Genomic DNA, 144,179 nt, shown 5'->3' with positions numbered 1-144,179 from the left:
AGCATGGTATAAAGTTGAAACCCAAAAAGTGTGAAATGTTCAGATGTGAGGTCTGCTATCTCGGATGCATTGTGTCTGCTGAGGGCAGTAAAATGGACCCTGCTGATACTGTCGCAGTGAGAGCTTTAAAGGAGAAAAGACCACAGACTATGGGAGAGTTGAGGGCAGTCATGGGGCTCTTGAGCTACTAACGGCAGTACATCAAAGACTTCTCCTGCATCACCAGCCCGCTTTACACCCTGACAAAATTAGGGACCACACCAGAAAAACAAAAGGACAGTAACAGAAAGGCAAGGAAAGGGAAAGAAAAATGCAAAGGAGTACCTTCACAGCAGTCAATAACATGGACTGATGAACATCAGCTGATACTGGAAAGGCCAATTGATTGTCAGGTGGAGCCACCAATCCTTGGATTCCCCGACTTCAACAGATCATTCGTCTTACACACAGATGCATCACATCAAGGTTTGGGTGCTGTGCTATATCAAGAGCAAGAAGGGAAACTACACGTAATAGCTTATGCATCCCACACACTGACCAAAACAGAAAAGAACTATCACCTTTAGCTTTGAAGTGGGCTGTTACAGAACGTTTCAGAGACTATTTAATTGGCTCTTCCTGTACTGTATACACAGACAACAACCCACTCACTTATGTGTTGTCAACAGCCAAAGTCAACGCAACATGACATAGATGGGTTGCAGAACTAGCAGATTTTGACCTAACTATTAAATATCATCCAGGCAAAGAAAACTGTGATGCCGATGGACTTTCGAGAATGCCTTGTGACATGGAGACAATGGTGGAAGAGTGCACCGAAGAAATGTTCTCCCCTTCCGTGCAAGCTACAGTTCTGGCGGTTGAAAGTGATGTCACACACACATTATGGTCCAAAATGGCTGTGGAGTGTGCCGAAATAGCTGGCGACACGCTGACACCATTTTCAAGAGCAGATATCAGTCAAGCTCAGAGAGATGATCAGATCATTGGTCCAGTCATTGACATTAAACAGTCAAATGAAAAGCCTATAAGACAGCAGTTAGTCATTCAGTGTCCAAACCAAACGTTTGCTTTGCGAGTTGCAGAAACTCAGTGTGAATGGAAATGGAACACTTCACCGAAAGACTGCCACTAGAACTCAGCTCGTCTTGCCTGAAAGATACAAATAAACAGTTTTGAAACAGCTCCACAATGAAATGGGACATCAAGGGGTGGAACACACAACATCATTAATCTGAGACTGCCTCTTCTGGCCACATATGCAGCAAGACATTGAACATTATGTCACGCAAAGTTGTACATGCCTGAAACAGAAAAAGCCCTGTAGAGAGATACAAGCTCCACTTGTACCCATTGTCACTGCCCAGCCATTTGAACTTGTATCTATCAACTTCCTACACCTCGATAAGTGTAAAGGTGGATATGAATACATATTGGTAGTTGTAGATCATTTCACATGCTTTGCACAAGCCTACCCCACAACATCAAAATCTGCCAAGACTGTTGCTGATAAAATATTCAATGACTATGCACTCAAGTTTGGATTCCCTTTGAGGAGTCACTATGACCAGGGAGGTGAATTTGAAAATCAGTACAGTTTCTTCACCACAGCTGAAGAAAAACTGCGTGAGTGATGGACTCTCGAACCACACCATATCACCCGAAAGGCAACAGGCAGGTTGAACGTCTAAATAGGACCCTGCTCCATATGCTGAGGACACTTACTGAAAAGGAGAAATCAAATTGAAGAGAAGCACTGCCCAAGCTCATCTATGCATACAACAGCACCAGACGTGAAGTGACAGGATTTTCACCATTTTACCTCCTGTTCGGTAGGTCACCAAGACTCCCTGTAGACTTGCTGTTTGGCTTGAGACTGGATCTGTTGATCATCAGGAATACATAAAAAACTGGAAACAACATATGCAAGGGGCATATGAAATCACGACAGCAAATGCAAAAAAAATGTGCTGAGAGGAGCAAGAGCAATCACGATATCAGAGTGAGTTCTGTCTTGCACGAGGGCAACTGTGTTCTCGTTAAGAATATGACACAAAGAGGAGGTACAGGGAAGCTCAGGAATCACTGGGAGGATTGCACCCACAAAGTCATTCGTTAGGTGGGTGAAGATATGCTCATATATGAAGTGATACCTGAGCAAGGCAAAGCAAGAGGGCTTATGATTCTGCACTATAACCTCCTGATGCCATGTGACCACCGACCCCTTGAAATTCAGTTGAAACCAGCCACAGTGAAAAGACGAGCTACAGCTCAGACTAACGGAGATTAGGATCAAAGAGACCAAGAGGCAGACAGTGATGATAGTGAAGAGGATGACTAGAGATACTATCTCCTCAGAGATCAGTCACACCCTGTGCCACAGTCTCAAGTGCACACAGACCAAGAGGATGCTGATGGAGTCACACAGGTCATGCAGGATGCCGAGTGCCAGGATGTGATTCAGCGGGAGCAGGACGCAAGGGATCCACTGTTAGAGGAGGACATGTCAGCTCAAGAGGAGGAGGTATTGGAGGAGAGAGTACCAGTAGCACCACCACCTGCTCAAGATGGCAATCTCAGTAAAAGTGAGCAATAGCACTGGCGACCAATTCGAGAGAGATGACCCCCGAAAGTCTTCACATACCCCCAGTTGGGCAACCCCAGTTACTGTGGCACCAGGCTCTCAGGTAACGTCAGACACTTTTATCCTCCAACATTCTACAAACCCATGCAAGTGGCAAGTACCTGGACAGTCCCAGTACAGCACTGGAATCATCAGCCTGCTGTACTGAGCTACTGAATGAAGAAAACACAGGTACCCACACCCCTACATATCATACACTTGTTGATGGACTATTGAACATTGAGTGTTGATACATTCATTCACGCATTTATGGGCAATTGGTTCATTCACACATATATACTCAACAAAAATATAAACGCAACACTTTTGGTTTTGCTCCCATTTTGTATGAGATGAACTCAAAGATCTAAAACTTTTTCCACATACGAGGTCTGTCCATAATGTATCGTACCTTTTTATTTTTTTCAAAAACTATATGGATTTCATTCATATGTTTTTACATCAGACATGCTTGAACCCTCATGCGTATGCGTGAGTTTTTCCACACCTGTCGGTGACGTCATTCGCCTGTGAGCACGCCTTTAGTAAGGAGTGGTCCCGCCCCCTCGTCGGATTTTCATTGTCTGGAAATGGCAGAATGAAAAGGACTTTTTTTCCATCAGAATTTTTTCAGAAGCTGTTAGAGACTGGCACCTAGAAACCATTCAAAAAATTTATCTGGCTTTCAGTGAAAATTTTACGGGCTTCACAGAGAATAAGGACTTTAACTACAGGTTTAAGGACCCCTTTAAGGACGGTCGGTGCGCCGCGCTGCGAGCTGCGACGATGCGGCACAAACTACTGGATCATTTCTAAGCTGATGGCTCTGTGGATACGAGACTGTTGTGTGCTCTTTCTCTGGTTATCACAAGACCTGGACATCAGCCATTTTCTGGCAGATTTCACTTTTAACAAGAGATTTTGTCATGGAAAGCCGCGCGGAGGCTTCGCGCGTCACGACCGATTCGCTGATGAAGCGAGACAAAGGAACACCTCCGTTTCGGAGTGTTAGAGGACAAGTTGGGACATGTTTATCTCGGCTTTCAGTGCTTACCAGTCGAGTGAGTATAAAAGAACTTGTGGAGAGCTGGACATGTCCCAAAAAAATAAAAAGGTACGATATTTTATGGACAGACCTCGTACACAATATCACCATTTCCCTCAAATATTGTTCACAAACCAGTCTAAATCTGTGATAGTGAGCACTTCTTGCAACTAATAAGTAATGTAACTAATAAGGTAACAAGTAATGTAACTTGGTTACTCGTAAGATTGAGCAATCAGCAAAGTAACTAATAGTTACTTTTCTGAGTACTAAATCTTAAAAATAACCAAATTAGATTATGAGTAACTTTATTAATTACATTCAGCAGCTGCCGACAAGGTGTCCGCAGCTGCTAATGAACTAACTGTATGAAGTAACTGTAAAATATAACTGTATAAATTAACTAATGAAGTAACTTTCCAAAGTTACTTTCCCCAACACTGCTAGTAATCTAACTTGGTTACTCTTAAGATTGAGCAATCAGCTAACTAATCAGTTTCAATTTATTTTCATTTATATAGTGCAAAATCACAACAGAGTTGCCTCGAGGCGCTTCACACAAGTAAGGTCTAACCTTACTAACCCCCAGAGCAGCAGTGGTAAGGAAAAACTCATCAGCAAAGTAACTAATAGTTACGTTTCTGATGACTACATGATGATGAATGATGAAGTAACTGTATAAAGTAACTGTAAAATATAACTGTATAAAGTAACTGTAAAATATAACTATAAAGTAACTAATGAAGTAACTTTTCAAAGTGAAATGAGTCGAGCCTTTTGAACTTACGTTTTTCTGTCTGAGTCCTGCATTTGAGATCCTGACAAAAAAATTATAAAAAAATAAAAATATATTGTAAATATACAGAAACAATTAAGGTTCAATTCATGGATGACTAGTATAGTGTAACTGTTAGCTCATTTCCAACTTTTTCCCCCCAAAGTTTCAGTTTAATTGACTAATGTTAAATTTAGCTGACTAACATTTACGTTTCGGCAAGTAACCCCTGCCATTGGAGTATATGCACATTGTCCCAGATCATGCAAATGTTCTTCTGTGATGTTTAAACAGTGTTGGTTTTGTTGCAGAGACCTGTGTTTTTCATGTGTTTCTATTGAAGATGCTTGCTGACAGCAATGAATCTTAAACTTATACCATCCATTATCAGCATCTTCTGAAATTTCCTTCCTAATTTGTGGCTGTAAATTGTGAAACAGTCAAAGAATTATGTATTTAATTAAAAAGAATATTTCCCCAACATGTCATCCGAGAAAACATATTCATTCTCTAATCATTTCCAGACATGTTCATCTTGGATCCTACCAAAGAATATACATTTCATTTGATATGTCATTTCCACATAAAAGTAACTTTCCATTCTAACACCCCATTAAAATATTCTTAGTTTTTCTGTTTTGCACCATTTTCTCAAAATACGTTAAGCTCTTCTTTGTTACAGACAAGTAATAATGATTAATTATCAGGTGGCTTCCATATTCTCAAGATTTCAGTTGGACTAACTGACACCCAATGAATGTTACATAATGACATCTAACATTTTTATTTCTTATAATATTACTGTATGCCAAGGTGACACAGAGCAAGTGCTGTTATAACCATAATAAGTTATTCAGAATTTTATAGCCATTACAATATAAAAAGTACTGTACAAAAGTTTCAAGTGCTGTGAATTTTTTTTTCATGTTATTTGTTTTCCAGTGGGTCAAATAGGAAAGCAAATTTAAAATATCCAAACTTTCCTTTTGTAAAAAAGAAAAAAAAAAGATTTATTTTGTATTGCATAAAAAGATAATCAATGTTCAACATTCAGCATTAAAACAAACAAAGGGTTAAAGTATGTTCAACAGCAAACATCTAAGCATAAAGGTGTGTTATTATTACTGTTGGGCATGTCACTTTAAAAAAGTAGAGTTATAGTTACTTATTACTTCTCCCAAAAAGTAGCTGACCTAGATTCAATTTTCTCAGTCATCGGTCAAAGTCAGGAAAAATATTCAAATCTCCGCCTGACTGGAAAATCATTCAGGGCCCTTTAGCAAGGTCTTTAATCCCCTATTGCTCCCGATGTGTAGTGAGCGCCTTGTATGGCAGCACCCTGACATCGGGGTGAATGTGAGGCATAATTGTAAAGTGCTTTGAGCGTCTGATGCAGATGGAAAAGCGCTATATAAATGCAGTCCATTTACCATTTAAATATTGGAAAAATCCCTATCCTTTAACACTGAACACATCTTCCAAAATTCATAACTCTGTCAAAAAAGATTGAATGTCTTTCATATGTGAGAGTGTTATGTAGGATGGTATCCTTTATCGAGTGACAAAGTTTGATCTGGATCTGATCCAGATTACAGATTTTGTGGCCATTTAAATTTAACATTGAAAACCCCATTTAATGTATATTTTACATGATATCATATCATTATATGTGCCCCAGTCACTCTCATATTTGAAAGTGAGGTGCAGACTGGCATCCAGATGGTGGATTTTGTGGACATTTGAAATTAATATTGAAAAGCCCATTTGGTGTACATTTTGCAGTATATCTCAATCAAAGATGCCTCAATCACTCTAATTTGTGACACTGAGGTGCAAACTGGCACTCTGAATGAACAGACCAAGTTTGATCTACATCTCATCCATATTACAGATTTCGCAGATATTTAATTTTAACATTGAAAAACCCCTTTGATCTATATTTTATATTATATTTTAGCTTATGAAAAGCCACTTCTGACAGGACTGTGACCTTGAAAATTTTTTCCAAGGTAAAAATTTGTGGAATTGGAAACTCGTGCTCAAGGGTCAAGTAGCTGGAACCTATCCCAGCAGTCACTGGGCGAGAGGCATGGTACAGCCTGGACTGGCACTCAGTCTATAACAGAGCCACATATAGACATGGTGAGGTCGTGGAGACCACCGGCTTTTGTGCTTGTATCACCAATAAAAAGTTTACTGACTTTGCCTTTAGAGACGATCCTCTGATCTTTGCGGCATCAATGCAATTAGTCCTGGATCAAGTTCAAAACTTTCAGTTACTTTCTACACTTGCTCATCAGAAGTGTATCTGTAACAGGGCTGCTGCTTGCTATTTGGATACCCTACATTAATTGCTTTTGGGGGCCCCTACTTTTGAAAAAAGTATGTACCCATGAAATATGCATTTCACTGTTAATGTTTCAAAGAAGACAAAGAGATAAGGACACAATACCAATAACAGAATATTAAAATACTGTGCAACAAAACAGGTAAACACACACAACACTTTTCCCAGCAGAGACTAATAGGCTACAAACTGATATATAATACATACACACATGTTCGTAAGACCCTTCGGCTGCTCTCTTGTTTTCACTCAGGGTTGCCACAGTAAATCTGAGGTGGATCTGTATGCTGAATTGGCACAAATTTGACACAGAATGCCCTTCCTGATGCAACTCCACATTACATGGAGAAATGTGGCAGGGGTGGGGTTAGAACCGGGAACCTTCTGCACTGAAACCAAGTGTGCTAATCACTTGTCTACCACCCCTGCACAGACGTAGATATTAATTATATATCCATAGATTATGGTTCATTTTGAAATACGTAATTAACATACATGCATATTAATTATATATTTCAAAATCAGCCATAATCTATTGGTGCATAGTTAATATGTATGTAGCATAGAGCACTGTGTCTATGCTGTGGTTCGTGTAGGCTTTGGGCAGAAGGGGTAGGGTGGTGAGGCATAGGGGGGCCTCCAAGTCCATTTTGCTTGGAGCCCCTAAATGCCTTGAAACAGCCCTGCACTTAAACTGACTAAACCAATTTAACTACAAAAAAACACAATAAATCAATAACACTAACAGCACTTTTAAACTAACATGAACCACAATAACAACATTTTAAACCCCAATACCATGAACTCCCATGGTGCATTGCAGCACAATGTCCATTGTTCACTGTTGTTTGCTCATATGCAAATATCAACTCTTCCCAGTTTCTCCACCATCAAAGCCATAAACATGCATGCACGCATACACGCACACAGAGGCCACTTGACTATTAGAATATAGAATATAATAACAAAAATAACAATTTCACCAATTGCTGTCATATATTCATATACATTTGTGTAAGAATAGTATACTACTGGCTGAATGCTTCAGATTCAAAACCTACCCTGTTTTATGTCTCCTAAAAAAGAAAATATATATATAATATAATAATATATCTTCTGTCCCCTCTTGGAAGTTTAATATCTATGCAGTGTTTAAAGGGTGTGTGTGTGTGTGTGTGTGTGTGTGTGTGTGTGTGTGTGTGTGTGTGTGTGTGTGTGTGTGTGTGTGTGTGTGTGTGTGTGTGTGTGTGTGTGTGTGTGTGTGTGTGTGTGTGTGTGTGTATTTAAGACTAAAATTAAACAATAGTTTGAAATTAACGCTTTCCCGGTGCATGGTTACTGAAGAGATAAATATCTGTTTGGGAGCTTTTTGGTGTATTTTTTTCAAATAACTGTTTTCTATATTCATAATAGAGTGAGTGCTTTTGAATTCTGCATTTTAAATCTTTTAATTTGGGATTAATCTATGCACATTCTTACCCTGTAAATGTTGTAGCCACTTTAATTAATTCACCAATATCTCTTTTAACCACACATCTGTGCTTGATTTGTTTGCATGATGAAAAAACATTGATATGTCACATGTTACATAATACATGATGTGACATAATACATCATAATACAAATTATGTTTAAAGTAAAAAATAAACTTTTACCTTTAAAATGACTCCAGTTATAATTTGCTGGGAACATTGTTATTTAAGAAATCAAAGTTTCTTTTCAAAGTGTAAATATTTGGAATAATAGTCTGGATAACATAAAATCACTCAGCACTTTGGTGGCTTTAAAAGGCTCTACGAAATTTATTTGATTACTTGTTATAGCATGATGAATTAGGTTTATTGATTCTGTTTTGCTTGCATGCTGTTTGCATGTTTGTGTTTTTGAATTTATAGCTTTTATACTTTGTATTAGTTATTATGGGTATATGTATAAATTTTATATACACATGTATGCGTTGTTGGATTATATGGTGGTTGGATTATTTTCTTTCTTTGTAAGTTTCTTGTTTTGGATCTGTGTGTGCCAAATAAACAAATTAATTCATTCAATTCATTCATTCATTCATTCTGCCCAGTAATCTGTCTTTGACCCTCATGTGTCGGAGCGGGGTCATTTATGACCCCAGGCATATATTTTTGTTCACCATTATTCTAATTTTAATCAGAAAAAAGTTTCCTACTATTAATTTGTCAATCTGTCCTGCATTTGTTCATAGAATTTTGCAAGTATTAGCCAATCCGTGTGGCAAGTGAAATCCAAACTTGTGTGGGGTCACTTATGACTCCCCGGTAAGATCTATAAGATTTTTAACATTATAGCTTCAGATGGTATTGTAATTTGCCAACTCTAATCAATATATTTTACTGTTTTGCAGGGAAGCCAACAGACCTAGAATAGCAAGATTTACAGCTGCACAAGCATTGAGAGTGATTCTTGATGCCCAGAGTGACGGTGAAAATAGCTCATGATTGTCATAAAGGATGGCTAATGGGTTCATTGAGATTTGTGTAAAAATATTTGATGCTACAATTATCCTACCATATTTGTCGCTAAGATAGCTTGGCCGTTTGCGCGTTAAAGTACATAAATTTCAGACTGAGCAGGATCTGCTTCCTTTCTTCCTGGTCTCTTCTTCATTACATAGTAATGGCAGTTCCATAGCACACCTGAAAACCATGTCTGTCCATTCCACTAATATAGTTCAATGGCAGTGTCCATGAGGGAGCCCACTCCAATGTAGATATTACGGGTTCATTCTGAGGTTTCTTGTTGTAGGTAGTTAATTATACACTAAAACAAATGATTAAGGGTAATCTACTTCCTAACAACATACAAGAAATGTTTTGACAAAGAGGAAGTACTTATAATTTGAGAGGAGAACTATATTTTTAAAACCTCAGTGTGCAAACAATCAAGTAACATACATGTAAATCAGTGTGGGGTGAATGTGTACCAAGGAGCATCGAGCTGAATCCGCTACAGCGACCCCCAAATAAATGGGAGTAGCTGAATGAACAACAATATAGATTTCATCCAGTGTAAAGTTGGCATCACTGAAATTAAGTAAAATGTTAAGTTACATCAGCGATCATATAGAAAATGTTTTTATGAAAATTATGGATAATTTTCTCTGTAAATAAAACAAAGAAGCAGTTGAATGAAAACATTCAACAAATACATGTTCGATAATTTGGGAAGAACAGAAAAACATACATTTTAATTTGGTAATATTTGTACACAATTTTGTACAATACTTCTTTGATTTTCTTTGTAATTACATGTTTATGGGTGAGGAGAAAAACAACATTCCATTGTTTTCTATTTCAGTGGCCACTGATAATTACACATAATAAATAATAAATGTATGAAGTCTCTTTACTTTGAACACACAAAAAACAAAAATTATATACATGAGAAATTATAGCAAAAGGAAACAATACAATAAATAACAACATAATATTACAAAAATTCCATCTTTGAAAAGGTGCAGGAAGAAGTCATCACTTATTTATTCCTGCACCTTTTTCTATCTAGTTACCATAATTCACAGAACATTCAAAACCCAACCAATCAAATCAATCCAATCAATCAAACCACTTTATTAGTCCCACAAGGGGCAATTAAATTTGAGCAGCCCGTAAAAAACTATCCAATAAAACTTTAAACATTTACCTCAGTATCTGTGCACTCACTACAACATATCTGCCACATTTCTATATACAACCCTATAAATATCTACATAAACACAATTAACACCTTTTTCTTCCATATACATCTTTAGTAAAAATAAATAAATTAAAAAATAAAATAAAAATTTAAAATGAATAAACATTTGCATCCCCCTTTTTTTTTTAAAACAGATTAATATTTGTATTCTGTTTTAGCTCCAACTCCAAACTGTTTCACAATTTTACCCCACGCTCTGATCTGCGTGAACTTTCCCTAGTTGTTTGCACACTGAGCTTTTAAAAATTTAGTTCTCTTCTCAAATTATAAGTACTTCCTCTTTGTCTCAACATTTCTTGTATATTGTTAGAAGTAGATTATCCTTTCTTTCTTTTTTGGAGTGTGCACAGTGGCTGTAGGCTGCCTTTTGTAGGTATTACCCCAGAGCTCCACACAGGAACGTAGCTACAGTAACACCAGTGAGCAGTGCAGAGTATATAATGATTTAAATAGGATGACCCAGAATGTGTCATCCTCCCCAGAAAAATGATGCATTTTCTGATCTTTGATTTTACTTGATGTGAAGTTTCGAACAGATTTTGAGATCAAGAATTACGGCCCAGAAATGCAGTTTGAGTTACTCTTTCTATATTATAGATATTATCTATTACATAAGCTCAAATTGATTTCTGGTGAAAATATTAGTGCTCCGTTTGTGAGATATGGAGACTGTTAATGGAGATGGGCCAATTTTTGAAGAATCTGTTGTGAAAATGTGGTCTTTGAGACAAAAACAACAATGTGCTTGGTATTGTTGGGAAAGTGTAGGAACACGGACCCACAACAGGGGGCGCAAATGAACGGACAATGGAGTAAGTCAAAATAACAACGCTTTACTGTTGTGAATGTGCACAACGAATACAACCAATCACAGCAATGGACAACAGTCAATTCACAAAAGTGTCGTGTGGGCAGGCTCGAAGATAGGAGACGCCTCTCCAAGGTAAGACCGGAACCACACGGCTTCCTCCGCCACAGGACCCCGGGAATACTGGAGCCGCCAAGTCCCGAACTCCCAGGTGGCCACTGCCTCCGCGTGTCGGACCTGGTACTGCTGGCGAGGAGCAAAGAACAGTTAGATGGGGGCGCGTTTGCACCCAAGACTCTGAACAGCAGGAAAGGTACCTCCACCTCTCGTTGGAACAGTAATCCAAAAAACTAGCTCAATCCAAAAGATGCACTCTATTTGCTTTGATACGTTACCTCTCTGGTAGAAACGATATCTCGGCAAATGAGGTGGAGATGCTGTCCTGCTGATATACCTCCGTAGTGATTGGGATCAGCTGTCTCCGGCGATGGGTGACAGCTGTCATCCTGGCTGCTCCTGTAAGGCGGCAGCGCCCTCCGGTGCCTGGAGCCCGCACTCCAGGCAGGGCGCCCTCTAGTGGTGGTGGGCCAGCAGTACCTCCTCTTCAGCGGCCCACACAACAGGTATTGCTTTGAGTCAGATTTTAAATTCAGTATATTAAAAGTGAACACTGTTTATACCAATTAAAATTCATCATTGACATTCATTCGTTTTTTGTACCTGCTTATTCCAGTTAAGGGTCATGGTGGACCTGGAGCCTATCCCAGTGGTCACTGGGTGTAGGTGCCAGCTTATATAGCAGAGCCACATGTGGACAGACAAGCACATTCACACCTATGGTCCAGTTCCAGTTCACCTAACATGCATATCTTTGGAAGTGAGAGGAAGCCGGAGTACACAGAGGGAACATGCAAAAACAGAAGAGACCAGGAGGAAAGCGATCCCATTACATAAAGTAGTGGTCAGTGGGTGAATTATCTATATTCCAGTTTGTGTAAACCAACACCTCAATAAAATCCAAATGAACATATAATGAGAACAAACCCTTTCACATCTGCCTCCTTGAGCAGTAATGGTACTTTCAATAAGTGTAGCTTATTCGTAGCTTTGGAGGCCAGGCTGGGCGAATTGGAGACTCGGCTCCGCACCGTGGAAAATTCTACAGCTAGCCAGGCCCCTGTAGTCGGTGCGGACCAAGGTAGCTTAGCCGCCGTTAGTTTCCCTCTGGCAGATCCCGAGCAGCCGGGAAAGCAGGCCGACTGGGTGACTGTGAGGAGAAAGCGTAGTTCTAAACAGAAGCCCCGTGTACACCGCCAACCCGTTCACATTTCTAACCGTTTTTCCCCACTCGACGACACACCCGCCGAGGATCAAACTCTGGTTATTGGCGACTCTGTTTTGAGAAATGTGAAGTTAGCGACACCAGCAACCATACTCAATTGTCTTCCGGGGGCCAGAGCAGGCGACATTGAAGGAAATTTGAAACTGCTGGCTAAGGCTAAGCGTAAATTTGGTAAGATTGTAATTCACGTCGGCAGTAATGACACCCAGTTACGCCAATCGGAGGTCACTAAAATTAACATTGAATCGGTGTGTAACTTTGCAAAAACAATGTCGGACTCTGTAGTTTTCTCTGGGCCCCTCCCCAATCGGACCGGGAGTGACATGTTTAGCCGCATGTTCTCCTTGAATTGCTGGCTGTCTGAGTGGTGTCCAAAAAATGAGGTGGGCTTCATAGATAATTGGCAAAGCTTCTGGGGAAAACCTGGTCTTGTTAGGAGAGACGGCATCCATCCCACTTTGGATGGAGCAGCTCTCATTTCTAGAAATCTGGCCAATTTTCTTAAATCCTCCAAACGGTGACTATCCAGGGTTGGGACCAGGAAGCAGAGTTGTAGTCTTACACACCTCTCTGCAGCTTCTCTCCCCCTGCCATCCCCTCATTACCCCATCCCCGTAGAGACGGTGCCTGCTCCCAGACCACCAATAACCAGCAAAAATCTATTTAAGCATAAAAATTCAAAAAGAAAAAATAATATAGCACCTTCAACTGCACCACAGACTAAAACAGTTAAATGTGGTCTATTAAACATTAGGTCTCTCTCTTCTAAGTCCCTGTTAGTAAATGATATAATTGTTAAAGATTTTATATATATATATATATTTTTATCACTGTTAAACATTTGTACCTTTGTCTTTGTTCTGTTATTGTGCTGTTATGCACCTGTCTTAAAAGTAACCCTGAGAATGTACTTGTTATTCAACTTTGTTTTAGCATGCTGGGGTCAGTCTGAACTGGGAGTAAAGAACTGGAGGTTATTTTGACCGTTGTGAATTTATGGCCTTGTATATGTGATGCTTAGTATAAAGAACAGGACACTCCAGGCAGATGCAGAACAGATGATAAGTGCAACAGACGAACGGGATGTGCTGACCTCCATTGATAAGATTAAAGAAACTGTTTTTCCACGCAGATGCACTTATTGACGTATGTGTTTATGTTACAGGAAGAAACTTGTCTTGCGTTGTCCCCCCCACCCTTAGGACAAGTTTTATGATGTGGTTAGGGCTTCTCCAATAAAAGAGCAGGAGCGCAGGCCAGACTTTAGTGTAGCTTTGGTGTACAGCCTGACTGCACTCCTCGCGAGATAAATTTGACTTTCTGTCTGTCTTCTTCGGGAAAATCTCGTCAACCAGACGATGCCACCGGCGGTGGAATACAACAACATCCACTACAATGTACAGAAATTAGGAAATTGGACTGAGGAAGGGTTTAAGGCTGTCCATTCGCAGTTAGAAGCCACGTCCCTTATGGCCTTCCAGAACCGTATTGCTCTGGATATGTTGTTGGCAGAGAAAGGAGGTGTTTGTGCCATGTTCGGAGAACAATGCTGCACATTCATTCCCAACAACACAGCTGCAGATGGCAGCCTCACTCAAGCCATCGACGGGCTGAGGACGTTGAACAGGAAGATGAAAGAGCACAGTGGAGTAAACACCGAAGGCTGGGATTGGTGGCTGGAAGGGATGGGAAAATGGAGGTCTTTGATTTCTTCACTATTAGTGTCTATAGCAGTATTTGCTGCGATTCTAACATTGTGTGGATGTTGTTGTATTCCATGTCTTCGAGGCCTTGTAAATAGAATGATAACCACAGCAATAGGTCCAGGACCAGGAGGGGGACCAGCTTCATATCCACTCCTGGGGCAAAACGACGACGAAGAGGAAGAGGGCTCTCATGACCTGTACCCAGACCAATGGAAGTATGATGACCCAGACACCGATGATGATGACAATGATGACATAACCTCTGGGGTGTAAGCCTGTAGAACATACCATGATGAACCTCTTAGTGAAAATCTCAAAAGAAGTGCTAAGCTAGGTGATGCCTACTATATGTTTAACAAGCGATAACAGGAGGGATATGTTAAAGATTTTATATATATATATATATATATATATATATATATATATATATATATATATATATATATATTTTTTTTTTTTTTTTTATCACTGTTAAACATTTGTACCTTTGTCTTTGTTCTGTTATTGTGCTGTTATGCACCTGTCTTAAAAGTAACCCTGAGAATGTACTTGTTATTCAACTTTGTTTAGCATGCTGGGGTCAGTCTGAACTGGGAGTAAGAACTGGAGGTTATTTGACCGTTGTGAATTTATGGCCTTGTATATGTGATGCTTAGTATAAAGAACTGGACACTCCAGGCAGATGCAGAACAGATGATAAGTGCAACAGACGAACGGGATGTGCTGACCTCCATTGATAAGATTAAAGAAACTGTTTTTCCACGCAGATGCACTTATTGACGTATGTGTTTATGTTACGGGAAGAAACTTGTCTTGCGTTGTCCTCCCCACCCTTAGGACAAGTTTTATGATGTGGTTAGGGCTTCTCCAATAAAAGAGCAGGAGCGCAGGCCAGACTTTAGTGTAGCTTTGGTGTACAGCCTGACTGCACTCCTCGCGAGATAAATTTGACTTTCTGTCTCACTGGTGGTTCTTGACTCTGTTTGTCTTGTTAAAGGTTTTAAGAATGTTTGGAGGAGAAAATACCCAACAATAATAATTGATCAACATATTGATTTATTCTGCCTTACAAAACCTGGTTACAGCAGGATGAATATGTTAGTTTAAATGAGTCAACACTTCCGAGTCACACTAACTGCCAGAATGCTCGTAGCACGGGCCGAGGCGGAGGATTAGCAGCAATCTTCCATTCCAGCTTATTAATTAATCAAAAACCCAGACAGAGCTTTAATTCATTTGAAAGCTTGACTCTTAGTCTTGTCCATCCAAATTGGAAGTCCCAAAAACCAGTTTTTATTGTTATTATCTATCGTCCACCTGGTCGTTACTGTGAGTTTCTCTGTGAATTTTCAGACCTTTTGTCTGACTTAGTGCTTAGCTCAGATAAGATAATTATAGTGGGCGATTTTAACATCCACACAGATGCTGAGAATGACAGCCTCAACACTGCATTTAATCTATTATTAGACTCAATTGGCTTTGCTCAAAATGTAAATGAGTCCACCCACCACTTTAATCATATCTTAGATCTTGTTCTGACTTATGGTATGGAAATTGAAGACTTAACAGTATTCCCTGAAACTCCCTTCTGTCTGATCATTTCTTAATAACATTTACATTTACTCTGATGGACTACCCAGCAGTAGGGAATAAGTTTCATTACATTAGAAGTCTTTCAGAAAGCACTGTAACTAGGTTTAAGGATATGATTCCTTCTTTATGTTCTCTAATGCCATATACCAACACAGTGCAGAGTAGCTACCTAAACTCTGTAAGTGAGATAGAGTATCTCGTCAATAGTTTTACATCCTCATTGAAGACAACTTTGGATGCTGTAGCTCCTCTGAAAAAGAGAGCTGTAAATCAGAAGTGCCTGACTCCGTGGTATAACTCACAAACTCGCAGCTTAAAGCAGATAACCCGTAAGTTGGAGAGGAAATGGCGTCTCACTAATTTAGAAGATCTTCACTTAGCCTGGAAAATGAGTCTGTTGCTCTATAAAAAAGCCCTCCGTAAAGCTAGGACATCTTACTACTCATCACTAATTGAAGAAAATAAGAACAACCCCAGGTTTCTTTTCAGCACTGTAGCCAGGCTGACAAAGAGTCAGAGCTCTATTGAGCCGAGTATTCCTTTAACTTTAACTAGTAATGACTTCATGACTTTCTTTGCTAATAAAATTTTAACTATTAGAGAAAAAAATTACTCATAACCATCCCAAAGACGTATCGTTATCTTTGGCTGCTTTCAGTGATGCTGGTATTTGGTTAGACTCTTTCTCTCCGATTGTTCTGTCTGAGTTATTTTCATTAGTTACTTCATCCAAACCATCAACATGTCTATTAGACCCCCATTCCTACCAGGCTGCTCAAGGAAGCCCTACCATTATTTAATGCTTCGATCTTAAATATGATCAATCTATCTTTATTAGTTGGCTATGTACCACAGGCTTTTAAGGTGGCAGTAATTAAACCATTACTTAAAAAGCCATCACTTGACCCAGCTATCTTAGCTAATTATAGGCCAATCTCCAACCTTCCTTTTCTCTCAAACATTCTTGAAAGGGTAGTTGTAAAACAGCTAACTGATCATCTGCAGAGGAATGGTCTATTTGAAGAGTTTCAGTCAGGTTTTAGAATTCATCATAGTACAGAAACAGCATTAGTGAAGGTTACAAATGATCTTCTTATGGCCTCAGACAGTGACTCATCTCTGTGCTTGTTCTGTTAGACCTCAGTGCTGCTTTTGATACTGCTGACCATAAAATTTTATTACAGAGATTAGAGCATGCCATAGGTATTAAAGGCACTGCGCTGCGGTGGTTTGAAGTGCTGTTGGGTGTGGCGTGCCGCCCGTTCTGCTTTGCTAAAGGCCCGGACGAGGGCAAAAGCCCATGCAGACCATCGGCGGGCCCCGGCCCCTGCGTATCGGCCAGGGCAGGAGTTGTGGTTATCCACAAAGGACATTCCCCTCAAGGTGGACTCCCCCAAGCTACAGGACCGTTACATCGGCCCATTTAAGATCCTTAAGGTCATCAGTCCAGCCGCGGTGAGGCTTCAGCTTCTGGCCTCACTGCGGATCCATCCTGTGTTTCATGTGTCCCGAATAAAACCACATCACACCTCACCCCTCTGTACTCCGGGTCCGGCACCGCCTCCTGCCCGGATCATCGATGGCGAGCCGGCTTGGACTGTACGCCGGCTTTTGGATGTCCGTAGGATGGGCCGGGGCTTCCAGTATTTGGTGGACTGGGAGGGGTACGGCCCCGAAAGAACGCTCCTGGTGAAGAGGAGCTTCTCCTGGACCCGGCCCTCCTGGCCGATTTCTACCGCCGCCACCCAGACAAGCCTGGTCGGGCGGCCAGGAGGCGCCCTGTTGAGGGGGGGGTCCTGTTGTGTGGGCCGCCAGAAGAGGAGGTACTGCTGGCCCACCACCAGAGGGCGCCCTGCCTGAAGTGCGGGCTTCAGGCACGAGAGGGCGCAGTCGCCTCACAGGAGCAGCCAGGGTGACAGCTGTCACGCATCACCTGCAACAGCTGTTACCCATCATCTGATCAGCAGGGGAATATCAGCAGGACGACGCCTCCACCTCTTTGCCGAGATATCGTTCTACCTGGAAGGTAACGTGCTCAGCTGACTGGTTAACAGTGATCTTTTGTGACTTTTGGGAGTTGTTTAGCTGACTCCTTTTCCAACGAGTGGTGGAGGTAGTTTTCCTGCCGTGCGGATTCCTGGGTGCAGACGCACCCACATTTAATTGTTCTTTTGTTCCTCGCCAGCAGTACCAGGTCCGACACGCGAAGGCAGTGGCTACCTGGGAGTTCGGGACTTGGCGGCTCCAGTATTCCCGGGGTCTGGTGGCGGAGGAAATCGTGTGGTTCCGGTTCTGCTTTGGACAGACGTCTCCTATCTTCGAGCCTGCCCACACGACACCTTTTGTGATTTGGCTTTGTCTATTGTTGTAATCTGATTGTATTTGTTGTGCCCATTCACAACAGTAAAGTGTTGTTATTTGACCTCATCCATTGTCCGTTCATTTGCGCCCCCTGTTGTGGGTCCGTGTACCTACACTTTCCCAACACATATTTATCTAATAGATTACAATTTGTTCATGTAAATGGGGAATCTTCTTCACAGACTAAGGTTAATTATGGAGTTCCACAAGGTTCTGTGCTAGGACCAATTTTATTCACTTTATACATGCTTCCCTTAGGCAGTATTATTAGACGGCATTGCTTAAATTTTCATTGTTACGCAGATGATACCCAGCTTTATCTATCCATGATGCCAGAGGACACACACCAATTAGCTAAACTGCAGGATTGTCTTACAGACATAAAGACATGGATGACCTCTAATTTCCTGCTTTTAAACTCAGATAAAACTGAAGTTATTGTACTTGGCCCCACAAATCTTAGAAACATGGTGTCTAACCAGATCCTTACTCTGGATGGCATTACCCTGACCTCTAGTAATACTGTGAGAAATCTTGGAGTCATTTTTGATCAGGATATGTCATTCAAAGCGCATATTAAACAAATATGTAGGACTGCTTTTTTGCATTTACGCAATATCTCTAAAATTAGAAAGGTCTTGTCTCAGAGTGATGCTGAAAAACTAATTCATGCATTTATTTCCTCTAGGCTGGACTATTGTAATTCATTATTATCAGGTTGTCCTAAAAGTTCCCTGAAAAGCCTTCAGTTAATTCAAAATGCTGCAGCTAGAGTACTGACGGGGACTAGAAGGAGAGAGCATTTCTCACCCATATTGGCCTCTCTTCATTGGCTTCCTGTTAATTCTAGAATAGAATTTAAAATTCTTCTTCTTACTTATAAAGTTTTGAATAATCAGGTCCAATCTTATCTTAGGGACCTCATAGTACCATATCACCCCAATAGAGCGCTTCGCTCTCAGACTGCAGGCTTACTTGTAGTTCCTAGGGTTTGTAAGAGTAGAATGGGAGGCAGAGCCTTCAGCTTTCAGGCTCCTCTCCTGTGGAACCAGCTCCCAATTCAGATCAGGGAGACAGACACCCTCTCTACTTTTAAGATTAGGCTTAAAACTTTCCTTTTTGCTAAAGCTTATAGTTAGGGCTGGATCAGGTGACCCTGAACCATCCCTTAGTTATGCTGCTATAGACTTAGACTGCTGGGGGGTTCCCATGATGCACTGAGTGTTTCTTTCTCTTTTTGCTCTGTATGCACCACTCTGCATTTAATCATTAGTGATTGATCTCTGCTCCCCTCCACAGCATGTCTTTTTCCTGGTTCTCTCCCTCAGCCCCAACCAGTCCTAGCAGAAGACTGCCCCTCCCTGAGCCTGGTTCTGCTGGAGGTTTCTTCCTGTTAAAAGGGAGTTTTTCCTTCCCACTGTCGCCAAGTGCTTGCTCACAGGGGGTCGTTTTGACCGTTGGGGTTTTTACATAATTATTGTATGGCCTTGCCTTACAATATAAAGCACCTTGGGGCAACTGTTTGTTGTGATTTGGCGCTATATAAATATAATTGATTGATTGATTGATTGATCTGGTGAACTTTGATTGAAACAAGCAAGCGCCTTTGTTTTTCCTGTGCTATATTCCATAGACTTGACTGCCACCTACTGGATAATGGTGTTTATGAGCAGAAATGAATCACATCATGCAAAACCTGTTTTGTGTACAATGAATTACCTTCAACAAGGAACCAATGTGTTTTCATAAGCTTACAATGAACCCATAATAAAAATAACAGTACATCCAGAAAGCATTCACAGTGCTGCACTTTTCCCACATTTTTTTATGTTACAGCCTTATTCCAAAATGGATTAAATTCATTTTTTCCTCAAAATTCTACACACAATACCCCATAATGACAATGTGAAGTGTTTATTATTATTATTGCAAATTTATTGAAATCACATGTCCATAAGTATTCACAGCCTTTGCCGTGAAGCTCAAAATTGAGCTCAGGTGCATCCTGTTTCCACTGCTCATCCTTGAGATGTTTGTACAGCTTAATTGGAGTCCACCTGGGGTAAATTCAGTTGACTGGACATGATTTGGAAAGACATACACCTGTCTACATATAAGGTCTCACAGTTGACAGTGCATGTCAGAGCACAAGCCAATTAATTAAAGGGATTGTCTGTAGATCTCAGGGACAGCATTGTCTTGAGGCACAAATCTGGGAAGGGTAGCATTTCTGCTGCTTTGAAGGTCCAAATGAGCATAGTGGCCTTAATCATCTGTAAATGGAAGAAGTTTGGATCCACCAGGACTCTTCCTGGAGCTGGGCGCCTGTCTAAACTGAAGATCAGGTGAGAAGGACCTTAGTCAGGGAGGTGACAAGATCCCGATGGTCACTCTGTCAGAGCTCCAGCATTCCTCTGTGAAGAGAGGAGAACTTTCCAGAAGGACAACCATCTCTGCAGAAATCCACCAATCAGGCAGAAGACATTCCTTAGTAAAAGGTACTTGGCAGCAATGTACAGAGACATCCTGGATAAAGACCTGCTCCAGAGCGCTCTTGACCTCAGACTGGGGTGACAGTTCATCTTTCAGCAGGACAATGACCCTAGGCACACAGCCAAGACTCTGTGTATGTCCTTGAGTGGCCCAGCCAGAGTCCAGACCTGAATCTGATTGAACATCTCTGGAGAGATCTGAAAATGGCTTTGCACTGACGCTCCCCATCCAACCTGACGGAGCCTGAGAGGTGCTGCAAAGAGGAATGGACAAAACTGCCTAATTATAGCCTCAAAAAGACTTGAAGCTGTAATTGCTGCTATGCATCAACAAAGTATTGAGGAAAGAGAGTGAATGCTCATGTACATGTGATATCTGAGTTTTTTATTTTTCATAAATTTGAAAAAAAAAATACTTTTTTCATGTTGTCATTATGGGGTGTTGTGAGTAGAATTTTGAGGGCAAAAAATGAATTCATTCCATTTTGGAATAAGGCTGTAACATAACAAAATGTGGACAAAGTGAAGCACTGTGAATATTTTCTGGATGCACTGTAATGCATTAAGCAGCACTTCTTATAATATTGTGTCTTGACATATCATATTACCCAGTGTGTTATCACACAGTGTCAGATGTGAGTTAACAGAGCAGTTAACGTTGCCCCACAAATAAGAGATGGGTCAGCTGAATTTTGCTGTCCATTGTACTGAGGAAATCATGTGAGTGACTGTGTTTCTGTAGATGGCAGCAGAGGTCCACACATACTTCCTCTCACTGACTGTTTGCTCTTCAGCTCACTAAGAGTCTGCAAGTGCTTGAGATTTGTGCCTCCACAGGGATTCAGTGATTTGCAAAGATCCAGACTTGTGTACGCCAAAATGAATCCAACCTACTGTGAATATCCCACAATGTAAATTCACGGGGAACAAATGCAGCACCTCCTGTTTGTTAACCAACAATATTCTCCTTGATGCCATTTCAGTCGAGGCCGTACCTGTGTGAAAAATCTTTTTTAAAAATTGCAGCATCATGCATGGCTGATGTCACTCCAGCCTGGATGAAGAAGCGTATCCTCTGATGTTGCCTTCAAACTGATTGAACTGGACTTTTATTGGCAGTAAATCTGCCCCGCTGGCAGGCACCTCCGTGAAACCGTGTGAGCCAGAGGTTAATAACAGCGCTACGGGACAGCTGTTTGTTTGACCGCTGACGTCTCTGTGTGGTGGAGCGTGCTTTCATCTCCATCTTCTCCTCACTCATGTCTTGCTGTGCTTTAATATATTTTCTGTTCTCATCCTTTGGGTTTCACACTGTTCATCAATGGCCATAGATTTTCTGCACGTGTACATGTTTTTTCTTCATAAATGTGACATTTTGCCCTTTATGATGATTAAACAAATACCTCTGTGAATTCTTGCAGATTGCTTTATTGATTTAGGTGCTGATTGTCAGAAGAATGGGACAGATGACAAGGTGAACTTTAACTCTCAGGTACTTCATCCACAGGAAGCATGGTGCAACATTATTTCCATGCATTTTATAGCAGGCGCAAGGGATAAAGACAGACAGGTGCAATTTAGATTCACAGAGCAGCTCCTCATTGACCCTGCTGTTCACAAACTGCACATTGTGTCTGTGCGCTCGCTGGATTTACAACCAGTTTACCATCGCACCAAGGGTGCAGTCTCACCGGTACTCTTAAATAAAGGCATCCTGGGAAGCATCATAAAGCTTTTCACTAACAGCACACCTTCTTTCATCACTGAAAGCTCCTTTCAGGGTTTTTCTCTTCTGTTGAGTGATTAAAATGGTAGTTTGAAAAATATTTTTCTGAATAAAAACCTGCAATGTCAGCTTTGAAGCCAGTTTTAGGTCAGAAACATGAGATTTTAGATGTCATTTGACAAAAATGCTCTAAAACAATTTTGCTTAGTGAGCATAATAAAAAATTGGAACATATTTCCACCCGAGTAAAATGTGTTAACTTTGCCAGAAGCAATTTTATTGAGTGACCTAAATGTAAATTTGTTGGGTCAATATGATGAATTTGCGTTACTGTTACTTAACCCGTTTATGCCCAGATTTTTTTTTATAAGTGTAAAAAGTTGCATTACTACCTTTGAGATTTTTTTATTGTGAGTAGAAAATGACAGTAATACACTCTGGCAACAATTGGTCGCTCCCAAACCATGGTTCAGGCCAAATAGATTTGTAAGGGTAAATGTAACAAAAAACAAAACTACGCCCTTCAGTTGTTCCCTTGTTTGCACTTAGGGTCACCACAGCACATCCAAGGTGGAACTGCATGTTGAACTGGCACATTTTACACTGGATGTCCTTCCTGACGCAACTTCACATTGCATGGAGAAACATGGCAGGGGTGGGGTTTGAACCAGGAAGTTAAGTTGGCATGTAACTGTACTATTTTAGAAAGTCATTGTAAATACCCTAATAAATTAAGGAACTCATAATCATACAGTTACACTTACAGGGCAGGGGTGGTGGCTGACTGGTTAGTGCACTTGGTTTCAGTGCAGGAAGTTCCCGATTCAAACCCTGTCACATTTCTCCATGTAATGTGGAGTTGTGGCAGGAAGGGCATCTGGTGTAAAAGCTGTGCCAGTTCAACATACAGTTCCACCTTGGATTTGGTGTGGTGACCCTGAGCTCTACCAAGACAGCAGCTGAAAGGACTTATTTTTCTTGTTGCGTTTATCCTTGCGTGGTTCAGTGTCACATGTGCCAGTGTTGCTGTGGTGACCCCGAGTGCAAACAAGGAAACACCGAAAGGGCTTAGTTTTTATTGTTGTTGTTGTTATTGTTATTGTTGTTACATTTACCCTTACATATCTAATTGGCCTGAATCATGGTAATTAAGTAACAGTAACGCAAATTCATCACGTTGACCCAACAAATTTACATTTAGGTCACTCAACAAAATTGTTTTGTCCATAAAAATCATAGAGGGATATGCTTTGCAAACTTAATACCCATTACTCATTGGATCATGTTGAAATTGAGGATGGCCCAGTGGTTGTCCCAGTAATAACAAAGATTTTGTGTCTGCTACCTACAACGCGCGTGGAATGTCTCAAACCTAAACCTACTTCTAGGCATCTTATATATGCTACTCTGGAACCACCCCTAAACCCAAACAATTCAACTGTCAACCCCACTGAGGTCCTTAGACTGGGTCTCATTAACATAAGATCACTGTCCTCAAAATCATTGTTGATTAATGATTTAATTATTGATCATCACTTAGATATGATTGGGTTATGTGAAACCTGGCTTAAACCTACAGCTGTCCTCCCCTTAAATGAAGTCTGCCCACCAGCATATACATTTAGTCGCGTCCCTCGTGATGCAAAGCAAGGCGGGGGTGTTGCTGTTATTTATAAATCTAGGTTTAGCTTATTAGCTGTTGGGGGTACAAATATAACTCGTTTGAGCATCTGATTCTCCCCTCCGCTCAGGATATTACGCATTGCCAAGGTCAGAAGAATAAAAATCAGCCGTATTACTTTGTCACTGTATATAGGCCTCCTGGCCCATATTCTGAATTCTTAGATGAATTTGGTGCTTTCATCTCTAACTTGTCAACTAGTACAGATAACATTCTGATCATTGGTGACTTTAACGTTCATATAAATAAGCCTTCTGATCCCCTCTGCAAATCATTTATGGAAATTGTGGATGCATTAGAATTTTGGCAATGCATTCGGGATTCGACGCACATTAGTGGAAATATCCTGGATCTGGTTCTTGCACGTGGTATTGCTGTCACGAATATTGACATCATGCCTCTTACATCAGTGGTCTCTGATCACTCACTTATTAAGTTTACAGTTTCGCTGCTGTGTTTAATGGAACAACAACCTTATTTATCACTGCAGCGTTGCATCAACTCCTCAACTAAGACTGAACTAGAAGCTAGACTGCCTGATGTCTTAGCCTCACTTTTGACAAATACCCAGTCAGTAGACAGACTTGTGGATAGTTTAAACTCAGTGCTTGACATGATTTCACCACCTGTGTTGAAACCGCGCTCCCCCAAATCACAGTCACCTTGGTTCAGTGATTACCTGTGTGACCTCAAGCATAAAGTCAGAGGTCTATAACGGAAATGGTGTCGTTCAAAATTAGAAGTATTCCACCTTGCGTGGCGTGATGCAATCTTAGACTATAAGCATACATTATTGGCTACAAAGCGGACCTATTACTCTGATTTGATCAACAAAAACAAGCATAACTCAAAATTCTTGTTCAACACGGTGGCAACACTTATTCATGGACAACCACCTGTAGCTCGCTCTCCTTTTACAGCACAAGATTTCCTAGATTACTTTGAGAAGAAAATAGATGACATTCGGTTCAACATATCCCAGCATGCCTTAACCCAGCCGCTACACCCTGCTATTGAGGTGGGTGCCACTACTGAGGTATTACCTAGATTTACAGAATTTGATAGTATCTCACTAGACATGCTGACAAAACTCGTAACGTCAACAAAAACCACAACCTGTTTATTTGATCCTATACCAACAAAACTGTTTAAGGACCTGTGGCCCACTCTTGGGCCGAATGTGCTGGAAATTATTAATCTTTCTTTCACTTCTGGATCTGTTCCTAAACGTTTCAAATCTGCAGTGATTAAACCATTATTTAAGAAACCTAATCTTGACCCTAGTGTATTGAAAAACTATTGGCCGATATCAAATCTATCATTTTGCTCTAAAATTCTGGAAAAAGTGGTGTCACGACAGCTCGTAGACTATCTTACTAAGAATAATCTCTTTGAGCCACTGCAGTCTGCTTTTAGAAAATATCATTCCACAGAGACAGCTCTCACTAAAGTGGTGAATGATCTTCTGCTTACAATGGATTCGGACACCACTACAGTTCTGTTGCTGTTAGATCTCAGTGCTGCATTTGATACAGTAGATCATCATATTCTACTTGATAGGCTGGAAAATCATTTTGGGATTACTGGGACTGCCCTTGCATGGCTGATGTCATACTTGACCAGTCGTTCTCACTGTGTTTTGTACAGTAACATTACCACTAACCTTAGTGACATGAAATTTGGGGTTCCTCAGGGGTCTGTCTTAGGCCCCCTGCTTTTCTCCCTTTATATAGCACCCCTTGGGCACATATTGCGGCGTTTTGGGATTACCTTTCACTGCTATGCAGATGATACTCAGTTATATATGCAGATAACTGCTGGTAATCTCGGTCACATAAAATCCTTAGAAGATTGCCTTGCAGCAGTGAGAAGTTGGATGTCTAGAAACTTCCTACTTTTAAACTCTGATAAGACTGAAATGATGGTTCTTTGTCCAGTGAGACATCGGCATCAATTTGACCAGTTAACACTCAGCCTAGGCTTGTGTGTCATACATCACACTGACAAAGTGAGGAACCTTGGGGTAATTTTTGATCCTTTGTTGTCCTTTGGCCTCCATATTAGAAATATTACTAGGCCTGCTATCTTCCACCTGCGAAATATAGCAAAGATTCGTCCCATCCTGTCTATGGCTGATGCTGAGACCCTGATCCATGCGTTCATCTCTTCCAGATTGGACTACTGCAATGTTCTATTTTCTGGTTTACCGCAGTCTAGCATTAGGGCTCTCCAGTTGGTTCAAAATGCTGCAGCTAGACTTTTGACACGAAGCAGAAAGTTCGACCACATTACACCCATTTTGGCATCCTTTCACTGGCTTCCTGTCCCAGTGAGATTCAGATTTTAAGGTTCTGCTACTAACCTATAAAATTATTCATGGACTGGCACCTCCCTACCTAGTTGACCTAATTAAACCTTACGTACCGGCCCGGGCTTTACGTTCTCAGGGTGCAGGACTACTTTGTGTCCCTAAGGTGAATAAGAAGTCTGTGGGTCACAGAGCTTTCTCTTATCGTGCCCCTGTTCTGTGGAATGATCTCCCTGCATCAATAAAACAGATTCTGTGGAGACTTTCAAGTCCAGACTTAAGATGCACTTATTTTCCCTTTCATATGGCTAGCATACTGGTACAGTTTTGTTTTACACTTTTTACTCTTTTAATTCATGTTATTAGTAATTGGAGCGGGCTGCGGCCTCAACTTTACCTAAATTCTGGGTCTTTTAGTGAAGTTTAGGGCTAGCGGCCGGCGATCACCTTAGTATTTCTTCTGTTATTCTTGTTGTTTAATGCTGGCAAATTATACAGTATTTCTTGTCTTTCTGATGCCTGATTCTGCTTTTTCTCTGTTTAAGGTGCAGCTCCATCCAGAGATGGGAGTTGTGTTTGTGTTGGCGACCCTCCTGTCCTGTGCACCAACAGCAATTCTTGTATATTCGTCCGTGAATTTGTTCTGTGAATTATTTCTGTAATTTATGTTTGTATCATGGCCCAGACAAGAGTCTGGCAAGAGTGGACCCTTTGTCCACACGCTAAAAAATAAACCAAAAAGTGATGTAACAATTTGCATAGACTTTCTTCCATTGGTTTGGCTCATTTCTTGAAACACAAATGACATTCTTAAAACTATAAGATCATTTGGCCAAACAGTCTTACAGTTGCGCAACATTACAGTTCACTAGCAAAAGCTCATATCTCTCCCAAAACTGTTCACACATGCTTCAAAACTGGATTCCTTTCCCATATAAAGAGTCAGTACCATTAAAACTGCAAAGATCCTTCTCATTGCTTCGGCTCATTTGCATTCACTTAGTGCTTTTGCCAAAAAACCCGTATGGTTCAGCACAACACCATGGATCACCTGCAAAAGCTCATATCTCTCCCTAAACAGTTTAACCATGTGTCAAAACTAAATTCCTTCCTCATATAAACAGTCTGTGCCCCCAAAATGCATCATCCCTTTGGCATTGTGTGAGTACTGCAAGTCAAAATGCCTTGATGTTTTGTAACCATTTTTATTCACACACATAAAGTAACTTCCATACATTAGAGTAAATAAAGAAAATGTATACAATATTCTGTACATGTACAAAATATAAATACAAACAAAACAAGAAAAATTATATTTAGCCTACAGTGCTGTAAATAAAGTTTCATAATGACAATAACATTTTCATTGGTCGCTGTCGTCGCCCTCCCTCTCCTGGCCGCCATCCTCATCCTCCTGGTCATCCACGTGCTGCTCTCTGTTTGGCCATAGATTTCCATCCACATCGCAGCAGAATATTTTCCATTCTGATGTAGCGAGGGAAGCAACGGCATGAATGTCTCAACCATCCCTGACACTGATCCCCTGTGATGTCCTCGCACGCAGCATCCATTGCATGGAGCAGGGACCTCTGGTCTTGAGCGCGATGTTCATACACTCTCCACCTCCAAGCGGAACAAAAACTCCTCAGTCGGATTGAGGAAAGGAGAGTATGGCGGTAATAGCTCCATGAGCATCCTTGGATGGATAGTGAACCAGACCTTGATGAGCACGCCACGGTGGAAAATCACATTGTGCCACACGATCACATAGTGTGGTAGGTGAGGCTTTTCGAGACCTCTCTCATTTTCTGGGACCAGATCAGTATAAAGACGGTCCAACAAAATGAGGAGCTTTTGAGTGTTGTATGGTCCTAAACTGGGGATGTGGTGGCCACACCATTCTCAGATATGGCAGCACACATTGTTATATTGCCCCCTCGCTGGCCTGGGACATCCACCGTGGCCCACTGGCCAATGATGGTATGGCCACGTCTGCGGCCCTTGGCCAGGTTGAAACCAGCCTCATCGACAAACACGAGGATGTGATGTGTTTCATTCCCTTCTAATGCCATTATTCTCTACAAAGGAGTAAAAAAAGAATCAAATTACTCATATAGAGGAGTCATACACAACAGTAATAGAAAATTACATAGGATTGTTCTATGTTCTCCTCCACAAGTTCAGTATAGCTTACTACTGGCCGCTACTCCAGTGGTTCCAGACATGCGGTACAGGCCTATGCAGAGGTACTGCAGGGAGTATTTCACACAAAGAGGAGGGAGAAATACTGAAGACAGTTTTCTGTTGCAGTTTTTAGGCAAAATGCTGTAGTGAGATAAAGCTGGATTCTGAAGGTAAAGAGGATACTGAAAACCAAAAAAAAAAAAAAAAAAATTAGGAACCACTGCTTACTGTAATTACTGTAATGTTACAATTTTAGACAACCAATACAGCTTTTTACAATTGCTATGACCCGTTTGTCAGAAACTTAAGGGTGATTGTTTAACTACGGGCACTATTGGCCTTGTAAATGTAATTTCCACCACACCATTGCCTTACAATATAAAGTGCCTTGGGGCAACTGTTTGTTGTGATTTGGCGCTATATACATGTGCTCTGATGTCACTGTTTATCGCCATAGAAACTACCCAAACAATCTTTCATACAAACTGTTTAAAGAGACATTACAGTGTTGTGGTGGAAATTATGGCAATAGTGTGGGACAACTACATTTTGTTTAAAAAAATCACAACAGTTGTATGACAATGAATACCCCAATTATGTTTTGATTATTTTACTGATATTTTATTCAGAGATATTTTAAAACATTAGAAAAACGTTTCTTTACCATTCATTTTTATCATTGAAGATCAAAAGTCTGGGTGTGGGACAAGCACAAAACGGCAATATTTGCATATAATGATGCTGAAAAAAGGTGAAAAAGTCATCATAGACTACTAGAACAAATTTCTTAACACACTTTCATTGTAAAGATAACTATAAAAGTGTGAAATTTCCCCTTTTTTCTGTTTTTCATACAATATGATCAAAGGACATAATAAGTGCCCATATTCTAAGAATCACCCTTAAACACTTTTTCAAAACTGTTAACGCACATCACACCTGAAACACACAATTCCCCAAACAGGTAATTTCATGCTCAAATTCACACAGTGTAAATAAACACAGACACACACTTCCAAAATACAGTAATACACTAACACAGTTCATCAAATCTACACGTTGTCTTCCAACAGAAACATGTACTCAGTCACAGCACAGTGTCATAAAAAACACTGACAACTGTTGGAATAACACAAACTGAATCACTTTGCATGTGTCAAATCTACTTTTTTCCTTTTTCTTTTACAATCAACAGATTATTGTATTGATTATACATATAAATTAATGTTTGTGATGAAGTTCTTCATTTTTCATTTTTTGGGCATGAATTTTGTTCCTTTTTTGTACAACACTCAGCACAAAAAACGACCTGTGTCAGAGCAGCTTCGCAGCATGTTTATGAAGGAAGAAGACAGTAAATGAAAGGATTTGCAGTTAAACACTTTACTGTACTGCAAATGAAAATGACTTACAGTACAGCAAAGAAGAAAAAAATCAGCATTTAGCTGTCATTCATTACAGTACTGTCAAATACACAAAAAGAAAAAGGAGCAGAAGAAATCACTGTAAAAGAGGAAGAAAAAAGCTAATCTGCTCGGTCGCCAGCATTGGGCCACATATTTTCATCGATATCACACCTGATGTCTTCTCTGGCCATGCATCTGAGCCCCACCACGCATTCTACCTCTACCTCTAGGCATTTTTCTCACTTGTTTTTTGCAAGACCTCCACCTTGTCCCTTTTCTTGTCTTTTGTTCTTTTCCCTCACAAGATCCGCCTATAAATATAGGTAATGTGCATGCCCGTATATAGAGGGGGTTCAGGGGGTTCAACCGAAACCCCCCCCCCCTCGAGAATTCTGCTGATTTTTTACTGATCTGGATATCAACGTTATGTATTTTCTTTTCATTGATAATAAGCAACAAGCACTAACTGTTACACAGCTATTATCACACACCCTCAAGTTTCAATTCCCTCTGCCAGAGTAATCCCTTAAGTGATGAAAGGGGAAACTGCTAGATAAACTTTTCCCATGGGGGTTGAGAATTTTTGCTCCCTGGTCCCTATCCTCCTCTGATATCAAACAGATTAGTAGGCTTGTAAATACCCATGTAGACACACAATTACACTTGTCTGGTTTGTAAAAACATGTTTGTATGTATAAGCTGAGAAATAAAGGGAGCTTCTCCTTCCTGTTGCAAATACTGTAAAGGTGCAAATATTCGCGTGGGATTTATTATGTGAATTTCGCAAGTTAAACAAGGTCGCCAAATTAAATACCGCTATTTTAATACATAACATAATACGTTATGTATTATGTACATAATACATAACATATCCAGATACGTATATGTACGTATATACATGAATATGTATATACGTACATATTCATAATGTAAACACGAATATTAATACCGCTAAATACGAGGTCTGCTAGAAAACTATCCGACCTTTTTATTTTTTGCAAAAACTATATGGATTTGAATCATGTGCACTTGGCATCAGCCAAGCTTGAACCTTCATGCGCATGCGTGAGTTTTTTCACGCCTGTCGGTTGCGTCATTCGCAACCGACGTTCAGGTATAAAGTTTGCATTAATGTTATCTTGGTTCTTCCTGGGTGGTTCTTATGGCAACTGATCCAATCCCAAGCAAGGACTATTTGTATATAAAAATGTATTTCCTAAAATGATACATTTTGTGTTTCAAATGAAATTTATGTAGCTTTTTACCCCTCGAAATCCTCAAAAAGCTTCTGCTTCGGGGGGCTTTGCCCCCCTGAGCCCCCCACAAGGGTGTTGCCTCTCAACCCCACCGGGGGCCCTGTGGCCCACTGGACCCCCAACTCAAGGATTTAAACCCCCCCTTTCACATTCCTATATATGGCCCTGATGCGATTGGTGATGTGATTGAAAAAAGCCCAGCACCCGAGCTGCGTGAGACGGGAATTGTGATCAATGTAATCTTCAGTCCATTAGTTTTGAACATGAGGTTTTCTGTTTTGACAAACCGTGTGAAAGCAATTGAAAATTCACCAGTTAACACCTACTGTTTTGGTCATGATTGAGCTTGTGTGTAAAAGGAGTTGAAACTAATTTTAAACATGTAAAATGTTTGTATTTTGTGTCAAAAGAAGAAGGATTGTGTTAATTGTGTAGCCCACACAAGCTGATGGTGTGGTAACTGTCACCGCAGTTGTAAAAAACTGTAACTGTCTTACATGCACATACTGTTACTGCATCTCTTTCACTCTGTCAGTGTTCCTCTCAAATGGTACCCTGTAAATCTGCTTCATGGTCATCATTCTTCAATACCTGGTGTAGATGCTGATAGAGTTGACATTTTGGAATATGGCATTGTCTTGAAGGATTGCATCATGGATCTGTCTCAGTGTGATACCATTATTTGCAATCACCATGTTACAGATGTCTTGTTCTTGATGTTCAGTGAGAGGTTTTCCTCTGCCACCCATGCGAGGTTGTCATCCAATCCTAGACTTAGAAGTCAAAGGACAACACTGTATGACAATGTGTCATGTATGCCTTATGTATTTGTTACAGAATGAGTTATCAATGTAACTGTATCGCCTTTTACTTACAATTGTAATGCATCACTGCACAGTGACTGGAATACTACTCTAAACTCTATCAATAATTCCAATTTATTTTCTTTATCATTTTTATAGTATCATATCAATTCAATTCAAATCAATTTTATTTATATAGCGCCAAATCACAACAGTTGCAACATACTGTAACATCACATTGAAGTAAGATATTACACTACTGCAGGCCTACACACACACACACACACACACACACACACACACACACACGGAATGAATAGTTTATACATGTCTTGCTTTACAGTATTCACAGTACTGTATACTATAATGTCTCCTATACAGTTCTGTAATTCCATCATTGACTGTGTACATACCTGTTTTCCCTACGAACGGTTTGGATGATGGAGGAGACTGTAGAGCGAGGCACATTAGGCTGCACTTGGCGACCTGCCTCTGCCATTGTGAGGCCATGGTTGACAACATGGTCTATAATTGTGGCCCGAATTTCATCCGGGACAGCATGGTGTCTTCATGCTCCTCTGCCTCTTCCCCTATTCCACCACCACACCAATTTATCAAATGCCCCAAGAAATTCATATATGGTGTTCATGGTATTATGTTCTTGACTAATTTTGACAGTTGAACAGACTATTGTACATATGATGACTTACACAATGAAATCATGCTGACATGTTTTGGAGAGAACAACCATTAGACTAAAAATCAACTCATCAGTTTAGATCAGCAAGATCTATTTATTTGGAAAATGTGCTGAATGTGGGCTCATTGTGGGCTACTTCTACATAACCATTTGCAAAGATGCACTGAGACACTTGAGACATGTACTAAGACATTTGCAATTTGATGAAATCAATGAGAAATGTCATTCTGTTGTAAACAATTGCAAGGTGGTTTGGGGATTTGTCCATGTTATTTTGAGAATGTCATTTCTGTTTCAAGAAATGAGCCAGACTAATGGAGAAAAACTGTAAGTTATTTTACTGTAACTTCACTACGTAAAGTTATTTCAACTTACGTAACTAGAGAAGTCTTGTGCCATTATGAAATAACTAAATTGAAATAACAAAAGAAAAAATATATATGCAAATTGTTACGTAATTTCTTTTCATTGAGACAGCACCTTTTTTAGAGTGCAGCTTCCCTCAGTGTGAGACCATGGCTGATCACATGGTCCACCAAAGTTGCTTCAATTTAATCTGAAACATTTCTTCTTCTTGCTCTTCTTTGTCTTTGTCCTTGTCCATGTATCTCTCTTTGTCTTCCTTGTCTTCTTCCTCTTTCTCTGGGTCTTATTGCCTTCATGATTGCAGATTTGACAAAATATCTTATCTGAGCTCTATTTGTAGTGCCAAATGTCAGACTGATTGGTGGTGAGTTTTCTGTGTGAGTGTTTTCAGATGTTTACATAATTATTTCCAATTGCCAGAGGTGTTTTGCATTTTTATTATTAAAAGTGTTTTCCCAATGATAACAAGGTATTTATGTTTGAGTTCAGTGTATAATGTAGGAAAGTGTGTGTAATGTTCTGTAACAACTGTGATGAAGAATTGGAAACAATGAGCAAAGCAGAAAATGTGTTTAAGGTATGGTCACATTGTGTTTTAGCTGTTGTTACCAGAAGTGTTTGATTTGAAGTTTTAGTCAAAGTATTCGCTTTTTGGTTGTAAGCAGTTGGCAAAAACTGTAAATTCAAATGTCCACAAAATCTACAATCTGGATCAGATCTGGATTAAACTGTCAGGTGACAGTCTGTGCCAGTCTGCGCCTCACTTTCAAATATGACAGTGATTGGGGCACGTTTGATGAAGCTATAAAGTAAAATATACATTAAATGGGGTTTTCAATGTTAAATTTAAATGGCCACAAAATCTGTAATCTGGATCAGATTTGCATCAAACTTTATCAGTAAATAAAAGATACTATCCTACATAACACTCTCAAATATGAAAGTAATTTGATCTTTTGTGACAGAGTTATGAATATTTGAAAATGCATTCAATGTTGATCCTGTCTTTGACCTTTGACCTATGATTTTGAAAACCGAATCAGTTCTTACCTATCAGGATATGAATCTTCAGTAAAAAATGACATAAAGATATATGAAAAATTGTGGGCGCCACGCTGTTCACAAACAAACAGGGGTGAAAACATAACCTTCTCCAATTTCATTGGTGGAAGTAATAATGAAGGCAGAATGGAGATGTTTTGAAAGTTTGAACAATATGACACATTTGCATCAGAAAGCATTCACTCTCTCATTAGGCATGAGAAACTAAATAAAGCAATCGCATTACAAAGCAAGCCATCCAGATGATTGCAGTTAATATTAAATTTTCTTTGCCATCATCACAAGACATTTTTGGCAACAGTGGTTAAAGTCATCAAATCAAATCAAATCAATTTATTTATATAGCGCCAAATCACAACAAACAGTCGCCCCAAGGCGCTTTATATTGTAAGGCAAAAGCCATACAATAATTACAGAAAAACCCCAACGGTCAAAACGACCCCCTGTGAGCAAGCACTTGGTGACAGTGGGAAGGAAAACTCCCTTTTAACAGGAAGAAACCTCCAGCAGAACCAGGCTCAGGGAGGGTCAGTCTTCTGCTGGGACTGGTTGGGGCTGAGGGAGAGAACCAGGAAAAAGACATGCTGTGGAAGAGAGCAGAGATCAATCACTAATGATTAAATGCAGAGTGGTGCATACAGAGCAAAAAGAGGTGAATAAAAAGAAACACTGGGTGCATCATGGGAAACCCCCCAGCAGTCTAAGTCTATAGCAGCATAATTAAGGGATGGTTCAGGGTCACCTGATCCAGCCCTAACTATAAGCTTTTCAAAAAGGAAAGTTTTAAGCTTAATCTTAAAAGTAGAGAGGGTGTCTGTCTCCCTGATCCGAATTGGGAGCTGGTTCCACAGGAGAGGAGCCTGAAAGCTGAAGGCTCTGCCTCCCATTCTACTCTTACAAACCCTTGGAACTACAAGTAAGCCTGCAGTCTGAGAGCGAAGCGCTCTATTGGGGTGATATGGTACTAAGAGGTGCCTAAGATAAGATGGGACCTGATTATTCAAAACCTTATAAGTAAGAAGAAGAATTTTAAATTCTATTCTGGAATTAACAGGAAGCCAATGAAGAGAGGCCAATATGGGTGAGATATGCTCTCTCCTTCTAGTCTGTGTCAGCACTCCAGCTGCAGCATTTTGAATTAACTGAAGGCTTTTCAGGGAACTTTTACGACAACCTGATAATAATGAATTACAATAGTCCAGCCTAGAGGAAATAAATGCATGAATTAGCTTTTCAGCATCACTCTGAGACAAGACCTTTCTAATTTTAGAGATATTGCGCAAATGCAAAAAAGCAGTCCTACATATTTGCTTAAAATGCACATTGAAGGACATATCCTGATCAAAAATGACTCCAAGATTTCTCACAGTATTATTACTAGAGGTCAGGGTAATGCCATCCAGAGTAAGGATCTGGTTAGACACCATGTTTCTAAGATTTGTGGGGCCAAGTACAATAACATCAATTTTATCTGAATTTAAAAGCAGGAAATTAGAGGTCATCCATGTCTTTATGTCTGAAAGACATTCCTGCAGTTTAACTAATTGGTGTGTGTCCTCTGGCTTCATGGATAGATAAAGCTGGGTATCATCTGCGTAACAATGAAAATTTAAGCAATGCTTTCTAATAATACTGCCTAAGGGAAGCATGTATAAAGTGAATAAAATCGGTCCTAGCACAGAACCTTGTGGAACTCCATCATTAACTTTAGTCTGTGAAGAAGATTCCCCATTTACATGAACAAATTGTAATCTATTAGATAAATATGATTCAAACCACCGCAGTGCAGTGCCTTTAATACCTATAGCATGCTCTAATCTCTGTAATAAAATTTTATGGTCAACAGTATCAAAAGCTGCACTGATGTCTAACAGGATCAATCAATCAATCAATCAATTTTTTTTATATAGCGCCAAATCACAACAACCATACACATGGATTATATTCAATTGAACAAAAGTGAAGGGAAAGAATTTTGTTTGGTCATTATTGATGCATTTTCAAAATGGGTCGAGATCTTCCCCACAAAACATGCAGATGCATTAACAGTGGCAAAAGCACTGTGCAAAGACATAGTACCTAGGTATGGTATACCAGAAAAAAAATATAGTGACAATGGACCGCATTTTGTAAACCAAGTTGTGAGAAACATTGGACAACTGTTTTGCATAAACCTAAAAAACCACTGTGCATATCACCCACAAAGCGCAGGACTAGTGGAAAGAATGAATGGGACAATTAAAAATAGGCTAAAGAAGGCGATGGAAGAAACAAACAGACCATGGACACAGTGCGTGGACTTAGTAAAAATGTATATAAACATCACAAGTACAGCAGGATTAACACCATATGAGACCCTTTTTGGCCGACCGTACAGATTACCTCAGTTCAGAAATCCATGGGAAATACCAAAAGAAGCAAACCTAGCTGATTATATGAGAAAGATGCTGGAAAAGCAAAAGGACAGAACCTCAAACATTGATGATCCCATCTCTCCACAGGACGACCCTAAAGTGGTACCTGGAGACTGGGTACTGATAAGAAGCATCAAGAGGAAACACTGGCACTCACCTAAGTGGGAAGGTCCATTCCAAGTACTGCTCACTACACCCACAGCCTTAAAAATAGGAGAAAGACAAACGTGGATACATTTAACACATTGTAAGAAAGTGATCTCTGTAAACCCAGTGTAAGTACGGAAAGTGAGCAAGTCTGATAATAGTGTGTGGCTCTGCTGTTAAGATCCAGGGCAGACACGAAAATCAGCAGAAGAAATTACAAGCCACTGACCAGCAACTTAGGACACTGACTTTAGGGAGATCTTGACTATGTCGCGCCATACACCATTATGGATGAAAACAGCATTGTGCTGCTGGGCATTAGTGTTAGGAGCCATAACAGTCACTATATGGGGAATGCACGTGTGGACACCATTAATGAAAAAGGGAATTGATTTTGGGGAAGTAGAGAACATCACAACCAGAACAGACGAAACTACAAGTGGAAATTCAATCCGCCGCGTTAAACGATATGTGGTTACCTCAAAGGGAGTAACCTGCTACAATCATGGGAGGCAGATACTATGCGGACTAAATCCTTGTGAAGACCAGGAAACATCCTACCAATGGTTTTATGCCTGTTACACCACGCCCAGGATCTATTATGTTGTACAGATACCCTTTTTGGCCCTCAGACAAGATAGCTGGATTGGTGATCCTGGACAATGGCTGGCTTATGATTTCTACATGACTATGGGTTTTCCCCGTGCCAGTCATTGGTGGGGAAATACCTTTCTGACGAATGGCTACCCGTCCGCCTGGCCACAAAATTCCTATGGGTGGACAGACGAAGCGTATAGTTGGAAAAATATCATATCAAACCTAACAGTCAGCGGCCGAACCAAAACAGTGACATTCACAATAAACTTGTTAAAATTCCCGATAAGCAGACCAATCGAATGGATATGTCACACGTTTGCACTGTGTGCATACAAAGCGGGGTATGATCCTTGCTGGAAGATTGTGCTATGCCCAAAGACACCAAATACAAATGCCTCAAGAGACACCACGAATCAAACAATACTGGGTGACCTTCTCCCCGGACCGGGGTCTGTAAGAGCCAAGCAGGCCCGCTTGCATAAAGGGCCTCTGTCAGCAGATGATTGGTTTTTGGTAACTACGGAAATTAGTGGACAAAATAACAATTGGCTCCTGATGGCGGAGCAAGCAGTAAAATCCACAAAACAGGATTGCGTAGTATGTATGGGGCCCCGACCAATTTTACAGGTGATTCCAGCAGCGATATCGGACGACTGCCTATTGGTGGTAATGAAAAATACAACAATACACCGAAACCACAATTGCTCAGTATGGGACCACATTTACCCCGTTGCGGCTGCGGTAAAAAACAAACCAATATTCTCAGAAAAGGTAGCTTTGGGAAATTTCTCCTGTATCAAACTGCCCGGAACAGGGAAACCACTGGGAAATCTGAACGAGACTAAGTGGTGTAGTCGAATAATACAGATAAACGGTTCATTTGTACCAGTCAGCCGAAGTGACGTGTGGTGGTGGTGTGGAGATAATAGAATTTTTGACAGATTGCCTAGGAATGTGTCAGGCTACTGTGCTTTAGTGTCCCTACTCCTCCCAGTAAAAGCCATTCCCATTTTAGCCAAGGACTTGCTGACGCACCTAAAGTCTGTGGTGCCTGAAAATTGGCATAGAGTAAAAAGAGATTGGAAAGGAGTGGGAGATCCAACATATATTGACGCAATAGGAGTCCCCAGAGGAGTGCCTGATGAGTACAAACTGGCTGATCAGATAGCAGCTGGATTTGAATCCTCCATCTGTTGGTGGTGCTCAATTAATAAGAACATAGACAGAATAAACTACATCCACTACAACGTGCAGAAATTGGGAAATTGGACAGAGGAAGGTTTTAAAGCGGTACATTCCCAACTGGCAGCCACCTCACTGATGGCCTTCCAGAACCGCATAGCCCTGGACATGCTACTCACTGAGAAAGGAGGAGTCTGTGCAATGTTTGGAGAACAGTGTTGCACATTCATACCGAACAACACAGCAGCCGATGGAAGCCTGACCCAAGCCATTGAGGGCCTGCGGACACTGAACAAGAAGATGAAGGATCACAGCGGCGTTAATGCCGAATTCTGGGACTCGTGGCTGGACATGTTTGGGAAGTATCGCACTTTGGTCTCCTCTGCGCTTATATCTATAGCAGTTTTTGCTGCAATTCTGACCTTGTGTGGATGCTGTTGTATTCCTTGTCTACGTGGTCTACTCAATAGAATGATAACCACTGCTATCTCACCAGCCAGACAGGATTCAGCTCAGGCATACCCCCTTCTGGGTAACCATCCAGGCGATGACGATGATGAAACTGATGAAGAAGATGACTACGACCACTATCTTCCAGATCTGTTCCCTGATCCAGGTGATTATGGTGAACCTGATGATGACCTCAACACCATCGATAAGACCTCCCGAGTGTAAATGTATTCTTACCATTGTTTAATGACCCTGCAGCTGAAAATCTGAATAAGAAGTGGTTGCTTAGTAACAATTGTTTACTTTTAGGTGAAGATGTAATACCGTTGGAATGCATGATAAACAGGGGGGAAATGTTGGAGTTATTCTGTAGATACACTGTTTTATTTTATCATGCATGTTTTGTGTTCTCTGCTCTGGTAGAATGTAGTTCTCTCTGCTCTGATAAAGTGTATTGTACTGATGTGATGGGTGAAGGTTACTTAAGATATGTGACATGACGTGTTTCTGCAAGTTGTGGTATCTCTGTGTGCACGCTAAGCTCTTTTTAGGACATGTGAAGATGACTCATGCAGGATGCAGCCGAAGCTGAGCAGTAAGATAAAGAATAGAGAATTGAATGTTCCAACCACAGTGTGATTGTGATACATCAGTCCTTTTGTCAGAAGAAGTGTGATTAATCGTTAGATGTCTTAAACACATCTTAACCGAGCCCAAGATTAAGAAGGTTCTGAACATCCTGAATGTATTGTGCAATCAGCAGTTCTGCGGCAACAGCTCACGCGCTGTCACTCTTCCCCTCAGGAGCTGTACCGCCCATGTATGTAGGAAAGTCCTAAATAAAAAGAGCGGGAGTGCAGGCCAGACTTTAGTGTAGCTTTGGTGTACAGCCTGACTGCACTCCTCGCGAGCTTAAATTGAATTCTATCTCTCACTTGTTTTATTGCCTGGTTGTCTCTTCCTCTTATCAAAGGTACAGTATTCTAAACCCGACAATGTGCCTCCTTGTGCCTTACATGACCTTAATTAGCAGCTAGTTGACTCTGTTCTGTTTGGCTTATGATTAAACACTTTCATAGCAGGAACTTTCACACTGCTTCTAACTGTGTGAGGTAATTAAAGGCTGCTCAATTTGTAGTCCGCTCCCACAGCTATTCTTACTCATTGATCTTTTCAGGCCCTTGATGTGAGAGCTGCACGCAGCAGGCTCCTCTCATTGGAATACAGTCCGTCTCTCTCTCCTCTCTCCCTATCTCTTTAATGTCAACATGCTTCAAGTCTAATTACAGCCTAAATGATCTGCCATGTATTGCTGGTACTTTATCATATTTACAGTGATTAACTTGGTTGTCTTCTCTTTGATTGTGTGGTTTTATTTTAATTAGGCTGCTTTATGTTGTCCCTCATGACCGTGTAAATATCAAACAAAATTACAACGTCTTATCCAATGATTTTCAACGTATTCTAAGCAGAAAGAAGCTTTACGATATGCGATGAGCACATCCCAGTTTCCCAATGTGAGGGTCACGATTCCACATCGGCTCAACTGATAAACAAATCTTCTGAAGTCACTTGTTTTTTTATTTTATTTTAATAGTCTCGTAAACTTTCAAACTTGCACCTTGACTTTACTAAATAGCTCTTAGTGATTTTAGTTTCTAATATGCACATTCAGTTTATTTGCCTTTTAATCTATTGTTTTGTTTTCTCTTTTAGGTTTTTTAATTTCTTATTTGTATTTACACGGTAAATTACTTGTTGATGTTTATTTAGAAAAGGCCCAAACAATCTGATATTTTCACAATTAAACTCCTTTAATAAAAACATTTTGCTACATGTAATATTATTACTTTGTTAATATTAAGAAAATATTTTAAGTCAAATAAAAAAAAACTTATTCTGTACAACACAATCAAGTACTGTAAAAATTGTGTGTGTGGGGGGGTGGGGGGCAATGTATTTGATTTGATATGAGTTTTCAATTCAAGGTAGCTGCATCATATTCTTTGTCTTTCGACTGCTCCCATTAGGGGGCGCCACAGCAGGTCAATTGTTTCCATCTCACCTTGTCCTATGTATCTTCCTCTGTCTCACCAACCACCTGCATGTCCTCCCCAGGCACATCCATAAACCTCCTCTTTGGCCTTCCTCTTCTCCTCCTGCCTGGTGGCTCCATCCTCAGCATCCTTCTCCCTATATACCCTGGGTCCCTCCTCTGCACATGTCCAAACCATCTCAATCTCACCTCTCTGACTTTGTCTCCAAACCGTCCCACCTGAGCTGTCCCTCTGATATGTTCATTCCTAATCCTGTCCATTTTCATCACTCCCATCACAACATCTTCAGCTCTGCTCCTCCAGCTCTGCCTCCTGTCTTTTTGTTCATGTCACTGTCGCCTTCACTCTTGGAGGTGTTCTTTTTCTCCAGCCATGCCACCCTGCCTGCACTCTGTTCTTCACTTCTGTACCACACTCTCCATTATTTTGGACAGCTGACCCCAAGTATTTAAACTCATCTACTTTCACCACCACACCGCACTATTCCACCGGGCTCCCTCTCATTTACAGACATGTACTCAGTCTTGCTCCTACTGACTTTCATTCCCCTGTTCTCCAGAGCGTATCACCACATCTCTAGACTCAACCTGCTCTCTACTCTCACTACAGATCACAATATCATCTGCGAATATCATAGTCCATGGAGACTCCTGTCTGATCTCGTCTTTCAACCTGTCCATCACCATTGTGAACAAGAAAGGGCTCAGAACTGATCCTTGGTGTAATCCCACCTCCACCTTGAATGCATATACCATTCCTACTGCACATTTCGCTGCATATGCATATATGGAAAATAAATAGACATATAAATCAGAATACAATACAAATCTACCATCTCGAATCATAGATAACACATGAAAGAACTCATACTTGTCTCCACTGTGGTCCAGGGTGACTTGTACCTGTAAAATAGGTAGATAAATGTTAGCTAAATGGGTCAATTCCCACCACGTTGTTAACACAATAACCCAAAAATCAATGAACACTTTCATCTAGGGATGCTTCAAAGTTTGAAAGTATAATGAGTACGAATGGATTAAATTTTAGGTACCTTTGACGCACCAGATTAATTCAAAAAGCAAGTTTATTTTGTTTGTATGAAATGAAAACAGTATAAAAGACACAGAGATCCAAAAAACCTCAAGGCCCTTAATCCCTTAATTTCTCCCTGTGTGTAGTGAGCGCCTAGCATGTCAGCACTCTGACATCTGTGTGTGAGTGTGTCTGTGTGAAGGAGTGAATGTGATGCATCATTGTAAAGCGCTTTGAGCTTCTGATGCAGATGGAGACGCATTATATGAATGCGGTTCGTTCACCATAAAGACAGTAACCATGAAAAAGGACACGTCTGGGCTTGTTGCAGGCAATCGTCTTATCACGATGGAAATTAGGAGCAGGTGTGGTTGAAGATGCAGCTTGAAATGAGCTTGTTTGTTAGTGTCTATCATGTCCACAACTTCAGCATGGTGGCCAGCAAGCCCAGCACTGCTTCTAAATGCAACCTTATTGAAAATTAACTTGAAAAGTAAAGGCCATAAGGATGATGGCATTATCAATTTGCAGTGCCAAAACACTTCCCACAAGAAGGGTTTTTGGCTCATAAACAGTTTCAGGACAAACAGTAAAAGCTGATATATCAGAAAATTATGTTTGATCAAGCAGCAGATGTCTTCTGATTGCAAGTCATTACTGCTGTCACAGCTATTAGCATATAAATGGTTTCCAGGCCGTTGGAGACCTAAAAGTTATTGCATGTGTAATTGAACCTGATCTCTGCTTTGCGATTGAGATGTTCCAACATGTTAACATGGAGACTATGGGCTTGAACACATACTTCTTCTCAGTCACAACTCTTTTTTTTAACAGTGCAAAATGAGGACTATGATGGTGATGATGAGGTTGATGATGATGATGATTCGATTGGGAATGATATGATGATGAAGAGCATGACAAGAGCTCTCTCAGGAGGAGACTGTGACATTCCCCATAGGTGTACCACCTTTGGTCAGAGTGTTTTATCTGTCAAGAATGGCACTCTGTGGGGGCAGCCTGCCACTCACAGTCAGACAGTGGCCCACCTATAGTTCTTTTAAAGTCCATCTAAAGTATTCATTAAAAATCTAATCAGACCTGTACAAATTAGCTGTGCAGGAAGTAGCATTTAATAATGTATCTGTTGGTGCAATATACATACTTAGAGAATGTGCAATAATATGTGTGTTCAGATGGTGAAATGTGTATATTTGTTCTTGTTTGATGTAATATTGTTAGATGTGTTTGTTTTCCTTTTAGGAAACGTACACGGGAGAACAGATGGAAATTACCCAATAGCTATAATTTTGCTTGTTTACTTTCACTGTATGGCGATTTACATGAATTTATACTGTCCCTTCTCATATAAATTATTCTAAAAATGATGATGATTAGGTTGTGAATGATATAATGACGAGGAGGATGAGGATGATTAGGTTGACAATGATGATTAGGAATGAGATAATGATGATAATGATGATGCAGGCTCGAGCACACCTGATAAGAATGAGATGAGGATAATGATGATGATTAGGATGACAATATGATGATGATGATGATGATGATGCGGGCTCGAGCATGCCTGATAAGAATGATATGAGGATAATGATGATGATTGGGATGAGAATATGATGACGATGATGATGATGATGATGATGATGATGATGATGATGAGTATTGTGATGAGAATGAGATGATGATGATGATGATTAGGATAAGAATGAGGAGATGATGATGATTATGATGATGATTGGCAGCATGTGGATTAGTGTTTAGCACTGTTGCCTCACAGCAAGAAGGTCATGGTTTCGATTTCCACCTGTGGCCTTTACTGTGGAGTTTGCATGTTCTCCCTATGTTTGTGTGGGTTTCTTCCAGGTGCTCCTGTTTCCTCCCACATTTAAAAGACATGCAGGTTAGGTGAATTTGAAACTTTAGAATGTTCAGGTCTTCCTTGCAAAAGAGGTCTCAATCTCAGTGGGACTAACCTGGTTAAATAAAGGTTAAATTAAATTAAATTAGGATAAGAATGATGATTGGGATAATAATGAGATAATGATGATAATGAATGAGATGATGATGATGATGATGATGATGATGATAATGATGATGATGATGATGATGATGATGATTAGGATAAAAATTAGATTTGACAATGATGATTTGGATAAGAATGAGATGATGATGATTAGGATAAAAATGAGATGATGACAATGATGATTCGGATAGGAATGAGATTATAATGATAATGCAGGCTTGAGCATGACTGATAAGAAGGGTAATGATAATGATAATGATGATGATTAGGATAAGAATATGATGATGATTGGGATAAGAATATGATGATGATGATTAGGTTGAGAATGATATAATGATGATGAGGAGGAGGATGATTAGGATAAGAATGAGATGATGATGATTAGGATAAGAATGAGATGATGATGATCTGGATAAGGATGATAATGATGATTAGAATAAGAATAAGATGATGATGATGATGATGATGATGATGATTAGAATAAGAATGAGATGATGATGATGATGATTATTATTATTAGGATAACAATGAAATGATAACAACAATAATGATTTGGTTGAGAATGATATGATGATGATGAGGAGGAGGAGATGGGGTTGATGATGAGAATGAACAGGTTGAGGATTATGATGATGTGATGATGATCAGGTTAAGAATAAGATGATTATAATGAGGAGGAGAATGATGATGATGATCATGATGATGATGATTAGGATAACAATGAGATGATGATGATGATGACAATAATGATTTGGTTGAGAATCATATGATGATGAGGAGGAGGAGATGGGGTTGATGATGACAATGAACAGGTTGAGGATTATGATGATGATGATGATGATTAGGTTAAGAATAAGATGATTATAATGAGGAGAATGATGATGATGACGATGATTAGGTGAAGAATGAGATGATTACAATGAGAATGATGATGATGACAATGATGACATAAATTGATGCTTCATAGTATTCTTGCAACTGTTTCACAAACCTTTTGTAAAATGATCCTGAAACTGTAGCATACAAGTAACAAATCAATAATGAAAAGGTATATTTTTACATAAGGAATCAATAATATTGATTGATATATTGACTGATAGCATATGTCCTTGTTTTTTGAGTAGCATCTCTCGAATCTGCACTGATTAAACTAATTAAACTAAATGTAATTAAACTAATTCTTGTTCATTCCAGGGGGAAAAAAGGAGCTGAATTGTCATCTTTTATGGGCCGCAGTAATTCAGACTGAATTTTAAAAGACTCATGAAAAAGCCACTGAGATTTATGCGGCAGCTCCTCATGGCTGACTTGAGCGCATAATCAAAAATATTTCCAAAGGCTGGAAACCGTAATAAATGTATCATTTATTTCAATCAACGTCAAGTACTTACAGATATAGTGAGTGTCAGCCTGAACATTATCTGAGATTTAAATCTCTCCTGATTTTTCTTTTATATTGAAGAGTCACAAACTGTATTATGTCTGTCGGTAAAAGGTTTCAGTTGGTGATTTAAGATGATTAAATTTGATGATCTTACTGATTAAGGAAATCACTGAAACCTGCTAAATATCAAATATATAAATAAATATATACAATATGTGTGACTGTGTATCATCTTTCAAATACATATAAATTATTTTAGATGATGTCCTTGAATTTATAAGAAAATTTTGTTGCATTAATCAGCTTTTTACAGCCCTTTTATGAAAGAATGAATCATCAGCAGCTGTCTTTTGCTTCTTCCACCCCTCAGAAAGCAGTACACCCACTGGAGCAGTTGTCATTTTCATTTTCAGTAAATAAATAAGTTGATCTCATCTGTGCACCTTTCAGTGTGCTGATCTTTAATTAAATTAAATTTTTAATCAAAATTCTTCTGTTTCAAACAAAAGCCCGTTTTTCTTACTCATATCTTTTCAGACCAATCCTTGAAGCTCCATCTGGAATTTCCCACGTTATTTTCCACAACCTGTGCCATAAATGCAGCCATCAGTCACATTACCTTCAGTGTGACATAACGAGGAAGGAAGACCTCATTTGATTTGTCGGGGCAAGGTCTCATCTCATACTGACCTCTAAAATGGAGTAGAGCATTGTTGAATATTTTCATATCTTTTTTGGGGTGGAGGGCTGCTGCTGGAGTGTGACATTAAAATATATTGACACTTGTTTTGTTCCCGGGAGGAACCAGCTAGAAGACTTGCAGTATATCAAGCAGCCTCTCCACTTAAATCCTTAATGGCGCTCTCGCCTGGTCGTCTCTGCATTGAAACTGTGAGACTTCAATTTGTCACATGAATCCTTCATTTTGCTGCACATCCTGATACATTCAGATGTGATTTGTGCATTTCAGCATCGCTCCTCACCAAGGCCGCCCGTCTCAGTTATGAGGGGGCTTTAAATTATCACATCCAAGGCCGTGCTGGATGGAAAAGGTGCAAGACTTTTACACACTATAAAGTGTTGTGTGTCTGCTTGCACTCATACATGCTACATGCATGTATTTTTTTTAGCACTTGTCAGCAATAAAGCCAGAAAACAGATACAGATGTTTTCTCCATGTAAGTCACACTTTGTTGTGTAATGATAACTTTAATAAAATGTATTAGATTTTCACCAAATTTCAAGTGGACATCCCAAATACATTGACCTCAGATTAGTTCAAATTTGAGCCCAAAGATACCTATACATATATTAAAAGGGAGGGGCCTCTGCGTGTTTGTGTATCCAGAGCATCAATTGTAATCCAGAAAGAGCTGACTTTCATCCTTTGGCATACTTATGTATTTTTTCATGAGGATTCAAGTTGTGAAAACGGCAAGGTGTTTGGACTAATATGCACTTCCACAATAAGAGCCTGCATTTCAAAATAAAAGCCTGTGAGGTTGCTGCAGACCTGACTGAATTCATCAGTCTGTTCAATTTACTTTAAGACTCAATAAAATGTTCTTCAATTTCCAAGGTTGGGTAGGATTACTTTGAAAGAATACATGTGGATTACATGTATGTATGTACATACATTTGGATTACTTGTAATCTGATTACTTTTGGATTACATTTCAAAGTAATCCTACCCAACCCTGTCAGTTTCAATTCAATTTCAATTTAATCACCTTATAAAGTACCAAATCACAACAAGGGCAGTCTCAAGGCGCCTCACACAGAACAGTTCAACATAAAAATAAAAATAAATAAATAAAAAAAAAAAAAAAATTAATACATAATTAAAAACAGAAGCAAAAGAATAAAACAGATAAAAAAAAATATTCATAAGAAAGAGAATAAAAATAGGCTTTAAGTCTTGGCTTAAAAATGTCCACGGACTCAGACTGCTTCACAGTATCAGGAAGACCATTCCACAGAGCGGAAGCACGATAAGAATAAGCTCTTTGACCCACTGACATAGAAAACCTGTAAAGCCTATTAGTACACAAAAAATTCACAGGAGGTATCGATAAGGGAATCGACAAGGAATTGGATTGATAAGCGGAATCGATAATGGTATTGATATCGATAAAATCTTATCGATAACCATCCCTAGTCATGATTTACATTCACCATGATGACATCATCATGACTGCCATGTGTTTTTGCATTCATGGCTGATAATGAAACTAAATTTCTTGGGGTCTTCAATGATGATAATTTAAGTTGGAAAACAAATATCAATTATGTTAGATCTAAAATGTCAAAGATCATTGCCATTTTGTATAAAGCACATGACTTCCTCCCCCAACACTCATTAGTTATCTTATATCACTCATTAGGGGAAACCGGGGCACAGTGGATCAAAAATGTTGTTTTGTGGCAGCATAAACACATTATGTATAGGTTTAGGTCATTCTATTGTGGATTTAATACAGCAAGTTATTGTTTATAAGGCTGTGTTATTTATTTCTCCCCAAGTGTAATTTACAGGTGTTTAAAACTGATTTTAAAACTTTTGATTCACTGTGCTCCGCACACTAATTCACTGGTTCAGCTTTCAGGCTCCTCTCCTGTGGAACCAGCTCCCAATTCGGATTAGGGAGACAGACACCCTCTCTACTTTTAAGATTAAGCTAAAAACTTTCCTTTTTGAAAAAGCTTATAGTTAGGGCTGGATCAGGTGACCGTGAACCATCCCTTAGTTATGCTGCTATAGACTTAGACTGCTGGGGGGTTCCCATGATGCACCCAGTGTTTCTTTTTATTCACATCTTTTTGCTCTGTATGCACCACTCTGCTTTTAATCAATGGTGATTGATCTCTGCTCTCTTCCACAGCATGTCTTTTTCCTGATTCTCTCCCCTCAGCCCCAACCAGTACTAGCAGAAGACTGCCCCTCCCCGAGCCTGGTTCTGCTGGAGGTTTCTTCCTGTTAAAAGGGAGTTTTCCTTCCCACTGTTGCCAAATGCTTGCTCACAGGGGGTTGTTTTGACCGTTGGGGTTTTTCCGTAATTATTGTATGGCTTTGCCTTACAATATAAAGCACCTTGGGGCAACTGTTTGTTGTGATTTGGCGCTATATAAATAAAATTGATTTGATTTGATGTGATTTGGTTACAGTGAATCAGTGTGTGTGGGGCACAGTGAATCAACTTAGAATATAATGAAAAAACACATGATTATAAAGATTTCTTCAAAATTATTAAATATATGCTGATGCATATACAAACTATAATCCAGCAAGCCAACTATGTAATGTGTGAGTGTCTTATATAGTGATAAAAGTCCTTTAGAAACTATTATAAATACAACTGTCAGAATTTCTGTTCAAACGTGAAAACAGTTGTTTATATACACAAATTATAGAAATAATTCATGGAAAAACAAATGTATAAACTTCAACAAGTAATATTTGTCATCCAGTTGATACTGGGGCTTAGTAAATCACTTTCTAGACTGATTCACTGTGCCCCAGGTACATGTGACACACATGAGTCATGCTATCAAATAGCTGATAGTCTGGAGAAGACATAACACATGCTCATCAGTTGGACCTGGTAGTCTTCTAACGAATAACAATTTTTGGGCCACCTTTCCTCCTTTGTGAGGAATAAATACAAAGACACTGACATCCACAAAATTTACTTTTGATAGGAAAAACTGAATTCACTTGCCACTTAGTTTTACCCTTAATGTATCCAAAAACAAAACACTAATTTATATGGGGGATGTCTTTATGCATAAAAATATAGCGTAACTATATATATATAAAATATATATGTAGTTTTGCAAATATACACTCAACAAAAATATAAACACAACACTTTTGGTTTTGCTCCCATTTTGTATGAGATGAACTCAAAGATCTAAAACTTTTTCCACATACACAATATCACCATTTCCCTCAAATATTGTTCACAAACCAGTCTAAATCTGTGATAGTGAGCACTTCTCCTTTGCTGAGATAATCCATCCCACCTCACAGGTGTGCCATACCAAGATGCTGATTAGACACCATGATTAGTGCACAGGTGTGCCTTAGACTGTCCACAATAAAAGGCCACTCTGAAAGGTGCAGTTTTGTTTTATTGGGGGGGGATACCAGTCAGTATCTGGTGTGACCACCATTTGCCTCATGCAGTGCAACACATCTCCTTCGCATAGAGTTGATCAGGTTGTCAATTGTGGCCTGTGGAATGTTGGTCCACTCCTCTTCAATGGCTGTGCGAAGTTGCTGGATATTGGCAGGAACTGGTACACGCTGTCGTATACGCCGGTCCAGAGCATCCCAAACATGCTCAATGGGTGACATGTCTGGTGAGTATGCTGGCCATGCAAGAACTGGGACATTTTCAGCTTCCAAGAATTGTGTACAGATCCTTGCAACATGGGGCCGTGCATTATCCTGCTGCAACATGAGGTGATGTTCTTGGATGTATGGCACAACAATGGGCCTCAGGATCTCATCATGGTATCTCTGTGCATTCAAAATGCCATCAATAAAATGCACCTGTGTTCTTCATCCATAACAGACGCCTGCCCATACCATAACCCCACCGCCACCATGGGCCACTCGATCCACAACACTGACATCAGAAAACCGCTCACCCACACAACGCCACATACGCTGTCTGCCATCTGACCTGGACAGTGTGAACCGGGATTCATCTGTGAAGAGAACACCTCTCCAACGTGCCAAATGCCAGCGAATGTGAGCATTTGCCCACTCAAGTCGGTTACGAACTGGAGTCAGGTCGAGACCCCGATGAGGACGACGAGCATGCAGATGAGCTTCCCTGAGACGGTTTCTGACAGTTTGTGCAGAAATTCTTTGGTTATGCAAACCGATTGTTTCAGCAGCTGTCCGAGTGGCTGGTCTCAGACGATCTTGGAGGTGAACATGCTGGATGTGGAGGTCCTGGGCTGGTGTGGTTACACGTGGTCTGCGGTTGTGAGGCTGGTTGGATGTACTGCCAAATTCTCTGAAACGCCTTTGGAGACAGCTTATGGTAGAGAAATGAACATTCAATACACAAGCAACAGCTCTGGTTGACATTCCTGCTGTCAGCATGCCAATTGCACGCTCCCTCAAATCTTGCGACATCTGTGGCATTGTGCTGTGTGATAAAACTGCACCTTTCAGAGTGGCCTTTTATTGTGGACAGTCTAAGGCACACCTGTGCACTAATCATGGTGTCTAATCAGCATCTTGATATGGCACACCTGTGAGGTGGGATGGATTATCTCAGCAAAGGAGAAGTGCTCACTATCACAGATTTAGACTGGTTTGTGAACAATATTTGAGGGAAATGGTGATATTGTGTATGTGGAAAAAGTTTTAGATCTTTGAGTTCATCTCATACAAAATGGGAGCAAAACCAAAAGTGTTGCGTTTATATTTTTGTTGAGTGTATATTCTGAGCGCTTGAATCTTTTTATAGTTTCACAGTTTATAGTTTACTTGTGATTGCTCTCAATTTGGAAGCCATCAAATCTAAATTTGAAGGGGATACTTTCTCACGTGAGCGAAAAGGTTGGAAAAAATGCCGTTCCATGTAAATCTCAGTGTTGGTAAATCAGCGAGGGGACTGTCCCGCTTTCCTTTGTGGTTCCTCTTTCTTAATGTGAATGGATGTAGTTGGATGCTCCGCCCCCTCCGTTGTGACGGCAGCCAATGGGAACGCAGCCTGCGCTGTGTTGGAGCGTTACTTCGCCTCAGCGGCTCGGTCGTGTCGGTGGCACGTCTGAACGGCAGTGTTATCCGGCTGCCGCTGCTCAACATTTTGTATTTATTTGTTTGTGTTAACTGACACTTTGCGGCACTGAAAGAAAGGAATTATCCTGTCTGACTAGCGGACAACAGCGGCACGTAGACTGAGGAGACGCGAAGTGAAGAAGCGGACAAGAACAGAGAAATACGGCGAGTTTGGATGGGAGCCGCTAAGCTAACAAGCTAACTGTGTATGCTTGCGGAAACTAGCTAGCCAGCCACTTAGCATGCTGGTTAGCTCAATCGGAGCGAGAAATTCGTTAATCGGAGCGAGTAAACAGCGATAATGACACTTTTACTGTTGTGTGGGTTTAATGAAATATTCCTGGCGGTGTCGGCGATGTTATGTGCAGAATGATTACAGCTTCACCGCCCTAATATTTAGTAAGTGGACAACTGTAAACTGTCCGGGCAACAAGTTTGCTCCAACTTTCCAGCTCCGTTTGTGTGATGTTATGTTCGGATCCGGCTCCCTGGGTGTGAATAGATCCAGGAAAAGCTAAAGTTAGACTGACACTTTTCATGTTCAGGCTCTCTGGCACTGTGTTCTGTATCACAAGCCGTTTATTCGCTCCACGTATTAAATAGGAGAGGAGGTGGATGATCATTTTAAATCGCCCACATGCGTTGGATCAGGTCCTGGACTTGTGAAAGGCATCTGAAGCAGAAGGTGGGAGACGTGAAACCCTTGCAGCTCGGGGGAAGATGGCGGAGCGTTCCCGTAGGAGGTGGTGAAACCAAAACTTGCTGGCTTCTTGGATTTATCGCCCGGCGCCTGAGCTCAGACTATAGGACACATGCAGGCCAAAAAAAGGTACTTAATCCTGTTTTTCGCCGGTGCGTGTCTCGTTCTTTTGTTCTGTTTCGGTGGAATACAAGTCCCGCTTTCCAGACGGGGTCCCAGCCGGCGTAATGACCGACGCCTCGCCGGGTATCACCCCGGGCCGCGGTGGCGTCGCCTCCCTGGTTCTCTGCAATCTTTTAGCTCCGGAGAGCAAGTCGAGATCGACGATCGCCACGAACACATATCTCCCAGGCAAAAACGGGACGCAAACCTGGGTGTTTACACTGGACAACGATGCAGAATGGAGTCCTGCTTTGATTTCTCCCTGTGCCAGAGGAACGGATTTAAAGTTTACCTCTACCCCCAGCAGAAAGGGGAGAAGATGTCAGAGAGTTATCAGAACATCTTGTCCTCTATAGAAGGGTCCAGGTTCTACACACACGACCCGGGACAGGCTTGTCTGTTTGTCCTGAGTTTGGACACGGTGGATCGAGACCAGCTTTCACCTCAGTATGTACACAACCTGAGAGCAAAAATTCAGAGCCTTCCTCTGTGGAATGAAGGGAGGAACCACATCATCTTCAATTTGTACTCAGGCACCTGGCCGGACTACACAGAAGACCTTGGCTTTGACATCGGCCTGTCCATTTTGGCCAAGGCTAGCATTAGTACTGAGAACTTTCGGCCTAACTTTGATGTCTCCATTCCTCTTTTCTCGAAAGACCACCCTAGGACAGGAGGGGATAGGGGCTACCTAAAACATAACACCATCCCTCCCTATAGGAAATACATGCTCGTTTTCAAGGGGAAAAGATACTTAACTGGAATAGGTTCAGACACTAGGAACGCTTTATATCATGTCCATAATGCAGAGGATGTGGTTCTTCTCACCACCTGTAAGCATGGAAAGGACTGGCAGAAGCACAAGGATGCACGCTGTGACAAAGATAACGCAGAGTATGACAAGTGAGTAAATACTAATTGGTTAGACCATTGGTCAGGGGTGGGACGAAGTCACTGTCAAGTCATTCTCAAATCATGAATCTGCAAGTCCCAAGTCAAGTCTCAAGTTAGCTTGCAAACAATTGGTGGTCATTATGACTTGGGACTTGCTGATTCATGACTTGAGAGTGACTTGATGGTGACTTTGTCCCACCTCTGCCATCAGTATTTCTCAGACCCTTTCACACACTGCTACATATCTACTGTATGTATTTGTGAAAGAAAAACAAATGGTTTGCACCTTTCTCCTGTTCCGACTGCACATGCTTGTTAGCAGAGGTCAAGCAGTCAGAGTTGAGCGTTTCTGCTTCAGTTCTTTCTACGCGTCAGATTATTGTCTATTTTGCTTAGTAAGTTTTGTTCCTTTTTGCTATTATTTCTGGTGACATGGTAAAATCCATCATTGTAATGTAGATATTTATGTTGGGAATGAGGTCGATTGTACTTGAGAGATAACATGAATTATAAACTCTACGTACAATCTGACAAGCAGGCAAATTTCCCAAATAACCCCACCAAACTACCCCAAGAATGTTATTCAGCTTTTATCGAATGAACTACCTAGTAATGAGGTAAAAACATCAGATTTTTTTAAAATAAAAAAATACTAATCATAAATAATACAGTTCTTATCCCCAGTTAATTTCTGTTAAAAGTTTTGATTCCTGTCAAAGGGATTTAAAAAGATTTATGGGTCTCAATTTGGTGTCATTTGGCTGAAATGGCACTTTACAGTAAATTGAATCAGTTTAGGAAAATCGAGGAAAATGAAATTTCATGAAATTTGTATGGTAAGTCCTTTCAGCTGCTCCCTTGTTTGCACTCTGGGTCACCACAGCAGCTCCAAGGTGAGTCTGCATGTTGATTTGGCACAAGTTTTACAGCTGATGTCCTTCCTGACCCAACTCCACATTACATGGAGAAATGTGGCAGGGGTGGGGTTTGAACCAGGAACTTTCCACACTGAAACCAAGCACACTAACCACTTGGCCCACCGCCCCTGCCTTATTTCATGAAATTCATATAATTGTCTTATAAAATAATTACATATTCATACAATTTAATTACAATCACAGGAAATCAGAGATAGGAGTACAACCCCTGGCAAAAATTCATTCAGTTCATTCAGTTGTTTAATTTTGTACAAAAAAAGCAGATCACAAACATGACACAAAACTAAAGTCATTTCAAATGGCAACTTTCTGGCTTTAAGAAACACTGTAAGAAATCAAGAAAAAAAGATTGTGACAGTCAGTAACGGTTACTTTTTTAGACCAAGCAGAGGAAAAAAATATGGAATCACTCAATTCTGAGGAATAAATTATGGAATCACCCTGTAAATTTTCATCCCCCAAACTAACACCTGCATCAAATCAGATCTGCTCGTTGACATTGACCCTATGTGTCTTTTTGCAAGGAATGTTTTCACAGTTTTTGCTCTATGGCACAGTTTTTGCTCTATGGCAAGATGCATTATCATCTTGAAAAATTAATCATCCCCAAACATCCTTTCAATTGTCCAAAATATCAACGTAAACTTGTGCATTTATTGATGATGTAATGACAGCCATCTCCCCAGTGCCTTTACCTGACATGCAGCCCCATATCATCAATGACTGTGGAAATTTACATGTTCTCTTCAGGCAGTCATCTTTATAAATCTCATTGGAACGGCACCAAACAAAAGTTCCAGCATCATCACCTTGCCCAATGCAGATTCGAGATTCATCACTGAATATGACTTTCATCCAGTCATCCACAGTCCACGATTGCTTTTCCTTAGCCCATTGTAACCTTGTTTTTTTTCTGTTTAGGTGTTAATGATGGCTTTTGTTTAGCTTTTCTGTATGTAAATCCCATTTCCTTTAGGTGGTTTCTTACAGTTCGGTCACAGACGTTGACTCCAGTTTCCTCCCATTCGTTCCTCATTTGTTTTGTTGTGCATTTTTCAATTTTTGAGACATATTGCTTTAAGTTTTCTGTCTTGACGCTTTGATGTCTTCCTTGGTCTACCAGTATGTTTGCCTTTAACAGCCTTCCCATGTTGTTTGTATTTGGTCCGGAGTTTAGACACAGCTGACTGTGAACAACCAACATCTTTTGCAACATTGCGTGATGATCCTCTTTTAAGAGTTTGATAATCCTCTCCTTTGTTTCAATTGACATCTCTCGTGTTGGAGCCATGATTCATGTCAGTCCACTTGGTGCAACAGCTCTCCAAGGTGTGATCACTCCTTTTTAGATGCAGACTAACGAGCAGATCTGATATGATGCAGGTGTTAGTTTTGGGGATGAAAATTTACAGGGTGATTCCATAATTTTTTCCTCAGAATTGAGTGATTCCATATTTTTTTCCTCTGCTTGGTCTAAAAAAGTAACCATTACTGACTGCCACAATCTTTTTTTCTTGATTTCTTATAGTGTTTCTTAAAGCCAGAAAGTTGCCATTTGAAATGACTTTAGTTTTGTGTCATGTCTGTGATCTGCTTTTTTTCTACAAAATTAAACAACTGAATGAACATCCTCCGAGGCCGGTGATTCCATAATTTTTGCCAGGGGTTGTATATCCCCTAGGCTACTGCTAAAGGTCTGGACCCAGACTCAGCACAGTTGCTGCTTTGTCATTGCCCGTAATGCAAGGCATTGCAATGGTACATGCATGCACAGTTGTTGGAAGCATTCCAGTTTGTGTTTCACTCGACGTGGACTTAGGTTTTCAGTAGAAGTCTTTCAGGGCTATGGCTGTCTTAAGGTTGTCATGCCTTTAGGGAACTGACAGCAAGGAAAATTTCAACTGTCAGTAGCTTTTGTTCTGTGCATTTTCACTTGAATACTCAAGTAAAGAACACATAACTTGGAGTAAAGTGCAAATTGCCACTGAAACTCTCCTGATAATTTTGCACGCACGCACCATTACATTAGTGGTATGTTGTGTTTTTGGTAATAAAAGACCAAATACCAGCTGTCGTTCCAACAGACCAGAAGGCTGATGATTAACCATGGCTCCCTCCAAAATCATATTATTGTTTGATTTTGGACTGTTTGTCTGCCTGGATGGTTGCCACCTAGGACCCAAGGCTGTTCAGTGGTGTGGTGGATGCAGCGTAGTGCAGCACCAATGCATGCTTCCATAGAATTATCATATTTGCATTTGCCATAAGTGACATGGATGTCAAGAAGTAAAACCTGTTGGTCTTTTCTTATTCCTCTGTGGTTATTATGTATCATTTTCATTGGTTGCCTCTTTTTTAAATACAAGTCTGTTTATATTCTGAAGTTTTAGGTACATCTTTTATTATTTTACTTATAATAAAAGGTTGTGTAAAGCAGGTCTAATCGCCTGTGATTATTTACTTTAATAACACTTCTCTTGATTTTTACCAAATTACACCTCATAAGGAATGCGTGATTTGCTCTTGTCAGCTGGAAGGAATACTGTTCTTGCCCTCAGCATCCTCAATTTTCTGCATGACACCATGAGTTCTCAAAACAAAGACCAACACAGTGTGCCAGTGTGTATTGTAATGCTCGTGTGACATTTGGAGAAAGTAGATGGATTTGTTTACCAACAGCTTGCATGTGCAGAAAGTCGCATTATATCCAAAAAAAAAATTGTCTAAGCTGCCAGCGCTGCTGGAGGCATTATTAATCTAAAAAATTTGCTCTTCAGTCGTCACCCAGTCTTGCAATTCATTCAAACCGTTTTCTGTGCCCAGTTTTGATGAGCAGGCCGGTGTCTGTCACCATGTTTTGGCCAGTGGGATTCAGTTCTTCCCTCCCAGACTGGGATGTGTTGTTCCTGTTGACTGTATGGCACTCTGTGTTTGACTGTGGCTTTTTGGAGTGGATTAATGTGGACAAAGAACTGGTGCCAGTAAGGGGAAGCCACTCTGGCCCATGTTTGCTCAGTCATTTCCCACACAAACCCAACTACATCAGCCAGGAATGCCCTGGCCCCAACCCATGTCGTGCATGACCCCTACATTATTTTGCACCCTGCTGTGGTTTGAATGACCCACATGTCATCCCTTTGCTGTGTTGTTATGGTGCATTTGGTTCTTGTTATGGATCATTTCACTTCATGCTACAGGCATGTATTAGGAAACCTGCATACATTATGGATCCTTGGACTGAAAATCAGCTGAATTGTTACCAGACAGACAGACATACATACATACATAACTACGCCATCATTACATTCAGTTTGAGGAATATTTGTAATGTGTGTTCGGATTATCTGCTCTGTGTTGTCAAATGTGATGAACCTTAGAGCTAGTTGGCTGAGATCACACCTGTCCTCACAGTACAGGCCTAAAGAAAACCATTTAAATACAAATTGTAACATTTTTTATGTCCATATCAGCTAGGAATAGCTACTTTTCTCCTTTCACTTTACCATAATTTTTTGTTGAGTTGAATCCAGTAAGCAGTGTGATGCTGTACACAAGGTTTGTTGTATCCTTCACCAAGAACAGGCAACAAAATGTGTATTTGAAATGGTGAATTTCCACTTTGACCCTGAGCTGGAATGAGTGGGTTTAGAAAATGGATGATTTCCAGTTTGCTAATTCTTTCAACTTTGCTTAACTAATGAAGAGCCATAGGTGTTATTTAGGGATGCACCAAATCCACATTTTCTTTAACTTCCGATCCCGATCCCTGAATTTGGATATCTGCCAATACCGATACTATTCCCATACCAGAGCTCTGCTTGCATTAGTATTATTATTATCATTATTGTTGATTTTATATGAGGACATTTTGTATCCCCTGTTATACAGCTTCATGATGACGTGGTATAGAGAAGGATTTTCTTAAAAAGAAGACCTGAAAGTTTAGCTACAATTTGCCAAGAGCTACATCTAAGATGAAAGCCTAGATTTGATGTTTTGGTATTTATTGTTGGGTCAGTGGCTGAGGTTTCATCTCTTGAACACCAGATGGCACACCCGCTACAACTCCATGAAGCGTTTTCAGGATGGTCACAAAGCACATTTCCTCATTTCCAAAACGCAACAAGAAACCACCAAAATAAATAAATAAATAAAAGTATTTAATTTACTCATATTTGAAGTCAGTCTGGGTAAATTGTCGTACCCTGGCTGATTTTGTCTTTCTGCTCCCAGTCAAAGAATTGCTTGCGTTATTTAATGTGGCGCTTTCTCAAATGTTTGGTTCACGTTGCAACAGAGCATCTGCCTCTCGGTACAACGGGGCTTTGCAAACATTGCACGTTGCTGTCTTGGCTTTGCGGTGTTCAGCAGACATGTCAGCAACAGAACTCCTCAATGCTTGCCTGTTAGCTGGCCGCTAACAGACTTCTCAAACAGAGGCGTCTCACATTACAGCACTCCTCTTCTTAAGCCCCTTTCACACCGGGGGTGCTCCCAGTTGCGCCGTGCGTCATTATGATGACGCTGCGTGGAAGCAACTCAGTGCCGAGATGATGCAGCTCGGCGCCACAACAGCGCGAGGGGCGCAAAGGAGGAAGCAAAAAAAAAAATTAAACCTGTTAAAATTTTTTTGGCGTCCTGTGCTCGACGCAGAAAGGAAGTGGTTCCAGCGCAAGTCAGGGCAAAGAGGCGTAACTCGGGGCAAAGAGGCGTTGGCGTGACTCGGAAGCCAATTTATGATTCCTGCTATGTTCCATTGTTCCCGCAGTATAAATCATGCAGGATTGTTTTTATACTGTGTACTTAATGCAGTAAAAACTACATGCTGAAAAAAAAAAGACCACAGAAAAAAATGCTGATTGCAGCTCAGCTCCTTCTCTGTGTGGAGCTGTCTCGTGAAGAGACACAGTGAGAAGCAGCTGCAGCTTCTTCTCTCACAAATGTGTTTAAATAAAATCCGTAAGTCCTGCTCACAGACTGATTGCCAGAAATATCCAGTAAAAAGTCTGGACATCTCTAGTCCATTCATGGACGTTCATCCACGCACGCACATGTGAACAATTAAAAGAAAAAAAAAGTCTGGCTGCAGGCATTAGTTCCTTGTTCTCTGCTCAAACTCTCACATCACAGTTAAAAAAAGGACATAAGTCCTGAGACAGGACATGTCAACATCAAGTAGAACTCCAGACATCTCCACATTTGCTTATGGATGGTTCGCTGCTCGCGCGTGCGTGCCTGCGCATCTCGCAGTTAAAGCAGGAAAGATAAACAATAACAGTACTCAGAGCACAGCCCTGCAGCTCTGCACAAGAACAAATATAAAGTAGAAGAGAAGTCAAAGAGTGCACAGTCTGTCTGCAGCCAAACTGTGCACTCTGACTTCTCTGTGCAGAGAACCTGCAGGCTGCATTCTCACCTCCTCTCTGCACCCTACTGCGTGCACCTGACGCCAATATTCCTGCGTCGTCATGACACCACAGGAAGCAACTGGGAGCAGCCCCGGTGTGAAAGGGGCTTTAGTGAGAGACACACCTCAGTTCAGAAACCCCCCTCCCCTCCGCACACTCTGCAGGAAACAGAGTAGCAAATTAGCACTTGTGGTTCACAGACATTTCACAGAGTTTTCCTGGATTGGAAAACTCCGCTGGTTGTATCAGAAATTTCCGATCTGTGAATTATGTTGGCATTGGAAGCCGATACTGATATTGGATTGGATCTGCCCCATCCCTACTGTCATTCCCACCCAAACCTACAGAATTATCATATGCAGTGCATTCACTGTGTCTGAAATTTAAAAAGGAAAACAAAAAGCCCCTGCCAAATCTTCACAAACATAAATACGCAAGCACTTTCTAATTTTTAAAAATGCACAAGTGATTAGGGCTGCAGCTATAGTATATTTTTGAAAGAGTATTCTAGTAATTTTTTAATCAAGTAATCAGATGAAAATTACTTTTTCATTTTTAAACAACATCAATGGTCCAGGGCTCTCCCTAAGCAGTGGCACAATATCACCTCGCGATAACGCAGATCGTCAAATTTAGTGTATCCCTTTCTGTTTTCCTGGGTAATTATTTATTTTTCCTGTCTTTACAAGTTTTGGATCTTTCCCGGTGTCAGGAGCTCAGCACTCCCCTCATACCGGACCGTAAGTGCAGGCGGTCATTGTAATCCTCAGTCAGTGAACGTCAGCACAGCCTGTGAAAAAGTGGGCTCCAGAGTGCAGCTTTTACACAAAAGCCACACTGATAAATCGGCTCTGCACCCTGTCGATGAAAACACTGATCAAATCCGAACAAAGGCGGATTTTGAATAAACTTGATTGACTTAAAGTGCAGGTAGAATGGAGAGCAGCCAGCGGACCAAACTGTGTGTTTTTAAAGACTAGAAAAACACACTGCTTCATTTTAAATGCGCAGTAAGTCTATTTCAGATGATCAACATGGACCCTCTTTCTCTTAAAAGGCTCTGTCACATTGGAAAGCTGTAGCTTTTGGTGCTATATTGATTAGCTTTTACACGGCTTACGCACATGCTCTCGTCTTCTTTTTTTCTGTGGACGTTACAACGCCACGCACAGCCCTGGCATTTGTACTACAACGTTAAACGGAGCTTCGCGGCACAGAATTTGCCTCAAACATTTTTGTAATCGAATTATTCGAGTTACTTGACCAATCGTTTCAGCCCTATAAGTGATAAAAGGATGTAATATCTTTTACGTGGTCTACTACGATTAAAAAAAAACATTTAAAATATCACAGAAGCACCTTCCAGGAGGAACTGAAGCATACCTGTATAAGTTACTCATAATTTAAAAACAAAAAGATGAATAGCTTAGTTAAACTCAATCAAAGAAACATTTAGCAGTCTATGTATAATGCAGGGATTTCCAACCCTGTTCTGTAGAGCAGCTTCCCTACATGTTTTCAGTCTCCCTCCCACAGCTAATTAGTTAACTCAGGTGTGTACAACCAGTCGAGAGCTGGGAAACTCCAGACTTAAGAGCAGGTCGACATGGAAAATATTCAGGGCAGGTGTTCTCCGGGAACAGGGCTGGAGAGCGCTGGTGAAATGCAACGGAAGCTTCAGTAGAGGTTTTGAGCCATGTGTATATATAGAACAGCATCACTTACAGTGCAGTTTATATGGGAAGGAATCATTAATTTAGGAATAAATTTAGGAATAAATTGGACAATGCATTTATAAGTTATAGTAAAAGAAAAGCATCATGGACACATCCACACACAGCGCCAGTCTCACAGTCCCTGTCACAAGGATCAGACAACAGGATTAAAAAAAAAAGAGACTGTACTTAATCAGGTTGTTGCAAACATTGTGTTCTTGACTGAACATCTGACTGTGTTTGTGTTGTCAATCATGCATCCACAAAGCAAAATATGTTTCTCAATACCATTCTTAAAACCCATCTGTCTGCTCACTCGCTTTCTCTTTCAGCTCTTGTCTCCATGCTCGCTGCCAAGCGCTGTCAGGGTGATTTCACACATTGAGATGGGTGGCATCCGAGCCGTAACCCAAAGGAAGCAAATAATCCTGCTGTCTGTTCTATTCGGGTATCTAACGAGAGTCGAGACCATGTCAGCTAATTGCAGGGTTGTTCAGGAGTTGTGGCCGAGTACATTGTCTGTAAATCACACCACTCTTATGCAACAAGTTTTGACTTGATCCCCACTCTAGAATTCTGATCCAACAAAAACATTTTATTGATTTTTAAACTGTACTTACCCCCCCCAAGTCTGTGAGTCTGCAGATCTACTGCAGTGTTGTCAGAAACGGCTAATGGTTTCCAGTCCACAGGCTTTTCAAAACACACCTTCAACTCGTAAAAATAAAATTCCCCCACAGTTTTTAAGTCATGCTGCATAGGATCATTTTCTGATCAGCCCCTCTTAAAAAAAAAAAAAGACAAATACTACAAGTACATATTTGTTATACCGTATTAAACTGATATGAATGGTAACCAGGGATCGAAATAGTAAGTGCATGTACTAGTTTGTGCACGTATTATTCGAGCGGTGCACGTAATTTTATACTGCACTAGCACTGGTGCAAGTAACTTTATCCAAGTTTTATCAACTACAACCCTTGGCAATAATTATGGAATCACTGGCCTCGGAGGATGTTCATTCAGTTGTTTAATTTTGTAGAAAAAAGTAGATCACAGACATGACACAAAACTAAAGTCATTTCAAATGGCAACTTTCTGGCTTTAAGAAACACTATAAGAAATCAGGAAAAATAATTGTGGCAGTCGGTAACGGTTACTTTTTTTAGACCAAGCAGAGGGAAAAAAATATGGACTCACTCAGTTCTGAGGAATAAAATATGGAATCACCCTGTAAATTTTCATCCCCAAAACTAACACCTGCATCAGATCAGATCTGCTCGTTAGTCTGCATCTAAAAAGGAGTGATCACACCTTGGAGAGCTGTTGCACCAAGTGGACTGACATGAATCATGGCTCCAACACGAGAGATGTCAGTTGAAACAAAGGAGAGGATTATCAAACTCTTAAAAGAGGGTAAATCATCACGCAGTGTTGCAAAAGATGTTGGTTGTTCATAGTCAGCTGTGTCTAAACTCTGGACCAAATACAAACAACATGGGAAGGTTGTTAAAGGCAAATATACTGGTAGACCAAGGAAGACGTCAAAGCGTCAAGACAGAAAACTTAAAGCAATATGTCTCAAAAATCGAAAATGCACAACAAAACAAATGAGGAACGAATGGGAGGAAACTGGAGTCAACTTCTGTGACCGAACTGTAAGAAACCACCTAAAGGAAATGGGATTTACATACAGAAAAGCTAAACGAAAGCCATCATTAACACCTAAACAGAAAAAAACAAGGTTACAATGGGCTAAGGAAAAACAATCATGGACTGTGGATGACTGGATGAAAGTCATATTCAGTGATGAATCTCGAATCTGCATTGGGCAAGGTGATGATGCTGGAACTTTTGTTTGGTGCCGTTCCAGTGAGATTTATAAAGATGACTGCCTGAAGAGAACATGTAAATTTCCATAGTCATTCATGATATGGGGCTGCATGTCAGGTAAAGGCACTGGGGAGATGGCTGTCATTACATCATCAATAAATGCACAAGTTTACGTTGATATTTTGGACACTTTTCTTATCCCATCAATTGAAAGGATATTTGGGGATGATATCATTTTTCAAGATGATAATGCATTTTGCCATAGAGCAAAAACTGTGAAAACATTCCTTGCAAAAAGACACATAGGGTCAATGTCATGGCCTGCAAATAGTCCGGATCTTAATCCAGTTGAAAATCTTTGGTGGAAGTTGAAGAAAATGGTCCATGACAAGGCTCCAACCTGCAAAGCTGATCTGGCAACAGCAGTCAGAGACAGTTGGAGCCAGATTGATGAAGAGTACTGTTTGTCACTCATTAAGTCCATGCCTCAGCGACTGCAAGCAGTTATAAAAGCCAGAGGTGGTGCAACAAAATACTAGTGATGTGTTGGAGCATTCTTTTGTTTTTCATGATTCCATAATTTTTTCCTCAGAATTGAGTGATTCCATATTTTTTTTCCCTCTGCTTGGTCTAAAAAAGTAACCGTTACTGACTGCCACAATTTTTTTCCTGATTTCTTATAGTGTTTCTTAAAGCCAGAAAGTTGCCATTTGAAATGACTTTAGCTTTGTGTCATGGCTGTGATCTGCTTTTTTTCTACAAAATTAAACAACTGAATGAACATCCTCTGAGGCCGGTGATTCCATAATTTTTGCCAGGGGTTGTATAAGCGCCAGTAAAATGAACCAATAAAGGAATAAATAAGGAAAAAACAATTTCCAGTGTGTTGTCTTCGTCTTCTCTGCGTTTTATGACTCAGACACATGGAGCGAGTTGCTGTGCTCCATTTGTTGTGTTCGCGCGCGCACATGTAAACAAAGAAAAGAAAAAAAAACTGGCTGCAGGACCACTCTCTCTCTGCCCTCAAACTCTGTCATCATTGTGTTATAAACCAGTCACCATTTTTTTTATTATATATCTGTGTAGTTAATAAAATTATCTTCACGGACGATTAGTTCACGCGCGCACATGAAAAAAAAACTGGCAGCTGCTGCGGTTCCTTTACGGAACCGGGAGAGGTCATTTAAAGTGATATTTTTTCTGGCCATGATAATTTGTGCGCACGTTTTCCTTGAATTGATCCCACGAATTAATAAAACGAGCGCACAATATCGTAAAACGAGCGCACAATATCGTAAAACGAGCGCACAATATAAAATGTGCACACAGTATAATGAGTGCACATTCTCTCCACATGCAAAACATTTTGCGATGGCACTTCCAGGGCTCCGTAGTTCCTCTCTCTCTCTCTCTCTCCCCTGAAACTCTATCATAATTGTTATAAACCAGTCACCATTTGTTTTATTACACATCTGTAAGTAAGTAGTGTAGTTAATAAATAAAAGAATCTTCACGGACGATTCGCTCGAGCGCGCACGTAAAGAAAAAAAAACTATCCTGCCGCTGCTGCTGCTCTCCCCTCAAACTCTCCCCAGAGAGGAAGAGTCTGACACATCAGAGGAGGAGTTTTAAGGTTGATGTAAGACTGGCTTTTGGTTGTGCAAGTAACTTTTTTTGGTGCAAGTAATTTTTTTGTTACTAGCACGAGTGCAAGTAGGTTAAAAATGTATTTCAACCCCTGGTAACACTGAATGAAAATAGCCTTTATGCACTCGGCCTAACTTTGAAAATAGCCTCCCCTGCACTCACACATTGAATTCATTGCAACTTTACTTGTCACCCTGACATGAAATCTGTATTTCATACTATTATGTCAACTTTGCATTTAAGCAGTAGTTCACGTACATGTTGAGCCACGAAGGACGACTCCAGTTGATTTCTGAGTTGTCTGTTTTTCAGTGGCAAGTTGGGTGGTGTTTAGCTTTTTGAATGAAATTCAAATGTTTGGCATTATGCCTGATGGGTCTGATTCATCAGTCTCCAAATACTGAACTATTTTACAGTTAATTGTGCCCTCTATCATGACTTGGCTCTCAGCAGTGCTTTACTTTCCAAGAGGTCAGACTAGTAAGAGGAACGGAAGGACAGCATTCAAGAAAGTCAGTTACCAAGGAGATCTGTACTTATTGTAGGGCTATAATTCAGTTGTGTGTCCTTTTTTATTGCAGACTGTCTCTGGGGTGCACTGCACTGTAACTAATACACAAGCTCCTTGTAGTATCCTGCAGTCTGAAGAAAAATGTAACCAGAGCAAGTACTTAAAACATCTGTTTTAGGTTTTGGAACTCAGACCACCAGATTTGGGGCCTGGATAAGACTCTGGTTAATAGCCAGTTTTTTAAGTGTATTACAGTTCTAGAAATGATTTGATTATCCTTAGTTTTGGGGCAGCAACTCTTGTTCTTATTCTTGACAAATGATGTTTATTTCACAATTAGAATAATTTGATAAAACCTTATTGAAAATAACGGGTACATTAGTCAAACAAAAATCGAGCCAGCTACAATTTTTTTTTGTTTTTGTTTTTTTTGTTTTTTTTTTGTTTTTTGCAGAAAAATTATTGTCAGTAACAACTTATCAGACCAAATCTGTGGTGTGGTGTATTCCATGTCTGTGCTATCCACATCTGAATCTGGTATAGTTCACTGAGGCAGTATTTGGTCATGTTTTGTGTAGGGTTGGGAACTGATAAGATTTTATCAATACCGTTGCCTGATGAATTCTGCTAATTGATCTGATTCTTGAGTGAAGCTTTTAACGCTGCTACCCCCGTGTATTCAAATTCAGCTAAATGTTCAAAGGTCAGTGTGAGACCCACAGGACTGGTCACACCAGCAATTCTAAAATGAAAGCTTTGGAACAGATTTGCATTTCATAATAACAATGATGAAAGTTTGGTCAAGTCTGGCTTAGGGATGGGTATCGAGAACCAGTTCCTTTTGAGTATCGTTAAGAAATGAGTCGATCCACCGACATCAATAAGCTTTGTGCTTAACGATTCTGTTATTGGTCCTTCAGAGTGACCGTTGTTTTGGGGGGTGTTTGTCAGGAAAATGATCATTTCTCTACATTGATTACAGACCCTGCAGCGGGTCCGTGATCAACTTTTCTGCAGCGCGGCTTTGCTCTGAACCTTGAACCAATTGAAGCAGTGGTTCGCAGATCGAAGCAATGCTTCGATCTGTTGCTTCATTTATACTTTCTTTCTTTCGCTTAATTTTCCCCCGCTAAAACCCTAAAGAGCATACGTCTGTGAGTATTATTTACCTTTTCTATGTTAAACCGACCTGTTATGGTCTTCTGAAACAGTTGATAGATGTATTTTATAACTTAAAAACGGGAGCGATGCTAACGCGTTAGCATGTCTATGGCATTTTCATTGTTAAGTTAGCATTATGCATTTGCAGCTCTCATCACGTTCGGATGCATTTGTTTTCAAATTATATTTCTTAAATTTATTTTTGTTTATATATTAATAATCTAATGCTTATTATATACAATTTTAGTGAAAGAGACAAAAAGAACCTGAATAGAAACACAACAGAAAATATAAAAGCAACTAACAATGAACATACATACATAAATAAATAAATAAATACATACAGAAATAAATGTTTCCTGTGAACACCTAGTGACTCTGACACCTCCATTTCATCCCTGTCTTACTTAAGTTTAATGACAGTTTGTTTCAGTCAAACCATATTTTCAATGTGTTAATTTCTTCAGTGATTTCCTCCTGAACTATCTGCCAAACTAGAAAACTGCTGCATGCTAATAAGAGCAGAATACTACTGGAATGAATTTAAATAAGGAAAGTTGTTTTGTTTTTTCTTACCTAAATGGATGCTGCACTCACTCCAGTTTACAAGGTCTATTAGAAAAGAAACCAACCTTTTTATTTTTTCAAAAACTATATGGATTTGAATCACGTGTGATTGTGTCAGACAAGCTTGAACCCTCGTGCGCATGCGTGAGTTTTTTCATGCCTGTCGGTTGCGTCAGTCGCCTGTGGGCAGGCTTTGAGTGAGCACTGGTCCACCCCCCTCGTCGGAATTCCTTTGTCTGACTTCTTCCTGAGAGACTGGCGCTTTGCTTGATAAAAATTTTTTCTGAAACTGTAAGGCACATCCAAGTGGACACCATTCGAGAAATTCAGACGGTTTTCGGTGAAAATTTTAACGGCTGATGAGAGATTATGGAGTGTTACTGTCGCTTTAAGGACTGCCCACGGAGCCGGACGGCGCGCTGGGCCCTTAGCCGCCGTCGTCAGCCCGTTTCGAGCTGAAAACTTCCAAATTTAAGCCTCTGTTGACCCAGGACGTCGTGAGAGAACAGAGAAGTTTCAGAAGAGCTCGGGATCAGCAGTTTATCCGGACATTCCACTGTTAAAGGAGATTTTGTAATGAAAGACGTGTGGACGGATTCCCATGTCGGCACCCAAACGCTCATCGTGCGGCGCCACAGAAAAACACCTCCGTTGGAAGCATTACAGGACAAGTTTGAACATGTCCAGCTGTTAAACAATTTGTCGGATACTCACTCGACTGAAAGCCATCGAAAACCTCCTGAATCTTACAAATGGTTATCAACACGGAGGTGTTTTCTTTCTTGCAACAAAACAGGAGATCCAGTTAGTCACTTTAATCTGCACAAAAGTGACTCATGATTGACATATTTTAATGGCTTTGAGAGAGGTTAAGAAGCGGATTCGCCGCTTCTGAAGAGGAGCGAAACAATGAACCAACGAAGCAGCAGATTGAAGCACTGCTTTATTGGTTCAAGGTTCAAAGCAAAGCCGCGCTGCAGGGTCTGTAATCAATGTAGAGAAATGATTATTTTCCAAACACCCTCAAAACAACGGTCGCTCTGAAGGACCGATAACGGAATCATTAAGCAAAAAGGCTATCGATGTCGGAAGATAAAATAATTTCTTAAAGATACCCATCCTAGTGAATGAATGCAGCCTCTCGACATTACCATGTAGTGACTCTGTAATTGGTGTGTAATAATATGTCAGAAATAAATTTTATGTGTTAATTGCAGGGGCCAAACACAGGTGCTGCCACCCTTAATGAGCACTTTTCACATTCCTTATGTAATCCTGTATTTCTGCTTTTACTTCTGTCTTTTTTTTTTTTGAGCTAGACATGCACTTTTTATCTTAAGTCATTTGCTATCCAGCTTAATTACAACCAGTGTTCTCCAAATCGAATGGAGACAGCATGTTGCAGTTGTAGCTGCTGATATGCACTGTGTGATTAAACATAAAAATTATCTGTATTTGGACTGATGAATGACAGAAATAGAAGCACGTAGTGACAAATTCTGGCTACATCTGAATGCAGTTTTTACTTCAAAATCTAAAAACCAAACAAGTCACATGATGGCATGCTTGTTGCTCCTATATGTTGGAATGCAATTTGCGCACACAGTTCCTCCTGCTGAAGCCAATGTGCAATTAAAAGGAAAATACACAAGAGGAGTAAAGCTGTTGCGTGCCATGTTTTCTCCAGTTTTAAGAGTGTCAGCAGCAGTGCAGTAGAGTTTTGCTCTTATCACAATGCACGTTTGTTTTAATTATTATGACACAAGTACAAAGTGCATTGGTGCTGCACAGCCAGTGTGCACGTGCCCATGCATCACAATGAGGAGCATGTAAATGTTTTACATTTTACTTTAATAACTAATAGGCCAGAGTGGCATCAGCCCACACTCACAGCTTGATTTATGGTTTTACATCTCCGCAACTCTGTGACCATGCAATTCCGTTGACATGGGCGTGCCCCTTTCAAGGTTCTCATATGCGTTGGTGGGTGCAGCAATGCAATTTACCACCAGATTAGTAGTGGGCACAAAGTGAAGGACAAGGCAGGGACTTTCTTTCCACCTGCACCGCCACTGCTCCTGGTCACTTTTTTCTTTTTCTGTACTAATTTCTCCAACAACAACCTCCACTTCTTAATACAGTCATCGACCTCCAAACCAACGTTATGTGCATTTTGTCTCCACAAATTGCTGATCATTTGAGCTTCTTCGTAGTTTTTCGACTCCGTGTTGTAAAGTTGGTCATATATGCGGAGAGAAAAATATTTGATTCATGATCTAAATATAATTGGCCTGCACACTGCAAAAGCTTTTAATCAGACTATAAATACGGCAGGAGAGGAAGGAGTGAAACCAGAAAAGTGACCAATCACAGCTCATGCGGTCTCCGTCATTTCGATGTGTAGTTTAAATTTGTGGGAGGTGCACATCAGGCTACAGAGAGGGGTTCTGCATGGTGCGGAGAGCTGGTGCGGAGACTGAGTAGCATAAATCAGGTATCACACTGTCGGTGGAAGCTGGTGGGGGGGAAGAGACACGAGTGCAATCAAGAAATCCTGTATAGAAAAAAAAATGCACAGAACATAGTGCATTGGAGCCCTCTGATTCGCAATTGAATTGTGAGGTGCCCAGATATTCCCACCTCTAGAGTTAGAGCAGGCAGTGAAAATTGCTCCCATAGTGGAGGTTTCAGAGTAGGGGTGGTAGCTAAGTGGTTAATGCTCTTGGTTTCGGTTCAGAAGGCTCTGGGTTCAAATCCCACCCCTGCCACATTTCTCCATGTAATGTGGAGTTGCGTCAGGAAGGGCATCCGGCGTAAAACCTGTGCCAATTCAACATGCAGATCCAGATTGGATTTGCTATGGCGATCCCGAGTGCAAACAAGGGAGCAGCCGAAGGGACTTACTAGTGGAGGTTTCAGACTGGAGTCGATTCTCAAAGCACTGTGCTCACATCGTCCAGAGGACAGATCAATCAATCAATCAACTTTTTTCTTATATAGCGCCAAATCACAACAAACAGTTGCCCCAAGGCGCTCCATATTGTAAGGCAAGGCCATACAATAATTATGAAAATCCCCAACGGTCAAAACGACCCCCTATGAGCAAGCACTTGGCCACAGTGGGAAGGAAAAAACTCCCTTTTAACAGGAAGAAATCTCCAGCAGAACCAGGCTCAGGGAGGGGCAGTCTTCTGCTGAGACTGGTTGGGGCTGAGGGAAAGAACCAGGAAAAAGACATGCCGAGAAGGGGGGCAGAGATCGATCACTAATGATTAAATGCAGAGTGATGCATACAGAGCAAAAAGAGAAAGAAACAGTGCATCATGGGAACCCCCCCACAGTCTACGTCTAAAGCAACATAACCAAGGGATGGTCCAGGGTCACCCGATCCAGCCCTAACTATAAGCCTTAGCGAAAAGGAAAGTTTTAAGCCTAATCTTAAAAGTAGAGAGGGTATCTGTCTCCCTGATCTGAATTGGGAGCTGGTTCCACAGGAGAGGAGCCTGAAAGCTGAAGGCTCTGCCTCCCATTCTACTCTTACAAACCCTAGGAACCACAAGTAAGCCCGCAGTCTGAGAGCGAAGCGCTCTAATGGGGTAATATGGTACTACGAGGTCCCTAAGATAAGATGGGACCTGATTATTCAAAACCTTATAAGTAAGAAGAAGAATTTTAAATTCTATTCTAGAATTAACAGGAAGCCAATGAAGAGAGGCCAACACGGGTGAGATATGCTCTCTCCTGCCAGTCCCCGTCAGTACTCTAGCTGCAGCATTCTGAACCAACTGAAGGCTTTTTAGGGAACTTTTAGGACAACCTGATAATAATGAATTACAATAGTCCAGCCTAGAGGAAATAAATGCATGAATTAGTTTTTCAGCATCACTCTGAGACAAGACCTTTCTGATTTTAGAGATATTGCGCAAATGCAAAAAGGCAGTCCTACATATTTGTTTAATATGCGCTTTGAATGACATATCCTGATCAAAAATGACTCCAAGATTTCTCACAGTATTACTAGAGATCAGGGAAATGCCATCCAGAGTAACGATCTGGTTAGACACCATGCTTCTAAGATTTGTGGGGCCAAGTACAATAACTTCAGTTTTGAGTTTTATGGCAGCTGACAGATGGCAGTGGCTGCTAAATAAAGTCTTGATGCAACACCCCCCCCCCCCCCAAAAAAAAAGAAATAGCTAAAAAAAAAAAAGGCTTCTGTTGCCTTATCATTTTACATTTGCATGTCTATTTGTATGAGATTAGTATAACCTGAGTGAATCCCTGCGGAATATTTTAGTCAGTAAAAGTCACCGGTAACTTTACTGGCACAGGAGTGTGTATTCGTTTAAACTGAAATGAAGCATTTGAATGGGACTAAAATCTGTGGTAACAAACTGTACTCGTAGCAGTTACATTGTCCCACCTTTACATGAGGTTTGTGTCAGTTGTGGCATGAAAGAAAATAATTTCAGAAGAAATTTTTATATGCCTGATTTTTTACATAATTGATATTGAGGAAAAAAAAGAAAAGAAAAAAAGCTCAAGGGTTCACATACCTTCTTGCATCAATTTAGACAGTACAAGCTTGAAGCACAGCCAAAATACAGCAGAAAAGATTAACCATGGGGAGGTCAGATGCAATTTTAACCTCAAACTGGAAGCTGTCTCACAGCTTGTTTTCAATTAAGGGGCCCCGCCAGCTGAGAGACGAGAGAAAGATTTGGAAGGAAAAATAGAAACCCAGAGAGAAATAGAAAGAGAGACTGAACACACAAGAGAAAGTGAGAACAAAAGAAGCAAAACATTTCATGTCTGACATCCACCTGTCAAAGGTGACTGTAATGGGTCGCCATGGCATTGGGCTACAGCGTGTATTTATAGACTTGTGGGGTTTGAAGCTCAGTATTGTCCAAACCCTCTAGCAGAGGGATGCAAGCAAACCTCATACAAGCTTTGCAGTGTTTGTGGAAATAATGGTGAGGGAGGCTGTTGTGTCTCTGAGTTCCTGCGCACGAACTACAAATGCTTTTCCTCAAGTTTGTAAAGCATTTTAACATTTGTTCAATAATTAAGATTGTTCTGTAATGTTGAGCTTCCTTATTTATACACAGTGAAGTTATTGCTGGTTACCAACCAGCGCAGTTGACATTTTCACTCCCAGCACTGGCAATCTTTACATTTAAAATGAAGTTGCACTTTCTTGTGTCACTCCGCAGTTCACAGGCTGCATCTAAACTCTGAGTTCTGACTGCTCTGGATTATTGCTGGGGCGAAGCGTCAACTCGACGTAATCGAATACTTCAGTAGAATCATTTAGCCTGTGACCATCTTGTGTGTGTGTGTGTGTGTGTGTGTGTTGGGGATTGGGGGGGGGGGGGGTTATCTGATTTAAATCAGCTGATTTAAATCTTACCAGCCCTGATGGTGTTCGTAAGTATGTTTTTATATTGGTGTTGCTGTGCGCACACGTGTGTGTGTGTGTGTGTTTGTTTGTTTGTTTGTGTTCCCCAAAGCAGTGATTTTGTTTTTATTTTTTAATGGAGCTTTGTGAAATTGACTGTAGCAAAGAATAGTGCCGTGGCAGTGAGGGACGGAGTTAGGGGTGTTTCCAATCATGCATGAGACACATCTGTGTAATTTTGATCGCAATAGGGATTGAAACTATGTAAAACAAACAAACAAAAAACACAGTGCCCCCCATCCCCATTCCTAGTAATTAATATGCAGTTTGTAAATTGATTAATTTTTCTTCTTCTTCTTCTGAATTCTTCAGTTGGCAAACTAGCTTTTGGTGCATGACTGACACCAAGGTGTGTATGCCACCTTGAGTATAGAGAGACACTCCCTCTTGGACCTCCATCTCATGGGTTACACAAGTCTGTATTGATGGAATGGTGTATGGCAGTGCCTTATCAATTCTTTTCTTGCTCTCTGATGACTGGGAATCAATATGGAGTCAGTTGCCATAAAAAAAACACATTTTAATAACTTCTGCCAGTAACTCAAATAAAAAGTGAAATGAATATGTCTCATAATTTATTGTACATATATACTGTTTGATTCAGATTCACATAAAAAAGCCACTTTCTGTGGATTTTTGTCCTCTGGTAGAGGTAAATGCTCTAAACAGTTTCACTGGAGTTGGTTATATGCAGTTGGTCATTTTATGAAAGAGCCCCTTTCCTGGAAAACTCCTTCACTTGGTGTTGTGTTCATTTCTCTTCTGTAAGTCATGATCCCAACTGTCGGTACTGCAGGAAATATGAGACAAATAATTCGACACAATGTGAAGGAGGCTGGTAAACCACAAAACCACTCTCCACAGAATATACGTGTGTAGTTTTCACTGACAGACCCAAAACAACAACAAAAAAAAACCCAGAACAATTTTTCATTGCTCATGTTTGAAATGGAAATTCTGATGTATTTTCCAGGAGTTTCCTTATATGGATCCTGCCGCTGCATGTTCAAGCTCACAGTCACATTTCCAGGCAGGATGTAACTATATTGTAGATACAATTCAGGACCACACTTTGTTATACTGGGCTGTTTTACATTCAGGGTACATAAGTGGAGTTTAAAGCTAAAGTTTTGTTTAATGACAAGATGGAAATGACCAACAAAGTTTAGTTTGCCATACATGGATAACTACTACTGGTCTATCAGCAGCAATGGTCATTTGGTTTGATATCCCCATTTGTTTACCAGCAGAACTCTAATTATACCAGTTTTTACCAAAACATCTGTGTCATTTCCATGTTGTCTAATTTTGATGGGCTGCCAGAACTGTTATTTATTTAGTAGGTAATGACTAAATGGACTAATTTCCCTATCAAAGTCTTTAACAGTCTAGCTCCCAGGATCATTGTCCATTGGGGAAGTTTTTAAGTTTAAGTTTAAGTTTCAAGTCTTTATTGTTATTGCACAGTTATACAGTGTACACCAGCACAACAAAGTTGGGGCACGGCCCTCTCTCAGTGCAACATACATACATATAACACACAACATACATTTAAAAAAAACAACAAAATAAAACAAAAAAAACCCTGTATATTAATACTATAAAAAATTATAATAATGCACTCTTAAAAAAATGTATTGCATGTGTGGTTGTAATTGCACCTGGCCCGTAATTGAGTGACATAATGTCAATGTCAGATATTTCTGTTTAACAGGGCGATGGCCCTGTTATAGAAACTGTCCCTCAGTCTGTTTGTCCTTGCCCTCAGCATCCCAAACTGTCTGCCTGAGGGCAGCAGCTGAAAGATCCCGTGCCCTGGGTGTGTGTTATCTCCCAGAATGCTGCATGCTCTCCTGAGACAGCGGGTGCTGTATAGATTTTGTAGGGAGGGGAGGGGATGGCCAAAAATCTTCTGCGCGGTGTTAATGACCCTCTGTAGTGCTTTCCTGTGTGCCATGGTGCAGCTGGAGAACCACACAGAGATGCAGTACGTCAGCACACTCTCAGTGGAGCAGCGGTAAAAGACGGTCAGCAGCTCCTCCTTCAAGTTGACCCTCTTGAGGATCCTCAGGAAGTGGAGCCGCTGTTGAGCCTTCTTCACAACCGCCGAGGTGTTAGATCTCCATTGGAGGTCTGCATCTACCTGCACACCCAGGAACTTGAAACTGGGCACCCTCTCCACATACTCTCCATTTATGCAGATGGGCTGCAGATCAGTCTTTCTCCTCCTGAAGTCCACAATCACCTCCTTTGTCTTGGAGGTGTTGAGGACCAAGTTGTTCTCTGCACACCACCTGACCAGCCTCTGAACCCCCACCGTGTACGCCGTCTCGTCTCCTCCCAAGATGAGTCCCACTAAGGTGGTGTCATCCGCAAATTTAATGATGATGTTGTCTGGGTGGGTGCTGATGCAGTTGTAGGTGTACAGAGTGTAAAGCAGGGGACTCAATACACAACCCTGTGGAGAGCCGATGTTGAGGCTGAGGGCTGTGGAGAGATGGTTACCGACTCTGACTCTCTGCACACGGTCAGCGAGGAAGTCCCTGATCCAGCAGCAGATGGTGTTAGGGAGCCCGATGTCCATGAGTTTAATTATCAGTCTGTCCGGGAGTATGGTGTTAAAGGCAGAGCTAAAGTCAACAAAGAGCATCCTGGCATAGCGCCCCTGCTGTTCCAGATAGAAGATGGTGGCATGGAGTGCTGTGCAGATGGCGTCCTCTGTCGATCTGTTAGCTCTGTATGCAAACTGATATTGATCCAATGTAGGTGGAAGACAGGACATGATGTGGCATCTGACCAGTTTCTCAAAACACTTCATGACCACAGGTGTCAGTCTGTAATCATTTAGACTGCTGATGGTGGTCTTTTTAGGCAGTGGGATGATTGTGGCCGACTTCAGGCATGGTGGGATGACAGACTGAGACAGTGACTCATTGAAGATCTTGGTAAAGACCGCAGCCAGTTGATCTGCACAATCCCTGAGGACCTTCCCGGTCACCCCATCTGGTCCAGCGGCCTTCCTGGGGTTCACTGCTCTCAGTGTGCACCTCACCTCATGTTCCTGCACTAAGAGGCTGATGCTGTTGTTGTTGTTGTTCAGTGGTCAATCTGCGGCTGCCTCAGGTCTTTCCACCTCAAAGCGTGTGAAGAAGTGGTTCAGCTCCTCTGCTAGCGCAGCGCCACCCTCCACCATTGCAGTGCTGGAGTTAAAGTGGGTGAGGTGATGGAGTCCCTGCCACACCTGGTGCGTGTTGTTGTTGCTGAAGTGGTCCTCAACCTTCATCTTGTATGTTGTTCTGGCCTCTCTGATGCGTCTCTTCAGGTTGGCTCTGGCTGTGCTGTACTGCACCCCATCCCAGACCTGAAATTAACATCATGTTGCCTCAGCAGTACCTTGACCTCTTTAGTCATCCAGGGTTTCTGGTTAGCACAAACCTGGAAACGTTTGTCAACAGTGACATTGTCAACACAAAAACTGATGTAAGAGAGCACAGATGTGGTGTACTCCTCCAGGTCCTGGTGTTCAAACACACTCCAATCTGTGCCCTCGAAACAGTCCTGCAGCTGATGTAATGCCCCCTCTAGCCAAGTTTTTATAGTCCTTGTGGTTGGGGGAGCTCTCCTCCTGAGGGGGGTGTATGCAGGAATCAACAGCATGGACAAGTGATCTGACAGTCCCAGATGTGATAATGGTCTTGCTCTATAGCCTTTCTTTATGTTGCTGTATACTTTGTCCAGTGTTTTTTTTTTTTACTTGAAATGGCTTGAAGCAGGCATTCAAAAATAAAATGTATTGTCTGTCAAAAATGTCCTTTCTGGAAAAAGAGTGCATTTCAAACTCAAACATCAGTGTTATGTGAATAATATTTTTTTGTTTGAAAGCCGTAATCACTATCTGTGATGCCACAAAAGGATGTGTACCTAATTTGCTCAAATGTCTTTAATATTGAGGTGATGCTTATAGTCCATCACTATTTGAGAATGTAGAAACACAATAGCAGTTGTATACCTGACTACATACTTACCATCAACTGTTGCAGATAGTATATATGGGTAGGTGGCACTAATAGGTAGATAGATAGATAGATAGATAGGTAGATAGATAGATACTTTATTGATCCCACAGGGAAATTCAAGGCATCCAGCAGCTTGCACATTAGACAAGACACACACATTACACCAGACACACAAATAAGATTAAATAAATAAAAGAAAATAGACCACTCAATAAAAACCACTAACTAAACTAAAAATAAAAATACAATTTTCTCAGCATCCAGTCTCACAGAATATAACGGAGTAAATATAGTGTAATAATGCAGTAATAAGGAGGTAGTGCAGATGTAAACAGTACACAATATAAACAGTGTAAGTTGTGCAAAGAAGTAAACAGTGTAAACATTGTTGGTAGTGCAAAAAAAAAAAAGCAATAAAAGGTCTAATCAGATGTATCACAGGCAGTGTTGCCACAGTTACTTTGAAAAAGTAACTTAGTTACTTTACTGATTACTCAATTGTAAAAGTAACTTAGTTACTTTACTGATTACTCAATTGTAAAAGTAACTTAGTTACTTTACTGATTACTCAATTGTAAAAGTAACTAAGTTAGATTACTAGTTACTTTTTTAGTTACTTTTCCCAGCTGCCGACAACAACCCTCTGCCACCTCAACATGACAATGATACCTGTTTTGCCAAAACTCACTTTATAGTCACCCTTTCTTGACTTCAATGAAAATAAATACTTGTTTTATAAAAAGTAAAATAAAGATGTCTTTCTTGACCTCATATTTAACTGTTGACAGCACTGTAACAGTAAAACTTGCAATTTCAAGCCTACATTGTTTATAAAGGTAACTATTAAATTCTAACATTTTTCTAACATTTAAATTCTCTCTAAACATTTTACTTGTCAAAATTATTATTATTTTAAGCAATATTAGTTGTAGTAAAAAACGGCTTCAAAATTGCACCTTTAATCTAGGGGTGTTGTGGGGGAGGGGGCACATCCTTGCCCCACGCCCCCATTCCATCTAGATTCGCCCCTGCTTTGGCGTTTGAGCACAAAGAATGGATAACATTTATTTATGCAGAAAACATGACCAGATTTACAGGTAAGAAAGTTTTATTGCGTTTTCACATCATGTGGTCCTCAGAGAGTTTAGGTGCATTTGAGTGGAAAATAGTGTTAGTTGTTGACGCGTCGCGGAGGATCAGCTGTTTTTAACGAGACGATACAGAGCGGCTCAGCTCAGAATTCTAAATAAAGGAGGAAAAAAAGTATAAAAATGTCTTTGTAAAGTTCAGTGCAGGTGTGCTGATCACCGCGCTTTAAGAGGTGAGGACGAGTCGGGCAGCTGCAAAAAACCGCGGATTAAAAGCTCACAGCTCGCTTAAAGTGGGCAGTTCAGTCGAACCCCGACCTCCTGCCCACGGACCAAGTTTAATGCTGTTATCGACCCACAATGAAAAATAATAGTAACGCACAGTGACATGGAGAAGTAACTTTAATCTGATTACTGATTTGGAAAGATTAACGCGTTAGATTACTCGTTACTAAAAAAAGTGGTCAGATTAGAGTAACGCGTTACTAAGTAACGCGTTACCGGCATCACTGATCACAGGATTATTTTTTGCTGTGTTGGGAGGAGTTAAAACACTCTGATGGCCTGAGGGACAAAAGACTTCCTAAATCTGTCCGTGTGGCAGGACTGGGACAGCAGTCTGCCACTGAATGAGCTCCTCTGCCTGATGATGACGCTGTGCAGAGGGTGCTCAACATTGTCCATGATGGCCAGCAGTTTACTGAGGGTCCTTCTCTCTGCCACTGATGTTAGTGTCTCCAGCTCTGTTCCCAGCACTAAACCAGTTTTCCTCACCAGCCTGTCCAGTCGCCCGGCGTCCCTCCTCTTCATGCTGTTCCCCCAGCAGACCACCACAGAGAAGAGGATCCTAATCTTAGTCTATATAATTTACATAACAATTGTTTTAGTCAAACTCAGTCCTCTCTTGAAAGTATAACGGATCAAACCTGTTAGCTCACATATACAAACATCTGGCAGGTCTGCACCTTCAGGCATTTAAGTCAGCAGTTAGATATTGATGAATAACTTGACCAAAGTAACCACATTGATTTTTTTGGTGCCAGTGACACATACTTGTGTACTCTGACTGTGAAACAGCCCGACTGTATTTGTTTTTCAAAATGTTGTCGTAGAATGCAGTACAATAATTCTGTGGTAAGACAATGAAAGCATCCGGTGCATCCGGAAAGTATTCACAGTGCTTCACTTTTTCTACATTTTGTTATGTTGCAGCTTTATTTCAAAATGGAATAAATTCATTTTTTCAACAAAATTCTACTCACAACACCCCATAATGACATGAAAATGGATTGGAAATTTTTGCTAATTTATTAAAAATAAAAAAAATGAAGAAATCACATGTACATAAGTATGAAACCCTTTGCTCAGTACTTTGTTGATGCACCTTTGACAGCAATTACAGCCTCAGGTCTTCTTGAATAAGATGACACAAGCAGGGTTCTCCCCAGAAATTTTAAGTATAGCTGTGCTGTTGGGAACTATCACCGCGCACAACGCCTCCACTCGGTGCCCTATCCAACCTTGTGTCCTGAAGCCCAAAGACAAAAATGAAAATCTATTAATACTGTTTGTGGTCTGATTCTGTGCTGAATTGTTGATTAGTTAAATGAATCTAAAATGTTTGTGTTTCGTTGACACACTGTATGTAACGAATGTGCAATAAACACGTTTGAAAGAAAAAATAATGTACAGAAAGTCAATTTAAAATGTGGGAGATTCCAGACTTTTTTACACTTTTCCCCTGCATAGTTTTCAATTTGAAGTTTGAATTCCCAAGTCACAATATCACCAGCCTGGGGGCATTCACTTCACAGTGTGAAAATCTCACCTTATCCTTGTGATTCAGATTTTGACACCCCTCTATACTGTCAAAAAATGGAAAAACAAAAGGTCCAGCTTTCCTCCCCGAGTCAGCAGTTGCATTTCTGGAAAACAGCTTATTACTCTGCATTTTACTCTGCATCTGTTGGCATTTCTCAGCGTGTGATGCACATTTTAGGAAAAGCAGATACATCAGGCTGACACAGTGAAGAGGAGTACACTGAGGACTGTCAGGACGCAAATGTAAGTTGTTGTTTTTTTTTTCCTTTTACTTTTCAAGTTGACTTTTGAACTTTCGATGCTCTGAGCTGTGACGTAGCTTCGCGCTGTCCAATAGGAACAACGCGTCGGGCCAAAACACGGAAGACTAGTGGCAGAAACCACTGATCTGTACAAATGGTAAATGGACTGCCTTTATAAAGCGCTTTTCCATCTGCATCAGACGCTCAAAACGCTTTACAATTATGCCTCACATTCACCCCGATGTCAGGGTGCTGCCATACAAGGAGCTCACTACACACCGGGAGCAATGGGGGATTAAACACCTTGCCCAAGGGCCCTTAGTGATTTTCCAGTCAGGCGGGGATTTGAACCACAGATCAGTGCAGAAACCACGTGTCTGAAGAAAAATCCTTGGAAATGTTTTTTGTTGATGTTGTTTGTTACCTCAAAATTTCTGATTACTGTTTAAAAAAGTTTAGAACACTTGTAATTAAAATAGCTAAATCAATAAATGGTTCTTTAGAAACCTTTCATTTATAAATTAAAACCACCTGTTATTTCAGATTATTTCTTGTTTAACATAAGGAACCTAACATGGAAATTTGTACATTTTTTTTAAGTCTGGTAGATTATTACTTGATTGTTCAAACTACCTCAAGGAGAAGTGCACTGTTTAAGTGCGAAATAATAAAATAAGGTGATTAAAATGAAATTATTATATACGAGGTCTGTTAGAAAAGTATCCGACCTTTTTATTTTTTGCAAAAACCATATGGATTTGAATCACGTGTGATTGCATCAGCCAAGCTTGAACCTTCGTACGCATGCAAGAGTTTTTTCACGCCTGTCAGTTGCGTCATTCGCCTGTGAGTATTTAGCATTTGTTCATTGTTCATTCAGTTTTTTTAAAGTATCGGATCGGGACTCGGTATCGGCAGATACTCAAAATCAGATGACTTGACTCGGATCGGGCCAAAAAACCTGATCGGGACATCCCTACAGATAGATATTAGGCCATGGAAGACTCCATTAAATTTTGGAGGTGATCCAGAGCCGGTTTCTGGATTACGATTTTATTTTATATAGGCTTTGAAGGATTACATAAAAAAACTTCACGGATTCTCACTAAATTTGCACTGCAGATATATATTAGGGCATCGAAGACACCACTGAATTTTGGAGGTGATCTGGATTTTGGATGAAGATTTCATTTTGTGTAGGATTTGATGGATTACTTCAAAGCTACTTCACAGATTGTCGCCAGATTTGCACCACAGATAGATATTAGGTCATGGAAAACTCATGGTTTACGATTTGGTGAATTAAATATCACATTGCAATATCTGGATCAGTTGGAATGAGATTTATGAAAAATGAGTCTCACACATGTGCCAGTGGAGTTGTGGCTGCCAGTCTTTTTTGTGTATGCTGCTGGCTCCCCAGCAGCGCCCTAGCACTTGATTAAAAAGCATATTCACGCTGTGCTTTGCTTAAGATCTGCACCCAGTCTATTTGTGATGGATGATGAATGTGGTATTCTTCTTAGCAGCCAGTCAGGTGTCCAATAAATGGGAACTCTCATCTGCCACAACCATCCTTGAAGGAATCTGACAGCAACACCTCAAACAGGAAGAGAGAGCAGAATCAATCAGCTGAAACTAACGGCACACAAAACACTATTTCAGCAAACTAATGTGGTCGCCCTCAGCTAGTCCTTTGCTTTACTAACAGACCCAGAATTTATATATGATGAGACCTGCTCCATTGTTGGTAACAAAATTAAGAAGCAGAGAAAAAAATGGTTAAATAAAACACTAACATGCTGGTCATATGTGAATTTCTCCATTGTGAGATCAATAACGTCTTATGGAATAGAAACAGATGGGTCTTTATTCTGGACTTCAGTGAATCCAGAGAATCAGACTTTTATCTCAGCAGGCAAATGGGCTGGCAAGAATGAAGCTGGGGATACTGGAAGGCCCTGCGACATTAATTCTTTTTTCACTTCTAATTTTTATAATAAGCTGCTGCAATGACCTAGTATTGTATGATGTTGTGGTGGCTTTTCTAAAAAGTTGCAATGCAAGTTGTGATGGTTTTAGATGTTTTTATTTTTAATGAAATTGCAGGAATAAGTGACAAGAGCAAAAACAATTTAAATTATTATTATTATTATTATTATTATTGTATAATGCATTCAAAATTCAAAGGAAGTTGTTCCAGTGAGACATTATATTTACTTTGCATGCTCTTCTGAACCATCTGCATATATTTTTTTTGTTTAATCAGCCTTGTGAGCATTTTAATCTGTCAATACTGATTATGGGAAAAACTGCATTAAGAGGCCCGATTAACTCCACACAGAAAGAACCAAGCAGGAAGTGAGGCAACAGTGCTAACCACTAAGTGTGACTGTCATGCTGACTGGTGAGAAATTTGTCAATATTTTCAAGAGCTTAAGATGATGCATTCAAATGATATTCAGTTCACAGCCAGATAGAAGTAAAGAAACTAGTTAAAAAAAACAGAAATATTCATAATTAAGAGGCTGAAATTAGAGAATGTTGATATTTTAAAAATGACTCGAAACATTTAATCAGTTGCCAAAATAGTTGTCATATTAATTGTTGTATGTGCGTGCATCTGTCTGTCATGCCAGACCGGCTTATATACAGAGGCTTGCAAAAAGTCACTTGCCCAGTTCCGGATCACTGCTGTAGTATTTGCGCCGCCATATCTCGTAATCAGCGCGAATAAGCTAATAATTGGTACCAATGGAAAGGCTGATGTTTTGTCTACAAACAACCACAAGCTCAACCGGATCCAGCCATCCTTGTGATCAGCAGAGGAATCAAAACATCCGGTGTCTGTGGTGTGCGCGCGTTTTCTCACTCACTCGTTCCTTCAAATTTGAAAGTAACGATCTCTAAGACGTAGCAAAGGTGAGTTAGCCATTTGGTGTTTTTGGTTCTAGAGTGGGAAAATACTTACTTACTTGGGTAGAAAATGTCAGTGTGTTATGTCTTGCTGTTTAATTGCTGCACGCAGTTATCCCCGACGTGAAAATTTGCCGGTTGTGGATCACTGAAGCAGCAGCCTCGTGTCAGTACTTGTGAGCCATGTGCACTTTGGGGGTCATCTCAACATCACGAATGAGGATGAATGTGGAGGCTTTTACTTTTTAATTCGGGAGAAATCTCACCTCCACACTTCATTTTTTGCTCGTCAAAACGTATAACAGTCCTTTCGAAACGAAGTAAATTCTCATTTAATAAGTATAATTTATATCATTTTGTGTTCAAAACATTCTCGGGCACAGTGTGTATCATTCTGCATTAGAAGGGCTCCAGCCAGATGCCAGGAATGCCCCCAAAATGACACAGAATGTCATGATCTAGAACCGGCAAAGTGATCCCTTTCCGGCAAATATTTGCACCACACATAATGTGGCTTCACACTTTAAGTAGAAGGGCTACCCCATCCAGACTTTTTCAGCTGGATAACATCCAAATACCCAATACAACAATACCCAATAAAGGACATTCAGTTGCATTATGGCTCCGTATAGCAGGACTTTAAAGAAGGTGATCCGGAACTGGGCAACTGTATTCAGCCCCTTGGTATTTCACACATTTTAATTTGTTTATGACATTTCAAATACAAAAAGTAAACCAGGCTTCTCAATATCCAAATTTCTAAAATCATCTTCCTTAAACTCAAACTGAAAGAAGACCGGAGTCGGGTCGCGGCTCCGGTCTTCTTTCAGTTTCCGCGACCCGACTCCGGATGAAGCGGAAGAAAATGGATGGATGGATGGATGGATGAAAGAAGACCTGAAAGTTCACCTACAATTTGCCAGAAGGTACATCTGAGATGCTAGCCTAGATTTGATGTTTTAGTGAAAGAAGACCCTCCTCTGTACCACTTCATCATGAAGCTGTATAACTGGAGATACAAAACGCAGAATTTGCACTGTGCACAATTTCTTCAATCACAGCCACAGAAGCCTAAAACGTTTTTTGGGTTGTCTGGGTGTCTTGGTGGCTTTCCTCACTTTTCTCCTTCTTGCACAGTCACTCAGTTTTTGAGAACTGTCTACTACACACAAATTTACCATAGAGTGCCATATTGTTTGTATTTCTTTATAACTGATGTAAGACATATTCAGTGACTTGTTAATGTTCATGTATCCATCCCCCGACTTGTCTGAAGAAAACTGGCAATTAAACTGATTATTTACAGGTGTTATACTAAAGGGGCTGATTACTTATGCAACCCATCATCTTGGCTTTTATATTTTTAATTAATTTATATCAAGTTGTAGAGATTTGTTTTCAGTTTTAGTCTAAGGAAGATAATTTTAGAAAATTTTATATTGAGAAGCCTGCTTTATTTTTGTATTTGAAACGCCATAAACAAATTAAAATGCGTGAAACACCAAGGGGCTGAATACTTTGCAAGTCACTGTACATTCGAGATCCCCCCGCAAAAAATTCCCCCTCCCTTCAGGTGTACACCTTCTAAACACCTGCCGGAGGGATAAGAGGGTGACTGCACCTGAGGGGGGAGAAAAAGCAGTTCATCACTAAAATAAACCATTCATTCATATACCATATTTTCCGCACCATAAGACGCACCGGATTATAAGGCGTGCCCTCAATTAGCAGGTACTTAACCCTTACATAAAAGGCGCATGCTAAAACTTTTAGTCTACCAAAAAAAAAAGTCACGGAAGCAAAACAGTGAGTTTATTTGAACTTTTTAACAACTTTGAACTACCGGTATTTAACAATACGGTACTCACATTATTTTTTATTATGATTCTGTCACAAATCCATCGAAGTCCTCATCTTCTGTGTCTGAATTGAACAGCTGGGCAATTTCACCATCAAACGCGCCAGGTTCCCGCTCATCTTCCCTCTCATCATCGTCGGAGTTGGTCTCATTGCCAAGTGGCTGTTCAGCAATGATGCCAGCTTTCGCGAAAGCTCGGACAACAGTTAAAGCAGAAACCTCAGCCCAGGCATCCACAATCCATTCACATATGGTGGTGTAACTCGCCCGGCGCTGGCTCCCCTTCTTTGTGAAGGTGTGTTCGCCGTCTGTCATCCATCGCTCCCAAGCTGCTCGCAACTTCACTTTGAACGCCCTGTTTACGCCAATGTCCAGCGGTTGGAGTTCTTTTGTTAGTCCTCCCGGAATGATGGCAAGCTCCAAATTAGTTTTCTTGACGTGGCTTTTCACAGTAGCGGTGAGATGGGCGCGCATGGAGTCGCAGATCAATAGGGACGGTGATGCGTGGAAAAAAAACCATCCGGTCTCTTTACATACACTTCTGTCAGCCACTCACTCATTTTCTCCTCGTCCATCCAGCCCTTTTGATTGGCCTTAATGACGACTCTGGCTGGAAACGTTTCTTTTGGCAGCGTCTTCCTCTTAAAAATTACCATGGGTGGTAGTTTTTCTCCATTACCATGGCAACCAAGAACAACAGTAAAAGCCGACTTCTCATGGCCTGTGGTGCGTATGCATACCGTGCTGGTCCCCTTCTTCTCCACAGTATGGTTCATGGGGATGTCAAACGTGAGGGGGACCTCGTCCATGTTGGTGATGTGGTTGGGCTGGATCTTTTTTTTGGAACTCTTGTGTCTGCAGTAGGTGCGGAAGATGGCCAGCTTTTCTTTGTAATCCACTGGGAGTTGCTGCGCCACGGTAGTCCTCGCGTGGATAGAGAGCTGACGCCTTTTCATAAAATGAAAGCACCAAGACGGACCGCCGTCAAAGTTTTTGATGTTCATGTCTTGTGCTATCGTTTTTGCCTTCAGCCGAATGGTGACTGTAGAGACGCTTCTCCCGGCTGTTCTTTGTTCAATGACGCATTGCTCCAGTTGGTCTTCTAACAGTGGCCACCTCGCTTTGTTCCCGCGGAAACTCAGTTTGGTCTTTTTAACTTGGCACAGTTCATTTTCTTGTTTCCTCCACTTACATACCATAGATTCATTGATCTTGAATTTTCTTGTAGCTGCTCTATTCCCATGAACAACCACGTAACTGATAGCCTGCAGTTTGAATTGTGCCTCGTAAGCATGTCTCTTCGCTGGCACCATTTTCAGGGGTCCTTAGACAAACAAATGTTGTTTTGCAGAATACCTGTAGTATACCTACCGGAGGAGTGGCGGAGGTACCGATAAATGTACGTACCATGGACTCTTCTCTGATTGGTTTATCGCTGGCAACGTACGTACTCTACGCTGCCAGTGTACGAACTTTACGTATTACGTAATGTTCTCTGATTGGTTTATCGCTGCCAGCATACTTAGTCTATGCTGCCAGCGTACGTATTTTACATATTACGTCCCTGTGTCAGCGGGAAATGGTCCGATATTCTGACAGTCAAGGACAACATCGTCGGTCGTTTTTACAAATTTTGGAATTCAGTGTGCACATAAGACGCACCGGATTATAGGGCGCATGGCCGATTTTTTTGCGAAAATTTAAGGGTTTGAGGTGCGCCTTATGGTGCGGAAAATACTGTACTTTAAAGCACAAATGAACACAGTTATATCTGTGGAAAGCTTTGTTTGTTTTCTTTGTTTGCTTGATTTTTTTTTTTTTATCATTCACACTCTGACAGAGTTAATATTTGATACCAGACTGCGCTGTCCTCAGCTGACACTCAGTGAGTGACACAGTGAAAATAAGTTTTGACTTTTAGGAAGGAGTAAATACATACGTTTACATTGGATTTATCGCAAAAGGGGAGTGTACAGCAAAACAGAACGCAGCGCTGCAAAATAAAGGACATTCCATAACTGGGGTTTTGTGCTAACAGATGTTCCTGCATCTGGAGTTGCCATTCCTTATGCAACTCCAGATGTACATGGGGCATGGGTGGTCTTGAACCAGGGACCTTTTGGTTAGGAGGCAACCGCTTCTGCCACCATGCTGCCCAAAAAGGACTTATTGCTACCTGCCACCTGCAGTGCAATGTTGTGTTTCTGAACAGTAAAGGTCCTGTCCCTGATGGTGTGAACCCTCGTCTGTTGAAAGATTGTGCGGAGCAACTTGCTATCCCCCTCCAGACACTTTACAACTTCAGTCTTCACACTGGTAGAGTTCCTGCTCTGTGGAAAATATCTTGTCTCGTCCCAGTGCCTAAAGAAGCGCGTGCTACTGAGATAAAAACTACAGACCAGTGGCTCTCACATCTTACATTATGAAGACTCTGGAGAGGCTAGTCCTGCATCTTCTCAAACCGCAGGTACAACATGCACAAGATCTACTGCAGTTCGCCTATCAGGGATTAGGGGTGGATTCAGTCTTTACAGCATGGATCCACAGCTTCCTGACGGATCAGCCTCAGTTTGTGAGGCTGGGCAGTACCATCTCGGACACTGTCGTGAGCAGTGTAGGAGCTCCCCAAGGTACTGTACTCGCACCCTTCCTGTTCGCCATCTACACTTCTGACTTACAATATCACTCTGACACCTGTCACATTCAGAAGTACTCAGATGTACAGTACAAAAGATGTTGGTTGTTCACAGTCAGCTGTGTCTAAACTCTGGACCAAATACAAACAACATGGGAAGGTTGTTAAAGGCAAACATACTGGTAGACCAAGGAAGACATCAAAGCGTCAAGACAGAAAACTTAAAGCAATATGTCTCAAAAATCGAAAATGCACAACAAAACAAATGAGGAATGAATGGGAGGAAACTGGAGTCAACGTCTGTGACCGAATTGTAAGAAACCGCCTAAAGGAAATGGGATTTACATACAGAAAAGCTAAACGAAAGCCATCATTAACACCTAAACGGAAGAAAACAAGGTTACAATGGGCTAAGGAAAAGCAATCGTGGACTGTGGATAACTGGATGAAAGTCATATTCAGTGATGAATCTCGAATCTGCATTGGGCAAGGTGATGATGCTGGAACTTTTGTTTGGTGCCGTTCCAATGAGATTTATAAAGATGACTGCCTGAAGAGAACATGTAAATTTCCACAGTCATTGATGATATGGGGCTGCATGTCAGGTAAAGGCTCTGGGGAGATGGCTGTCATTACATCATCAATAAATGGTGGAAGTTGAAGAAAATGGTCCATGACAAGGCTCCAACCTGCAAAGCTGATCTGGCAACAGCAATCAGAGAAAGTTGGAGCCAGATTGATGAAGAGTACTGTTTGTCACTCATTAAGTCCATGCCTCAGAGACTGCAAACCGTTATAAAAGCCAGAGGTGGTGCAACAAAATACTAGTGATGTGTTGAAGCATTCTTTTGTTTGTCATGATTCCATAATTTTTTCATCAGAATTGAGTGATTCCATATTTTTTCCCTCTGCTTGGTCTAATAAAGTAACCGTTACTGACTGCCACAATTTTTTTTTCTTGATTTCTTATAGTGTTTCTTAAAGCCAGAAAGTTGCCATTTGAAATGACTTTAGTTTTGTGTCATGTCTGTGATCTGCTTTTTTTCAACAAAATTAAACAACTGAATGAACATCCTCCGAGGCTGGTGATTCCATAATTTTTGCCAGAGGTTGTATTCGAGCCCGCAGTGACTATTGCTGATTTAGCTGCGTTTGTGTGTGTGTGTGGGGGGGGGGGGGGGGGGGGGGGGGTGGTTATGTTACGAATTTTTTTTTTTTTTTTTTTTTACTATTTTTATATATTTATTGTCTTTCTGTCTTTTAAAACCGGATTTGCTACTGTACGACAACTGAATTTCTCCATGAGGGGATTAATAAAGTATTTATCTATCTATCTAATGGAAACATAGTCTGTTCCTCTATATGATCATATCCCTGTGCTGTGAGGAAAAAGCCATTCCCACTTCATTCTTTATTTCGAAGCGCGTTGGTATCTCTTCAGTTGAGTGCCACAAATTTCTGCTACTTGCTGCACTTTTGTGCATCCTCTGGGATAAACTGCAGTATTTTCCCCTTTCCTCATCATCATTATGACCACTGCCGCCCTGTAATCTCTCTTTGTGTCACCGAGGCAATGGGGCTTCTCTCTTCTCTGTGGTCTTTGAGGTAATTGTGAGGTAATCATCTTTTCCCTCTTGAGAGCTAAAAGACTGTGTTTACACATCGTATTTTTTTCCCCCTCCACAGCTCGATTTGGTGACGCACCAATTTGCTCTCTCAGCAGCAGATTGAAGCGGCTCTTCTCATTACTTCACAGTTGCTTTGCACTCAAATCCGCTCTACTCTGTGCATTTGAGGCCACTGTCATAAGCGAAATGTGCAAACCGTTTTCTTTGTTGTACATATAGAGCTTTTTAAGAATTACATCAGATAAGAAGGTCTTGCTGACTTTGTTTTCCAATGTTTCTGGTGCGCCATAACAACCATTTGATTTTGGATTCCGCTCCATGTGTCCGTCACCTCGTGTTCTGATTGGCTGCATGTCACATTCAGCCGACTGGGGGCTCGGTTTTGGTTGGGGGACACCACACGCTGTGATATCATGCCAAGACATTCCAACATGTTGAATACCCCTGATTTGCGGTCTGTGCGGTCCTCCCGAGCAGACTAGAGCACTTTTAACACACCACACGCGGCAGGAATATTTGATAAGATTATCTTTAGCATCATCACGATAATCGGGGCGTCCTTAAGATTGTCGGAAGGGGACGGTCGGGTCCGATATCAGCCTAATTATCTTGCCATGTGAACCAGGCATTAGTGAGTGCTTTCCTTTTTTTTTTTTTTTGACAAATGTCGACAGCTGTGTTTTTGATAACTGCTGTTTTTACAGACATGAATAGTTGTTTTTGTCCCAAGGAGAAACGGTCCACATGATATCCTGTCAACACAAAAACATATTTAGACCCCCCCCCCCAGCCAACTCATTCCCTCTCACTTTCCATTTGCATAAATCCACCCCCTGGTTTGTTCTAAATCAAGCCCATCATGCCTGTGCATATTCGCACAAGCACCCCCTCACACACATGGTCCTGCAGTTTTACTGATGATAGATATTGACCCAAATTACAGCCACTCAAACAAAAAAAAGCTTCATTCCAGGCAAATCACAGCACCATCTATGAGGCGTTAACAATACCGATATCCACAATGCATCTCACGACAATGTGGATATTGGGCCAGATCAGACAGAGGCAAAGGCTGCGTTGTGCACCAAAACGTGGCGTACTTCCATCTCCACGGTAATGTTCAGATGTATCAAAAGTGAAATGACCGTGGGACTGAGCAGTGCACCACGCAAAAATCCTGGCTGGCATACGCATGGCTATTGGTCCACTGGTGACACGTACAGGTGATGCTGGGGCACTGTTAATAGTGTGAAAACAAGAAGTCATCAGAGTGATGTGTACACCAGAGACCAGTGGTGGGCACAGTTCTGCTCATCCACTAACCACTAATTAGCGAAGCTAACTTTTTTAATCAGAGGATTAGCTTTACAGCTAACTAGGGCTGCAGCTATGGAATATTTTTGGAATCGAATATTCTATTGATTATTTTATTGATTAATCGAGTAATCGGATAAAAGTACCTTTGTGTTTTTAAACAATATCAGTAGTGGCAGGGCTCTCCCTAAAGCAGTGGCACAATGTTTCTGTGCTATCATGCAGATTTTTAAGTTTAGGGTGTTCCCTCTCTCTGTTTTGCCGGTTTATAATTTTTTTCACATTAACAGTTTTAGAGCTTTGCCAAACCAGCCCAGGCAGTCTGTGAAATCTACAGTGTGCATTCTTTTTTCCTTCTTATTGCATATTTCATTTGCATTTTTTATTACTGTGATTTATTCAGTGTTTAGTGTATATTTATACATGCTGTACAGAGTGTAGCTCAAACCAAAGTCAGATTCTTTGTTTTCTGTGGATACTTGGTGAAAAACGGCTGTGGATTGCAGCATTTCCACAAAAGCTGCCTGTTGATAAAAACTCTTACCAAATCTGAATTAAAGCTTTTTTTAATCATTAAAAATGACTCGTTTAAAGTGCGCGTTCTTTCACTTCATCTTGCGGAGGTGGAGAACGGCTAGTGGAGCAAAACGCACTTTTTAAAAAAATATATACAAACACACTGCTTCACTTTAAATGCACAATAAGTCTGTTTCAGATGATCCATGTGGACCCTTTCTCTTAAAAGGCTTTATTTTACTCAGCGTGTGGCTTTGCAAACTTGTAGCATCGCCTGCTACATTGATTAGTGCTATGGTCTTCTGTATTTTTTCGTGGGAGCGTTACAGCACCACATACAGGCCTGGCGTATGTACTGCAGCTTTAAACGAAGCCTCGAGGCAAAGAATTTGCCTCGAACATTTTTTGTAATCGAATTATTCGAATTACTCGATGAATCGTTTCAGCCCTACAGCTAACTTTAAAAAGCATCAGTGGACTAATTAACTTCTGCTAAATTTACTTCCACTAACTTTCAGTCCGCTAACATTTTTTTTGCTGGTGTAAGTGAATAAAGGTTAACAGTCAAAAACGTGTGTAAACCCTAAAATCATACATTGTGCGTCTACAACAGTCAGGCCGCTGTGACGAGCTCAGCTGGAGGGCACTCTCTTCACTGGGCTTACGCTACACTGTGGCAGAAGACCTCAAACACAAGGCACTTTTCACTCATGGTGACAATATAGCTCTTCACCACACTAACTACACTACTTGAAGTACAAAAACACAACAAATCTGTAACACTAACAACACTGCTAAACCAACATGTACTAGCACGAAAGATAAATAAATAAATAAAAATCCCAAACACCATCGTCTTTATAAAAAACAGTAAATCGCAGTATTAATAGTGACAGTTTACCTCTGTATAAACACAGGAACGGCTCACCCGTGTTGCATTCAATGTGACTGGTAATTCTACACCTCATCCATCGCGTTGAACTTCCCCACCGAAGACAACCCATGTAAGTTTTGTCTTTACATAAAAATACAGCTATATATATATATATATATATATATATATATATATATATATATAAAACACAAACTTAGAGTGTCGCCCGAATATGGAAGCTGCTGACGGCATGTAGTCAGATCTGTTTGCTTCACCTCCATGAAGAACTTGCTAACAGATTGGCCGGAAGTTAGCTGGTAAGCTTTCAATCTGTGTTTTTCAGATGCTGTTTAGATATTTATGGAGTATGTTTATGTTCGACTTGGTTTTTTTAAATAGTGTTTTTGGTTCCTGGTTTGTAATGAAAATACATGTCTCGGACCGATTGTCATGGTAACCAGTCCGATATGGGAAAATATCCGACCTGTAATCAGCCAGTCAGAGTGCGCGTAGTGTCGCTGCCACAGAATAATTGTGTGTACACGCTGTCTTTAAAGCAGTCACACTGTCGATTTACTGTAATCTGATTTTGGTCATGAACGGTGGTGGTATTTGGTTCCTTCACCACAAAAGTTCCAGGAATGAGAAAGGTCCTCATTCTGGCTACAACTTTTGTCTCTAATGAAAAGAAACAAACAAAAAAATCCTTTAATGTGCCAGTAATCATTGTCCACCTTGTGTAGTTTCTGGCTCCTCCATCCCCTCTTACATACCATAATTTCCCCATAAATAAATAAATTAAAAACAAACAAAACACAAATAGCTTCTTTGACTGGCTCCCCAATTGACTCTTTGTAAAACACTGAGAGAGAGCTCCTGCAGATCAAATCTCATTTTGCATCGTGTTTCATTAAATAAAGGGATTTTTCTTATTCATTGCACTTTTGACAGTCTTTTTAAATGTTTTCATCATACCTGCTCATATTGCAATGATGATCAAAATTTGGTTAATTGTGCAATACTCAATAGTATTTATTTATTTTCTTGCAGTGTGGATGTAGACCATAACACAGGATGCAGTTGAAGTAAATGTAAATAGTTTGCCCTGACCTGTCTGATCACACATCTTTATTATGTTCTTGTCTTTACAAGTCAGCCCCAACATTCCATCACTAATGGTTGTTCCATTTAGAATCCTTTGAAAATTTCCAAGAATCCCACATTCTTGTTTAGCGTATCCAGAGAGTACTTCAAACGATCCTTCTCATAAACCATATCAGGCTAACGTACAGTTCACTGGAAATCCGCATTACGTGAAATATGGTAACTGTGAATTTCTTAAACGACAAAATTATATTGATGAATGTTGAGAAAGCTGCATTTGTTGCTCAGTCTTTGTTCATAGGCCAGCTATTATTTGAAGTGGCAGAATAAGGGAATTAAGCCAGTGACAGAGTTCAGTGCACTCAAAGTATTTTTGATCTGGGGTTGAAGTGTAGCTTTCAGATGCTGCATTTGCTGGAGCTTGTGCAAACACAGTGGTTTTGTAGTGGTTTATTCGTGTTACTTGACCATGTTAGTAAAGTCCACCGGGGGGCTTCTTTCCCTGTGCAGCATGACAACGCAAGTTTCAGCGTAGAGAAGGGTGCAGGTCAATCCATCAAAAGCCTCTGCACCGGTTGATTATCAATAATTGTTTGTGCTGCATCAGCCGAATGTGACCCTGGTATATTGTGCTGCTGTAGTGTACTCACACCTTAAGAAATACACAAAATAATACAAAGAAGAATGAGCTTTTTAGTCTTCAAAGCCTAGTCATTAGTTGAATTAACCTGGGGTGATGCAGAGCTGTGGTAGAGCGTGAGATCCCCTCGGAGTCTAGATATTTTATATTCCTAAAGCTCTTTTGGAACTCATTAACTGGAGGAAGATGAATGAGCCCAAGATGTCTAATGGAAATGAGCAAAGTTATTTTTCTTCTTCTTCTTCGTAAAAAGCCATATTGACACTAACTGCATCATTGCACCATTGACTCAGAGTGTGACAGATGGTGTTCCTTAAGCCCATTTAACTAACAATTGCAGTTCTTGTCATATTAATTCAGCGTGGTTTTGGTGTCAATACTGAGTTAATCACTTGAGGGAAAGCAGCATCTGATATGAGCTACTTGATTGCTGTCACCATGACATGAGTCCTTGAGGATCATCTAGTTGGTGCTTATCCCCGAATACCACACAGCAGTGGTGTCCAAAATATTCCAGAAAGGGCTGAGAGGGTGCAGGTTTTCTTTGCAGCCACTGACTACAGCAGGTGATTTCACTGATTAACATCACTTTGAGCAGATGGGATGAGTTCATCAATCTGTACATGATTCTGTAATGAAGTTTGGCAAGATGTGATGATATGTGATAAATTTAGCAATAGAACGATTCGTGGAGAGGTAGAAGGCCCACGTCATTTGGTCAACAAAACAGCATGCCAGCCGCTTAGAGAACTTTGGCAGACCTCTTGTGAAACCACTACACCTCACTTTTATTTCTGTCTTATTTGATTTTAAACTGAGGGTTTAAGTGCCCACCAGAAATAACTTTACGTTGCCAAAAATAAAATGACTGAGGGCACCCCGGCCAGTTTGGGTTGTCTATTAACCAGTCACGAGGCAGATCAGTCTGAGGTTTGCACGTCTGATGTGTGATGTGCTGTGGTCTGGAAGCAGAGTTATCCCTGAGCTAATAATACAAGTCTGTCTGCAGACTCTTACAGCGACAGGTTAGGTTACACGCAGGTTTAGTATAATTAGTCTGGAACCACTTAATATCTGGCATTTGTCTTGTTGATATCATCGATATCAGCTTTTATACATGCCGATAACTGCTGGTAATCTTGTTCACATAAAATCCTTAGAAGATTGCCTTGCAGCAGTGAGAAGTTGGATGTCTAGAAACTTCCTACTTTTAAACTCTGGTAAGACTGAAATGATGGTTCTTGGTCCAGTGAGACATCGGCATCAATTTGACCAGTTAACGCTCAGCCTCAGCTCGTGTGTCATACATCACACTGACAACGTGAGGAACCTTGGGGTAATTTTTGATCCTTCGTTGTCCTTTGGCCTCCACATTAGAAATATTACTAGGACTGCTTTCTTCCACCTGTGAAATATAGCGAAGATTCGTCCCATCCTGTCTATGGCTGATGCTGAGACCCTGATCCATGAATTTATCTCTTCTAGATTGGACTACTGCAATGTTCTATTTTCTGGTTTACCGCAGTCTAGCATTAGGGCTCTCCAATTGGTTCAAAATGCTCTAGCCAGACTTTTGACATGAAGCAGAAAGTTCGACCACATTACACCCATTTTGGAATCCCTTCACTGGCTTCCTGTCCCAGTGAGATCAGATTTTAAGGTTCTGCTACTAACCTATAAAATTATTCATGGACTGGCACCCTCCTACCTAGCTGACCTAATTAAACCTTACGTACCGGCCCGGGCTTTACGTTCTCAGGGTGCAGGACTACTTTGTGTCCCTAAGGTGAATAAGAAGTCTGCGGGTCACTGAGCTTTCTCTTATCGTGCCCCTGTTCTCCCTGCGTCAATAAAACAGTCAGATTCTGTGGAGACTTTCAAGTCCAGACTTAAGACGCACTTATTTTCCCTTTCATATGGCTATCATACTGGTACAGTTTTGTTTTACGCTTTTTACTCTTTTAATTCATTTTATTAGTAATTGGAGCGGGCCTCAACTTTACCTAAATTCTGGGTCTTTTAGTGAAGTTTAGGGCTAGTGGCCGGCGATCACCTTAGTATTTCTCTGTTTTTCTTCTTGTTTAATGCTGGCAAATTATACAGTATTTCTTGTCTTTCTGATGCCTGATTCTGTTTTTCCTCGCTGTTTAAGGTGCAGCTCCATCCAGAGATGGGAGTTGTGTTCGTGTTGGCGATCCTCCTGTCCTGTGCGCCAATAGCAATTCTTGTATATTTATCCGTGAATTGTTCTGCGAATTGTTCTGTAATTTATGTTTTGTAGCATGGCCCAAGCAGAGGGTCACCCCTTTGAGTCTGGTCTGCTTGAGGTTTCTTCCTCAGAGTGAGTTTTTCCTTACCACTGTTGCTCTGGGGGTTGGTAAGGTTAGACCTTACCTGTGTGAAGCGCTTTCAGGCAACTCTGTTGTTATTTGGCACTATATAAATGAAAATAAATTGAAAAATTGAATTGAAATTGAAATCGTCACAGTTCTTGCCTGAATGACACGCACAACCAAACTTGTTTGACAATATCCATATTTTGTATAAAGCTGGATGTGTATTTTTTCCGACACATCCTGGTTTGCCAAAAGGCGATGGAAGCCATTTTTTTCAAAAGCAACAAGATATGCAGTGCACTTTACAAACCTTGGGACTTGATAAGTCAGACATTTGGACAGTAAAGACAGGCTCATGTATTGATTGGCCAGATGTGGGCTGTTAGAAGAATTCCAGATGATTTTCTGATCTATCATGTGGTGTTCTTAAATGTGTCTATTTCCTGGTTTACTTAACTACTTTCTTTACTCCTGTCTGGCAGTGAACTGAATATCTGTGGGTTGTGGACAAAACCAGACATTTGAAGGCACCGTGTTGGGCTCTGGGAAAACACTGATCAACATTTTTCACCGTTTTTTGACATTTCATGGACCAGACAACATATCAATTAATCAGTCGATTACTTTCTTGATTAATCGAGTATGAAAATGATCCATTACTACTAACTGAATGTACGCACGCTGCAAAGTCAAGCTGTTCTACAGTTCATCTTAAAACAGGCTTCACTGCTGCTTGGGTCAAACTTTCACATTCTGCAGTGCAAGGATTGCAGAGGCTGGTATCCTCTGATTTTGCAGTAGTTCCCTTTTTCATATATTTCTTGATGCCTAATTGTGAAACTGTTGCTGCTGTTGTTGTTATTCTTCTAGGTTTTCTGTGGACAAAAGGCATGTCGTTTTCCCTCATGGGTCTGCCTCTGTGTTGCACATGCCTACCTTCTCGGCTGCCAGAGGGAACAAAGCGGCCCCGGTGCAGGACAATCTGGCACTGTGTCGCACTTCTGAAGGCGACCTGATGTGTGAATAGATGAAGATGAAGCTTTATGTGACTGTGTGTGTGTTTGTGTTGTCTCATTCTTGCCATGGGTGTCTTTGGCTCCATGGTTCTTGGATACAGCATGCTGCTGTCAGCTGCTCTCTTTTCGTTTTTCCTCCCTCCTCCTTTTCTCATCCTATAACACTCACTCTCACTCAGTTCCTTTCAGGCAGAAATTCCTCTGGCTTGAACTCATAGTCCTGGCAACAGCCAGCTGCCCATCAACTTGGTTCAACTGTGACAGTTTACAGGAAGCAGAAAATGAGATACGAAGTCAGTGCAGAAGAGGAGAAGAGTGGTGGAAAAATCAGATGGTGGTGGAGCAGTTTCTGTATTCCTCTCTGAAACCGATCATGTAATAGTTCTGTGTTATGGAGGGAACTCGTGGTCGAGATAAGTGATAGTCAACAGTAGGGAATGCCACACTTCTAAATTAAGACGCATACACACACATTTACAACCGCTTATTCAAGATCGGGTCGCAGGGCGCTATAGCCTATCACAGCAGTCGTAGGGCGTGATACGGGGTTCACCCTGGACAGGATGCCAGTCTGTCGCAGGGCCGCACATAGACAAACGCATTCACACCTGCACGCACACCTACGGACATTTTAAAGTTTCTAAGTCACCTAACCTGCATGTCTTTGGATGCGGGAGGAAGCCGGAGCACCCGGAGGGAACCCACGCAAACACGGGGAGAACATGCAAACTCCACACAGAAAGGCCACAGGTGGGAATCGATCCTTTAACCTTCTTGCTGTGAGGCAACAGCGCTAACCACTAATCCACCCTGCTGTCCTAAATTAAGACACTTTTCTTGCAAATGCAGAAAACATAAACAAAAATAACGCCTGAATTAATTTAAAGAATTAGTTGCATCAAAAAGAAAATTACTAGCAAACTAATGTTACCTGCAGCACGTACAACAATTATTTTAACGTTTTTTTTTATAGCAGTGGATATGTGACCAGCCTCTGAGAATGAGGATTTTAAATAGGGATAGGTTCTGATACGACATAATTCAGGTATCGGAAAATACCGATCCAACCTGCAACATTTGCCGATACCGGAGAAGAGCCACTGTGAATCCTCTCAACTGCTGTTGTTTGCTCTCTGCTTGTTTGCTGCTGAACGGGAGGAGGAGAGAGGGAAGTTTTCTGAAGCCAGGCTGTTTGAGAGAGCTCTCTTCCGCAGTGTTCCAGCTGTGGTTAGCGAAAAATTTCTACCCGGCTCTCAGATTCAAATTATCTGTTTGTCAAGCACGGATTTTCCGAAAAATTAACTGAATTGTTGCTGAAAATGTGTGCTAAAAAGTTAGCTGCTTCACTGTCCTGAGGCTGTCAGACGTTATGAAAAGGCAGCTCAGCGTGCAAACGAGGAGGAGTTGAACAGAGATTCTTGCCAAAGAGTTCAATCTTCCTCTCATCAGACCAGAGAATTTTGTTTCTCATGGTCTGAGAGTCATTCAGGTATCTTTTGGAAACTCCAGGTGGGCTGCTATGTACCTTTTACGAAGGAGTGGTTTCCGTCTGGCCACTCTACCATACAGGCCTGATTGGTGGGTTGCTGCAGAGATAGTTGTCCTTCTGGAAGGTTCTCCTCTCTCCACAGAGGAATGCTGGAGCTCTGACAGAGTCACCGTCGGGTTCTTGATCACCTCCATGACTAAAGCCCTTCTCCACCGATCCCTCAGTTTAGACGGGCGACCAGCTCTAGGAAGAGTCCTGGTGGATCTGAACTTCTTCCATTTATGGATGATGGAGGCCACTGTGCTCATTGGGACCTCCAAAGCAGCAGAAATGTTTCTGTACCCTTCCCCAGATTTGTGCCTTGACACAATCCTGTCTCGGAGGTCTACAGACAATTCCTTTGTCTTCATGCTTGGTTTGTGATCTGACTGTCAACTTATATGTAGACAGCTGTGTGTCTTTCCAAATCATGTCCAATCAACTGAATTTACCCCAGGTGGACTCCATAAGCTGTAGAAACATCTCAAGGATGATCAGTGGAAACAGGATGCACCTGACCTCAATTTTGAGCTTCATGTCAAAGGCTGTGAATAATTATGTTCATGTGATTTCTTAGGGGTTTTTGTTTGTTTGTTTGTTTTTTGTATTTTTAATAAATTTGCAAAAATTACAAAAGAAAAACAAACCTGTCACATTGTCATCATGGTGTATTGTGTGTAGAATTTTGAGGAAAAAAATTAATTTATTCCGTTTTGGAATAAGGCTGTAACATAAAATGATGCACTGCAGGCTGTGAAAATGTGACGACAGACAGCAATGCGTAATTCTCCATGTTCAGTAAAAATGTTAATTTTGTCCTGTTGGACAGCAGATGCATAACATAAGGACTGTTTCAGCTGGATCCACATGATCACGTTCATTTCCCCTCGTGGAGCAGAAACTCTCGTCTTTGATCGCAGCCACTCGTGAGGTATTCTTTTGTAAATGGGTGTGGTCCCGTACACAGACTATTGAGCACAAACGTGTTCGCTGTTCTTTACAGTCTCCTCATGCACTTGATGGAGGAGACATGAATTTCTTTTTCACACTATCTCTTCTCGTTGCTAGGAGACCATCTATTTTTTTCTTGACCCAGCTCACTTCCTGTTATTATTTCATTTTGTGAATTGCACAGTGTTGCCTGCCTGCAATATTAATAAATGACATTTGCTTTTCTCTTAGTGTCTCCTGCTCTGCAAAGTTTTATTTGCAATTTAATAAGCTGATTTAAGTGTGACGTAAGATCTGAGAAAGCATGAAAATATATAAGGTGCTCTCTCCTTTTGTTTCTGAATCATTTTAGTGCCTGTTGGTGGTGAACATGCTTTTTTTTTTTTTTTTTTTTTTTTTTTTTTGGTTGTGTTTTTTCAACGCGAGAGCTATAAACTATTAATACGCTGCTTCTTTATTGATCAGAGTTGTGGTGCTGAAGTGAAGAGGCTGCATTAGTAAACTTCAGACATTTCTAATTCATGTCTCCTGCTACGTGAGAGGAATAAAGGATCATTCTTTCGTGACAGCAGATGGAACTCGACTGCGATTTGTAACAAGACTCCGACATGTAAATCAGCACACTAAGCTTCCTCTCCTTCAGTTTTCTTGTAACAAACTGATTTTTTATACCCTGTTATTTCTATGTTTAAAAGAAGAGACAGTAAATGGACTGCATTCATATAGCGCTTTTCCCATCTACATCAGAAACTCAAAGCAATTTACAATGATGCCTCACATTCACTCATTCACATAGACACACACACACACACACAGATGTCAGGCTGCTGCTGCCATGCAAGGCAGCAACTTGGGCATTAAGGCCGTTGCGCAAGGGCCCTTAGTGATTTGTCTGTCTGGCTGGGGTTTGAACCGAGGATCCTCTGGTCTGAAGCCCAATGATTAACCACTAGACCACAATTTTTAATTCTGTCTCTGTACACCACCACATTAGAGATGAAATGACATAATAAATTTGATGAAAATATGGCATTGCGCATTTAGGAACTACAGCCATTTTTAGACACACACTCTCCATTTTCAGAGCCCATGAATAACTGGATGAACTAAATATAAAGAAATTTGTTACAACAAACAGTATCGTACTGTGTAGTCTATCTGTCTGGTGCACAAAGTTCTCAAAAATACTGAGTTACTGTGCAAGAAGGAGACTAGTGAGGGTAGCTACCAGGACATATATGACAACTCTGTCATATATGTGTGTACAGGCCACTGTGTGTGTGATGAAAGTATCTGTTGCAATGCTAATGATACAACTTCATGATGGAGTGTCAGAGGAAAGGGGTTTCTTACACATCCACACACACACTCATCTTCAACCGCTTAGTCCAATTAAGGGTCACGGGGGGCTGGAGCCTATCCCAGCAATCATGGAGCATGAGGTGGGGTACACCCTGGACAGGGCACCAGGGCCACATATATACAAACAAACACATTCATGCCCGCACGCACACCTACAGATAATTTAAACTTGCCAACCCAACTAACCTGTGTGTCTTTGGATGTGGGAGGAAGCCGGTGTCGCAGGCCGAATGGTCCATCCTGCCTCCATTGCGCATGTTTCATTTCGGAACTCAGTAGCTTGTCCAAGACAGAGTCTCTTCAACCAAAGTGATTAGATGGATTAATGGGATTATTAACCATCAGACGACAAGGTAAAACCTCTTAAATCATTCTAAAGTCAGTTTTAAGCAGAAACAAGGCAATGAAATGACAGATGCGCAGTGAACGCATCAGCTAGCAGCTCATGTAGCTGTGGTGCTCTGATTGCTTCCTCCATCTTTTATGATCAAATAATGCTAAATTTATGTGGAAAAGATTGTTGTACAAAAGCTTCAGATATCTGTCGCTGAGATAGATGATGACTGGAGTTCAGATTGAAGCAGAAATGAGGTGATAATCTGTGAACCGTGGCGAATGACGCATGTGCAGTGAAGGCAGGGTGGACTGATTTTTAGGGGGCACCGTTCGTATGGCGACAGCAGAGCACCCTGAAAGAACTCATGCAAACACGGGGAGAACACTCAAACTCCACACAGAAAGGCCAAAGGTGGGTATCAAACCCATGACCTTGTCGCTGCGAGGCAACAGTGCTAACCACTAAGACACCGTGCTGACTACACCAAATCTGAATTTTACCTATTCTTTATCATTCAGGGCTGTGAAAACTGAGCGGATCCGTGAAATTCCGCGGGAGAGTGTTAGTGTTTTACTCTGTAATAGTGATCGTCACTGACCTTTTAAAATGTCTATCGCAAAGTGTGCTTTTTTTTACGACATTGTGCAAGTTTTATAAGACTTGTGTGTCTCCTGTGCAAAGCTTAAGCTAAATGTAGCATGTGGACATCGCAAAGCTTTAGAGCTCTAAAGTTTTTAAAGGAAGACTTGTGCAGCATGTCTCTGTCATGGTTCGATGGACAGAGAGAAGATGGCGAGAAAGACTGATTGAAAAAGTCTGATAAGGACAAGAATCTGGTGAATTGTCGCTGGATTCATCAACACAGATGAAAGATAAAAGAAACGGGACAGTGAACTGTGCCCTCAGAAAACACGGAAAGAATTTTTCTCTCTCTGGAAATTAAACATTGTGCTGTTCAAACAGGATTTCAGAGAAGATTACGTGACTTTTTTCATTAATCAAGACTTTCTTTCATTGGGATAAAAAGACTGTGGCTTTGAATGGATTTACAGTAGTGTTCAGAATAATAGTAGTGCTATGCGACTAAAAAGATTAATCCAGGTTTTGAGTATATTTCTTATTGTTACATGGGAAACAAGGTACCAGTAGATTCAGTAGATTCTCACAAATCCAACAAGACCAAGCATTCATGATATGCATATGACATGCATGAAATTATGCATGATATGCATGAAATTGGGCTAGTAGTAAAAAAAAAAAAAAAAGTAGAAAAGGGGTGTTCACAATAATACTAGTGTGGCATTCAGTCATTGAGTTCGTCAGTTTTGTGGAACAAACAGGTGTGAATCAGGTGTCCCCTATTTAAGGATGAAGCCAGCACCTATTGAACATGCTTTTCTCTTTGAAAGCCTGAGGAAAATGGGACGTTCAAGACATTGTTCAGAAGAACAGCGTAGTTTGATTAAAAAGTTGATTGGAGAGGGGAAAACTTATATGCAGGTGCAAAAAATTATAGGCTGTTCATCTACAATGATCTCCAATGCTTTAAAATGGACAAAAAAAAACAGACGCGTGGAAGAAAACGGAAAACAACCATCAAAATGGATAGAAGAATAACCAGAATGACAAAGCCTCACCCACTGATCAGCTCCAGCATGATCAACGACAGTCTGGAGTTACCTGTAAGTGCTGTGACAGTTAGAAGATGCCTGTGTGAAGCTAATTTATTTGCAAGAATCCCCCGCAAAGTCCCTCTGTTAAATAAAAGACGTGCAGAAGAGGTTACAATTTGCCAAGAACACTGGCCAAAAGAGAAATGGAGGAATATTTTGTGGACTGATGAGAGTAAAATTGTTCTTTCTGGGTCCAAGGGCCACAGACAGTTTGTGAGATGACCCCCAAACTCTGAATTCAAACCACAGTTCACAGTGAAGACAGTGAAGCATGGTGGTGCAAGCATCATGATGTGGGCATGTTTCTCCTACTATGGTGTTGGGCCTATATATCGCATACCAGGTATCATGGATCAGTTTGGATATGTCAAAATACTTGAAGAGGTCATGTTGCCTTATGCTGAAGAGGACATGCCCTTGAAATGGGTGTTTCAACAAGACAATGACCCCAAGCACACGAGTTAACCAGCAAAATCTTTGTTCCAAACCAACAAAATGAATGCCTCTCAGATGTGAAGAAATCATGAAAAACTGGTTATACAACTAAATACTAGTTTAGTGATTCACAGGATTGCTAAAAAAGCAGTTTGAACATAATAGTTTTAAGTTTGTAGCGTCAACAGCAGATGCTACTATTATTGTGAACAGCTGTGGTTTAGCTGTGGTTTTTGAAATGCTGTAACAGTCTTTTCAGTCTTCATGAAGTTCATGTAGTTTAATTGTTCTGAGTTAATGCATAATTTGGTTTACAATTAAAAGGAAAATCATTCCAGGTCCTACTTCCATGTCATAGTCTGTTATTTCAACATGATTTTGAGACTTTTTGTTCCAGGAGATGCTGAAAATGTATCATTAGATAAAAAATTTATTTGGCTTCTGGGATTCCACGGTGCCCGAGACCCCAGCTCCTGGGGGCCTATGCCCCACAGACCCCCTGCAAATTTTCCTCGGATTTCACAGTTTTCATTTCACAACCCTGATCATTTAAAAGAGCCAAAGTCTGTAACTGTGGAATGGTTTATAGAAGGGGGTGATATATCATGTTTCAGTTTAGGGGAAGATGTATTGTCCACACAGACAAAAATTAAGTTTTTTTTTTTTTTTATCCAAAGATCCCTTCAGGTGGAAAATTACGGCCCTTTTTAGGGTAGGGGTTAAAGGGGCCAAAACAGTGACATAGTCAAAATGTGGATTTTGACCTTTGAATATCTTTGTGTGCCCTCAGTAAGCCTCATTGATCTTATGGTATATGAATGTATGGATGGAGTTCTCCCATTTAGCGTTATATTTTTCAAGGTTAACTGAGGGCCCTGCCTATAGGTGGCGCTTCAAGTCACAACTTTAGGCATTTTGGGCTACATTTGGGACCCTCCCAGGGCCTGCGCCCTGAATAAGCCTTGCTCATTTATGCATATTTGGATACACTGGGACAATCCATCCATCCATCCATTCATTTTCTTCCGTTTCATCTGAGGCCGGGTCGTGGGGGCAGCAGCTCAAGCAAAGCCGCACAGACCTCCCGATCCACACACAGCTACCCCAGTTCCTCCGGGGGAACCCTGAGGCGTTTCCAAGCCAGCTGCGAGACGTAGTCCCTCCAGCATGTCCTGGGTCTTCCCCAGGGCCTCCTCCCGATGGGACGTGCCTCTCCAGCGAGACGTCCAGGGGGCATCCGGAAAAGATGCCCGAGCCACCTCAGCTGGCTCCTTTCGACGTGGAGGAGCAGCGATTCGACTCCGAGCTCCTCCCAAGTGACCGAGCTCCTCACCCTATCTCTGAGGGAGCGCCCAGCCATCCTGCGGAGGAAACTCATCTCAGCCGCTTGTACTCGCGATCTTGTTCTTTCGGTCATGCGCCAAATCTCATGACCACAGGTGAGGGTCGGAACGTAGATCGATCGGTAAATCGAGAGCTTTGCCCCCCTGCTCAGCTCTCTCTTCACCACAGCGGTCCAGTACAGCGACCGCATCACTGCAGATGCTGCACCGATCCATCTGTCGACAAAATGCTTTTATCCAAGACAATGTAGGCGGTACAGTGGGTGGGTTTTCATCTCACAATCCTAATCTTACTGGCTCCCCAGAGACAGAGGTGAGCCCTCCCTTTATTTGAAATGTGCACATGTGTAATGGAAGTGAAACTTTAACTCTTCTTTTGAGACTTTGAACCAGGTTCCAGGCACTTCTAAACAAACAAATACTTGATAACTAACATAAAATAATAAAATAAGGAATTGGCACCGATATTATCTAACACCACGTTAGTTAATGTCACCAAATAGCTATCTTTTGCTGTAATACTTTTGTCAGTACAGTCACAAAGATATACAGTAGTGTTCAGAATAATAGTAGTGCTATGTGACTAAAAAGATTAATCCAGGTTTTGAGTATATTTCTTATTGTTACATGGGAAACAAGGTACCAGTAGATTCAGTAGGTTCTCACAAATCCAACAAGACCAAGCATTCATGATATGCACACTCTTAAGGCTATGAAATTGGGCTATTAGTAAAAAAAAAAAAAGTAGAAAAGGGGGTGTTCACAATAATAGTAGTGTGGCATTCAGTCAGTGAGTTCGTCAATTTTGTGGAACAAACAGGTGTGAATCAGGTGTCCCCTATTTAAGGATGAAGCCAGCACCTGTTGAACATGCTTTTCTCTTTGAAAGCCTGAGGAAAAAGGGATGTTCAAGACATTGTTCAGAAGAACAGCATAGTTGGATTAAAAAGTTGATTGGAGAGGGGAAAACTTATACGCAGGTGCAAAAAATTATAGGCTGTTCATCTACAATGATCTCCAATGTTTTAAAATGGACAAAAAAAAAGACGCGTGGAAGAAAACAGAAAACAACCATCAAAATAGATAGAAGAATAACCAGAATGGCAAAGGCTCACCCCTTGATCAGCTCCAGGATGATCAAAGACAGACCCCCAAACTCTGAATTCAAGCCACAGTTCACAGTGAAGACAGTGAAGCATGGTGGTGCAAGCATCATGATATGGGCATGTTTCTCCTACTATGGTGTTGGGCCTATATATCGCATAACAGGTATCATGGATCAGTTTGGATATGTCAGAATACTTGAAGAGGTCATGTTGCCTTATGCTGAAGAGGACATGCCCTTGAAATGGGTGTTTCAACAAGACAATGACCCCAAGCACACTAATAAACGAGCAAAATCTTGGTTCCAAACCAACAAAATTAATGCCTCGCAGATGTGAAGAAATCATGAAAAACTGTGGTTATACAACTAAATACTAGTTTAGTGATTCACAGGATTGCTAAAAAAAAAAGCAGTTTGAACATAATAGTTTTGAGTTTGTAGCGTCAACAGCAGATGCTACTGTTATTGTGAACACCCCCTTTTCTACTTTTTTTTTTTTTACTAATAGCCCAATTTCATAGCCTTAAGAGTGTGCATATCATGAATGCTTGGTCTTGTTGGATTTGTGAGAATCTACTGAATCTACTGGTACCTTGTTTCCCATGTAACAATAAGAAATATACTCAAATCCTGGATTAATCTTTTTAGTCACATAGCACTACTATTATTCTGAACACTACTGTAATACTTCACAACTCAAAAGGATCTTATACCTAACATTTGTGCTAGTGTTAGAAATACCACTGACCAAAACTCAATTGATCCACATTTTATCCAACACATTTGTTGTCTACCTCTCTATATTGTTTGTCAACCCTTTCATCTTTGCTGTGTTTGAAAGAAAAAAGAAAAAGCACCAGTTTTTCTTGGTAAATTCTCTCCAAGGACTCAAACTGGACGATTTCTGATTATTGCTCCACGTTTTGCCATTCATCTTCTGCGATTTCTGTTGTCATCATCTCCTCCTATTTTTTCTTTTATGTATGTAGTTGAATGTTTATTTGTAATTTTAATCCCCGCTGAAATGCTGAAGTCTTATTGCTTCTTTATAATTACAATCATTCCATTCACTTTCCAAGAGGGATCCACCCAGGTTTCTTTTCTATAATAGACCCTTAATTGGAAATATCTGGAAAAGTCTTTCGGACCCAGGTCATGTCTTTTTCTCAAGTTTTGAAAGCTCTCCAGCCCTCCATTTCTTTCAAACACACACACATGCTTTCATTCCTTCTTCTGACCATGTTTGAAAATTTGACCTCTTCTATAAAACACACAGAAGACCTGCAAATATTTGATTTGTCCGTGCTTGTTTGACTGACTTCTGTCTCTGTCACACAGTGACGTGAAGACTCTCAAACATATATTTCTAAAAAATGTTAGTTTGCAACCAAGAGCAACTGTGTAGTCAGGAAGTATGTGTCAACATTGTGGTAGCTGTGATTGAGTAGTGGGTTGAGGTTAAAACCCACAGACTGTTTGTGTCCACCACATTCATTCTGTCAGGCTCCAACTTTACTACCTTCTGGTAGACTGCAATAGTTCTCTCACACACACACGTATGTATGTGTGTGTATATATATATATATATATATATATATATATATATATATATATATATATATATATATATATATATATATATGAGGTCTGTCCAAAAAGTATCCGACATTTTTATTTTTTGCAAAAACCATATGGATTTGAATCACGTGTGATTGCATCAGCCAAGCTTGAACCTTCGTGCGCATGCGTGAGTGTTTTCATGCCTGTCGGTTGCGTCATTCACCTGTGAGCAGGCTTTGTGTGAGCAGTGGTCCACCCTCTCGTCGGATTTTTATTGCGAATAAATGTCTGAACGATTTGGAGCTTTGCTGCATCAAATTTTTCCAGAAACTGAGAGAGACCTCCAGCTGGACACCATTCGGAAAATTTAGATGGCTTTCAGCGACGATTTAATATATATATATATATATATATATATATATATATATATATATATATAAAATTGAATTTTATTAATCCCTCGGGAAGACTCCCTCAGGGAAATTGAGGTTCCAGCAGCATTGTATAGCAGCACACAGGGTAAGAAGCACACACAGAGTGGCAAAAGTGAAAGTAAGAAACAATTAGCAAATATAAATACCAGAAATACTGCTCGCTATTGGTTTACTGGTACTGCTGTTCCTCTTCTTCCTGTTCTGTCTTCCTGTTACTCCTCCTCTCCTGAGTGAGGATATTTTCTGTTGTTCTTGTTTGTTTGATTGCCAGTAAGGCTGAGCATTAAATTGTATAAATTTTGATTTCTGTTATGATTTAGATTTTCTAGTAATTACAAAAGTCTAATCAAGATAAAGCAATTCAGTTGCAACATTACATTTTGCTGTAATACTCTGCTTTTGTTGTGTATGTGTGCCGTGTACAGATGGCTACTGCTAGTTGCAGCTTCTGTTAGGCTAACGGTTATTTGCTAGCTGCTGTTTACTCAATCTTGGATGTCTTTTCTGAGCATTTTATTAGAAATCTCAGATATGGCTTGCTGTGTTGTAATAATGGTCACTAATATGGCTCCAGTATTTCTGTTAATTTTAGCATTATTTGTGTGTGCGCGCTAATTAGCCGGTAGCTTTGTGATGTTAGCTTCACTGATGGTGCCACAGTTACTGAGGAAATCTGTTCGTCCTAAACCACAACCACGCCACAGAAATATGCGATAAGACCTGAACCAGAGTTAGCCCATTAGCCTTAGCTTGCTTTGTGTCTGCGGGGGTGTCTGTTCAGATTGTATTCCTCCTGTCCCGGTCACGCCAGTTTTCAGCCATTTGTGGATTTGTTAGGATATTCTTACTTTTATTTTTTTTTATTTGGTTTTCAGTTCAGTGATACTTAAAACTTTATATTGAAAGAAAATCCACAGTTAAAATGCATTTTGTCGTTAAGTTAAGTAAAAGCGGGATGTTTCGAACGTCAAATAATCGTGGTTATGATGTTAGCCATAATCGAGCAGCCTTAACTGGGAAGGTCATAAGATCAGTATGGACATTTGTTTGCGCACAGGTCTGATGGTGCCACCGTACTCATATCATTGTGACAGCAGCATTTTATCTCAGATTTCTGTTTAAACAGTGCCACTGTGTGCAGAATATAATAAATATTATTAGTGTCTAGGTGGGGCTGGAGTCTGCTGTTTCTCTGTTCTTAAAAGAAAGTACTTTTTATTTTGCACTGCAGTCATCATTATTCCCTTGTCCTTCACACTTGCTCATTTTAGAGCGCCTTGGGGCAACTGTTTGTTGTGATTTGGCGCTATACAAGAAAAAAGTTGATTGATTGATTGATTTTATGCCAGTCTCTATCTGTCTCATGTCGTGAATCACACGTTGTGATTAAAAATTAAACACACGGCTTGAATAGTAAGCATCTCGCTGTGAGCTTTTGTGCGATATTTATTGCAGTATTTTGAATTACGTCAGAAAAATAAGGTGGCAGCTTGCCGTGCCATTACTTTGACTGTTCTGTGACTTCCAGTGTGTTACTGTGAAGCTGCTCTTGTCACCAGCAGCAGTGCGTGCGTCACACCACCGAGAATATGGGACAACTCCGGATTCACCTCATGTTATGTTGAGATAATTCTCAGTTTTTGAGGGATTCTGGGTATGACTAACTGCTCACTGATATCTATATTTTACAGCAACGCCAATCTGCTATACATGTGCACTTAAAAACCTGGGAACACTTTTTTTTTTAAAGCACAGCAGGACAAGAGTTGATTCATATGCAAGTTGTGCTCGAATCATCCTTAATGTCCTACTGACATACTGTGAGACTGCTCCGCCCCACTGGCAGCCATCTGGAAGAGTATGGAAGAGTGGAGGTATGCAGGGAGAGGAACATCTGGTCTTTTCTGAGTTTACGCTGACAGGTTGTGTGATGGATGGGAGATTTGCACCCAGCCAGGCCCAGATATGAGCCTATACTTGTATTTTTATGGGTCTGCGAAATGGTCAGTGTTGTTGTGCCTCTGGCTGGATTGTTTCTTTGCTGTGTATAATGATAGTCTATTATATTGATGACTGAGACAAACTGATGAATCACCTTCAACAGATTAGAAACTTTTAAGAGCCTGTGCCCCTGGTACTATTAATTTTTTATTCATTTTAACAATACAGTCTGTTACAGGGTGATCAGCCTTTGGTGGAAATCATAAATCTGTCTATCCAAAAAGCAAACTTCTTTTTCTTGGGCCTGTAATTGCATTTTTTGAATGATTCTATCTTGAACATGAAATAGCTTAAAGCTGTGCAGTTTTATAAAAACATTTTTCTTTGGCACCACTACAGTTTTCTTAATTAACATTTAACTCAAGGATTCATAATAGGATCACAATTTGTGCTGTCTGGAAACAATTTAGAATTTCGACCCACGTGCGTCAAGGGATCAGACGTAATTTGGTAGCGACATCGTAGATCATGTGGGGGCTTCCCCCAAGCTGCGTGAGGGATGCTGGGAAAGACATGGTGACTGCCAATAGGAGTAAAAAAAGGCAGCATGATGTCAGCTGGCTGCTCGCTTAATTAAAATAAACAGTGATGGTGGAAGACTTTCGGAAACAGCTTATTTCTACATATATGTTTCTCATATATTTTGTAAAAGTAGAGGTTTTTGTAAAAACACTTCCAAGTCTAAAAATAAAAATGTAGTTTTTGTCACTAGATAACACCTCTGAAGTGATTTACAAGACATCTGACGGATGTTAGTGTGCACACCTTGGGAACGCACATCAAGCAATTTGCGCACACGTGCTTCCTCCTGCAGTTTGTTTACACCAGGTGTGCCCAAGTTCGGTCTTCAAGATCTACCTTCCTGACACTCTTAGTTGTCTCCCTGCTCCACCACACCTGAATCCAATGTAAGACTTGTTAGCAGGCTTTTAATGAGCCTTTCATTAGATTCAACTAAGAGTGTCAGGAAGGTAGATCTCGAGGACCGAACTTGGGCACACCTGGTTGACACGATGGCGACAAAGTAAAAGACAACATTTGCCATGGAATTTCCCCCAAAGAAATATGTTCTCTTCATTAAAATGAGCTATAATTTTGCAACATGTTACAAAAATAAACCTTACGAATGTTACAAATGTCATTTTTCTGTCATTCGTGACACATTCCTGACATTCTTAATGTGACTTAACCCATCTGAATAGGTTTCTTAATAGTGTGTGTTGGTGCGTGATATTCTTGATATTCGTGGAGCATGTTTTTGGCTGTCAAAAAATCTTCCACGAATGTCACACACCACCCTCGTTTCGTCCCACGTCGTGGAGGTCGCAACTGAGCGTATTGATCTGTCTTGATGAGTATTGATCCTTAATAGAACGTGACGACATTCGTAGTGGTTCCTGTGATGGTTCTTGGAGCCCAAACTGTCACGCGTTATTACGAAGTGACACGGAAACTCAAGTTTTGACACGACTTGTAACGCGGCGTCACATTTCACTGCGAGCCACGACAAATCAGTTTTCTGTCACGTGCGCATAATTAAACTCGGCTCCAAATGTCGTTCCATAGTTCCTGCTGACGCTCCTCAGGATGCTCCTGCAGGTGTTCCACCTGCTGTTGTAACCGATGAGCGGAAGAACGAGTCTGAGCAACCAGAGGAGCGAGAGGAGACTCACGTGCAGCCAGACATCTCTGCACCTCCTCCAGTCCGGCGGAGGAAGAAGCGTGCACACAATTAAACCCTGCTGCACCGCATTCGGTTTGATTGCTGACACCAAGTCGGCTAAAAGTCTAATTTCAGTGCTCTTCAGCGAGCTCCTGCAGGTGTTCCACCTGCTGCATGTGCCTGATGTTTGGGAAAATGCGCGAGACGACAGCCGCATGAAGCCACACATCTGGCTCTGTCCTCCTCCTCCTCTCTGCGCCACTCCATGGCACAGAGCCCAACTACGCATGCAGTCACAAAGTTCTTCGGAAAAACTGGAGTGATCTGAATTCGGTTGGATGAATATGGGTGTGTGTGTGGAGACAATTCACCTCGTTCACAACGTGACAGAACTTAACGATGCGCTGTTATGTGCAATAGCGCGCAACAACACGGAACACTATTCTTGACCGTGCGTAATGGTTCCTGATAATTCTCCAGCAACACGTGCCATTAATCGTAATGTGTGGTAACAGGTTGCAGCAGTTCCTGAGGACACCTGATGCCTCTGCCCCGAACAATCACAGTCGTGATCAGCAGCCAAGAATGTGTACTTCGTGGCATTCATGACTTGTCGTCGTTATAGAATAGAATAGAATAGAATTTATTTCAGCAACAACACAGCAGCATAAAGACAACATATCAAACAAATCAAAAAAACAAGACCAAATTAAACACCGTGTGCCTGAAAAGGGGGTGGGAAGAAGCAAAGCTTATAAATTACCCACCCCTCATACCCCATCCCAAAAGTCCAAGTCCAACATATAATTACACTTATGCTCACACTCCTATATATACAAATAAGCAAATTAAATACATACATCCACAAATTTATACATCTTTTTTTTATGATTTTCTTTATATCCAGAAATTATTAATTTCTTATAATGTTTCTTAAAACAGACAAAAGAACTACATAATCTAATTTCCACAGGACATTTGTTCCAAATCTTCACCCCTTTAACTGAAACACAAAAACCCTTGACATTAGTACGTACGGGAGGCTTCTTAAAAACCATGCATCCTCGTAAACTGTATTCAGACTTCCTGATCTTGAACAGGCTCTGGACATAAAGTGGCAAGGCCTGGTTATTAGCTTTATACAAAGTTTGTATGGTGATATAATCCACTAAATCTCTAAATTTCAGTAAATTTAAAGTCATAAACAGAGAATGCGTTGGCTCAAGATAAGGTTTATTACAGATGATTCTGATGGCATGTTTTTGTAAAAGAAATACATGATTGGTATTTGATTTGTAAGTATTACCCCAGAGTTCGATACAATATGTCATGTATGGTACAATTAAAGAATAATATAATCTAAGTAGCCCATCCTGGGACAATATGTCCTTGACCCTGTACATGATAGCGATAGATTTTGACATTTTAAATTTTATATAATTTATATGAGGTTTCCAGCTGAGTTTATTGTCAATTATAACACCTAGAAATTTGTTCTCAGTTACTATCTGTATATTCATATTGTTAATGGTTACACTTTTACATTTAGGCACAAATTTATTTCCAAAAATCATACATTTGGTTTTCCCAAGATGAAGTGACAATTTATTAGCATCAAACCAAGCCTTAAATTTATCCAGTTCGTTTACCACCGTGTCAAGAAGCTGTTCAAGATTATCACCACTGCAAAATACAGTTGTCATCTGCAAAAAGAACACACCTCAGTACCCGTGACACATAACATATATCATTTATATATAAAATAAATAACAAAGGACCTAAGACCGAACCCTGGGGCACCCCACACGTAATTTCCCGAAGTTCGGAATCAATGTTATTGTATTGAACATAATGATACCGACCATGTAAATAACTATTTATCCAGTCATATGCTAATCCTCTGATTCCATATTTCTGTAATTTAGTTAGCAATATTCCATGATTTACAGTGTCAAACGCTTTCTGTAAATCAAAAAAAATACCTACTGTATATTGCTTGTTATCGACTGCAGTCGCTATATTTTCCACGAAATCCATCAATGCATGTGAAGTAGTCCTAGATTTTCTAAATCCATATTGTTCTTCACAGAGTATCTCATACTTTAGTAAGTAATTATCCAGTCTTTTTACAAAAATTTTTTCTAGTATTTTAGAAAATTGGGGTAAAAGTGAAATAGGTCTATAATTTGAAAAAGTGTGTTTGTCACCAGTTTTAAACAAAGGTATTACTTTGGCTATCTTCATCTGTGAAGGGAATTTACCAAAACTTAATGATATATTACAAATATAAGTAAAAGGTTTTACTATACAATCAATGATTTTTTTCAACAAAGCCATATCCAAATTATTGAAGTCCTTTGATTTCTTACTTTTAGAATTCTGCACCAGATCAATTATTTCTTTTTCATTTGTTCCACCAACAAACATTGACACAGATTTATTAAATGTTATCTTATTTTCAAAAGATTTAACGCTCAATGAATCAATATTACTGGCAAGATTTTTACCTACATTGACAAAATATTCATTAAAATGTTCAGCAATAGTCTCATTATCTTCTATCACAGTATTATTGGAAAGAAAAAAAGAAGGATAATCTCTACCATTTTTGTTCTTTTTTATTACTTCATTTAAAATATTCCATGTATTTTTTATATTATTCTTATTTTTAACAAGTCACTATAATATCTTTTCTTACTAAATCTCATAATATGAATTAATTTATTCTTATATATTTTATATTTACTTTCAGCTTCCTTTGATCTCGATTTTATAAATTGTTTATACAGTAAGTTCTTCTTTTTACATGCCCTCTGAAGACCCTTGGTTATCCATGGTTTATTGCTGTATCGGTTAGTATATATCTTGTTAACAAGAGGACAGTGTTTATCGTATAACTTAGAAATGATAGAAATAAAACCATCATAAGATTCATCAACATCATCAACATAAACATCATTCCAATTCTGGCATAATAAATCCACCCTTAAATTATCAACAGTTATTGGTGTGACATTTCTACTCAATCTATTACAATCCTTTTGAAACACTCGATCATGTGATGCAAAAACAGTAAATACTGGCAGGTGATCACTAATATCATTTACCAGCAATCCCGCACTGAGATTACCAGATATGACATTAGTTAAAATATTGTCAATGTTATTGTATTGAACATACTGATACCGACCATGTAAATAACTATTTATCCAGTCATATGCTAATCCTCTGATTCCATATTTCTGTAATTTAGTTAGCAATATTTCATGATTTACAGTGTCAAACGCTTTCTGTAAATCAAAAAAAATACCTACTGTATATTGCTTGTTATCGACTGCAGTCGCTATAGTCGACATTAGTTAAAATATTGTCAATAAGGGTTGTTGAATTCACAGTTATTCTACTTGGATGAATGATGGTCGGAAATACTCCCAAACAATATAAAGAATTTATAAATGAAGTGGTTTGTGGATGATTGTGAGGATTTAGAAAATCGCTATTAAAATGACCACAGATAAATAAATGTGAATTCTTATTTATTTTGTTGTACATTCCCATAATTACTTGTTCAAAAGTATCAATATTTGCTCCGGGAGCTCTGTATAAACAACTAACAACCGTATTTTTTGAATTTATGGATGTAATTTTAACCGTAACACATTCCATGATATTATCAACTGTGAATGACATATTGTGAACTAATTTACAGTTGTAATCAGACCTTACATATAATGCCACACCCCCGCCTCTTCTCTTCTGTCGATTTACCTGAAACAATTGATAACCTTCCAACTGTACAAGATCTTGATTGACATCAGTTAACCATGTTTCTGATATAGCGATCACTGAAAAACTTTTTCTAAATGTATCTAAACAATCATTTATCCTTGAAAAATTCAGAGAAAGACTTCTACTATTAAAATGTATTATTGAAAAATCTCCATCTTTAATTTTATAATCATTAAATTGTTCTTCTGTAAAAAAATTACATTGTCGCTCGATATTGTCACTAAAAAAAGAATCTGGATCTGATTCAGGTTCAAAATGGCGAGAGGCAGGATGACTATAATTAAATGTTTCCAAACAGAGCTCCTTGGCAGAAATAAACTGATTATTAACCGTGTTCATTATATTATATACAGATTTTCCTCCATCATCACAATCAACCAGTACATTTCTTTATGTATTACTTCACAACTTACATCAGTTAAACTTACTAAGATCATGTTCATCTTTAATCCATAAGGTTTTAGCTTCTTCAGGTGTTCCATTTAATTTAATATAAACTTTACAGTTAAATGTCCATGTAGCCTGTATCTTGTTTTGTTTTCTTAAAAATCGTGCCTGTCTTGCTAAATCTGAATTTTTCTTGGTCAAGTATTCATTTATATATACATTCGTTCCTTTTAAATTCTTTGCTTGTTTTAGAATTGCAAACTTCTGTTTCCTGTTTGTAAGCCTCAATAATATGACTTTAGGTTGATTTTGACCTCTCCGCGGTAAAAGGTGACTACTATCGATATCATTAGGGTTTATTAAAATTCCTTTGTCCTTCAAAAGTGAAATCACCTGTTCCTCTACAGAGAGGTTGTCCATTTCAGAGGGCTCCCTTCCTGAAGCCACCGCTCTTGCATAACTTCGAGGCTTAATGTCCAAACCTGTAATGAGAAGGTCATTTGACCTAGTCTGTTGTTCAAGTTCTGCAATTCGATTTTCCATAAGTTTTAATGATTTGTCTTTCTCTTCATTTGCCTTTTGTAATTCAACAACTTGTTTTGTTAATTCCAATATTTTTTGTTGTTGTGAAATAATTTTCAGTTGATCAGCCACTTCTTTAATGGGCTTCATTTGTGCTGACATCTCATTTAACATTTTTCTAATGTTCTCAAGTTCTTCCTCCATAAACACGGTACCCTTTTTTGGAGCCATAGCTGACGGGTCCTGAAGGCGAACCTACGACACCGACAGCAGGAGGTCCAACAAGCAGCAGCCGCAGATTTAGTAGGCCTCAAAACAGGCCGACGCGGTATAAGCACCCCTCGAGGCAAGTCGACAAAAGACCACTGCAAATCTCCCAGCAGCAGCAGAAGTAGCAGCGGTCTCAATGGATCTGATGGCAGCTGACGAATGCCGACGATGGTATCCAGCAGCAGCAACACGACGGATCCAACCGCCCCTGAGATGGTTGACGCATGCTAACAGCAGTCACAAAGGCGAGCTACTGGACTTCGACAGCGGTGTTCCAATCATTACAATAGCCGCAGGACTTACTTCGAGTTTTTCGCTGGTGGTCACAATACCGTTCTAACAGCAGAGCTAACGTTGAACATGGACAAGAAGCCCTGTGAGCGTGAGCAGGAAGCCCGTGACGTGTAAACGCAGCATAATACACTATGTCATAATGAAAGAAAAAACTATAAAGTCACACAGGTGAGGTTGTGCTGGAAAAAAATGACACCAAGCAAGTCATAGCAAACCGTTTTTAGGGTAAATTATCAAGATAAAACCAAAAACGGCTTGGATTATACCCTGGACTCCAGAGAGTTAATCAACGTAAGCATCGACTAAGGATTAGGTTAGATGACGAGAGTGAGGAAGACAGAAACTATTGTGAGATGTGCAGGTGAGAGGGGAAAGGAAGGGACGAGGAGTGTTTTTTTTTTTTTTTTTCACGGAAAATATTTCATACTTATTGAAATATGCTACACTTACTGTACTGCATTCCAAGAAATATGTGCATTAACCTGGCAGTGTTTGAAAGAGTGTTGACACAGATTTTCTGCCTTGAGGAATTATTTTATTTATTATTACTGCTAATACACCAAGCTGCCGATGCACCAGATATGTTTTCTATGTTTTGGCACCAAAAGCACATGATTATATTGACCTATTTTACGAGGTCTATTAGAAAAGTATCCGACCTTATTATTTTTTTCAAAAACCATATGGATTTGAATCACGTGTGATTGCGTCAGACAAGCTTGAACCCTTGTGCGCATGCGTGAGTTTTTCCACGCCTGTCGGTTGCATCATTCGCCTGTGAGCAGGCTTTGAGTGAGGAGTGGTCCACCCCTTCGGCTGATTTTCATTGTCAGGAAATGGCGGAATGATTTGGGCTTTTTTTCCATCAGAATTTTTTCAGAAACTGTTAGAGACTGGCACCTAAAAACCATTAGAAAAATTTATCTGGCTTTCGGTGAAAATTTTACGGGCTTCACAGAGAATAAGGACTGTTACTACAGCTTTAAGGACGCTCGGCGCGCCGCGCTCCGTGCCACCATCGAGGGCCACAAACCACCGGATCATTTCTAAACGGATGGCTCTGTGAAGCCGGACCGTCGTATGCTCTTTCTCTGGTTATCACAAGAGCTGGACATCAACCATTTTCCAGCAGATTTCACTTTTAACGAGATTTTGTCGTGGAAAGCCGAGCGGAGGCTTCGCGTGTCACGATGGATTTGCTGATGGAGCGAGACAAAGGAACACCTCCGTTTTGGTCTCACAGGACGGCTTTGAGGCTTCATCACAGCATTGCTGTGCGCCATGCGGCACCGCCGCGACGTGCGAAGCCTCTGCTCCTCTTTCCATGACAAAATCTCCTGTAACAGTGGAATGTGCCGTTCATTTCCAAACTGGACGCTGTGTTTTATCCGGGACGTCATCTGACTAGCACAGGAATTGTGAAAAGACGTGGACATCAGCGCTTTTTCGGCACATTGAGACAGATGTGCGGAGGAATTCCGCGCGTCGCGGCGGTGCCGCATGGTGCACAGCAACTCCATGATGAAGCCTCACGGGACATGTTCTGGCATGTCCAGGCACATCCACAATTTCTCGGATAATCACTCGATGGAAAAACCACCGACAGCTGTCTGAACGCCATCTCAAAGCCGTCCTGTGAGACCAAAACGGAGGTGTTCCTTTGTCTCGCTCCATCAGCAAATCGGTCGTGACGCGCGATTCCTCCGCTTGGCTTTCCATGACAAAATCTCTTGTTAAAAGTGAAATCTGCCGGAAAATGGTTGATGTCCAGCACTTGTGATAACCAGAGAAAGTGCACACGACGGTCCGGCTCCACAGAGCCATCCGTTTAGAAATGATCCGGTCGTTTGTGGCTCTCGATGGCGGCACGAAGCGCAGCACGCCGAGCGTCCTTAAAGCTGTAGTAACAGTCCTTATTCTCTGTGAAGCCCGTAAAATTTTCACTGAAAGCCAGATAAATTTTTTCGAATGGTTTCCAGGTGCCTGTCTCTAACAGTTTCTGAAAAAAGTCTGATGGAAAAAAAGCCCAAATCATTACGCCATTTCCTGACAATGAAAATCCGCCGAGGGGGCTGGACCACTCCTCACTCAAAGCCTGCTCACAGGTGAATGACGCAACCGACAGGCGTGGAAAAACTCACGCATGCGCACGAGGGTTCAAGCTTGTCTGACGCAATCACACGTGATTCAAATCCATATGGTTTTTGAAAAAAATAAAAAGGTTGGATACTTTTCTAATAGACCTCGTATACTCCATTACAGTCAGGTTGAGAGGTCTTGCTCTCTTTTTCTCACTTTTACTGCTTTATTCTCTTGGTCACACTGCTTCACTGGCTGTCCTCTTCTTTAACTCTTGGTCATTCATTCTCATGTTTCCATGATCAGCCTGTCTTTGTGACTATGTATGTTGCTCTCTGTCATAGGTCAGCTCCTTTTCAGGTTTTGAAGAGTTTGGGTCGTATTGTCTCCCAAATTTGTGCATCATCTGCCGTGACTCATAAATGTCTCCCCTGAGCCTAAACGTTGCCTAGTTAATTGAATACCAGTGCACGAGCCGGCCCGTCTGCAGTTGCAGACAGTTTGTCATCTTTTCCCCAATAGGACTGGCCCTGCCTCCTGCTACAGTATGGCTTTTGAAACAAATTAGGTTTAAATTTGACAGTGGAGATGTGGATTATGTGTAGTTTCGTTACAATTTTTTGTACTTTTTTTCTTTTCTGTTGCTTTGAAAAACCTCAATTTGAAGCCGGCCTAATTCGAAAGTGAAAAGGTTATCATAAATTAATTTCTTGACATATCTTTTAAACCAAAAATCCTTATTATTTGATTAAGTCTGAAAATAAGTGAAAGAATATTCACCTCAGTCATCACTGGATAGTTGTAGCCATAATGGGCCTCATGTATCAATGTTGCGTACGGCGATATTTGAGCATATATGGGGTGTACGCCAAAATGGCTGCGCTACTTGGCATTTATCAATGTGGTCGTTGACGTACGGTGCGCTGAAAATATACACCAGGTCGAGAGGTGGTGTAAATTATACGCCAAAATGAACCAGCGCTGGAATCCACATAAAAATGAAAATGATCAACATGATAAACAGTGCCATTATACAAATCAGTGCATATGTTACATAAATAACACTTTCTTGATTATACTACATAATAATTAATACAAATCCCGCTTTTGCGGGATTGTTGGTCTATGGAGCACGATCCGTGGCCACAGCGCTGACCGCAAAGAAAGAGCTGCTCACCTTTTTCTCCAGACTTCGAGCCTGGAGCCAGAGCAGCGCTGAGCTTAACTTTATGTGGTGTGATCGTTTTAGACAGTGAAATTGATCATTACAACTGTAGTGTTGTCATTCCCTTTGCCCGTGCTGCAATCAGGTTTTGTTTTCTCCATTTGTTTAACATAAAATAATTAAAGAAATAAATTTAAAAAATAAAGAAATCTGAAAAATAAGGCGTGTCTTTTTAATTGAGCTAGCAAATATCCACATATCAAGAATTATTGACATGTGAAAAGAGAATAACACTTTTTTGATTATACTACAAAACAATTAATACGACGGCCGCTTTTGACGCTCTATTGGCACGCATCGTGATTGGTGAAGTTCGTTTTCTTTGCCGTCTTCCTGGCTTCCATGTCGTGAAATGAGGGTGTGTCTGAAGCGGAGTCTGAATATTTATGGGCGTGTTCATTATAATTACGATTGTTTTCACCCGCTGCATTTATCAAGGTCACGTCGGGCGTACGCCGGAAATGGGCAGGTGCGCACTGCTTGATACATGTCACGGCAACTTTGGTGTACTTCAAATTTACACCGGAAATTTACGCCACAAGCGCGCAACGTTGATACATGAGGCCCAATGACTCTTCAGTCTTGATTCCTTGGTTGATGAATATCAGTATGACTGATCAAATTGGCTTTGTGTTCCTGTAGGTATGACTACAGAGAGATGCTGTACAACTCCACGTTCTGTTTGGTACCTCGAGGACGACGGCTGGGTTCATTTCGCTTCTTAGAGGCCTTGCAGGTGAGAGACGTCCTGTATACAGATCTTAAATCAAAGTCCACTCAGAATCCAGAGGTTTTGCATTTCTATTAATGTACCGTAATTTTCCCACAATACGTGATGATTCTGGCGTGATTCACAGAAAATAACTAGTCTGAAAAGTAGGAGATTGGCTCATACAGGTAGTCTTGGGTAATGCTCTGTTGTGCAGCAGCTCTGAGAAGGATGAGATGCTTGGCATCAAGAGACACTACGCATACCCACACAAGAACCACAAACAGCAACTTCCAGTCCATTGGTACACTGACAACTTGAGCAACCAACATTAAGCTTGTTAACCCAACGAGATCTGGCCACCGGTCCATGGACCTCTGAGAGCTCTGCCACTACACTGTGGAGCTTTCCAAGCTCACTCAGCAGTGGTGAATCATAGTCAACCCGCTAAAAAAAAGCAAAAATATGATTTAAGAATAAATGCTGGAAAATGTAACTGAGAAATAGATCAGAATTATTATAGAAAAGATATTTTTCACAGATTTTTGGAGATGTTGAAATGGATGCAGGCTGTCGTGCAGAATGGAGGTGAATAATGATGGAACTGAGAGTTGGGCTGTTGACTGATTTGACTGAAGAATGCAAATCTGGTCATGCAATGCAGATCTGAATAATAGCATAAAATCAGACTGAGACGCTTTGCTTGATAAGAGTACGACTACAAGATAAGCAGTCCGTAGCCGTGTTTGTTTCCTCTCCCTGTGTTTGTGTGTAATCTGATTCTCAGTGAAAGCAGATCGCTGCTGAAAGCACGGCTTTGTATCAGCAGATTGCCGCCTTTGTTAATGACACCAAGGAGATTAGCCGAGGACTGCACCAATATGATGCAGGAGTGTGTGTACACCTGTATGTGAGTGTGTGCGTGTAGTGACCAAGGCCATTCAATGAATAGAACCTTGCTGAAAAGATTAGTGACTGTAGGTGGAGGCTCGAGCTCTGATGATTTGCTGTGTAAATAAGCATCCAACTCTTAAAATGTTCAGACACACTCATCACACTTGGATAATTGGCTTCACATATATGTAAGCATGTTTTACAGTTTCTGTTCTTTTTTTTTTTTTTTTAATAAGGGCGCTGTAGTAGTAATGTAAACATTTTGGAGGATGGAGCGTCTCTTCTGGTTGAATTGATTTGATTTACATAGGAAATTGAGCGTAGAGCTTGGGTTTGTCGCGTGTGTCATCTGGTCATATTTTTCAGTTTTGTCTAAACGCTGTCATCATTTAATGTGGTTATATTGCTTGTATAAACAGGCAGTTTGACCAGCAGTGAGGCCTGACCGTCCTCTTTAAAAATAAAATTATTACAACGAAGGTCACAAGGCAAACAGATGGTGCACTCATCCAACTTCTCCACACCACTGATTAACCTCATTATGTCTTGTAGCCACCTGCAGTTAGTGTGATTACTACACACATGATGGTGGTTGTCATCACAGCTTCCACAACAACACAGATCCCCCCACACACACACACACACACACCCCCCCACACACACACACAGACATCTTATTAGCCAACAGTGATATGTGTATTTTCTGTGTGTATTTGTGTGAACCTTACAGGCAGCTTGTGTACCGGTGATGCTGAGTAACGGCTGGGAGCTGCCCTTCTCCGAAATCATCGACTGGAATACGGCAGCTGTGATTGGGGACGAAAGGCTGCTGCTTCAGGTCAACAACTCAGACACCTCTATGGATTTACAGTTGGCCATTACTGCAAGGAGGATGGGAGAGGGGTGCCACTGTGCTTGACAGGTTATGGAGGCGATCAGGTGGTGTTGCAGGAGCGAGTCAAATGCTTCACCTCAGGGCACTGTGGTGGATGACTGCTGCTCATGCGCTTTGACACTTTTCACGCAGAACCCTTCCTTTGCAGAAAACCTGTCAACTCCTGGGTTTGCCCTTTAACTAGAAATGCACGTTACTGTTGTACCTATCTCTTAACAGCAGTGACACTCTTGATTAACTTCATTTTATGCCCTTAACACACCCATGAATAATTAATCGACTCAATTGAACCTCTTTGCCCATGCACCCTGCTTATAAATTATATACTGTATATATTCTGGGGCACAATAATAATTGGAGTTTTAGATGTGTATTTACATCTGGAAGTCAACTCTTCTACATTATTTGTTATTCTACACTCAAACTTTAAAACCGTTGTTTTATCTTCACAGTATTTCCGTTTTCAGTATATTTAATAAAATTTCAAGGCAATTCACAAGGGTAAGGTCTAACCTTACGAACCACCCTGAGCAAGCACATAGGCAGCAGTGGTAAGGAATAGCAGGAATTCAGAAGAAAAAAAAAAAACAAATGAGTTGAATAAAATACAACAAAGAATTGTCAAACATGCAAACAAAAATGAATTTTGCTGTAGAAAGTCACTAAGATAAAGTCTAACAGGGAGTGTAACTCAGTTCGTCACTAGTGGTAATTGAGGGGGGGGGGGGGGGGGGGGACTGATACTTTCCCTGTTCAGCATAAAACTGCCAACTTGTTTATTTCTGCTCCAGATCCCATCAACAGTCCACTCCATCCACCAGGATAAAATCCTGTCCATGAGACAGCAGACCCAGTTCTTGTGGGAGGCCTACTTCAACTCTGTGGAGAAGATAGTACTGACCACACTGGAGGTACATGTGCAAACACTACAGTCCATATTAGGGATACCCCATCTGTTCTCAAAGATCATGATTTGGTCTGATCAAGCCTTTTTTTTCCTTTTTTTGTGAGTGATTGGTATCAGATTTATTAAATATTACCAGCACTCTGGTAAGATGAAGAATTCAAGTTGCTGACTGGCGATTTGTTTTGATCTGCCTATTTTTCATAGCAGCCCATCAAAGCCTTGAAATGACCCTCATCATACCATCAACTTGACAAGTGACAGCGTCACAGCATGTTGCGCAGAAATGCACCGGCGAGAACCCTGTTTCTGTTTAAGTCCAGTTTTAGTTTCATGTTCTGTTCCATGTTTCGTCATGAATTTACCAACTTTGTGGGTATCGTGTTTCTCCCTATGGTTGTTAGCCTGTTAGCTGTGCGGGATGTACAGCAACGAGCAAGCAGCATCTCCTGTGTTTATGAAGCGGACCAAAAAATTGCGAGCCTCAAGGGCAGCTGTTCATAATTTTTGGCATTTTATCCACTGGCCATCCAGTAGGTGGCAGTACGTCTGTGGGATATTTCATACGAAAACAAAGTTGGTCTTTCGATCGATCTGGTTCATCGAAATTCAGAATATACAACAGTTTTCAGCCTCATTATAAGTTCTTTTAATTTGATAAGTTACAAGATGACTGCATTTATAGTTGTTGATTTATTGTCTACACAGTCCGCTTCCACTCATCTACATTTTGTTGTCCAAGTCTGACGATATTACCAGTGCAGGGAATTTTAAAGTCACTTGATTTAATTAATCGCACTTGTCTACTTACTGACAGATTGTAAATACACTTTGTGTAGTTGAGCAAGTAAAACCCACAATGAGACCACTTCAGACCAGATTGAAATTTAAGAGGGAAGATATATATATTATTAAACACTGTTGGCATGTTTGTGAGGCTGGTTTTAGCTTTGGCTCAACTATCAATCATGTCTGCAGTTTGTTCTTGTCAGAGTCCATTTATCTGTATTCTTCCTGCTGAGTACCAGGGAACATACTGCTGCTGGGCTAAAATTACACATGAGCAAAGATGACGCCACGGAGGGATTTTGAGGGAAATGTCGAGGATAAGGTGGAAAAGCAGAGAAAGCAGGATTATTGTTTTTTCACTGTATATAAAACATTGGTGAACATAATTGCATCTTAGAAGTCACCGCCCTTTATCACTCTGACAGATTGTTTATCCAACTGGAATGAGGATCACGTAAATTTGCAGCCATCGGAATTTTGCTGATAGCTGGTGTTTTGCCCTTCGAGTAAATAATTTAATAGCTGATGATGCAAACTGTGTGCTAGTTTCATGTCCCAAACAACATGTATTTTTGTGTTTCAGTTATGCTACATTTAAGCATCATTATTGACTGCAGTTTGTCGTATTAGTTGCTGTTATGTTCCAAACACTTCATCTTAACATTTGGAAGATAACAGGGTAAAGTTACAGCCCAAAGGAGCTCATATTTGATCTGCTTCCAACCTCAGTATCTCAGACACTGCTTTGACATCTGTAATTTTGTATGAATGTTACTCTTTAGCAAAGAATTTTTCATATTTTACTGTCTGCATGATATACATCAAGAATGAGTTTGTTCCCTTGGCATCCTGAAAAAACAATGTGGTTTACTTTGCTCTGTAGCCAGTGTGAATGCTTAATATTTTATAAGTGCATCCTTCTTGGAGAGCACTGGTTCTGCTAGGAATACTGCCCAATAATGTAAAGATTGGTTAGGTTGTGCAACTATGTGGTGTTTTGCACAAAATGCACTTAAATTTGATTCTAACATGTAAAGCAATGACTAACGAATTGTTTCAAATACAGCAGCGCAAATAAAATAACATAATTTGTAGCAGTAATTCTGATTGTTTTAATGGCAGCATGTCTTATAGGGTATGCTTAATCGACGTGCATGCTGTAGCACTGGGTGACGTCTGTTTAATTAGAAAATTGTGATGTCTGTTGTAAAACATTGCAATGGACAATGAAATCCAGAGTTGGCCGGCATACTTTAATTATACATCTTTGTGCATACTTTATTTATCATACTGTACTGTCTGGGCTAAAAGTTGCATTATTGTTTTTATTGTTTTTACTTTGAGTAGTTCTGCGATTTATATTTCAAAGTGACACACACACATATGATATTGAGAGCCCATATGAAAGGTTGTAGGCTTGTGTGATCATTTAGGTTAAAGTTAAGAGCGTTTTTTTATGGCTGGCCTAAAGCCATCAGGTGGCGGTCATGCTGGCTGCTATAACAGCGATCACATGGGCACAGAGGTTCACAACACTGCCACTGTCACTGTTCAGTATACAACCCCTGGCAAAAATTATGGAATCACCGGCCTCGGAGGATGTTCATTCTGTCGTTTAATTTTGTAGAAAAAAAGCAGATCACAGACATGACACAAAACTAAAGTAATTTCAAATGGCAACTTTCTGGCTTTAAGAAACACCATAAGAAATCAAGAAATAAGACTGTGGCAGTCAGTAACGGTTACTTTTTTAGACCAAGCAGAGGAAAAAAATATGGACTCACTCAATTCTGAGGAATAAATTATGGAAATTTCCATCCCCAAAACTAACACCTGCATCAAATCACATCTGCTCGTTGACATTGACCCTATGTCATGAAATTGACCCTATGTGTCTTTTTGCAAGGAATGTTTTCACAGTTTTTGCTCTATGGCAAGATGCATTATCTTCTTGAAAAATGATTTCATCATCCTCAAACATCAGAAAAGTGTCCAAAATATCAACGTAAACTTGTGCATTTATTGATGATGTAATGACAGCCATCTCCCCAGTGCCTTTACCTGACATGCAGCACCATATCATCAATGACTCTGGAAATTTACATGTTCTCTTCAGGCAGTCATCTTTATAAATCTCATTGGAACGGCACCAAACAAAAGTTCCAGCATCATCACTTTGCCCAATGCAGATTCGAGATTCATCTCTGAATATGACTTTCATCCAGTCATCCACAGTCCACGATTGCTTTTCTTTAGCCCATTGTAACCTTGTTTTTTTCTGTTTAGGTGTTAATGATGGCTTTCGTTTAGCTTTTCTGTATGTAAATCCCATTTCCTTTAGGCGGTTTCTTACAGTTCGGTCACAGAAGTTGACTCCAGTTTCCTCCCATTCGTTCCTCATTTGTTTTGTTGTGCATTTTCGATTTTTGAGACATATTGCTTTAAGTTTTCTGTCTTGACGCTTTGATGTCTTCCTTGGTCTACCAGTATGTTTGCCTTTAACAACCTTCCCATGTTGTTTGTATTTGGTCCAGAGTTTAGACACAGCTGACTGTGAACAACCAACATCTTTTGCAACATTGCGTGATGATTTACCCTCTTTTAAGAGTTTGATAATCCTCTCCTTTGTTTCAATTGACATCTCTCGTGTTGGAGCCATGATTCATGTCAGTCCACTTGGTTCAACAGCTCCGCAAGGTGTGATCACTCCTTTTTAGATGCAGACTAACAAGCAGATGTGATTTGATGCAGGTGTTAGTTTTGGGGATGAAAATTTACAGGGTGATTCCATAATTTATTCCTCAGAATTGAGTGAGTCTATATTTTTTTCCTCTGCTTGGTCTAAAAATGTAACCGTTACTGACTGCCACAATCTTTTTTTCTTAATTTCTTATAGTGTTTCTTAAAGCCAGAAAGTTGCCATTTGAAATTACTTTAGTTTTGTGTCATGTCTGTGATCTGCTTTTCTTCTACAAAATTAAACAACTGAATGAACATCCTCCGAGGCCGGTGAGTCCATAATTTTTGCCAGGGGTTGTAGAAGGGGCAAAGCACGTAAGCGGCAGTCAACATCCTGGATTGGTTATCGGAACCTGATACTGACGTAATTCGCAGATCAGATTTCCTGATCCATCCTGTGGGATTTTCCGATCCTGGAGACGAACCAACATCTGTGAAACCTCTCTCGTGCTGCCTGCTATCTGCTCTCTGCTCTGTTTACTGCTGAACTGCAGGAGAAGAGGGAGGTTTCTGCGCTGAAGGCGAGCTGTTTCTTCCGCCAGCTTGCACCAGAAACAAGTTTTTAAATTTCTGCCCGGCTCGCGGGTTCAAATGGCCTGTGTCGCATAGCACAGATTTTCAGAAAAATGAACTGAATTGTTACTGAAAATCAGCCCTCTATGAAGTTGCAGCTCAGAGCGCAGCTGAAGAGGACAGCCGAACGAGCGAGGGAGAGAGGACTTTTACATCTGCGCCTGTTTGCCACCTGTAGCTTTTTGTGCTCATACTACATCACAGCAGTGCTGCAAGCAATCCGGGTTTTTTTTTTCTGATTGGTTAAAATTGTGACAGTGGCGGCATTTATGAAATTGTTGAATTCTGCTTAAATGCTGACTTTCGAGGTGGATATTTCAGTTGTAAGAGCTCCTTATTTTCATTGATATGTATCAATTGTTAGTTTATAGCACTGTCACTCGGGAGGAGCTCGGAGTCGAGCTGCTGCTCCTCCACGTTGAAAGGAGCCAGCTGAAGTGGCTCAGGCATCTTTTCCGGATGCCCCCTGGACGCCTCGCTGGAAACGTGTTCCTGGCACGTCCCATAGGGAGGAGGCCTCGGGGAAGACCCAGATCACGCTGGAGGGACTACGTCTCTCAGCTGGCTTGGGAACGCCTTGGGGTTCCCCTGGAGGAGCTGGGGCAGGTGTGTGTGGATCGGGAGGTCTTGGCGGCTTTGCTCGAGCTGCTGCCCCCGCGACCCAACCTAGGATAAGTGGAAGAAAATGGATGGATGGATAGCATAGTCTATCTTCCCAGCTGTATTTTATCAGTGGGTTTTCTTTTCCTTTAACATGGTAATAACAAGGCTGTGTAGGTGGAAGGTTTGATAAAACGTGCTTCGTGTTATGTGTCGGACGCAGGACGGAGAACCGACCAGCGTTTGAAGGACCCAGTATAAAATAAGCAGAGCACGGTACAAAGGATAACTGAATTTAATAACATAACAGTGATGTGATAATACAAACAAATAAGTGCGCGGTCTGGAGTGGTGGAATGCCGGTGTGCTCCCAGCAGCACTAACGGTCCGGAGCCAGAAACAGTTTGGACCCAAGGACCCCGCCGACACCCCCCAGGTGGCCGCGACAACCGAGTCTGTGAAAGAAGAAGCCATCATGTGAGTCCACACTCCACACACAGAGAGACCACTCAAAGGTGTACACAAACAGCAAACACTTCCTGGCTTAATTACTAATCAGCTTCCCACCCTGCAGGCATGGAACACCCAGTTCACATTCTTAACTGCAGTGGAAGCTGATTAAACGACTAACATAACAGCTCAATATAATAAGGTGTGAGGGACACCACATTTACTGACTGTACTCATGTTAGTCACAAAACCTAACATACCTCAGGAAGTGTGCTGACGAGCGTGAGACCTCACCCCCTCCTCTTTCACAGACCATGGCATCAAACCTGGACGGTCTCTGCATCCATGATGATGAGATGGCTCTCAAGACGACGATCTCACCCGTCTGGTCACAAGGTCGAGTCTCTGGCAAATACACACTGTGTACTCCAGACTTAAATGCAACCATGCTCCAATCCATGTAGATGCACCACAGCTGTGAGTCCTGACGAGCTGCACATGACCAGCCTCAGGTGATCAGGGTGAGGTCCTGATAACTCAGCCACACAGCCACTCAGTCCTAAACGCAAGCCACCTGGAAGGAAAAACAAAAGACAGAACAAAAGACAGAAACAAAAGGCAGCCAGGCACCCCCAACCATACAACAGCACCCCACCCTCACGGGAAGCCTCCCGGCGACCACACAAACCTGGCCCAGGAGAAACACCCCCCTCCAGGGACCATGGCTGGAAACCATATCTGCATTCATCTTCCAACAGAATCTTCATCTAACAGAACGGTTGACGTCTTCTCCTCTGACTTCATCTTTGCCCTTGTTTCTGTCAGTCAATTTGCACAGGTGTGGCCAGGAGTTCTTGAACCTGTGCAGTCAGCCTTTGTCCAACTATGTTCAAAGTCTGATTAGTCATAAAACAAAAAAGACAAACACAAACAACCAAACCACCACCCCCCCCCCCCTCCCCAGAGGACCGTTCCATCAAACCCCGGGAAGGGGAGAAAAGAAAAACAACTCAAACTTAAGCATGCAAATAAAAAACACCAACACCACGCCCCCCCCCCCCCCCCCCCCAACGACATGTAGGGACCAACACCCCCCAGAGGACATCCCGCCAGCTCCAGGAGTAATAACCACAGCCGAGGTCCCTCTGGGATCCAAAGTCACCCACGGGGACTCCCAGCGCCTCCCAGAGGACCGTTCCATCAACCCCAGGAGACGCCCCCCCTCATGACCAACGGACCCAGCCCCGGCCGTCTATGGCTAGATGGACCCACAGCCCTTTCCCCCCCAGAGGACACCACAGTCACACCCTGAGGGCGGAAACTGGGGGGAAAAACAAAAGGAGAAAAAAAAAACAAACAAACAAAACAACCCCAACCCCACCCCCTCGGCGCAGTGGAAACTGGAAACACGTCCAGCGTCACCAACCATGACTATACCCCAGAAGTCAACCGGGAGGAGTGGAACAGCGGGTATGGCAGACGGCACAAAACGGAGCCACCCCTCCGACTTCCAAACCAGCCACCAGCTGCGGGTATATTCCACTGCCCCAAACCTCAGCCACGCCGATGGCAGATGGCTCAAAGGCGCGCTGAAGCCGGAGGTGGAACAGGGAATCAACAAAAAAAAACAACCCCCCGAACCCCCCCCCCCCCCCCCCAGGTGCAGAGGTTACCTGGGAAACGCCCAGCATAACCAAACTGCACCACTCCAGCAACGCCGACAACCTACGGCTCACACGGCTGGAGCCAGAGGAGAAGAGAGGGAATAAAAAGAAAATACCCCAAACCCCCCCCCCCCCCCCCCCCCCCCCCCCACGGGTGCAGAGGTTACCTGGGAAACGCCCAGCATAACCAAACTGCACCACTCCAGCAACGCCGACACGTACGGCTCACACGGCTGGAGCCAGAGGAGAAGAGAGGGCATAACAAAAAAAAAAAAAAAGAAAAAACAACCCAATTACCCCCCAGAGGACCGTCCCATCAAACCCTGGGAGGTGAAACCAAAAGAAATAAAAAGAAAGACTAACAGACTAACATAAAGTTACTTGGGTCTTTTTTTATGCTCCAGACAGACTGCAGGGTCACGACCCCAGACACTAATAGTGTAAAAAATCTCCCACACAAAAAACAACTCAAAAAACACCCACAAAAAATGAACCAACACAAAACTAATAAGTGACGTATACCGTTAAGCTCAAACAAATGGAACACACCTGTTCCACCTTAAGAGCATTAACGGTAATGTGACTCAGTCACCAACAGAGGGAGCCAAAGTGCTGAAAATAAAAACCCCTTTGGTAACAGAGAAAAAACAACTCATGCTGCTTTTCTTGTGCGCAGCTATGTGTAAACACACAACCAAAATGTGCTTCAACTAAATTACGCCGGAGCTGACACAACAGATGCAGTAGTTATCTTCACCCGGGGAAACGGGGCTACAACTGTAACACAGGAAGCTCAGCGACCCGTGCCACAGAGCTCCGCCGTGCGCGTTCACCCATTACAGACCCACTCATGCAGCTCCCGTTTTACCTCTTATCCGGTCGGAGTGTGACGCGAAGCCGTCGCCAGTCACACTCCACCACGACCCACGGATAAGGCACAACACAGGAACACGGCTGCAAGAGAGCACAAATCAGTATTCAGTAATGGGTTCTCAGACACGCACCATCCGGGCGGAGAGCACCCGCAACTGATCTGGATAACTTCTGAACATCTGCTGCCGCCTTGCCGGCGCGGTACCGCCTCTGCTACCGCTGGGTCCGTGATGTTTGGCCAGAGACTACTGTTATGTGTCGGACGCAGGACGGAGAACCGACCAGCGTTTGAAGGACCCAGTATAAAATAAGCAGAGCACGGTACAAAGGATAACTGAATTTAATAACATAACAGTGATGTGATAATACAAACAAATAAGTGCGCGGTCTGGCGTGGTGGAATGCCGGTGTGCTCTCAGCAGCACTAACGGTCCGGAGCCAGAAACAGTTCGGACCCAAGGACCCCGCCGACACCCCCCAGGTGGCCGCGACAACCGAGTCTGTGAAAGAAGAAACCATCATGTGAGTCCACACTCCACACACAGAGAGACCACTCAAAGGTGTACACAAACAGCAAACACTTCCTGGCTTAATTACTAATCAGCTTCCCACCCTGCAGGCATGGAACACCCAGTTCACATTCTCAACTGCAGTGGAAGCTGATTAAACGACTAACATAACAGCTCAATATAATAAGGTGTGAGGGACACCACATTTACTGACTGTACTCATGTTAGTCACAGAACCTAACGTACCACAGGAAGTGTGCTGACGAGCATGAGACCTCACCCCCTCCTCTTTCACAGACCATGGCATCAAACCTGGACGGTCTCTGCATCCATGATGATGAGATGGCTCTCAAGACGACGATCTCACCCGTCTGGTCACAAGGTCGAGTCTCTGGCAAATACACACTGTGTACTCCAGACTTAAATGCAACCATGCTCCAATCCATGTAGATGCACCACAGCTGTGAGTCCTGACGAGCTGCACATGACCAGCCTCAGGTGATCAGGGTGAGGTCCTGATAACTCAGCCACACAGCCACTCAGTCCTAAACGCAAGCCACCTGGAAGGAAAAACAAAAGACAGAAACAAAAGGCAGCCAGGCACCCCCAACCATACAACACTTTGAGTTCATTTAGAAGTCTAAGACTTAACTCTTTCACTCCTTCCTCAACAAACTTTTCAAAAAAGAGGATTTCTCAGCGTTGAAGCAGTCGTCAAATTTGTGGACCATTCATAGGCTTGATTGCTGACAGTGTTTTAATATGACACGGGTTGTAAAATTTAATTTATCCTTTCATGGAAGCTTCTTTTTTGCTCAGTGCTTGTTTATTTGATGCAACTCACTATTTAAATTTGTAACTAAAGAAGTGTTCATTGATCTGAATCTGCCATCAGTGACTAAATGGTGATGTGGGACTGCCGGGTTTATCTGTCTTTCTTGATATTTTAACGTCCAACAACCTAAAGTTGGAGTCCAGTATATTGACATATGACTGAACTGCAAAAAGCATTTTTACTCATCTTTCCTGCCTGCTGCTCACTCAGAAACGAGGAGTGTTATAAATATTTGATTCATATTTGCCAATTACTGTCAAAACATGGAGACATAATTTCATATTCACAAAGAGGGAATGCAGTACAACCACTGCATATGGAAACAGGTGGTGTGTATTTCAGTCTACTGAGCCGAGCCCTTAATTTGTTGTGACACGTTCACATACACATAAAAAAACAGTTTTGCTCTTTTAAAAATAAAAGCCTCATAAATTTGGATCCTGTCTCCTTCGCTTTGTGCAGATTATTGAGGACCGGGTACGGCAGCACACCTCAAGGAGTAACCTGATGTGGAACAGTCTGCCTGGAGGTCTCTTCACTCTGCCTCTGTACTCCACATACCTGGGAGACTTCCCCTTCTTCTATGCCAAGCTGGGTCAGTGGTTTGTGTGTGCGCAGACACGTTACAAGACATTTATCCTGCATGCTCACATCACTCATAACACAGACATACAGTGGGACTGTGGAATCTGTTTAACATGCACTAACTGACAGATAAATCACTGCCCCAAGTGATGCCGTCTGTCTTTATTAATTCATGGATTGTCACAGAGAAGCAGACCAATTAAATGTGCTTTGTGGTCGTAGTGTGTGTGTTGGTGAGATATGCAGCTTGTTGATATTGGGATTTGGTTAGCTGGTACCTTTTTTGTTCATGAGCCTAATTAGACGTGTATTTGTACTCAGACACATAATGAAGTAAACCTTTACAAACCAAGACACTCAAGGCTGTCAAAGATACTTAGTGCAGACTGCCGCGTCATCGCTGGCATTACATTTGGAAATTGAGGACATTTATGGACATTTGGAAGATTGCAGAGTTAGACATATTTTAAACTTTTCTTTTCTTTCAAACTCTTTGCTGCTCTGTGAGTCTCCTCCGCTGTGGTGAACAGACAGGTGCTGATACGTGACACGTTACAACAAATACTAATGTTGCTTTTTTTTTTTTACTTTCCCCCCCAAATACACCTAAAGTCTCCCTCTGACGACAGCGTGAAGTAAAAAGCGCTGACTAAACCTTTTTACCTCTCAATGAGGTCATGCTTTTCACATAAATACAAAACTTTTCCATTCTACCTGCTGAGAGACTGCAAACCAGGGGTCAATCCAGACCAAAAGAGGGTGTATTGGGGGGGGCATACTCCTCAACAGCCCTCGATTTAAAATAATAATAATAATAATAAATAAAAAAAATAAATAAAACATATGGGACGGTCTGTAGCTTTGCTTCGAACCTTTTTGTTTTGACCTTGACCCTCAAATGACTCACAATAGTTGCCTCTATCTTGAAAATGATTTGTGAAATTAACACCAAACCCAAACTAATATCATTAGTGGGGGAGCATTGGGGGCCCCTTTTACCATCCTGATTATTGAATTATTATTGATTATAGAATTACCATTTTCAGGTCATTCTCCTCCCTGAATTAATCTCAGAATTGAACCTGAAACTGCCTTTGCAGCTTTGTCTTTTTTCTGTACTAAGTTTTAAAGTTTATTTTTTCAGGTATCAAGCCGTACCCTAAGTTTACAGCGATTGTTCATGTGGTGACACCATTGGTCTCCCAGTCCCAGCCGGTCATGAAGCTGCTCGTAGCTGTGGCCAAATCGCAGTACTGTGCTCAGGTAATTCCCAACACAAAAAGTGTTTCTCTTTATAGTCGCATACAGCGCACACAGCTGGGAGGGTCATGAAGGGGAATAAATAATATTTTTTTCAATGTATTTAATTTTTTTACTAGCAGTCAGGGAACTTGAAGCACTTTCCATGAATCCATGTCTCCATGAATCTAGTGACAGGATATTGTGGAAATGATTTGCTTTTGAATGCATATCAACTGTACATCTTTGGAACACTGTCTTGACCAGATTAGGTAAGAGGGTAATGTTGGCATTTTTATTGGGAATCTTAGATGCTCATACTTTCTTGATATGCATGCAAACGCAATCCGTTTACCATTGATTGTTGGTAATATGTGATATCTGAGCCAAAAAGGTAGTGGTGGGTGGGGATGGGGGGGTCTCTGTCACCATACTACGCATAACATGGAAGTCAGTGGGGGGAAGCATTCTAAAAAATAAAAATATGAATGATGAACTACTCTGGATTCAAAAAATTAATCCACTCTTCCTTCACCCAAGGCCAAACTGAAATGTTTCTATTCTTTGACCTTGTACCACTATATCCTGTCAACAATCAAACATACACACCAGTGGCGCAGGAAACAATACCCCCAAGCTGGCGGTAACGATCCACAAAGTGTGTTTACAGTGCAACACACAGCTGTCTAAGCGGAATAGTTTTTAAAAGACTAATTTGTGTGCTTTACTCTATGAGCTTTACTTAGGTTACGTTTCTGCAGGTGATCATTTTGTGGAACTGTGACAAGTCTCTTCCTGCCAAGAGTCGCTGGCCTGCCACCTCAGTCCCTGTGATTGTTATAGAGGGAGAAAGCAAGGTAATCAAAAAAAGAGAGACTTATCCGACCATCAATCAGGCAACTTTATTGCAGCCTGTTCATATCCTGCATTCGAAGTTCTCGCTGCAATTCAGCTTAACATATGAAACGGTGAAAGTCAAGGTGATGGTAACTTTCTTTAAAAAAATAGTTCATGAGATCTGTGCATGGCTTTTGTCACCTTTTCTCTCTGTGAATTAAGTGCACACCAAGTGTGTTTTTCCTCTTAATACTGTCCAACTTGACTTTCACAGATGTTAAGTTTTGGACACTAACCACTGTAGACTCCGGGCAAAAACAAAAAAACAACCAACCAAACATAAAAAAACAGACATCTGATGCTGTTATGTTCAAGTTTACTCCTTCACTATACAGTCATCATCATCATCATTGCAGATGACGATGACGACTGAATGAATGAATTTATTTATTCGGTACACAGAGACTCCTTCACTACAGAGTCTTGTGGTGAATTATTGTTAAGCCTGATTTTTAAGTACAGACTTGGGGAAAAAAATTAGCCAGCACTTATATTTTCTTTCCTATTTTTATCCCCCGCTGGCCAAAGGCCCAAAGGGGGATGATGTCGTAGAGATTTCTGTCCATATTTCCTTTCACATTTTTAGTAGGAATTTTGGGAAACTTGGTACAATTCCTTGTTATAGGTTTGTAATACACATATTTAATGTCATTCCAGTTGGGCTCATTTTACCAGAGTTATGAACAAAGCCAGACTCCATCAATTTCACAATTGACTGCTTGCATTCTGAAATCAGCTCCTTTCACACTTTTAAATAGAATTTCATGCAACTTGGTGCAAATCCTTGCTATAGGTTGATAGTACACATATTGTAATATTGTACAAGATTGACGCATTTTGGCAGAGTTATGGCCCTTGATTAACAAACCTAGACACTACCAGTTTCATGAGTTGGTGCCTGCATTCTGAAATCAAAAGCCTCACATATTTAGGGCGAATTCTGTGAAAATCAGCACAAGTCCTAGAAATGTTATCAGAATGTAGCAAGCACTTGTACCAAAGCTGCATTTGCCAGCGGGGGATATTGTACTTTCAAAGCACTCTTCATAAGTCAAATTAACAGATTTAAAGCCAGTCTCCCATTACAGATTTTTGATATCAGATTGTGATTTCAAGGAGGGCAAAAAAAAAAAAAAAGAATACAAAATCTGTGGAAAAGTAGGGCAGCACGGTGGCTTAGTGGTTAGCACTGTTGCCTCACTGCAAGAAGGTTGTGGGATTGCTTCTCACCTGGATCTTTCTGTGTGGAGTTTGCATGTTCTCCACATATTTTTGGGTGCATTGGCTTCTTCCCACGACATGTAGCTTAGGTGAATTGGTGACTCTAAATTGACAGTGAGTGAAATGAGCATGTGTGAATGGGTTTGTCTTGTGACCCTGTGACAGGCTCGTATCCTTTCCAAGCTGTATCCTGCCTCCTGCCCTATGACTGCTGGCATTTACTCCAGCCCCAAATGAATGAACAGTATAAGTAGCTTTTCCTGGTTCAGAAAAGTGTGATACATGTTTAAAAAATCGCGATACAAAGAAAATGAATAATCAGATTTAATTGCTGCAAACCGGGGGTAATTTTGTGTAGAAGAAGGTGATATAGGACAGTCGGGTACAGTAAGCAGTAATCAGGACCTTCTGAGCAGAAGCTTCTCTCTGAGCTCCTCCATAAGATGAAAGCCATGAAAAGCATGTTGAGCTCTTCAGCACAAGACATTTTTGAATTTGTAGCACAGAAATTGTAGGGGGGGGGGGTTTTTTTTGGGGGGGGGGGAGTGTGTGTGTGTGTGGGGGGGGGGGGGGGCGCAAGAGGAAGTAGCATTTTTATACATGCACAAAAAATAAATACATAAATAAATTGTATGATGGCAATCATATGTAATCTGGTGTAATCAGCAATCTTCAGTAACAATTTATGCAGCCTGATATAAAATCTTATGTAATAAGACTTGCGATTGCATATAAATTATGGCTATGATTTTTAAATATCAGGCCCGATGTCTTTTGTAAGTGTGATAGAAATTGTTAATGGGAGATGGGCTTTAGACTTCTGTGCACACAAATCTTGATTTTTTTTTTCCTCAAAGTTTGTTTACAAATTTGTAAAAAACCCATGTTAGTGAGCACTTCATCGTTTCTACGATGATCCATTCCCCCTGTGTGGTACAACAGATCAGAATGTTGATTAAACAGCATGATGAGTGCACACATGCACCTTGGACTGGTCACAATAAAAGTGGACTCTGAAATGTGGAGAGGATCTCTATAAAACATCTTTGTATGGTGAAGAAGCCGGACAGGGTGGTTCCACGGCCCGCAGTTGTAAGACTTGTTAAAACGACATTGGAGACAACTTGTGACAGTAAAATGTGAATTCATTTGACAAGCAGTTGCTCTGTTGGACATTCCTGCAGTTTGCATGTCCACTGTGTGCTCCTCCCTCACAACCTCTGACATCTCAGGCGTAATGAAGCTGCACCTTCTGCAGCATGACCAGTCCAATGCAAACTTGCATTAATCATGCTGTTTAATCTGCATCTTGATATGCCACACGTATTCTGCAAGATTCCTGAAAATCTGTAAGCCCCACCCCTTTTCTTTGTAGCAACTCATCAGTGATTATGAATACTTTAGAATGTTCCGTTTGTTTGACTCTGCTGTTATGGAATTCAAAGATCCTTGCAGCAGATGAGATGCCTCACTTCCTTTCAAAAAAGTGGTCATATTTTGCTGTTGTGTTTTTGTTTTTTGTTTTTCCCATCAGGTGATAAGCAGCCGCTTTGTGCCCTATGACACCATCCCTACTGATGCTGTCCTGAGTTTGGATGAAGACACTGTGCTCTCCACCACTGAGGTCAGGCTGCATTTCTTAAAATAGTTGATTAGCTCTTTTAAATGATTTTTTCCTAACTCTTTTCTACCCTCCAGGTGGACTTTGCCTTCACAGTGTGGCAGAGTTTTCCAGACCGTATTGTTGGTTATCCAGCGCGCAGCCACTTCTGGGACAGTAACAAGCAGCGCTGGGGCTACACATCCAAATGGACCAACGACTACTCCATGGTTCTGACTGGAGCCGCCATCTATCACAAGTACTTCACTGACATCCTGCTCACTTCACTGTTTTCATTTCATGCTTTATTTATTTACTGTATTTATTTATTTTTGGTTTGCTCTCCTCCTCCACTTGTCTTTTCTGAATTTTCATAATCTCTCTCTCTCTCTCTCTCTCTCTCTCTCTCTCTCTCTCTCTCTCTCTCTCTCTCTCTCTCTCTCTCTCAGATACTACCACTACTTATACACCACCTACCTTCCAGCCAGTTTGAAGGACATGGTCGACCAGATGTCAAACTGCGAGGACATTCTGATGAATTTTCTGGTTTCATCTGTCACCAGGCTGCCACCTATCAAGGTCACACAGAAGAAACAGTATAAGGAGACGATGATGGGGCAGGTGAGGATTTATGCTGGAATGCCGTTTAGTTTTTTTTTTTTTTTTTTTCTAGCAGACGTGCCTGCTGCTACACATTTTGCCTTGTGACACTTTATCACTTTTATGCAGTTGAAGTTCAGATTACTCAAAAAAAACAACAACTTCTAATTCATTTAAATTTAAATGAACCAGTGGCTAAGCAGAATGTGTAAATGTTGATTTATTCACAACTGTAAGTTGTGCTTGTCAAGAGAAATCTCTGTCCGTTCGTATGGCCATACCTTCTGCGTCCTAAAACTCAAGAACCACTAAAGTATGAGATTTAAATTTTTCCGTGAGGAATATTGTACACCTAAAGACCTGTACGCTAAATTTTCTTTAATTTCTGATTATTCTCAGTCATGTTTTTGGTGTTTTATTATGCAGAACTACTACAGAGCTCTGTAGAAATGAATGTCACTGTTTTCTAAAAAAAAAAAACTACTATTTATTCTTGAATAAATAATATTTATTTCCTACACTAGTGTTTCGGTACGGGTTAAGGGCTTCACAGTCAACATATCAGCTTACAGTTGTCTTACTTGGCCTGAATGTGCTTCACAATAAAAGCATTTTAAGAGTAAAGCATTGGCAGCTGCACAGTAAAGAGCTTTAATGTGACAAGTAAGAAGCTAACAAGGCTAAAGTTTTTTTGTTGTTTTGTTCGTAAGTCATTTTGAAATGCTGCACCTTCAAACCAACAACACCAATTCATGCAAATTAATTCTTTGAGATTCAGAGTTACCATAAGACATGATTCTGTTTGGTCTTAATATTTAATCAGTTCTGTCCAAAGACCAAAGAAGAGGACTCTTCCACCATGTTTAATCCATACGGGCTACAGACTGTTTAACAGTTACCACCTTGACTTGCATCTTTCAGGGTCAAGCAAGGTCAAACGTGTGACCAATAGAAAGGTGATATGATTTTATATTAATGTTTAATACTGACCACAGGTGTGTCTTTAACTAATTCCTCTAATCAGTCATTATAAGCAGTGGATCCACCCCTCTGAGTCTGGTCTGCTTGAGGTTTCTTCCTCATTATCATCAGAGGGAGTTTTTCCTTACCACTGTCGCCTGTGTTCTTGCTCTAGGGGTTAGTAAGGTTCGACCTTACTTGTGTAAAGCACCTTGAGACAGCTTTGTTATGATTTGGTGCTATATAAACTAAATACATTGAATTAAATTGAATTGAAATCATAAATGCCCGTTATATGTATCTGTGAGGCCAAAATTTTAACCTTTGTATGTGACTTTTACTTTTGACCAATATCTCTTAAAATCCGATCACGTTATCTTTGACTGACCCTCAAACGCTCCACCAGGCTTGATGTAAACCAAAAGAAAATGCTTCAAATTATTTTGCTAACATATGGATGGATGGGCATGCAGAACTGAAAACATTACCCCTGCATATGTTACTGCTGCACAAAATAAAGCCTAAATTGTGAGATTCCACCAAATGTCGATAAAATATAAATGAATGAGCATGTGGAGCACGTTTTTATCATTCTGTCCATAAATCTGTCAAACTACCGCAAGGCATGGAACACCTGAGAAACAAGTGTTTAAAAAAGACTTATTTGACTTTTAGGAGAAATCATTGTTCTGTACATTGCTTTGTTCTGTTTTTGCAAGTTCTGTTAGCACATTTTATCAACATGGCATTTTGTTTTCATAGTCATACTCATTACTTAACAAGCACAAGTGTCTTTCTTAATTAATTTGGAAATCAAAATTAGGATTTGCTTTTGTGCAACACTACTTTCGACAAGTCATGAATAATTATCACAGGTGCTGATAGGTCAGAATAGCTGTTGATGCAGTATTCATTTTCTTGTGTCTGGTCCCGGGACCTCCCGGTTCCTTCTTTACTTTCCCTCATGTTCCTGACTTCCTGTCCGTCGCTGTCACTGTTCCTCTCAGAGCTCGCGGGCGTCTCGCTGGGCCGATCCGGACCATTTCACCCAGCGTCAGACCTGCATGAACAAGTTTACCAGCTGGTTTGGCACCATGCCCCTGATCCATTCTCAGATGCGCCTTGATCCGGTCCTGTTCAAAGACCAGGTGTCCATCCTGCGTAAGAAGTACAGGGACATTGAGAGGCTATAACCCTGCAGAATCTCCCCCCGCCCCTGTCAGCTGTCTGGACACGGGGCAGAGCACGCAGCCGGGTGGGGGGGGCACAAAGTCAGCAGAGTCTTTATGACTGCATGAACGGACTGGAGGAGCAGCTACAGGGAAACCACCAGAGGGGAGGGGAAACAAAAAACGATAACAGACGTGAAGGAGACTGTCTGGGTCCTTCAGAAATCTTTTTCTACTTTGAACCCTTTCACATTGGAAGGGTCGGATGAGGACTTGAAACGGCCCGATTTGAAGTGGGAGTGGCGGCAGCGGCGTGAACCACCACCAACTCAAACCCACTGAAAAACAGGTTGCTATGCATAGGTTTATGAACATTTTTGCTGACAAGAGTAATACTGATAATTATGACTATGAAGAGGATAACACTATTTTGGATGTTTAGCTATTTTTTTATGCAGTGAGAGAATGATCAGAACTCTGTATTGTCTTAATTAAAACCAGTGGCAGGGCAGGTGGTGACAGCAGCAACAACTCCACTACAAAACTGACCATAGTGATCATTGATCTGTTTTTCGCAGTGCCTCCACTTTATTGAACGCTGTTGGGATTTGGGAATCTGTAAAAAGGAAAAAAAATTCTTGAGGTCAGCATTCACCTTTTGCAGTTTTTTCATAAGTGTTATGGAAATATATTTGTATTCAATTAAACAAAGCCAATTTTGTGCCAATCTGAATAATTTATTATATGTTGTGGTCAAGGAATGAAATTGAACTCCTGTTTTTCCTGCACTTCATTCACATTTTTTAAATAAAAACAATCCATCATCCTTCCTTTTTTACCACAGAGGGGCCCTATCTTGACAGTGTATGGCGCACGCTCAGGTTTGGGTTTTTTTGGCACGTTAAAGAATAGCAGTATTTTTCTTTATCTATGCGCTATTTTTAGTTGTTTTTTTTTCATCATTTCCATCTGAACAAAAATGATTTTTATCAGTCTTGTATGTCCTGAGTGAAAAGATGGGTAAATGGTAAATGGACTGCATTTATATAGCGCTTTTCCAGCCATATCAGAAGCTCAAAGCGCTTTACATTGATGCCTTGCATTCATCCATTCACATGCACAAACATGTGCGCGCACACACACACACACACTGATGTTAAGGTGCTGCCACGCAAGGCGTTCACTACACACTGGGAGCAACTTGGGGATTAAGGACCTTGCACAAGGGCCCTTAGTGATTTTCCGGCCAGACGGGGCTTTGAAGTGAGGATCCTCTGGTCTCAAGCCCACTGCTTAACCACTAGACCATCACTTCCCCATGAGATGAACCTCAATAGATCTAAAAGTACAGCCTTGGTTGAAAAATCCTGGTGTTACCCTTTAACAGATCTGCTAACAACACAGGAATCCACACAAACGAAGAGCAGGCACCAAAGCTCCCTGAGGTGAAGCAGTAAATTGATGCGTTGTATTTTTCTATTAATATTAATGTTTATTTCATTTAATTGCTGTTTTTAATTCACTTTCTTGGTGGGTATACACATGTAAACCCTCTTATGTAAGGTGTATCAAAATGTTGCGATGTGTAAAAACGGCTAGGAAAACTGCTCTCAGCTTTGCACCACATATTTGATGGTTTATGGCTCAGTTGCTTTCTGCTACCTCCAGCACTGTGCCTGACCACACCTCGTTTTAAGAACAGCATGCCCACATGCTTACAAATGAGTGTAAGTGCAGTGATACTTGTGCTGCTTTGCGTTTGGTGGCAGATAGGGCCCTTAACATGCATTTTAAGATGATGGTTGTCCATAATTCTCTTGTGCACAACAGTGCCAGCAAACCCTCATTTTCCATTCTGATTGTGTTGTTTTTGTTTTGCTTCATGCACCTTTAAGCTAGAATTGGGCTTGAAGCATCGTGTGCTGACCTGAAGAACAACACGGGATGAATGGAGTTACTGTGCTGTTTTTTGGCTCATAGCCCACCATTTTTACATTTGGTTATTATGTGGTGTTGACCAGATTTTTATGTTGCCTCATAATAATGTTGGCATTAATTATCCCAGGCTGAGACGCGTCACGCCTTTTGGTTGTAGGTTCATCGAACAGTTCATGAGTAAGCTATTACTCACACGTGAGGAACAAATCGATGAGAAGCATCTGTGACATGAAGAAGAGAAAAACTGCAGCTTTTAGGGAGATAATCTACCTGAAGTGTTGACGCACATTTATGGTACAGTTTCAACCTCTGGTCATTACTGTGTAAAAAAAAAACACTTTTTTTTTTCTTTTTTTTAGGTTTTACATAGCCATTCATATAAGAGAGATCAGATTAAGAAATTCTTCTGCTCGGGTTGAGGATGTAAAGACAGACACGAGGAAAATGTTATATAATGCGTCGAATAGCTTATGACATTTGATGGTCTTCTAAATCTCCACACTGACTGCCAGCTCAGAGGAAATTATTTAGATTTATTTTGCAGTTATGACTGCGCTAAATGTCACATTTTTTTTTAAACTCTCTCATCATCTTGGCCTGATTTGTGTGTTGATGATGTTTCAGGTGATGGCCATGTTTGTATAATTTGTTTTGTACATGTTAATTGTTTCAGTATTTCCCCCTGCAATGTTACTTTGAACATTAATTTTTCAAATCCCACACCCTAAAAAAAAGCAGTTTGTGCCAGTATATAACGTATGGGTTTCTTTCCATAATGTTTCAGCTCAGATATGAGGAATTCTTTGTGTTCATGTATTTATTTTTGGTTCATTTTAAAGGTTATTTTCTGCCTGTTTGGTGAAGCGGTGTGGGTGTGAGACACTGAGGAAATGGTTCAGCATGCTGCCTGGTGCTTTTCACCTTTTTTTTATTTTTTATTTTTTAAAGAATGTACTGTCAACTTGATGACAAGAAGAAAATAATCCTAGTATTACCAAACAGAGGGGAGGACAGCTGAATATGGTCATAAGCAGAACCACATTTCAGAAAAAGGACTTGGTGCAATATTTCAGATGATTTGTGTTTATGTTTCAGAGGGCAGCAGGTTCTATATTGATGTGCCTTCAGAAGAAATATGGTTATGTGTTATGCCCCATCCCCTTTTTTTTCTTCAGTTTGCCTTTTCCAAGACTCAGATCTCCATTTTCATTTTATAACAGGTTACTGTTTTGTTTTTTATTAATATCTATGAACCATTAATGCTTCATAAATGGTTTTGTTTAACACTGAAATAGGAAGAAGTCAGCACTTACTCACATTCCTGTCTTTTTGTTGTAGGAACATGTTTTAAAGGTCCTACTAGATTTACTCTTAGACACTGCCTTCTATTACTGTGTCCACAAGGACACAGCAGTCCCCTTTTTTGTCTTTGTTTTTGGGTTTTTTCTTTTTTGGAGCAAATATTCCATTGTAAAAGACATTTCTCATGCGCACTGTTTAATGACAGGATTGTACTCTGACTGAATCTCTGCCTGTTGTGTCACTCCTCTCTAACTGCTAATTAATTTTTAAAAAAAATTAAGATGACGGAGCAGGAGACAGGTGAAAACAATTTATTGTTTTATAAAGACAAAAATAAAACATTTGATATCATTTCACTCATTCTTTTTTTCCCTGTCATTTATGCTTTTGCCTGTGTGTCTGTTCTGTTTTTTTGTTCCTGTTGTCCAGGATTCAAATTTTTTCCACATATACAACCCCTGGCAAAAATTATGGAATCACTGGCCTCGAAGGATGTTCATTCAGTTGTTTAATTTTGTAGAAAAAAAGCAGATCACAGACATGACACAAAACTAAAGTCATTTCAAATGGCAACTTTCTGGCTTTAAGAAACACTATAAGAAATCAAGAAAAAAAGATTGTGGCAGTCAGTAACGGTTACTTTTTTAGACCAAGCAGAGGAAAAAAATATGGAATCACTCAATTCTGAGGAAAAAATTATGGAATCACCCTGTAAATTTTCATCCCCAAAACTAACACCTGCATCATATCAGATCTGCTCGTTAGTCTGCATCTAAAAAGGAGTGAACACACCTTGGAGAGCTGTTGCGCCAAGTGGACTGACATGAATCATGGCTCCAACACGAGAGATGTCAATTGAAA

The 144,179-nt window shown here is 40.8% G+C and overlaps 1 protein-coding gene across 1 annotated transcript; it reads left to right on the top strand.

The window, feature by feature from the left end:
* The first annotated feature begins 51,393 nt into the window (after positions 1-51,393).
* LOC117514735 (exostosin-1b-like) lies at positions 51,394-141,198 on the top strand. Its single transcript, XM_034175295.1, has 11 exons — positions 51,394-53,179; positions 120,016-120,109; positions 121,707-121,814; positions 122,663-122,782; positions 132,270-132,402; positions 133,537-133,655; positions 134,393-134,488; positions 137,284-137,373; positions 137,448-137,608; positions 137,799-137,970; positions 139,917-141,198. Exons 1-11 carry the CDS (start codon positions 52,227-52,229, stop codon positions 140,100-140,102), a joined length of 2,232 nt encoding a protein of 743 aa, XP_034031186.1. The 5' UTR covers positions 51,394-52,226; the 3' UTR covers positions 140,103-141,198.
* Positions 141,199-144,179: the final 2,981 nt, after the last annotated feature.

Source organism: Thalassophryne amazonica, chromosome 7, assembly GCF_902500255.1.
Source record: "Thalassophryne amazonica chromosome 7, fThaAma1.1, whole genome shotgun sequence".
Classification (NCBI taxonomy): Eukaryota; Metazoa; Chordata; class Actinopteri; order Batrachoidiformes; family Batrachoididae; genus Thalassophryne; species Thalassophryne amazonica.
The sequence above is the reverse complement of the archived record's forward strand: the minus strand, read 5'-3'. Positions and strand labels throughout refer to the sequence as shown.

Coding starts and splice junctions, on each gene's coding strand:
- LOC117514735 (XM_034175295.1), top strand. CDS start 52,227: ATGCAGGCCAAAAAAAGGTACTTAATCCTGTTTTTCGCCGGTGCGTGT. Junction 120,110..121,706: donor GCTTCTTAGAGGCCTTGCAG/GTGAGAGACGTC, acceptor TGAACCTTACAG/GCAGCTTGTGTACCGGTGAT. Junction 137,971..139,916: donor AGGAGACGATGATGGGGCAG/GTGAGGATTTAT, acceptor TGTTCCTCTCAG/AGCTCGCGGGCGTCTCGCTG.